We start from the raw sequence: 102,707 nt of genomic DNA, 5'->3' as shown, positions 1-102,707 counted from the left end.
TGACTTTCCTTTTGGGGTTCTTATTTTTTTAAGAAAAAAAATTCAGTAGATTTAGAGCTCTGAACTTTCATTTTTTTTGAAGGTTCACTCTCCGCAGTTTTATGTGAGAAAAAAAAATGTATAGAGACGTTGGGAGATTTTAAATATAAAAAATTTTCAAAAGGCGAAAAGTGTCATTCTATTATAAAAGTCTGTTTATATATGAATGAATATATATGGTATTCTAAATGTTATTCCATCGTGTTGTACACAACTTTGTAAATAAATTTTTAAAATGTTCTCCCTAGTGGTTTTTTTAGATGTCTGAGGTAAACGACAATATTTTAATATGGTATTTGTATTTTTATCTTTACCAGAAATTCGAGGAGTTTCAAGTAATGACCCTTTCAAACTTAGCTATGCATAATTTGAATGTATGAAAAATTTAATTGGAGAAAGGAAAGAATGCCTAGTTTATATCGTATTAACGTTTTTCTTTTAGTTTTCACATAAAATTGGAATGTGGGTGATGATCTCGTTCATACCAATCCATTAAGTCTGAATGATCAGGTATTTCTATAGATAAAATAAGCTGCCATTTTTAAAAAAAACCAACCTAAGTGTGAACAACAGAACAGAATGATCTTTTGATTTTTTTTTTTAATACCAGACTTTTGTCTTTCATAATGAGTTCTTGGTCATTTCAATTACCCTTTCTAAGGAATGTAAATTACAAACATGCCCCATTTTAGCATTCAAATCTTAATTTCAAAAATTTATTAATTTTCATTAAGTGGAAGTGGCAAATAAACAGTTTTTTTTAATGTATGTGACGGCAGTTTAATTTCTGCAGTGTAACTGTATTACCTATATTAACCTGATCAATAAGAGTTCTTATTCTATCACAATACTTTGAAAATATTTCCTTTCCCTTTCCTATGGCAATAAATCTACAACATAATTTTGATTCCTGAAGGATTCCTATAAATGCCTCTTCTCCAACCCGCAGGGTTTCGAAAGGCCAAGGAATAGTGTGGCCTTAACAGTCTTAAAAAACAGGTGCACATCCCCCGTCCCCCCCTTTATTCCCCTCTTTTTAAAACTTTTTTAAGAGAGTAAACCATAGTCTAGGTTAGTGGGAAGTGAGAGATCATAGGGCAGGAATGGGGAGATGTCCTCGTAGATCGGCTGTTGCAACCTCAAAAGTATTAATGTAGAAATGAAACATCTAGAAGAAGGCCGTTTCCCATCACCACCAACTACTCCTCAAACGGCATCAATTCTAATTATTTTGTAATTAATTTAGCTGTTAAATTACTTATGCGAAATCGCTTTCCAAAACTGGAACGGCTAGCAGTGCTGTCAGCTCGGCCCTACGCGCGTCCTGCTTGCAAAACACGGCTAGTCCCTGCCGATGGCGTCAGCCTCGGCTCTTGGTCTTGGAGATGCCTTCCGGCTTCGGATCCGAGCCTTATTTCTCTGCTGTCGGCGTGAGCTAGGGAGTCGCTTTGAAAGACACGTCCTCGAAAATACCGAATCTGTTTTCCTGGTAAACAGTAAACATTATTGTGTCCTGAGTAAACATTCCTCTTGGATCAGGGTCCTAAAATAAAACAGGCTGCCGGGGGTGAGATAGTTTAACTTGATAAACAAGAACCTGATAATCAACCGCGGCCGAACGGGAGCAACAGTAACCTTCACGGAGAAGAGATTATGGACCACACAGTCTCCGGGCGGGTCCCTTCTAATCTCCTTTTACAAGGAAAACTAAACGGATCTAAATTTGTTTGTGTGTTGCAGCTATAAAAGTAACAAGTTGTTTCACAGTTGTGTCTGGCTAATCGGTTTTTACACAAACAGCAAATGGTACATGATTGCAAACACATAGAGGTTATTTCTAATTTTAGCTGACACCCCTGGGAAAAGGGAAAGGCAGGGCTTCTTGAATTCACTTTTAGCCTCAAGAAGCTGCTGATCCAAGGCTTCTAAATGACATTGGATAACAGAGGCCTCATTCCATCCCTGATCCTTTGTTACTTATAAAATTACTCGCTCATATTTCCACGCATAGCAGCAATACCGGCCGAGCCTGAGCTCGCAGCTTGACACTCGGCCACAAGCCGCCGCTTGAGATCCGCAGGGCTTTTTCCAGAGATGCATTAGGCGGCAGGGAGTAGAGGAGGAATCTGCCGGCAACTTTCCTTCTAGCCGCTTCTCAACCTTGAACTAGAGCCTGGACATGGTCCCCTTCCTTTATTTCCTGGAGAATAGGAGACTCCCAGATGCAGACCCCAAACTGGACAGCGGCTGTTTAAAGTGCTGGCAGATGTGTGGGCTATAGACCTGACTCTACCCCTTTGAAAAGCTCTTTTTGGTTTAAGCTTTTTAAACCACGAAGGTGTAGAGCAGAAGGGAAAATGCAAATATATATAATGAACGCAAGCATTTGGTGGGGGGGGGGGGGTTGAAACTCCCTTGATATGAACGGCGGGCAGCAGCGATGAAAGACACTGAAATCCCTTTTTTACATTGAGATTTAAAGGCAACAAGACTGATATCTGCTTTTTATTCCACTTAGGCAGATTTATTTGTAATAAAAAAAAAAGGAAGCTGGTTGATTTTTATGGGAGAGAGATTTTTAGCTTTCGGCTACACACGAATTTAAACTGGTTTCCACCTCCTCCAGCACTCATTTCTAGAAAGTCAATCCAGTCCCGAGGCCTGTAGTCCTTAGAACTTCTCCGGGACCGAGTCCCCGAATGGGGTCCCTGCATGCAGTTCCTCGGGGAATGGGTGAATCCGGAGGTCCAGGGAAATAGGAACCTAGACTAGAGCAAGACCCTTGCACGGACTATGATGGGCTCTCGCTGCGATGGCGGATGTTGCCTGTAGGGGGCGACGAGCAGATGGAAAACTTACCCATTTTGTCTCCTAGCATCCAGCTCCAACCCGCCGAGGCCTCTCCTGGTCTCGCAGCCTCTGAACAACCTGGCACCCTTGTTCATCCTCTGGGTCTGGGACATGCAGGTAGAATCTTGGAGAAGCAGCTTTCCTCGGCCTGTCTCCTGAAAGGGACAGAGTCCCGAGGGAAGTTTGTCTTAAAGATTGGGAAGCAATAAAGTTTAGTGATGAGGAAACATCGACTTGGTAGCAATTAAGAATTATATTTGAGGTTATTTATTTTATATGGTTTATTGGAAGAGTCTTGTCAGTGAGGGGAACATGAAAGGCTGATGGGGGGGCGGTGGTTAACGTGGGTTCCTTGAAGAACTGTCTGGAAGAGAATGTGATCTGAAAGCCAATTCCAAAGTCATGTGTCCATTGGACTCCACTATGATTGTGGCAAACTGCAGCATGAATTAGTCAATGTTCTCCTCGCTGGGAGGGGTGAAAGGGATGGGTGTTGGAAGAGCATTCTTAGGGTGCCCAAGCCCAGCCATGAGGGATTGGGTACCTATTTCATGGGAAGGGATGATAGGAAGCAATGGAATGACAGAGACCTTGCAGAGGTGGGTTTCAATCAGGGATTAGGCATTTTGTGACTGTGACTTTGGACAAGCTGCTTGGTTTCTTTGAGTCTCTTCATTTCTTTACCTCTACAATGAGAATGAGGAGTGGGCAGCCCGGGTGGCTCAGTGGTTTAGCGCCGCCTGCAGCCCAGGGCGTGATCCTGGAGATCCAGGATCGAGTCCCACGTCAGGCTCCCTGGATGGAGCCTGCTTCTCCCTCTGCCTGTGTCTCTGCCTCTGTGTGTGTGTGTGTGTGTCTCTCATGAATAAATAAATAAAATTTTAAAAAGAGAGAGAGAATGAGGAGTCCATCTGATGCTTGGGCTTACAGGATTAGGTGAGTTGGTGTCAGTGAAAAATGTTTTATAAATTGTAAGGAGCTAAAGGGGATGTAAGGAGTTTGCTTGGTATTTCTAATGGCTTCTGGACAGAGAAAACAACTCTATTCCAAGCACTAACACTGTTGGGTTTTGAAAAACTCGATTTTAGGTGTGAAAAGTGGGTTTTTCTAAGAGGGGTCAAAGAACCTATTCCAGTCCCCTGCTGCCTGGAAGGATGGAGCAAAAGAGGCTGGTCAGAAGGGGCTTTTAAAAGGTGGACCTCCTCCTGGTCTTGAGTTCTTCCGCTATGGTTTGGGCCTGAGGAGAAATCCTCAGGCCAGCTCCAGAGGCCTGGCATATTTCTTTCTGGCTGAATGGTCCACTTTGCTATTTTCCCCTTTGCCTGCACCATCTGAGGCAAGTGGGGGAAACAGGAGCCCTTCGCTGACAGATGCCCATTAGTGTAAAACATGGGCTTCGGAGGTGAATTAAAGGTAACCAGATCCTAAAGTCACATAAAAGACCACCCTCCCTTTGCCTCCCTCTAACAGTTGGCAGAGTTATACCCAGAGCCAACTTCTCTCTTAACCATTACCATCTCCTCCTCTTGCCCTCTTAGGAATGTACAGGCCATTCTTTGCTCCCCAGAAGCAAGACCAGCCAAGAAGGGCGGGTGCATAGAACAAAATTTGAAAAGAAATGTTGCAAAATCATCCATGAAGTAGTAGGAAAGCATTGTCATCTTATTTATTTATTTATTTTTTACTTCTTGAGGGGGTGTCTTACAATAGAATTTCTCAAAATAAGGATTACATTAATCCCCTTCCCTATTTTAATATAAAACCCATACCGAAGCCCTTCTTTTCCAGATGATGTTGTGTTTACGCACACAGCTTCTTCCAATCAGTGGCAAGGTGGGGAGGAGGATGGAACACCTTCATTCCCTAGTCCCTCGAGGCTGCATTTCGGAGTCATCTTCAGAAAAACAGTCCTACAGAACACCCTCCCCTCTATTCACATAGCCCCGGAAGGTTCTGGGACTTCCCCAAGGTCACTCAGCAGCCAAGTGTAAGCTATGGAAATACTCCGGGGCGGGGTAGGGGGGGGGGGTGGGGGGTGGGGAGTGTTCTCTACGTACCAGGGAAGGATGTTCATTTGAGGAAAGGAAAAAGCAAACCATGGGGGCAAGTCAGGTTGGGAAGAGTAGAGAAAAGAAAAAAGACCAACCCAGGGAAGCGCTGGGCGGGGCGGGACTCAGCTTGGGGAAGACCCAAGACCTAGAGCCTTGGGGCGTCTCCGAGGACCTGAAGCCCGCTCCGCCCCAACCCGCCGGGGCACCGCTAGCCCAGCCCTGGTCGGTTCTGCGGAGACCGACGGCTCGATGTTCTTTTTGGCGCGCGATTTGGGAAGGGAAGAAAGGAGGCGGGAACCCCAGGCCCGCAACTGCCCTCGCCCCGCAGGTCAGCGGCGCGTCCACGGCGCTCCGGTGTCTGCAGCCGGTCCCCAGGGGCCCCCCAAGCGCCCCCCCCCTCCGTGGGTCCACCTTTGCTCCAGCCGCGAGGACTCGGCCTGCGGGACTCCAGCTCCCCCTGTCTGAAGGGAGGGAAGAAGAGAATTTGAATTAATTAGGGAGAAAACCCATCCGGGAAAGATGCCCGCCGCGGGCCGGGGGCAGCGAGGGGCGTGGTGGGGATGTCCCCCCGGGCCTCTCCCGCGGCGCCCCACTGGCCCGCGCTTCGGGAGGCTCGCGACGCGCGAGATGTACCCGCCGGGGGGACTCGGGCGGCCTGGGACCGCAGCCTGCGATCTCTGGAAAACCAAGAGCAAGTTTACTACGTTCTAGTGAGGCCACAGCCCTGGCGGGTCGCAAAAGGAGGGTCGAGAGGACTCCGGAGACCCGGCCTGGGTGGCGGACGACCCGAGGGTCGCCACCCCGGGCCTGCTCGCGCGGCCGCCAGTGCGCGGCAAGGTCTCCTCTGGCCGCTCCCTCTGGAGCCGACTTGGCGTTTGCAACGTCCCCTCCCGGGATCTGGCAACAGGGGCTGCCGTGCGCCCCTTATTGAAGAGGGGAGCTTTGCTTCTTTTCCTCCCTCCATCCCTTGCAACTCTCTCCTCTCGACACATGGTGAGCGAGACTCCGTTTTCTCCTAAAGATCAACCACACATTTTGCCCGTTACCCTATTCTGCAAGGGGCGTGTGCCTGGTATCGCAGAGAGCTTTGGGGTCAGCGCCAGAGCAAATCCAAACCCTAAATGTTCTCTTTGCCCTCAAGCTCCACCTGGGGGGGGGGGGGGGGGGAGGCAGCGCCTCCTCCAGGAAGCCTTACAGAACCTCGCAGCCCTGGTTAGTTGCACCTCGTTGGAGCCCAATTGGCCAACCAATGAACCGTTGTCGTAGATACCCTGTGAGTTTCTTACTGCCTGACATTGCCTAGCACAAAAGGGACAGCTAAAATGTTTTGCCTAGCAAATGACAAGCGAGGACCGTGGGTATGAGGATGAGGAAAGCTGTTAATTGATCAAAACAGGTCTTTCTCAAGAGTTTGGGGGACTATTTTCTTCCCATTCCTTTTCTTCAGTCCCCTTCTTTATGATAATGCTTTTATAAACACCATGTTAATTTTTTTTTATTCATGAGACACACACAGAGAGAGAGAGGCAGAGACAGACAGAGGGAGAAGCAGGCTCCTCGCAGGGAGCCCTATGCAGGACTCAAACCCTGGACTGGGATCACGCCCTGAGCAGAAGGCAGATGCCCAACCACTGAGCCACCCAGGTGTCCCAAACCATGTTATCTTTTTTTTTTTTTTTAAGATTTTATTTATTTATTCGTGAGAGACACAGAGAGAGAGGCAGAGACACAGGCAGAGGGAGAAGCAGGCTCCATGCAGGGAACCCGACATGGGACTCCATTCCAGGTATCCAGGGTCACACCCTGGGCTGAAGGCAGAGCTAAACCACTGAGCCACGTGGGCTGCCCAAAACCATATTAATATTTTATTTTTATTTTTAAAAAGATTTTATTTATTTATGCATGAGAGACATATAGAGAGAGAGAGGCAGAGACACAGGCAGAGGGAGAAGCAGGCTCCATGCAGAGAGCCCGACATGGGACTCGATCCCTGGTCCCCAGAATCACGCCCCAGGCTGCAGGCTGCGCTAAACCACTGTGCCACCGGGGCTGCCCTCTATTAATATTTTAAATGAAGGAATTTTAAAACTATTTATTAGAGATCTAAAAGGTATAAGACATGTCAGCTTCATAATATAATTTGATTTTCTGGAATGTTTTCTCTGCCTTCTCTCGCTCTTTCTCTCTCTCTCTTTTTAAGATTTTATTTATTCATTCAAGACACACACACAGAGAGAGGCAGAGACACAGGCAGAGAGAGAAGCAGGCTCCATGCAGGGAGCCTGACGTGGGACTCAATCCTGGGTCTCCAGGATCATACCCTGGGCTGAAGGTGGCGCCAAACCGCTGGGCCATTGGGGCTGCCCCTTCTCTGCCTTCTCTTACATGAAATATCATCAGACAGTTCCACCTCCAACCTAATGGAAACCTCCTCTAGAGCACTTGAGTTTTCAGCAAGATTCTGCTTCATTTCTTCCAGTGGAAGAGGAATCAAACTTCACCATTCATCACTTCTGGGGGCATCTTTATTTGCTACACTGTCTTTCTCTTATAGAACTGGTTTGTTTATTTAGTAAAATATAGAGGATTTGAGAGTCATTTGCTTAGATTTTAATATTAAAGATGACCATATAAGTTGTTCATATTATCAACTGTTGGGTTTCTTTATGTAGAAACAACATTTACTGTGGTTTGGCTTTTCCATGAAAACTATTGTTTGTGGGGAAAACTGAGCAAAAGCTAAATAAAGCTTTGAGAAAGCATTAGGGTTCTATATTCAGTATATGTGTTCTAGGACTGTCCAGGAGCCTTGTTCTGAGATTCACTTGGAAAGTCCTAGTTACCGTCACCCCTCCTAGGATTGAGTTCAGAAAATACTGGCAGTAAAAGTTTTGTGAGATGGTTGTTAGAATCTCATGTTATTTTAACCAACCAAACAAAAAAATAAAAAGCTTTAAATAGTTAAACAGATCATTTAATTTGTCTTTCATTGCTATGACCATTGGCATAACAGTTATCTCTTACCTGTCAGTCATCCCAACCTTCACCATATGAAACTAGATATCTTCTCTGAAAAATATTCATATGGATTTTGCTATTTAATACAAAGAAGAAAGAAGGAAAATCCCAGATTATTTGACTATTGCCCTCGTATTGGAATCAAGATAACATGCTCTTGGGATGCCTGGGTGGCTCAAAGGTTGAGTGTATACCTTTGGCTCAGGGCGTGATCCTGGAGTCCTTGGGATCGAGTCCCACATTGGGCTCCCTGCATGAAGCCTACTTTTCCTTCTGCCTACGTATCTCTGTGTCTCTCATGAGTAATTAAATAAGATATTTTATATATATATGTGTGTATATATATATATCATGCTCTTTAGTTTTATACACTTAATGCAATTTTTTTCAAATTTGTATCTAGTTTGTGTGGTCTCTATTGATTTAGTCTTTATATAGCCCAGTTAGCTTCTTCTTCTGCCATTGTTACAGATTATCCCAGTAAGCCATCTCTCAAATTCTACCATCTTGCAAATGTAAATGTTGGTTACAAGAGCAAGGTGGTATCAAGATCAGCACAAATTAATCACAACCACTGAGAAACATCTGCTTTATTGATGGTACTTCAACAGCATCACCTTTCCACATGCATCAGGAATTATGGCTTTATGATAAAGTTGCTCTTGTTGCTGGAGGGAATCAAGTGCAAGTATTAATAGACTGGATTAAAAGACAAGACTAATTCCTAGTCCTAGTCCTGACATTGAACTTTGAAGTATCTGGTGGACTCTATATTTGCCCATGTAAAGATTACTATTGAAAATTTAGCTGAGAGAAAGAATTGTAGTATTATAACCACCATTTTAAAGTTTTAGCCAAAAGAGTTTTTTGAGTACTGTTTAAAAATTTAGAGATTTTTTAAAACCTTAATTTCATTTTTGTCTTGGTTTAAGATATGTTTTTCCAAGACATCTGTCACTCAAACCTCTAGCAGTTTAATGACTCCTTTACTCTGATATTGATAGTATATATTGTAGTTTAAGGTAGAGGACTAAATCACCTCTTCTCTACTACCACCATCCATGGGGCCCCATGAATAAATTGAAGACCTCCCCCACAGGATCCTGAGAGTGAATCCACCCTCCACTTTGGGAACCATCATTTTGGTACAGTATATTCAATAAAAGAACTTAATGGGTTACAGTTATTGCTTTTAAATACTCTTACATAGGTGAGATGAAGTATAAGGAAAAACTTTATTAAACTTTGAGAGCTAAAAACTTACTGTATAAGAGAGCTAAGCTGTATTTTCAGAATCGATTCCCTTGCTAAGAAGGTTTATTATTCAAGGTGCAGAATGATATTCTGGAAAGACTATGAGCTTTGAATCTAATAGTCCTACTGTCAAATCCTGGCTCTACCATTTTCTGAATATAATTTTCATCAAAGTTATTTAGTCTGTCTAAAGCTCAGTTTTCTTATCTATAAAATGGGGATCACAATATGAAGATTTACTGTGATAATGTATTTGGAGTGCTCAAAAATGATGGCTATTATTACTTTACAGTTTTGCTGATTTTATAGCACTCATATTTTCATGAGGCTACCTTTATTTTTTTCTTTGATATCATATACCAATAGTTGTCACATTTCATATTTAAAAATGAAGTTGCTGATACCACTGTCCCTTCTATCTGTTTGAGCGAGGTATCATTTTTGTGTTCTCACAACTTAACAAATGTGAAACAATTTACTCTGTAGTGCCACTTGGTAAATCACTTTTTCACTTTCAGGATATTTTTCAGTCTTGTGGATGAGAGGTCTTGACAATAGTCATTAAAGATATGATAGCACTTTCACAAGAACAAGGCCATGTGCCTTATGTCTTTGCTGAGCTCGGGTCTAGGTGGACTAATTTTAACATTTTTCTAGATCTGCACTAAGATTTCACTAGGAGAAGTCACTTTCTGCCTAGATTGGATCTGATAAGGCAAACACCTAATTCTGAGCTTGTAAAGATCACCTCAGTTATACTGTCTGGTTAATGGGAGGATGTCATATCATTTAGTTAAAGGAAGATGTGATAGAAATAAGATTGACTGGGTTTTGCTGCTTAGTGATCTTGACTAAGTCACTTGAAACCTCAAATTATGATAATTTAGTTGAGACCTTTGTCTATTTGGCTTACTTAAACTAAAGCAAATATCACTTAAAAAGTATGAGAAAGAATGAAAAACTATTAAAATGTGAAACTGCCTTTAGTTCTCTTCAATGGGCATGAAACACAGGGAAAGGTATATGGGTGGTGTGAAGTTGCACACAGTCTCAGTTCCTTCATGTATTTTGTAATGTGAGCATCTTGCTACAGAAAATGGGATGGGATCTCAATGTTTAAATATACTGCTCTTATATTTTTGTACAACATGGCTCCTAAATGCAAACTAGCGATTACATCTAGACTTCAAACAAAGGGACATCAACCTGTTTTAACAATGGAGAAAAAGCTGACTATTTGATCAATGGAGAGATTGTATGCTTGTTAAGGCATATAGTTAAGGGCAACTTTAAGGGATTTTGTGATTAATTTTTACTATATTTGATTTTTTACCTTACATGTTACTTTATAATCTAACTCCTGCACAAAATGCAATTTTCGTTGTAATATCTGCCTTACCAGGGTTGTTCTGGGAATCAAATGCAATAATATATGTTAAAGTGGTCTGCAAAATTCACAGTGCTATAAAATGTAAAATGTTTCTGTAATCTGGACAAGGCTTGGTCAACCATTTAAATGTTTTTATTCTGTGTTCTCACACAGAAAGTGAATTATAGCTGTGTACAGAACAACAATCACAACAATAATGATAGAAGGTAAGAAGATTGGTTAATTGACCACTTACGACAACCCAGGAGATGTGTTTAGCACTTTAAGTGGATTATCTAAATTAGATACTGCTTCGGGAAGAGTTCTTCCATTTAGATTTCTGTACTCCAGGCCCTCGTAAGGGTACCTCAGTTTCAAATACTATATACACTTTTTGGGAAACCCTCACATTATTCATCTATGTAGCCAGTATTTTTTTCATCTGATACAGCTGATTTTTTGTTAAGATTTTATTTATTTGAGAGAGAGAGAGAGAGTCAGCGGGGGAAGGGGCACAGAAAGACAAGCAGATTTCCCACCTTGTGCAGAGCCTGACTTGGGGCTCAATCCCACGACCCCGAGATCATGACCTGAACCAAAATCCAGAGTTGACACTCGACCAACTAAGCTGCCCGGTTGCCCCTGATTGAGAAGTGCTAGGTGAGAAAATACTTATTTCCTACTATTTACATGGGGAGGAATTTTCATTTGAGGACATGTGAACCTTTACCTCTTTTTTTTTTTTTTTTAGATTTTATTTATTTTTTAGAGAAAGGATGTGTGCACATGAGCATTCAACTGTGAGCAGGGGAGGGACAGAGGGAGACAGAATCTCAAGCAGCTAAGCAGGAGCCCAACACAGGACTCAATCTCATGATCCTGAGACCTGATCCAAAACCAATAGTCTCACTTAACCAACTGAGCCATGCAGGCACCTCGAACATTTACCACTTATTCACTCCATCCCTGAGGGAGGAAGGAGGACTTATCTGTTTAGTGAATTTAGGAGAAGGAGCTAAGCATTTGTGGATCAGCCACTCCTGCACATTTTGGATTTGCCTGCTCTCGGAGAGGACACATTCAGGTTTTCAACCTCTGTCATACTATGACCTTAGCAAAACGTGCCCTTACTTGTGGTTGAGATCTCAGCTATTTGGTGTTCCCAAAACACCAAACAGGTAAGCAGATAGGTAGGTAGGTAGGTAGGTAGGTAAATCTCACTCATTTAGCATCTGTTAGCAAGTTCACTTGGTTGCACATCACTTAATTTAGATTTCATTAAAAATAGAGGGGATCCCTGTATGGCTCAGTGGTTTAGCACCTGCCTTTGGCCCAGGGCGTGATCCTGGAGACCTGGGATCGAGTTCCGTGTTGGGCTCCCTGCAGGAGCCTGCTTCTTCCTCTGTGTCTCTGCATCTCTCTCTGTCTCTGTGTATGTGTCTCTCATGAATAAATAAATAAAATCTTTAAAAAAAGAAAAGAAATAGGACTACTATTTCTTGTCTCTGACTCCTGTGTCTACTCCTCAGTTGGTTCTAAATTTAGATGGGAAAGAGAAAGATTATGAATGAACTACTTAAAACCCTACCAAGAGACAGTATAAGGGAGTGGTTAAGAGCACAGGTGTGGAAACAAATTTACCTAATTTCAAATTTGGACTTCATCACTTTCAGCTGTGTTGCCTTACACAATTTACTTAAACTCTCTGTGCCTTAGTTACCTTATCTGAAAAATGGGGACAGTCATAGAACCTACCCTCATAGTGAGAGGATTAAGTGAATTAAAACATGTAAAATGCTTAGAATAGTCCTGGGCCTATCAGCATTCAATAAGTGTTAGCTTTTCCCATTATTTTTTTTAAGATTTTATTTATTTATTCATGAGAGACACACACACAGAGAGAGGCAGAGACACAGGCAGAGGGAGAAGCAGGTCCATGCATGGAACCTGATGTAGGACTCGATCCCGGGACTGCAGGATCATGCCCTGGACCAAAGGCAGGCTCCAAACCGCTGAGCCACCCAGGGATCCCCAAGCTTTTCCCATTATTATATTAACATTAATAGCCCAAGGATACAATATAAATATTTGCTTAAATAATTTGCATTCAGCTTCTAACTACCCTCCTTAAAAAATGTTGATTCATTGATTATTAGCACAGGAGCCTTCTACTTCTTTGTTTTCTGTGCTAACTACGGCAATTTAATCTTTTTCCTCCCCCTTGCCACAATCCATAGAAATGAGACTCACAGTGACATATATCTAGGGGATACTTTTAGACTTCTTTGAGCTCTTCAGGCTAGTCTATGTGCTTGCTCTTATTTCAGAGCCCCATAGCACTTTGCTTATCCTATACAATTTCACAGTTAAATGTGTGTTATCATATGTAATGGGATGCTGAATAGGACGGAATTTTTTTTTTAAGATTTATTTATTCATGAGAAACAGAGAGAGAGAGAGAGAGAGGCAGAGACAGAGGGCTCTGCAAGGATCCCCGTGGGGGACTCAATCCCAGGCCCCCTGGGATCATGGCCTGAGCCAAAGGCAGATGCTTAGCCAACTGAGCCACCCAGGTGCTGAGATATAATTTTTTTAAAGAAAAGCACCTCAGTGTCTCTTCTTAGGATACGAATATGTTACAGTAATATTTGGGAAAGTGTGTTCAACATTTTATCATGGAGAATTTCAAACAAAGAAAAGTTGAAAGAATTTTTTTTAAGATTTAAGGTTTTTTTTTTTTAATCTCTACACCCAATATGGGACTTGAACTCATAACACTGGGATCAAGAGTCACATGCTCCACCAATTGAGTTAGCCAGGTGCCCTGAAAAGTTGAAAGAATTTTACAGCATGTATCTGTATACTCACCATTCTACCATTAATATTAAAAAATATTTTTTAAAGTTTTTATTTTTAAGATTTTATTCATTCATCATGAAAGACATAGAGAGAGAGGCAGAGACGCAGGCAGAGGGAGAAGGAAGCTCCCTGTGAGAAGCCCAATGCAGAACTTGATCCTGGGACCCTGGATCATGCCCTGAGCCAAAGGCAGATGCTCAATCACTGAGCCACACAGGCGTCCCTAAAGATTTTATTTTTTAAGTAATCTCTACACCCAACGTGGGGCTTAAACTCATAACCCTGAGATCAAGAGTCACTTGTTCCACCAAGTGAGCCAGGCAGGTGCCCCCACCATTAACATTTTAATACACTTGCTCTATCACAGAATTTTCAACCACTCATCCTTTCATCTATCCATCATCCCATCTTTTCTGGTGCATTTGAAAACAGAGTGTTGCAGCAATATTTTGAAATGCTAACCTTTGCTTCTTTCCTCGGAATTTTTGCAACTCCTCTTTCCTATCTGAGGCAGAAGCATTGTGGCAAAGTGGAGGCTTTTGGATCCTGGCAGCCTGGGCTTGAAATCCAGCTTTGCCACTTACTAGCCATGTGGCCCATGTAACTTTATTGTTTAAAGTAAATAAAATATTTTTTAAAAGGGGGAGATAATAGTAGTACCTACTTCACGAAGTTGTGAAAATGTATGTAATGTATGTAAAGTGCTTACATTAGTGCATGACCAGCAAACACTTGTAGAATACTAACTTATGTTAGGAAATTTATACATACTAACATATTTAATTCTCGCCAAAACCCCATGAGGTAGTACCATTATTTTATTTTTTAAAGATTTTATTTATTTATTCATGAGAGACACAGAGATAGAGGCAGAGACATAGGCAGAGGGAGAAGCAGGCTCCCTGCAGGGAGCCCAATGCAGGACTCGATTCCAGGACCTTGGGATTATGCCCTGAGCTGAAGGCAGACACTCAACCATTGAGCCACTCAGGTGCCCTGAAGTATTACCATTGTTATAAACTATGATGTATATTAGGTATTATTATTTATTATAGCAGAAATTCATGGAGAAAAGTCTCTGCTTAGTTTTCGTGTTTTTTTTTTTTTTTTTTCTTTTAAGATTTTATTTTATTTTGGGTACCTGCATGGCTCACTTGGTTAAGTGACTGCCTGCAGCTCGGGTCATGATCCCGGGATCCTGAGAGTGAGACCAGCATCAGGCTCCCTGCTCAGTGGGGAGATTGCTTCTCCCTCTACCCCTCTCCCCTGCTTCTGAGCTCTCTGTCTCAGATAAATAAATTTTAAAAGTTTTTTTTTTAAGATTTTATTTATTTATTCATGAGAGACAGAGAGAGAGGGAGAGAGGTAAAGATACAGGCAGAGGGAGAAGCAGGCTCCATGCAGGGAGCCTGACGTGGGACTCGATCCGGGTCTCTAGGATCAGGCCCTGGACTGAAGGCAGTGCTAAACCACTGAGCCACTCGGGCTCCCCTTAAAAATATTTTTTTTAAGATTTTGTTTTTTATTTTTTTTAATTTTTTAATTTATTTATGATAGTCACACAGAGAGAGAGAGAGAGAGAGAGAGAGGCAGAGAGATAAGCAGGCTCCATGCACTGAGAGCCTGACGTGGGACTCGATCCCGGGTCTCCAAGATCGCGCCCTGGGCCAAAGGCAGGCGCCAAACCGCTGCACCACCCGGGGATCCCTGTTTTTTATTTTCTTAAGTAGGCTTCATGCCCAGCACAGATCCCCAAGGTGGGGCTTGAACTCATGACCCTGAAATTGAGACCTGAAACACTGAACCCACTGAGTCACTCAGGTACCTGCCCCTAAAGATTTCGTTTTTATTTTTTTTTTAATTTTTATTTATTTATGATAGTCACACAGAGAGAGAGAGAGAGAGAGAGAGAGAGAGAGGCAGAGACACAGGCAGAGGGAGAAGCAGGCTCCATGCACCGGGAGCCCGACGTGGGACTCGATCCCGGGTCTCCAGGATCGTGCCCCGGGCCAAAGGCAGGTGCTAAACCGCTGCGCCACCCAGGGATCCCCAAAGATTTCGTTTTTAAGTAATGGCTACACCAAGCAAGAGGCTCAAACTCACAGCCTCAAGATCAAGAGTCAGATGGTCTACAGACTGAACCAGCACTCTTCTGCTTAGTTCTTGAATTTTAAAACAGACATTTTGAAGTTCATGGCAAAAGTCATGCCAAAGAAAGGAAGCTTTATGAAAGAACTGGACTCCTTTCCTGTCAAAAGCCTATGTACCCAAGGAAAAAGTTTATGTTAACAACTCATTTTGGAACAACAGATAGAGTCTTAACTGTCTAAATTATGTAAAATTTCCTAGCCCTAGGGAGAAAAGAGGAGAAACAAGTAGGGAGAAGCAGAGGAGGGTATTTTAGGACCTGTCCCAAGCCAGGCTAATTCTTGGAGTTGGGGTATCCAAGAATATCCCTCTGGATGGATGGATTTGGGGATTGGACAGCAGAGGAGAATTGTGCTTCCTACAAATATGTTTTGGACTCTTGCGATGCAATTGTTGTATGTGTGTTTGTGTGTGAGAGCACTTAAGATTTACTCTCTTAGCTAGTTTGAAGTACATAATGCAGTACTAACCATAATCACCATACTGCAAGTTAGATCCCTAGCATATATTCATCTTATAACTGAACATTTGTATCTTTTACCAACATTTCTCCATTTCCTCCCACCCTCCTCCAGTCTTGGCAACTATTTTACTCTCTGCTTTTGTTATTAATTTGAGTTTTTTATATTCCATATATAAATAGGATCATATAGTATTTGTCTTTCTATGTCTGGCTTATTTCACTTAGCATAATATCCTTTCCTGTGATATTATGAGATATATATATATATATATATTATAGATATATAGATTTTTATTTATTTATTTTGGTCTTTTTTTTTTTTTTAAATCCTATCCCTCCCTGAAGTCCACACTAGACCATCACCTACTGCCACAGGAAAGGGAATCCAGAAGAAACAAAATAACCTAAATTTTTGGCTTTTGAGCACCAAAAACCAAATGCATAGTGAACAAAAAACATGTTTGGGTGAGTACGGTTGTTTCTGTTTCCACAGGAGATACAAATTTTCTGGATTGGAAGAGAAAGATAGTCCTAGGCAAACTGGGACAATTGGTAATCCTAGTTTAGTGGGGAGGTTATTCTGGTTTCAATTATACTTGGTATTTACAAAATAAATTGTTGTTGGATATATTAAGGACTTTATTTTATTTTATAGGATTTTATTTATTTATTCATGAGAGACAGAGAGAGAGAGGCAGAGACATAGGCAGAGGGAGAAGCAGGCTCCCCTTGGGAAGCTTGATGCAAGACTTGATCCTAGGATCCTGGGATCATGACCCAAGTCAAAGGTAGATGCTCAATCATTGAGCCATTCAGGTGCCCTATATTAAGGACTTTCATTCAGTATTCTACTAATGGAGGCAAGGCTTGGCAATATTTCAGTGTTCTCATTATATATAAGAAAATAGCTGGAACTCCTCAAAGTTTTAGGAGGGATAATTTTTTCACGCATTACTAGCTTGAGTTGGCTGTAGTGTTCAATTGTTTCCATTAAAAAAAAAAAACCCTTATATTTATTTATTCATTTGTCTCTGAACCCTACATGGGGCTAAACTCATGACTCTGAGATCAAGAGTTGCGTGGTCTTCCAATTGAGCCACTCAGGCATCGGCAATTGCTTCTATTTTTGTGTTTTAATTTAAAAATTATTATTCTAAACTGCTTACATGAATAAGCTGTATAAATATATATTATTTTCCAATTGTTTCATATAACTGTTTATTTGCCACAGAAAATTGGAAATAACTATAATAAGTAATATGGAGCTGTGGTTAAGAGCACACGCTCTGGAGCCAGACTATCTGGGTTTGAATCCTAGACATGCCCCTTACTAGCTGTGTGATATTGGACAGGTTCTATTCCTTCGTCTATAAAATAAGAATTAAAATAGTATCTGATGTGATATGAGGATGAAATTAGTTAATACATGTAAGGTGCTTATAATAGTGCCTGGCACACATAGTAGAACTCAAGAATTATTAGGTGATTTGCGAGTTCTTTTGCCCTGATGAAAACTTAAGAGTTTCCCCATAGTTAATTATTTTCATAATTAAGTCTTCACAAAGAGTTTGGGAGGTAGGTTAGAATGTTTTCTGAGATGGCACATTGTTTCTTCCCCTCACTTTTAATAGGATTGTCCTGTGGACTGAATTGTGCCCCCCTCAAAACTTATATGTTAAAGTACTAACCCCCAATGTGACTGTATTTGGAGATAGGGTCTTTAGGAGATAAAGTTAAATGAAGTGATAAGGGTGGGCTACTACTCAAATAGCACTGGTGACCTTGTAAGAAGAGAAAGAGGCAACAGATTCATTCCGTGTCTACCCTCAACCCTCGCCACAGACACACATACACACATGCTTGAGGAAAGGTCATCTAAGGACATGGAAGATAGCCATCTACAAACCCGGAAGAAAGTTCTCACCAGGAACTACACTGCCAGACCCTGATCTGGACTTCTAGTCTTCAGTGCTATGAAAAAACAAATTTATGTTGTTTAAACTACTCAGCCTGTGTATTTTCTTACAGCAACCCAAGCAGGATAAGACAGATTGTTAACTAATGAGTACTGAAGACTGAGAAAAACCCTTAGAGTCGCACTTATTTGCCAAAGCATAGGCACCATTATCCAAGTTTTCTTACTCCATCTTGCCTACACAAAGGTGCCTGATGACTGAGCAGGACGATGAAGACCTGCTCCATTGGTGCAACCTTGCCTCTCGTAGACTAGTGATTTGGAACGAGTCTTTTAACCATGCCTTAGTCTTTTCCTCAGTATAAACAAAGAGACATAGGGAGAGAGAGAAGCAGGGAACCCGATGCTGGACTTGGTCCCTGATTCTGGATTCTGGGATCATGCCCTGAACCGAAGGCAGACACCCAACTGCTGAGCCACCCAGGCATCCCTCAGTAACTAATTCTGAATGAATAAAATAATGGCTCAGCCTGGTGTCTTAAACATAGTAAATACTCAAGAAAAGAACATTATACATATCATCTTCTCCAGTGGTTTTCAGTTTTTGCCTGCCCAGTATCTATTTGCTCATTTTCTAGTAGCAAAGTCTCAATTTTCCTTTGTGAAAATTCCTCTCCCTCATTCTCAGTTCTTGGGTTCTGTTGGGGCTGACCCTATATCTCTACTCCACGAATTCATATATGGCCCAGCCCTGGCCCAATTTAGGACAATGAGAACCAGGCCAGCCTTTCTGGACCAAACATGAAAGAGAGACTCCCTGCAGGGAGCTTGATGTGGGACTCGATCCCAGAACCCCGGGATCACGACCTGAGCCAAAGGCAGATGCTCAACCACTGAGCCACGCAGATGCCCCGAGAGACTCTCTTTCCATCGAGGTTGCCAAGTTGGTAAAAGGTAAGCCTAAAGGTACTGGTAGCTATCTTGTTCCTTGTGGGAAGACTGTGCTCAGGAATAAAGCCAAGAGTAAGAACCGCAGACCTGACGGGTGGAGGGAAACTGATTCCTGATGATATCCTTTAGCATCTAGATCCAGCCAAAAGTAAGACAAGGAGTCTATAATAGGAAAGGAACAGTATGATTGGAAAGGGTCAGGCTACCATGGAAACACCAAGGCAGGATACTTAGCCAGAATGTTAGTGAGCAGAGGTAAGTCAGGGAGAAGACTTCTGGACAGGCAGGGACATCTGAGGACAGATCAAAATGAAGAGTATGAATTAGCCACATGAATGGGGGTGGTGTAAGGGTTGGTACACATGAGAGAGGGTAGAAAGTAAAAAAGAACATAAAAGGAAGAACAACTACTCAAAGGCAAAACAATATGGTGGTTCCAGGGAATTCACTATGACCAAAGCATACAAAACACTTTCCAAAACAAAATCTTCTTTCATCCAACATGTTAAATCTTTCACAATGAAAGCAATGTACCAATTAGAATGTGGTTAGCTGCAAGGAAATGAAAACATGATGAATGGTGACTTAAACAATGAAGATATTTAATTATCTGAGGGAGCCAGTCAGGGCTGGTAGTGTGATTCTATGTCATCACACATCTGGGCTCTTCCCATCTTTCCATTTCACCATCCTCAGCTTTTGGTAATTATGCATATATTAGTTTTGGTAGAAAGAATAAAGCCCACCCCCCATATCTGAATACTTAGAACATCTGAATATATTTAATATATATATTTAATATATATGTCTTTTCTTGTAATAGGGACTTTGTAGATTTAGTTTAGAACCTTAAGATGGGGTTTATTCAGGTGGGACTAATGTAATCATGTGGTCCCTATGAGAGGGAGGCAGGAGAGTTAGAGTCAAAGAAAGAAATGCATTGATGGAAGCAGAGGTTAGGGAAACAGAGATTTGAGGATATTATGCTGCTGATTTTGAAGATGGAGGAAGGAGTCATGATCCAAGGATGAAGGCAGGCTCTAAAAGCTGGAGAAGGGGCGCCTGGGTGGCTCAGGTGGTTAAGCATCTGCTTTCGGCACAGGTCATGATCCCAGGGTCCTGGGATCAAGCCCCATATCAACTCCCTGCTCAGAGGGGAGTCTGCTTCTCCCTCTCCCTCTGCCCATCCCCCCTACCACCTTGTTCATGCTTGCTCTGTCAATCTTTCAAGTAAATAAATAAAATCTTAAAAAAAAAAAATTTAAAAAAAAGTTTTTTTTTTACAGATTCTCCAAATCTGTAATATAACAGGTATGTTTTTTAAACCATTGAGTTTGTGGTCATTTAGCAATAGAAAATTAATACATCACCCATGGTTGCAAGATGGCTGTCAGAGCTCCAGGTATTACTTTCACATTTAATGTAGGGAGAAAAGGTAGGGGATGAAAGGACAGAGCATGCTGCATCCACCCCTTTTGTCAGGAAAGAACAAACTTTCACAACCACCCTACCAGCTGACTTCCCCGTATACATTATTGACTAGAACTCTTACACAATGGCCACTTCTAGCTACAAGGGAGGGTGGGAGGGTAACTTACTTTCTAGTCTCATTTGTTTTGTGGATGGGCTCAATTCATTATTAATGAAAGCATAAGGGATGCCTGGGTGGCTCAGCTGCTGAGTGCCTGCCTTTGGCCCAGAGTGTGTCCCTGGAGTCCCAGGATCGAGTCCCACATCGGGCTCCCTGCATGGAGCCTGCTTCTCCCTCTGCCTATGTCTCTGCCTCTCTGTGTGTGTGTCTCTCCTGAACAAATCAATAAAATCTTTAAAAAGAAAAAAAAAAGCATAAGAGTGATGCTGAGGTGTAGGATCTGGGAATATGTGAGTGAAGTTTCCTTTTATCTGGGAGAAAGCGCCCTGAGAAAGTCTTGGTCCTATATGCTGGGTATTATTCACCTTCAGCAGCCTGAGGCAGAATGGTAAGGTAACTCAGAAATTGGGTCTCTCATAATTGGGGGTTCATGTATTTTTGGAAAGTGGCAATGGAGAGCATTTAAGAGTCTTTGGTTGGAGAATGCTGGCATATGCCTTGAACCAGAGCCATAGGAGGTTTGTGTTCTTTATAAGCCACTTCTTCCATGTGGAGAAGGCCAAGCCAGCTCCAAAAGTGTAAGAAGTGAAAGCTGAAAAACTCCAGCCATAAAAAGGGCTCTGGAGAGCACAAAAGAAGATGAGAGCTAAAATTGAGAAGTGAACGAGTGAAATCGAGTATTCTTTTAGGGATGTAATACAGAGAAAGCTAGGCATTATTATTTTTTAATCTGCATTTACCTGTTCGGTAGCTCTCTTGTTAGGGAGTAGGCTTTCTGTGAGAGGTCATGGTGAGATTGGTGATCACAGAAAGCTTGGGTAGATTTCTTGGCATAGGCTAGATATCTGGGCAAGGGATATGACATTTATAGCTTTTGGTGAAAGGTCATAAGCCTGCTTTAGGGTACCAAGAGGAACACACAGCACTGAGGACAACATAGAGTGACTTTGGCAGGGAGACAAAAAGCTAAGCAAAAATTAAGTTGCTTTTGGTAGGGATCCTCATTGGGATTGGCTGGACCATAGGATTTCCCTGCTAGTTCTGGCTATTGGAAGGAAGTTTGTTGGAGTGGATTCTCCACATATCTGAGTGGGGGAGCACAATTCTTGATCCTCATACCTACCTCCTATAGATACACTAACACGTATGCATAGATGTATATGTGCCATAGATACACTAACACGTATGCATAGATGTATATGTGCCAAGATGATCGTTGCATCAATCTTTGTAAATAATAAAAAAAAAGCAGAAACCATCTAAATGTCCATTTGAAGGGGCCTGCTTAGAAAAATTATGCTATATCCATATAATGGAATACTTTGTGACCATTTATATAGATGATATGCAGTAAATTACATATTATATTAAGAGAATCAAGCAAGACAGAGAGCTTTGGATATAATATGCTCCCATTATGATGCCCCTTGTCTCTGTGGTTGGGGAATGAAGTTTTTTGAAAGAAGGAAGAGATATTTTTTGCTTGTTCTGAACATTTTTTTTAACCAGATATGTTATGCCAGTTATCTATTGCTATATAACAAATCATCTCAAAACTTAGTGGCTAAACAGCTATTTTATTTGGTTACAATTCTAAGGGTCAGCAATTAGGGCTGGGTTCAGCTGGGCAGTTCTCCTAAGGTCTTCTCTTGGTCATGTGGTTGCAGTCGTCTGGTGACCAGACAAGAACTGGATGATTTAAGAGAAACTCATTTAAGTGTCTGGCTACTAATGCTGGCTGTCATGAAAGACATCTGTCTCCAGCAGTTAGCCTCAGCTTAATACAATGCCTATGTTCAAAAAGACCAGGAGCTGAAGCTGCAAAGCTTATTGAGGCTCAGACTCCCAGAGGAACTCACATAACATTTCTGCTGCATTTTGTTAGTCAGAGTAAGTCACAAGGCTAGCCCAGATTCATGGACTGAGGAAATAGACTCCATCTCTTATTGGGAGGAGTTGCAAAGAAAGAATTTGTGGCCATTTTTAATTTACCGCATTCATACATTACTTTTTCAAATAAAAGATTACTTGAATAAAATAATGCTATTTGTAATAAATTCATAGGATTTTAAGAATTGGGTGGAGGGTGCCTGGCTGTCTCAACTGGAAGAGCATGCGACTCTTGATCTTGAGATTGTAAATTCGAGCCCCGTGTTAGGGGTAAAGGTTACTTAAATTCTATTTTGTAAAAATCTTTAGAAGAATTGGGTGAAACGTTGGAGATTGTCTTATATAAAATCTTCTAATTTTATAGGAAGGACACTGAGGTCAGAAAGGTAAAATGTTTTGGGTAAGTTAACTCAGTGGTAGCATTAGGATAGAACCAGGTCTTCTGACTTCCAGTCTTGTGCTCTTAATTCCACAGTAAGATTTCCTTTTGCCAGCAAAGCTTATTAATGATCTTTGATCAAGAGACCTTGACAACTTTGTAGCCCAATTACTCTCATAGTTGAGAATGTTGAAGGTTACACCTCAACCAAATGAAGGTAAGACTAAAGAAAGAATCCAAACAATTCTGAGAAAAGTAAAATGGGAATTAAAAAACTTTAAAAAAAATTTATTTAAGAGAGAGAGAGAGCAAGAGAGAGAAAGCACGAGCAGGGTGAGGGGCCAAGGGAGAAGCAGACTCCCTGCTGAGTCCCAAGCCCAATGTGGGGCTTGATCCAGGGAGTCTAGGATCATGACCCCAGCTGAGGGCAGACACTTAACCTCCTAAGCCACCCAGGCACCCCTATAATGGGAATTTGAATTATCTAGGTTGTCTAGTCTCAGTGCTTCTTTTTTATTTATGTATTTATTTATTTAAGAAACCTAGTCTTAGTATATCTGTGGGATAAATAATTTACCAAGTCATAAATAACTTGGTCAAAATTGCTTTATAAAATGTTCAAATGGCTCTAGATGATTTTTCCTTTTGGGAGATTTTACAAACCAAATGTATTGCTAAGTATATTTAAATTATCTTGTTGATCCCACTGAGAATTTTTTTTTAAGGATTTTATTTATTTATTCATAGAGACACACACACACACACACAAAGGCAGAGACACAGGCAGAGGGAGAAGGCTCCATGCAGGGAGCCCGACGTGGGACTCGATCCCGGGTCTCCAGGATCACACCCTGGGCTGCAGGTGGTGCCAAACCGCTGTGCCACTGGGGCTGCCCATTGAGAATTTAGGAGTGCTTTAACAGTTCTGCTTAGTCTTTAATTAATATAATCTTGATTATTAATTGATTGGTTAATTAATTTTTAAGTTATCCTGCAAATGTTTATTGTGACCCTACGAGTTCAAAGTATTATGCTGAAAATTATAAAGAACATAGAAAAGAATAAAGCATTCATTTTCCTCTTTTTTTTAAAAAGATTTTATTTATTTATTTTAGAGAGAGAGCATGTGCATGGAGCCAGGGTAGGGACAGAGGGAGAAAGAATCTCAAGCAGACTCCCTGCTAAGTGAGGAGCCTTATATGGAGCTTGATCTCATGACCCTGAGATCATGACCTGAGCCAAAGTCAAGAGTCAGTCACTCCTCCCTCTTAAGAAGCTTAATATCTAGGGGTACCTGGGTGGCTCAGTTGGTTAAACGGCTGATTCTTGATTTTGGCTCAAGTAACGATCCCAGGGTCACAAGATCAAGCTCCAAGTCTGGCTCTGCACTGGTGAGTGTGGGGCCTGCTTAAGATTCTCTTTCTCCTCCTGCCCCTCCCCCCAAGAATGATTACAATCATGACAACCAGACAGAGGTAAATATCATTATTTATAGTGGAAAGGGGAAAAAAAGAACTTAAAGAGATATATATTTAGAGTAGTTAGCAAGATTTCCTCATGGAAAGTTAAAGTTAGGGAATTTAAAAGGTTTAAGTGCTTAGGATATAGTCCTGGGTATTGAGAACCCTCAGGATAGATAATCTTTTTTCCCCTAAGGAGGTCTTTTTGGTACATAAAGTTCTGAATTGAAGAATCCCTTTAATTATTACTATGCATGGATATTTGTTTTTTTTTTTTTTTCATGGATATTTGAATTAGTCTACCAAACAATTAAAATCAAAGTTCTGCTCTGCCAAGTAAGCAAAAGCAGGTAAGTAGCTCTTCTAACACAATTTTCCTTTAACAGACTTACTTCATTTTGTGTTTGCTAACACAGCACACCAGATTATAAATTCTGATGAAAGCAAGGGAGATACAGGATGATAATTTCTTAATTTATATATCTTTAACTTTTATTTGTTTTGTTTTTATTTATTTATGATAGTCACACAGAGAGAGAGAGAGGCAGAGACACAGGCAGAGGGAGAAGCAGGCTCCATGCACCAGGAGCCCGACGTGGGATTCGATCCCGGGTCTCCAGGATCGCGCCCTGGACCAAAGGCAGGCGCCAAACCGCTGCGCCACCCAGGGATCCCCCTATATCTTTAACTTTTAAATTAAAGATTTTATTTCATGCCCATTCATTGATATTTTATGTTTAAAAATCACCTAAATAAAAAAGGTAAATAGTAAGTCAGAAGTTCCCTGAACTACAACAAAATGCTGAAGTTGGCCCATAATGCAGTGAGAATGAATGGTAAAATATCTATCTTGTTCATTAGAATATAAGCCCATAAGCCACTCCTTTCACAGCATTCAGATCTTGTGAACAAGATGATCTGATGTGAGGATGGAGTTTTAACCAGCTATTGTTGCTTTTTTGGTTTAAACAAGACTTTCAATCCCATTTTGTGAGTGCCTGTTATTTTTCAAAGTCTGGTTACCTTATAATAAGCAGGTGCTAATGGAGTACAGGATATATATATATATATATATATATATATATATATATATATCATTGGATATATATGAACGTTGTATTTTTCTTGAGGGACAACACATATTCTTGGGACTTTTATTGAGTTACATTTTACTAGTCTTAAAATATTTAGTTATGTACTTAAAAGATACAGAGCATAGGTATTACATCCACAGAAAGTATTTTAGTCAGTGAATGTTCAATGTAGCAGGTAGAGATGAACTTAGCACGTCTTGTAGACTGAACTGGGAACAGACTCTTCAGCCATAAAATGCACTTAACAGTCTATTTAATAGTGGTGAGGTCCTTGAAAATGCAATATCCATGCTAATCTTGCCTTTTTCTAAATCACAGATGAAAAATAGGTCAGTTAGGTAGAGCCTTCTCTTTCTATTTAAAGTGTGACATTTAATCTATTTAAACAACTACCAAAACTTTATTAATTCATTGTAAGATAAGTGTGCTGAGAAAGTAGAGAACATTATTAAGACACAAGGTTTTCCAAAATTTGATCTGGATATCTTAGATCCCAATCCCAGGACCCAATACAATCTTGGGGTGGAGGGGCAGGGTTCAATCAAATCAGTAACACCAAGGAAGGACCAGAAAAAAAGCAACCCAGAATTCAATGAAATCCCCCACTGTGCAATGGCTTAAAGGAACTGAATATATATTTTTTAAATATTTTATTTATTTATTCACGAGAGACACACACAGAGAGAGAGAGAGAGAGAGAGAGGCAGAGACACAGGCAGAGGGAGAAGCAGGCTCCATGCAGGGAGCCTGACATGGGACTCGATTCCCGGTACACAGGATCACGCCCTGGACGGAAGGTGACGCTAAACCACTGAGCAACCCTGGCTGCCCAGGAACTGAATATTTTTTAAAGAGGCAAAAATTAGAAAAGGAACCTTTAGAGAAAGGTTTTCTACTTCCTTGATGCCTTTAGGGAAAATTCATTTGGAAAGAGTATACACAGAAAGCTTCTAGCAGATAACAAATCAAGGAGTCAAATTAGGGCTGAATGTAGATACCAGCTTTGGTGCATTTCTTTTAAACTACAATGTTCTGCAGAATTCTTTGGAGAGGAAAATGCAGGGTATGTGATAAATTGTAATTGCATTTCACTGGGGTGTATTTTGGAGAATGACTGTTCACACTTTTCTTAGTCCCTCTTATTTATTTGAATAGGATTTAGTACTCTCTGGCCCCACCCTCCCAATCAGCCCAAATGTATACCTAGGGTAATGCAATAGTTCCATTCTTTCCCAAGAACAATTATAAAGAATAAGTGCTCCAGTATTTGAAATGTAAACACAATGATCATCTATTACAGTTCTGGGTAGAGGTTTTAGAAAAAAAAATTCTTTTTGTTGTTTTTATTTTTTCTTATATACATTCTTGGGTTGCAAATTTGGGTGCTATAATTTAAGATGTTTTCCTCCTCCTAGCCTCCTGCTCCAGATCCTGAAAGAAATCCTAGGAAAGAAAGGGCACCTAGAGGTTATTTCTCCTGCTTAACTGACCACTGTGGATTCAACAGTAGTCTTATTCCAGAAAACTAACTCCATCAATTATAGAAAATAACTTTTTATAGAGTTTTTTCCAAACCTGTCTTCACTGCATATCTAGGAAGGATTATTTTCCTTCACACCATCAAAGCACCTAGGTTCTTCCTTTAGTTTTATGAGAATCATTCAGGTGATATGTAGTAGCTACTATTATTGGGCACATGTGGTATCTCATTTAGATTTTTTAATCCATGTTCCCAGGGGCAGAGTGCTGCTATTGACAATATCTGCCATCTCCCTTCTCATTAAAACCAAACCCCAACCCACTGTAAAACAAAATGGTGATAAAAAAAAAATCACACCTTACATATTTTGTGTCTTACCCTTCTCCTCAGTGCTCTTTTTTAGTTTGGCAATCTTTTTAAAAAATTGGTGAGCCAAAGCAAAAAATTGTGTAGAAAGCAAAGGCTTTATTTTGTGACTTATCCTGTTTCTCTGGTATGGACTTTCATCCTTTACTATAAGTAAAAATTTATTTAAAAATCTGACTTTAAATCTTGATGTATTTACTGTAAAATTTACAAGTTGGAACCTCCTACCATCTTGATTTATATTATTTTAAAATGGAGTTCTTACCATTTCCCTTGGGGAGACTTTTTGGTTTGAATAGCTCTTACTGCCAGGTTGCCTTCTTTATATTTAGCCCAAATTTTCATTTTCAAAGACCGTTTTAGATAAGTACCATGATAGCTCTAGCCAATGGATCTGTGTGTCACATAATAGAGTGTGACAATCCACTCAGTTGTGAAAGACACTGGAGATAAAGTAATAAAGTAGCATTTGTGTTATCACAGTGGCTTTACAAATGTAGTTAAACACTGACCCAACATTGTTACTCATTATTGGAAATTATAGATGTTTATAATTCTTCAAAATATGTTAAGTTATATCATATATCATATATTTAAATTTAAATTCAAAATCCGGTGATGAGAGAGATGTAGATTTGCAACACTCCTTGGAGGTTTGGGGACCATGAACCAATGAATACATTGCATTGCCACATTAAAGAACTCTTTTTATCTGTAAAGATATAAGCACCATCTTCCATTTTAGTAACTTAAAAACAGAGTTGTAAAATCTTATGATTTTAAAGAACTTAGATTTCCATGCCAAATTGTATCTGTAGACCTTTATAGATATATATATTTCATGTTTTATTTACATCTCAATATAAATAAAGATACAAAAATATGAACTTCTTAGAATTGTTCCTAGATCCTGTTACAACAGTGTTTGAATTATGTGGCAGGAACACGTATTATTTCTTTTATGGTCCATATCAACAAAATTATTTTATATGTATGATTTTATATATATACAGTTGAAAATTTTGAATTTGTATGAGAATATTAGAAGTGGCATCTGAAATTGACAGCAAAAATAATAACGATTTATTATCTCTTGGACTGTATAAAATGTTGGTCTATAGACTCCTTTTTTTTTTAAGATTTTATTTATTTATTTATGAGAGAGACAGAGACACAGGCAGAGGGAGAAGCAGGCTCCACGCAGGGAACCCAACATGGGACTCAATCCCGGGACTCCAATATCACACCCTAGGCCAAAGGCAGGCGCCAAACCGCTTAGCCACCCAGGGATCCCCTGGTCTATAGACGCCTTAAGAGCAGGCTATTTATGCAATAAATATTTGTTGAGTAAATGAGTATATCCATAAATAATTATAAACTACCTTAATTAGCTTCGTTTAAGCAATAAAGACATTTATTCTTTATTTTTTTAGATTTTATTTATTAGAGACACACAGAGAGAGAGAAAGAGAGACACAGGCAGAGGGAGAAGCAGGCTCCATGCAGGGAGCTCAACGTAGGACTCTCCAGGATCATGCCCTGGGCTGAAGGCGGTGCTAAACCGCTAAGCCACCAGGGCTGCCCCGCAATAAAGACATTTAAATCACTCTGTTCACAGTAGAAAATGATGTAGTTAGGGTTGATTCCACTTTGGTCCCATTCAAATATGAGGTAAGTTTCTGAAGTCCCAAAAGCAATTAGTCTCATCTATAAGGCTGTTCAGTGGTTTGAAACAAGGGTGACCGTGTGTGTATGTAAAAACTATTTGGCTACCCAGTGGAATAATTTGTATAACAAAGGCAGAATAACTGATTCTTTATTTACCAGTTTTCGAAATAAGTGGTTTACTAGCTTCCTCCATTGGTGATTTTTTAATATCATCATGAGCTCATGGAGAATGCAACGATTCCACAGACAATTCAAATTTGATGTGTTTCAATCCATTGGTTATTATGCTTACTGATGCTCAATGTGTCTCATTTATGGCCAGTAGGAGTTTCTTCAAGTTGGCTCCTGAGACTTTTTGACATTGGCTATAGTTTTTGATAGTTTCCTTGATAGTATAATAAAATGTCCCAGATTTTTGTATATTTATTTTTTCTCCAGACTTGTAACAAGTTAGCTATTTCTCCCAGAATCCTTGGTTCCTTATAATAGGATTGTATTTCAAGACACAATCTGTGTGCTTGTTATTTGGATCCACAATCTGGATGCTCATTATTACTGAGTTCATCTTTGTTTTAAGTCCTCTCAGTAAAAAAAGCTAGGCAGTATGTTTTCTATTTCCTCCCTTCCTCTCTCCCTTCTTTCTTTCCTTCCCTTCCATAATTCAGTAAAATAAATCATGAGTTTATTTTATTTTTTTAAATATTTTATTTATCTATTTATGAGAGACACAGAAAGAGAGGCAGAGACACAGGCAGAGGGAGAAGCAGGCTCCATGAAGGGAGCCTGATGTGGGACTCAATCCCAGGTCTTCAGGATCACGCCCTGGGTTGAAGGTGGTGCTAAACCGCTGACCCACCTGGGCTGCCCAAATCATGAGTTTATACTGATATTTAACTTCCATTTTACATCTTAACTCATTTCTCATACCAAGAATCTTGATATCAAAACACCAGCATGATACAATTTGAATTATCATATAAACCTTCATTTTCTTTATCCCACTTTACACATACAGCACTAGTCCTAATACCAACAACACATTTACTAATAGCAGTTATTTTATTCATTCATTTATTTATTTAAAGATTTTATTTATTTACTCATGAGAGAGAGAGGCAGAGACATAGGTAGAGAGAAGCAGGCTTCCTGCTTCCAGGATCACGCCCTGGGCGGAAGGCAGGCGCTAAACCGCTGAGCCACCCAGGCGTCCCTCATTTTATTTTTTTAAACAGATCTTTTTCCTTAGGTTATATTGTAGTAGGAATTTACTGCCAAATTACCATGTATTTTTAAAAAAGGTTTCTAAAGCATCTTTTCAAAATATTTTATTTATTCACGAGAGAGAGAGAGAGAGAGAGAGAGAGAGAGAGAGGCAGACACAGGCAGAGGGAAAAGCAGGCTCCATGCAGGAAGCCCTATGCGGGAGTCCATCCCCGGACTCCGGGACCACGCCTAAATCAAAGGCAGCCACTCAGCTGCTGAGCCACCCAGGCGTCCCAAGTTACCCTGTTTTAAAATCACTTGGCAGAGTTATTTTCTTTATAGTTGAGCCACCAACTGGATACGCATTTCAGGTTTTTTTTTTTTTTTTTTTAATTTTATTTCTGATTTTTAGGGATTGCTTTTTTTCCACTTAGTTTTATTTTATAATTAACTTTCAAAGTTCATAGTTTTACTAAGGACAGTCCTCATGTCAATGGTTTGGCGTTTTTTGGTATGCAATCTCTATGTTTCTGAGTTCTTTTCTATGGACCTGAAAATAAAATAAGATCCATGTTTAATCATAATTCTGACATTTATTTGCTCTTACAGAAATCACACAATGTCTCAAACCAGTATTTCCAACTATGTGTTTCATGGACCACTCTGTAAGATGGGAAGTGGGAGGTGGAGTAGAATGTGGGGATAGGATACCATGGTCAAAGAAGTCTGAAAATGCCATATTCTCTTGGAGAATCATGATATACATAAGGCTCTAAAAAGACTTGGAGTAAGGAATCCTTTTTACATTAGTAGAGTCAATTTTTTAAAAGAAAAGATTTTATTTATTTATTCATGAGAGACACACACAGAGAGAGGCAGAGACATAGGCACAGAGGGAGAAGCAGGCTCCATGCAGAGAGCCCGATGTGGGACTCCAGGATCATGCCCTAGGCTGAAGGCAGATGCTTAACTGCTGAGCCACCCAGGCATCCCTAGAGTCAATTGTTACCAAATTTATCTCTGCAACAAGACTGTCTTCATATATAAATATATATTTTTTCAATATTTATTTCACTGAATGAAAGTTCTATAGAGCATGCTTTGGGAAATGTTGCTTTCAAGTTTTCTTGTATATCAGAAAGGGATAATAATACCTGTTCTACGATTCTGAGTTATTGTCTGGATTAACAGGATTGGATATGAAAGATTTTTTTTTTAAAGATTTTATTCATGAGAGACACAAAGAGAGAGAGGCAGAGACACAGGCAGAGGGAGAAACAGGATCCATGCAGGGAGCCCAACACTGTACTTGATCTGGGGTTTCTAGGATCATGCCTGGGCTGAAGGCGGCGCTAAACTGCTGGGCCATTGGGGCTGCCCAGGTTTTTAGTATATAAAAGAAACTATTTTGCTAATGGCTATCATGAAACTTGGAAATGTGGGGGTTAACTCTAACTCTATCCTACTTAGGTGGGCTTATTCCTTGGAGAGGGCAAGAGAATAATGAAACTTGCAGATTGCAGAATGAAGGAAAATGACATACAAGGATCAAATTAGGAAGATGTACAGACGGGAAAAATAATTCTATTTCAAAGAGTAGCTATAATCAGATGAATGATTTTCACATAGATTCAGGAAGGCTCTGGGCTCAAGATAGAAAAGGTTTTCCTTAGTTTCTTAGTAATCTCGGGAAGGAGCTAGAAACTACCGTAAAACTATGATTTATATGAAGAAGTTTGCCTGGTGCATCGAGTATTGAGAGTACCTTTCATAAGGTATGTATTGGTTTATTAGGGCTGCCATACAAAATACCACAATAGGATGACTTAAACAACAAAAATTTATTTTGGTACACTTCTGGAGGTCAGATGTCCAAGATCAAGGTGTCAGCAGGGTTGGTTTCTTCAGAGACCTATTTCCTTGGCTGTAGACGGCCATCTTCTCCCTGTGTCTTCACATGGTCTCTCCTCTGTGTATCGGCATATCTGTGACCAAATTCCTTTTCTTATAAGGACACAGTCAGATTGGATGAGGGCTTACCCTAATGACCTCATTCAAAATGCATTTACTGAGAATCTGTTATGTACAGGCACTGGGCTTTCAGCAATGATAGTATCTACTAGAGGGAAAGAACAGAAGTAGGATGTAGATGTGGTGGTGGGGCTGTTCAGCTATGAAGTCCCTTCTACTATTTATTCGATGAACATTTTATTTATTTATTTATTTATTTATTTTTAATTTTTATTTATTTATGATAGTCACAGAGAGAGAGAGAGAGAGGCAGAGACACAGGCAGAGGGAGAAGCAGGCTCCATGCACCGGGAGCCCGACGTGGGACTCGATCCCGGGTCTCCAGGATCGCGCCCTGGGCCAAAGGCAGGCGCCAAACCGCTGCGCCACCCAGGGATCCCTCAATGAACATTTTAAGTAAAAAATGTGTTAATTCTCTGCCAGAAGCTAGGAGAGAGGCTTATACCAATCTCATCATTTGAAGATGTGTATTTCTCATATATTAATATTTCTGAAATTATATTTTACAGTGATAACTGGTTTAAATGGGAGCTTTCTTACCTGTAGGTGCTTCTTACAATTGATGGAGCCAATAAAATTCAATAAAACATGATGATTTTTAGTGTGTCAAACATAGTTCTTGTCCACAAGATGCTTAATATTTGTATCTTGCAATGTACTGGATTCTCCCCTATACTTGTAACCATGAAATATCCTTCATCATCTTGTCTTTTTCCTTTTGACCTTAAATATGGGTTTATTGAAGTATGGTTGTCTATTATCCCACTGAACTGTCTCCCTTATTCTTCAGCCAAATGAAAGACTTTCATATCTCTATTTTCAACCCCAATTGTTTTTCTAGGCTCTGATTCATAACCGGTATCTACAGATTACTAATTTGTTGTCTTGCTGTCACCTCAAACTCAATATAGTGCATGGTCTTGCCCTCCAAACCAGCTTCTCCCTAAGCTTCCCTAGATCTTTCAGATTTTCTAGTAATTCTTTTTTTTTTTTAAGATTTTATATATTTATTCATGAGAGACACACAGAGGCAGAGACATAGACAGAAGGAGAAGCAGGCTTCCTACAGGGAGCTTGATGTGGGGCTTGATCCTGGGACCCGGCGATCATGATCTGAGCAAAAGGCTGACACTCAACCACTGAGCCACCCAGGCATCCCAGATTTTCTAGTAATTCAACATGAAACCTTGGGAACTTTCCATGATTTTACCCTCTCCTTTGTTTCACTTCTACATATCTGTTTACCAGGACCTGTCCATTCTTCCTGTTGCATTGATTTTTTTCTTTTCTGGTTCCACTATTACCATCTCAGTCCAGGCCTTTGTCTAATCATGCATGGACTACTATAATGATTTCTATCTCTTTCTCTGATTCATCTGATAAAGTGGTTATCACCACTTTAAATTTTCTCTAACATTGTACTGTACACTTGACTCCCTGCTAAAAGTCATTTAATGGTTCCTTACTGATCATTGAATAAATTCCAAATGCCACAGCCACCACATTCAGGGCTCTTCCCCAATTATTCCTTTCCAGTTTTGTCACCTACCATCTGGAACTGCAGGAAATGTTCTGCACTTTTTAGCTGCCACAACTTTGGCTTTAACCATTTCCTCCTTGGCCTGGAGTTCTACTCCCATCCTCCAGGCTTTCCTTCAAAGCTCAGCTGACTGCTCCAGGGAAAGCATTTCCTGATAGCTTTTAATTTAGTTTTAATTTCTTCTCTGAACTACAGTACTCAATGCATATATCAATAATCTGACATTTAGCATGTACTCCCTTCTATTGCTTTCTATCTTTTTTTTTTTGCTATCTTTTTATGCATGAAAATGTCTTTCTAATGAAAAATCTCTTGAGGGCAGGGACTTGGTCACACATTTCTCCATATTTCTAGTTTTGACAGTCTTTTATTTTTCATTCATTTTATTTTTTATTTTTATTTTTTTTTTAAAGATTTTTATTTATTCATGAGAGGCACACAGAGAGAGAGGGAAACAGAGACACAGGCAGAGGGAGAAGCAGGCTCCATGCAGGGAGCCCGATGTGGGACTCGATCCAGGGTCTCCAGGATCACACCCCGGACTGAAGGCAGCGCTAAACCACTGAGCCACCGGGGCTGCCCTCATTTTATTTTTTTAAAAAAAGGTTTTATCTATTTATTTGAGAGAAAGAGAGAACAAGAGAGAGCCAGAGCGGGGTAGGGGGGTGGGGGGGGGGGAGTCGGTGGGGGTGGGGGAGAGGGAGGAGCAAGCTCCTTGCTGAGTGGGGGAGCCCAAATGGGGCTGGATCCCAGGACCCTGGGATCATGATCTGAGCTGAAGGCAGATGTTTAAAAGGCTGAGCCGGGCAGCCCGGGTGGCTCAGCGGTTTAGCGCTGCCTTCAGCCCAGGGCCAGATCCTGGAGACCTGGGATCGAGTCCCGCGTCGGGCTTGCTTGCATGGAGCCTGCTTCTCCCTCTGCCTGTGTCTCTCATGAATAAGTAAATAAAATATTAAAAATAAATAAATAAAAGACTGAGCCACCCAAGTACCCCTTGACAGTCTTTTAAATATACAATAACGTTTTTTGATCTTTAGATCTAGAAGTTTACCTAGACTTACCACTCAATTCACAGATGAAGAAAAGTAGATCCAGAGAGTTGTGCAGACCCACTTAGTATAAAGCCATAGTCCAATATTTGCAGGTACTTATGGATTATGAATCAGAGGTGCTGGTTTATAGAGAAGGGCAGGATTCAGCAGGCAAAAATGTGTGCATTCTCTGAACAAAGGAGGGAAGGTAGTTATTTCGGGCAAGTTTGGGAAGAGGTGATCCAAGCCGTCCGACAGGAGAGGGGTAGTGGCTACTTGAGGGCAGGCAGGCCTGTTCTTCCGCACAACCCACAGGCTCTCAAAAGTGGTCGGACGCTTGATGTTTCTTGCATGAAGTGACTTACCAGCCTTAGTACATTCTTCTTCGCAGGCATGAGGCTTGAAGAGGGCGAAGCAGGTTGGCTTTCTGGTCTGAGGAAGACCCACTGCCCGGTGGCGAGGATCAGCCAAGGGCTCTCCACTCTGTGAAGGGAGCCGGGACGCGCCCCTGACAGGAATCCGTGGACTAAGCAGCCGCTCAGGATTTGGCCATCATCCCGGGAAAGAAGAGCAAGGGGCTTTCCACCTGCCCCCGGCCTAACCCGGGACCGGAGGCCTCTCGGGTTCCAGCGCCCGCCGCTCCGCCTCCTAAGCCCGCCGCCCCGTCTCCGCGCCTTCCCCCGGCCCCGCCCCTCACGCCCGACGGGCTCGCTCCGGCGCCCGGCACGCGCGCGCACGCGGAAGCGGAAGGCGCGAGGGAAGCGCTCCGCCGCGGGGGCGAGCGCGCAGGCGCCTGCCTCGGGGAGCTGCGGGCGCGAACCCCGCCGTGGCGCGGGCTGAGGGGTAAGAGGCGGGGAGCCTGGGGCGTCCGGGCTGCGCGGCCGGGGTGGGAGGCGGAGGGGAGCGCGGCGGAGGGGGACTCGCGACGCGCAGCGACCGCGCGCGCAGGTGGCAGCCGGGCTCCCTCCCCCGCTCCAGGTGTGAGAGGAGGGGGCAGCTGGCGGGGCCTCCCCGGGTCGGCCTGCTGGCTCGCTGGGGGGTGGGGGCGGGGGGCGCGTTGGCTTGGCGGCGGCCTGGGCTTCCTTGGCGCCCTTGATCCTGCGGTCTTGAGGGTCTGGGTGCTGCAGGAGCGGAGGAGAAGCGTTAGGACCCCCCCCCCTTTATGCCAGACATGCTCCTCACTGGGTGTCGGGCCCACTTTGGGGGACGGACCGTTCAGACTCCAAAAGAACAAATTCGGCCCTGGAATTTGTTCCGAAGCGAACCGCCGAGGTTTTGTTTTATATTTGGTTTTGACCGAAATGTACTCATCTTAGGGCAAAGTAGGAGGGAAAACTTAACCTGCCACCTGCGTGAAAACTTCGTGTCGTGTGGGTCGGTTAGAAAGTTACTGTGCTTTGCTTTGCAGATGGAAAAAGTAATACAGAGCCCTTCTTACTGTTCAAGAAGAGATCCGTTAAGCCTTATAATTAGCCACAAATGACCCTAAAATTACTTGCTGCCTTCATACACAGGAAGATCTCCATTCGGCAAGTATTTTAGGAGTACTTTGCTTTCTGCCACATTGTTCTAAGTGCAGGGAATAGACCCAGGGGCAAAGGCGAGAGGATCCTGCCTGGCTTGCACGAAATTTATATTCTAGTTGTCAAAGAAATATAATTTTATTTTTTTTAAACGTAATTTCCTTTTATGCCTTTTTATTGGAATATAACATATGTACAAGAAAATACAGCAATCATAATTTGTAACTTGCTGATATATCGTGAAGTAAACGCATCTTTTAACCACCACTCAAATCAAAAAACAACTTTGGGGATGCCTGGATGGCCCAGGCCTTTAAGACAAGGACTCTTGATCAGGTCGTGACCTCAAGGTCTTGAGATGGAGCCCAGCTTGGGGCTCCCTACTGGGCATGGAGCCTGTCAAAGATTCTCTCTTTCTCCCTCTTCCTCTGCCCCTCCCTTCCCCTCTGCCCCTCCGTCCCCTCTCTCTCTCTTAAAAACAAGACCCCCCTCACCCCCACTCCCCTTGCAAAGCCCCAGAACATTTACAGCTTCTTAGAAAGCCTCCGTGGAGACCTCTCCCAGTCACCATTCCTTCTTCTCCCCAAAGGTAACCTCTTTATTGATTTTTTTTTAAGATTTTATTTATTTATTCATGAGAGACACACACAGAGAGGCAGAGGCATAGGCAGAGGGAGAAGCAGGCTCCATGCAGGGAGCCCAATGTGGGACTCAGTCCCAGGACACCAGGATCACCACCTGAGCGAAAGGCAGCCACTCAACCTCTAAGCCACCCAGGCATCCCTTTTTATTGATTTCTAACCATATATTAGTTTTATCTATTTATGAGCCTTTCATAAAAGGAACCATATAATATGTATTTTTTGGTGTCTAGCCTGTTTTTTTATTTTTTTAATTTTTTTAAGGTTTTGTTTTTAAGTAACCTTTACACTCAACTTAGGACTTGAACTCACAACCCTGAGATCAAGAGTCACAAACTCCACCAACTGAACCAGCCCAGCACCCCTAGTATCTAGCTTTTTCTTTGTCTTTATTTTTAAAAAAGATTTTATTTATTTATTTATTTATTTATTTATTTATTTATTTATTTATTTATTTTTGAGGGAGAGAGATAGCAAGAGAGATCACAGAAGGAAAGGGAGAAGCAGACTCGCTGCTAAGCAGAGAGCCTGATGGCAGGGCTTGATGCCAGGACACTGAGATCATGACCTGAGTCAAAGGCAGATGCCCAAGTGACAGCCACCCAGGTGCCCCTATCTAGTTTTTTTTTTACTAAGTATTTGTGAGATTGTTCTGTGTTGTGTAAAAAGATAATTTCTGATAGTGAAAATAATTAAGGTAAATGGTTCAAACAGTAAGAGGTGGAAACTTTAATAGGATGGTCAGGGATGATCTTTGGGAGTGGGGTAGGGGTGATTTAATACACAAGAGGAATGACAAAAGGTTAGCCATTGAGCTGGGTGAGAGCATTCCAAGTAGAGGAAAGGAACAGGGATAATGAAATTGATGGGTCCTTGGAAGAGTAGGAAGACCTTGGAAAGTGGGAGGAGATGAAATCTGAGAGGCTGGCAGAGGTCAGATCTTAAAGGGTCTTATGGCTGGAGTACTTGCATTTTACTCTAAGTAGAAAGTGAGGAAGAGATGTTTTTTATGCCCTTCAACTTCTACTGGGAGTCACTTGTAAAGGATGGGAAGGCCTATCCATTTTACTAAATAACAAAGAAACACCTCAAAACTGATGATCCTGGGTAACTTGGGAATTATGGAAACATTAATGTGTTGGGAAACCAACTCTTCTTTTGTATTTTCAGGATTTATATTAATTTAGCACATAATATATTTCCAAAATTGGATTTAGTAGACACTTTAAAAATTAGTCATCTGTTCTACACTTTAAAAATATTCTTTCAAGTAGTTGTTCAGTTTTCTTTTTGAACCTGTTAGAGAAGAACCCCCTTTTCAAGCTGCTTGTTTCATTTTTGGACAGCTATCATTGTTAAAAAACCTTTCCTAACATATATATTTTTTTGCTTTTTACTTGGCCAGTTGGCTAGCTGACTCAGTCGGAAGAGCATGTGACTTTTGATTTTTCAGGATGGTAAATTTGAGCTACTCATTGGGTATAGAGATTACTAAAAAACAAAAAATAAAACTTTAAAAAAAAACCTAATTAAGCTTTTTTACTTTTAATTTCATTTTTAAACTTTTTACTTTTAAATCAAAGTACACTGGTCATTGGTTCTGCATTCCTATAGGACTGACAGTTATTTATGACATGTTACCTCCCTTTCAGTCTTCATGCAGTTGATTTTTATTGATTTTTTTCACATTTAAGTGCAGAGCTTTGATTTTATTTCTGTCATTTCTGGAATTAGATTTAGTTCATCATAGATGTTCAGATCTTTTTGGATGTGATTCTTTTTTTTTTTTTTTAAAGATTTATTTATTTATTTATGATAGACAGAGAGGCAGAGAAACAGGAGGAGGGAGAAGCAGGCTCCATGCCGGGAGCCCGACGTGGGACTCGATCCCGGGACTCCAGGATGGCGCCCTGGGCCAAAGGCAGGCGCTAAACCGCTGAGCCACCCAGGGATCCCCTTGGTTGTGATTCTTTATGTTTTCCTTTCCACCATTGTGCTCTTAGCCAACTTGATCAGCAGCAAATATTAGTTAAGCATTATGTTCTTTTAAAGTTTGTTATGATTATTTGGTGTTATTGGCACTCTTATTTTTGTTACTTAAGATTCCTGAGGAAGTACTTATACAGGATTTTCTGGAACTGTGAATTATTGACTTAACTTGGTCATATTAGTGATTTAAATTTCCTAGATGGAATATTAGTTAAGCTATATTTTCAAATCTAGGAATTAGTATTTCTAAATTTTTTTTAAAATTTTTATTTATTTATGATAGTCACAGAGAGAGACAGAGACATAGGCAGAGGGAGAAGCAGGCTCCATGCACCGGGAGCCCGACGTGGGATTCGATCCCGGGTCTCCAGGATCGTGCCCTGGGCCAAAGGCAGGTGCTAAACCACTGCGCCACCCAGGGATCCCGGAATTAGCATTTCTAAAATCAATTTTAAACATGATATCTAAGTAAAATATAGTGTTGTATTGCAATTCTAGAATGTAGAGTGCAGCATATTGAAAAGGGGCTTTTTGATGGGCATCCCCGGTGGCTTCATACTGGGCGTGGAGCCTACTTAAAAAAAGAAAGAATCTGAGTAGTTTATAATAACCTTGTATGAAATCAAGAATCAACTTTGGAAAGGGATTGAATTTTAAGTTTTCCCCTTACTTTGCCTCTGTGATAGAAGTTCTAGTGAATAGTAAAATGATTAAAAATGGATGCTGTAGGAGGGAGGAAAGGGCATTTATATAATTCAAATTTGCATGATATTTTTACATAGTCTTATTTACTACTTTGAGTCATTCTACCTAATTGAGATGCTGGACTTCATTAGTTCTAGAGTTGACCTTTGCGATATTTAAATAAGAGAATAATTTTCATCACTATATTGTATACTTGAAACTGATATAACGCTGTTAACTATACTAGAATTAAAATGAAAAACTTAAATAAAAAATAAATAAAACTAACATGTTTTATTACATCCTTAAAAAATTTTTTTTTTGCTCAGTAGGTGGAATGTGCCAATTTTCTCCTAGTTTTTACAGTTGGCTATTGTATTTTTTTGGTTATATTTAAAGTATATCCTGTGGCGCATAATTGTGGCCCATAATTTCTCAAAGCTTTTTGCTTTTATTTATTTTTATATTTTTATTTATTTTTAATTTTATTTATTTATACATGAGAGACACAGAGAGAGGCACAGACACAGGCAGAGGGAGAAGCAGGCTCCATTCCATGCAGGGAGCCTGACAGCGGGATTCAATCTCGGTTCTCCAGGACCACACTCGGGACTGAAGGTGGCGCTAAGCCACTGAGCCACCCGAGCTGCCCAAAGCTTTTTGCTTTTAAACCATCCAACCCAAGGAAAAAACTGAAAAAAAAAAAAAAAAAAAAAGAAAGAAAGATATAAATAGTTAATTGCATTTTACTGCTTTTTCTCTTAAGACTTGGGTTTCCAGTCTTAAAAGTTATTATCCTAGAGGAGAACACAGGCAGCAACCTTTTTGAACTTGGCTACAGTAACTTCTTGCAAGATACATCTATGAAGACAAGGGAAACAAAAGCAAAAATGAACTCTTGGGACTTAATCAAGGTAAAAAACTTCTGCACAGCCAAAGAAACAGTCAACAAAACTAAAAGACAACCTACAGAATGGGAGAAGATATTTGCAAATGACATATCAGAAAAAGGGCTAGTGTCCAAGATGTATAAAGAACTTACCAACTCAACACCCAAGAATCAATCCAATCATGAAATGGGCAGAAGACATGAACAAAAATTTCACCAAAGAAGGCATACACATGGCCAACAAGCACATGAGAAAATGCTCCGCAACACTTGCCATCAGGGAAATACAAATCAAAACCACAATGAGATACCACCTCACACAAGTGAGAATGGCGAAAATTAACAAGACAGGACACAACAAATGTTGCAGAGGATGTGGAGAAAGGGGAACCCTCTTGCACTGTTGGTGGGAATGTGAACTGGTACAGCAACTCTTGAAAACAATGTGGAAGTTCTCCAAGAGTTAAAAATAGAGCTACCCTATGACCCAGCAATTGCACTACTGGGGATTTACCCCAAAGATACAGATGCAGTGAAACACTGGGACACCTGCACCCCAATGTTTTTTTTTTTTTTTTCTCACCCCAATGTTTATAGCAGCAATGTCCACAATAGCCAAACTGTGGAAGGAGCCTCTATGTCCTTCGACAGATGAATGGATAAAGAAGATGTGGTCTATATATACAATGGAATATTACTCAGCCATTAGAAATGATGAATACCCACCATTTGCTTCGATGTGGATGGAACTGGAGGGTATTATGCTGAGTGAAATAAGTCAGTTGGAGAAGGACAATCATCGTATGGTTTCACTCATACGTGGAATATAAGAAATAGTGAAAGGGATTATGAGGGAAAGGAGGGAAATTGAGTAGGAAAAATTAGGGTGACAAACCATGAGAGACTCCTAACTCTGGGAAACAAAGAAAGGGTTGGGGAAGGGGAGGCAGGGGTTGAGGGATGGAGTAACTGGCTGATGGGCACTGAGGAGGGCACTTGATGGGATGAGCACTGGGTGTTACTATGTGTTGGCAAATCAAACTTAAATAAAAACATGTAAAAAAAATACCAAAATCATTATGGTATAAAAAAAAAGACTTGGGGTTATTAGTTCTTGTAGAGGTTCATTCTATAAGATAGAAAGATGTGGTTAGTCAAAGTATATTTTGGAAGAACAGTAAAAATCAAACTACATAAATTAGTAGAATACTTTCTGAAACTAAATAGAAAGGTAAAATTCCTCTTCCTCTCTGTACCAAAGATAAATCATGCCTTTTAAACTATATTTTTTTTTACATGTAGGTAAACATGCTTTAGATGGAATTGATTCTGCTATCTATATATCTGTTGTTTTTCTTTGTTACCTTGTAAGAACCAGTCCTTACCACATCCTTACCATATCTTTACTACATATATTGAATCCCATTTAACAACATGGAGAGCTGCCTTTTGAGGTATATTTCCCAACTAGAGGACTAGGGAATAAAGAACTTAAAACTACCCACTTTCCTTCTTGCTGACACCCGAATTCTTTATCTTCCTACTTGGTTTAATGAGTTCTTTGTTGTACCATGCTCAGCTAAATCTTGGTCTTTCTTTCTTTTTTTTTTTCCCTCCAGGCTACTTCTTCATAGACCTAAAAGTCAATATTAACTGGAAATGAAGTATCACTTAAAATTCTCTCAAACTCCTAATCCCAAAGAATTTAATAACATTTCTCTGATGAAGAAAAGAAGTAACTGACTATGCATTAAAAGTATTTTGGCATTGGTCCTATTTTTTTCCCTCCTTAGATTTGAAGAAGAAATATGGAGAAATGGCACTTGATGACAATTGTGGTCTTAATAGGACTAACAGTACGGTGGACAGTTTCTCTTAATTCTTATTCAGGTAACACATCTTTACTCTTTAAAAGATGGATAAATATTCCTTTAAACAGTTTTGTCGTCCTCCTTTTTATAATAGTTTATAGATATCTGACTGGGACAGAAGAATTTTTTTTTTTTTAAGATTGTATTTGTTTATTCATGAGAGACACACACACACACAGAGGCAGAGACAGGCTGAGGTAGAGGCAGAGACAGGCTGAGGTAGAAGCAGGCTCCATGATGTGGGACTCAATCCTGGGACTCTAGGATCATGCCCTGAGCCGAAGGCAGGTGCTAAACTGCTGAGCCACCCAGGGATCCCATGGGACAGAAGAATTCGAGGCTTTTTTGATATGGTCAAGAAAATAAACATTGAATTCTAGTGAAAATAATATGTGTAAGAGCTAAATAGAAGCATAGGCTTTATGACATGAGAAAACAAAAATGTATTTTAATGGGGAAGATGACAAGTTGATAAATGATTACATATTAAGTATCAAAAAGAGAACTGAGCTAGTACCTGAAGGTGGGAATGGAATCAAAAGAGGCTTTTGTTTGCTTAGGGTAGAGAGGCCATGTTACTAGACTGAAAGGAAGAGAGGAATGGAGAATAAGACTGGGAATGATGTAAGAGAAGAGGAGGGAGAATTAATGGTACATGGTCCTGGAGGGGGGATAGGATTATATTCAATCCTGTATTTATTTAGCACTGCTCATGGTCCAGGCACTGCTAGGTGCTAGAGTACATGAATATCCAGTACTGAAAGTGTCCACATTTAGTAGGTAAGTGGTCACAGGACAATGTGGTAATTATGACTAGAAGTATTTGTAAAGTACAAAGGTTACATAGAGAAGTGAATGATCAAGTTGCATTAGAAAAAACTTTTCAGAGAAGATGACATTTGAGTTCAAGGTTGAAGGATGAGTTGGAACTTGCTAGGCAAATGAAATAGGGAACATGGGCAAAAGGATGGTAGAGTGAGAGCATGGTTTTATTTATTTATTTTTTAAAGATTTTATTCATGAGAGAGAGAGAGAGAGAGAGGCAGAGACACAGGCAGAGAGAGAAGGAGGCTCCATGCAGGCAGCCTGACGTGGGACTCGATCCCGGGTCTCCAGGAGCACGACCAGGGCCCAAGGCAGGTGCTAAACCACTGAGCCACCCAGGGATCCCCGAGAACATGGTTTTAAGTAGTCAGTATTGGAGTATAAAAAGAAGGAACAAAACGATGCGGAGGGAGCGGCTGGAGATTTAGCTAAACACTGTGCTTGGCAAATTACTTGTGTTTTAGAAAGATAACTTTGTAATAATGCACAAGGTTTATAGGAAGCAGGTTGGAGGTAAAGAGACAAATGACATAATCATAATAATAGAAATAAGAGCTATTTTAAGTATTTACCATATGCTAGACACTAAGCATTTTTTTAAATTTTAATTTTATTTATTTTTTTAGCATTTTCTTTTACTTACCACACTACTGAAGATAGGTATTGTCTCTAATTTACAAGTGGAAAATAAGGCAGCCGATAAATGACAACTGGGACTCAAATATAGTTGTATTTTATTCCAAAATCAGTGCTTTTATGACACCACTCTGTGCTTCTAAGAAGTCCTGAACTAAGCTATTTAAAAGATAGATAAATGAATCTGAGAAATAATGAAGAAGTAAAATCACTTGGATGCAGCAGTAGACTTGGGCTCAAATCTCTATTTTTCTTTGCTTGTTAGCTGCCGGATCTTGGGGTAGTTATTTAATCTCTATGAACCTCTTTTACAAAGGTACCTCTTCTACAAAGTGGGAATATTAATATATATTTTAACAGGGTTGTGGGGATTACTTGAGATCATATGTATGAAACATATTTTCTTTTTTGGTAGTGTAGGAATATAATCAGCATATTAATGCTTCACAACTGTTCTGTTATTTGATCTTTACATCAGATCATTTAACCCCAGAATGTTTATTGAGTGTCTGCTGTGTGGGCAAAAATACTTTACTGGTGATCAAGTCTTTCAGTCTGGCTTTCAGGGTGACCAAGAATAATAAATGGTATTTTCTTATGATATTGTGGTTTATAAGAAATATATATTTGGTCTTTGTCCTCCTTCTGGCACAGAGCCTCTAAAAACCCTTGGGATTTTCTAAGTGAAAGTGATAAAGTTGTCTTTTGCTATGGTAATGACTGGCTTTTGGACCCATCTATGGATGGGGACTGGTTGCCCGGAAAACCTAATTGGGTCTTTAGAGGGTTGGAACCTTCAGTCCCACCCTCTGATTTCCAGGGAGGGGAGAGAGGCTGGAGGTTGAATCAGTCACCAACGGCCAGTGATTAATCAATCATGCTTTTGTAATAAAGCCTTCATAAAAACCCCAAAGTAGGATGGAGCTGGTGAACACATGGAGACTCAGAGGGAATTGAAGCTCAGCGCTCTTTCCCCATACCTTGCCCTTTGCATCTCTTACATTTGGCTATTCTGAGTTACATCTTTTTATAATAAACTGATAATCTAGTAAGTAAATGTTTCTCTGAGTTCTGAGAACTGCTCTAGGAAATTAATCAGACCAAAGGAGGAGGTTGTGGGAACATCTGCCAATCAGAAGCACAGGTAACAGTTTAGACTTGCAGTTGTCATCCAGGGTTGGAGGAGGTTGTTGGAACCTCTGATTGATAACTAGTTGGCCAGAATCTGGGCTTATGACTGGCCTCTGACATGGAGGGTGGGGGCAATCTTATAGTACTGAACCCATAACCTGTGGAATCTGATGGCATCTCTTGGGCAGATAGTGTTAGGATTGAGTTGTAGATATGGAGTTGGTGTCTGAGAATTGCTTGTTGCATGTGTAGGGGAAATCCCCCCCTATCCCCACACTGTAATTGGGTCCCTGAATCACCCTTTTATTTCCCTACAGATGTTCAGAGTCAGGTGGATAGAACAGACTTGTAAATATGTACTATATAAAAATATAGTGTGATATAAATAAAGTAGACTGGAACACAAGAGACTTCTAATTCAGATGAGAGGCTTGGAGTAGGGATGCCTGGTGGCTCAGTCAGTTAATCATCTTCCTTCTGCTCAGATCATGATCCTGGGATCCTGGGATGGAGCCCCCCATCCAGCTTCCTGCTGGAGGGTGGCAGGGGGCTGCTTCTCCCTCTCCATCTGCCACTCCCCCTGCTTGTGTTCTCTCTCTCTCTCTCACAAATAAATAAAATCTTTTTTTTTTTTTAAAGAAAGGCTTAGAGTAAAACAATGATAACACGTTTGTTCTGAAAAGGATTGAGGGAGGATTTACTAGGCAGATACGGAGGCGGGGAGACTATTCCAGGGACAGGAAATAGCATGAACAAAGACCAAGAGTTCTCTGTGATATGTTGAGGATGTAAGTGTGACTGGAATACAGGGTGCATGGTTAAGATGGACCATCGATGATGTAGGAATAAACGGGGCCAGAATGTGAGCCAAAGTAATGTGTGAGGGTTTATCTTTTAGGCAGTGGAGGCTTTTAAGCAGGGAATTCACATGATCTGGTATGCTGTTTAAGAAGACAACTATAGGGATCCCTGGGTGGCGCAGCGGTTTGGCGCCTGCCTTTGGCCCAGGGCGCGATCCTGGAGACCCAGGATCGAATCCCACGTCGGGCTCCCGGCGCATGGAGCCTGCTTCTCCCTCTGCCTATGTCTCTGCCTCTCTCTCTCTCTCTCTCTGTGACTATCATAAATAATAAAAAAAAAAAAAAAAAAAAAAAAAGACAACTATAGAGGCAGCATGGAATTTGGAGTAGAACAAGGAGGGGCTGATGGTAGCAAGACCATACTGGCAGCATATATGTGCTGTGGCCTTACATCAATTTATAACACTTATTTGAAGTGTTGCACAAAGCTGGTTGCAGTGGTCTAGGCAAAGGATGATGAGGCCTGTCTAAGTGACTAATTTTGAGCCACATTGAATAAAAATCAACAAAATGTAATGAAAAATTGTGTGTGGGGATAAGAAGAAGATTTTGACAGTGAGTTTGGTTTCTAGTTCAGAGATCCTGAGACTTGAAAACACAGCAGGCTCAGTGGGGAAGGTAATGAATGAATTCCATTTTGGATATGTTAAGGGTTGGGTACATTTTAGTCATATAAAAAAGGGTCAGGAATCCCTGGGTGACTCAGCAGTTTGGTGCCTGCCTTCAGCCCAGGGCGTCCCAGGATCGAGTCCCACATCAGGCTCTGCATGGAGCCTGCTTCTCCCTCTACCTATGTCTCTGCCTTTCTCTCTCTTTGTGTGTCTCTCATGAATAAATGAATAAAATCTTTAAAAAAAAAAAAAAGGGTCAATTGTGAGACATAGAATTTGGTTGGGGGCACAAGAAGACATAAATCCACTTTCAGCTGGTCACAAAGAGCAACAGTTTAGGCCCTGGCTTCATACTTCAGTGCAGCTCTATGATGAACAAGTTGGGCCAACTGCAGGAATCCTTTTATCTTGGCTAGAACCAAAGTAGGCAGGTCCTATTTTCATTCAGTATCTCTCTAAGCTCACACACAACCTTAGCTCTTAACAAAGTGCAAGAGATGAACCAGAAAACATTTGTGTCCTTTTTTTTTTTTTAAGATTGATTGATTGATTGATTGATTTATTTATTTATTTATTTATTTATTTATTTATGAGAGAGAGAGAGAGAGAGAGAGGCAGAGACACAGGCAGAGGGAGAAGCAGGCTCCATACAGGGAACCCGATGTGGGACTCGATCCTGGGACTCCAGGATTGTGCCCTGGGCCAAAGGCAGGCACCACACCGCTGAGCCACCCAGGCTCAAATTTCATCTCAGTCATCCATTCTAAGCTGTTTTTAGTATTCAGGCAGTTCCCAAAGGGAAGGGTCCCTGTTACCCCACATACTTCACAACTTTTGGTAGTATTAAGATTTTGAATTTTTGCCTCCCTGGAGTGTGTGAAATGATATTTTATTATGCTTTTAATTTGACTTTCCTTCATTACTAAAAGCTTAAACCTATTTTCCTGTTTACTGGCCATTTCTATTTCCTTTTCTGGGATATTTGCTATCATTTGTATATTTCCATTTTTTTTATGGATTCTGTATTTTTTTTTTCCTCAAGCATTCTATATTTTGGAAGGTAACCTTTGTACAATTGTTAATATCTTCTCCTAGTTTATGGGTTATCTTTTCATATCTTATTCATGAGAGACACAGAGAGAGGGACAGAGATATAGGTAGAGAGAGAAGCAGGCTCCATGCAGGAAGCCCCATATGGGACTTGATCCTAGGAACTTCGGGATCATGCCCTGAACCAAAGGCAGATGCTCAACCACTGAGCCACCCAGGCCTCCCTTCTTATCATATCTTAAGGTTCTTTTTATTTTAAGTTTATTTAAGTAATGTCTATATTCAACATGGGGTTTGAATCCAAGACCCTGAGATCAAGAGTTGCATGCTTTTTGACTGAGCCAGCCAGGCACCCCACATCCTAAGATGTCTAGATAGACAGGATAAAATAGTGAAATTTATTAATCTTTTTCTTTTATGATTTGTGCTTTTATTTTTTAAAAAAGATTATTTATTTATTTATTTACCCAAAAGAGAACAAACCATGGGGAAGGAGCAGAGGGAGAAGCAGACTCCTTGCTGAGCAGGGTGCCTGATGCAGGGCTGGATCCCAGGACCCCAGGATCATGACCTGAGCCAAAGGCAGATGCTTAACTTACTGAGCCACCCAGGCACCCCCACACTGGGACTTTTAATCCATTAAGATGATATGTATCTTCTCCCTTTATTTAACAAGGAGAGGCAGAGGGGGACAGTGAGAGAGAAATTCAAGCAGATAGCACTGAGCCAGGAGCCTGATGCGGGGCTCGATTTCATGATCCTGAGATCATGACTAGAGCCTAAAGAAGAGTCTTCTACTTAACTGACTGCGCCACTCAGGCACCCCTATTTAAGTCGTCTTTTTACATGAAAGTCTTATGTATCCTTTATTAGATGTATTCCTAGCTATCTTACATATTTTTCTCTCATTGTTACAGATATCTTTTATTTATTTTTATTATTTTTAAAGATTTTATTTATTTATTCATGAGAGACACACAGAGAGAGGCAGAGACACAGGCAGAGGGAGAAGCATTCTCCATGCAGGGAGTCTGATGCGGGACTCGATCCTAGGACTCCAGGATCATGCCCTGGGCTGAAGGCAGACGCTAAGCCGCCGAGCCACCCAGGGATCCCCTATAGATGATATCTTTTAAAAAACTGTTTTTCTTTCATTTTTTTAAAAAGATTTTTATTTATTTGTTCATAAGAGACAGAGAGAGAAAGGCAGAGACATAGGCAGAGGGAGAAGCAGGCTCATCGCAAGGAGCCTGATGCAGGACTCAATCCTTGCACCCTGGGATCATGCCCTGAGCCAGAAGTCAACCAGTGAGCCACCCAGGTGCCCCTCATTTTTTTTTTTTTAAGGATTTATTTATTTTAGAGTGAAAGAGGGAGTGGGGGAGTGGGGGAGTCCAGAGGAAGAGGAAGAGAAAGAATCTCAAGCAGATTCCCAGCTGAGCTTGGAACCTGATGCAGTGCTCAGTCTCATGACACTGATCCTACCTGAGCCAAAATCAACAGTCAGATGCTCAACTGACTGAGCTACTCAGGTGCCCCTAAAAAATCATTTTTCTAAATGCTTGTTGCTGGGACACCTTGGGTGGCTCAGCGGTTGAGTGCATGTCTTCAGCCCAGGATGTGATCCCGGGGTCCTGGGATAGAGTCCCACATCAGGCTCCCTGCATGGAGCCTGCTTCTCTCTTTGTCTATGTCTCTGCCCCTCTCTTTGTGTGTCTGTCATGAATAAATAAATAAAATCTTTAAAAAAAAGCTTGTTGCTGAGGGGTGCCTGGCTGGTTCAGTGGGTGGAGCAGATGGTTCGTTCTTTTTTTTTTTAAATAGGCACCCTTATCCTTTTACTCTTTACCTCTGAATCCCTGTCACTTAGACCTGACTAACGAGTTCCCCACCCTAATTCCACTTTCTCCTGATGGTTTGGAAGTTATGCTTTGTTTTCTTTCAGGGCGTTGGTGTAGAGATTTTCATATACTGATTTAACAGAGTCTAAAATTAATATTTATATGTTCTTTCTGAACAATGCAAGGACCATGAGATGCTTTAACACTAGTTACAAATCCTCATCTCTGCTATTAAAATGTTATTATTGCCTAAGATTTTAGACATTAATCACTGTTTTATACAATTAATAGTACTTAGGTTTACCCTGATGTTTCTCATTTTCTGTGCTTAACCTTCCTTTTTACATATTGTATCTTCTTTTGAGATAATTTTCTTTCTTACTGAAGTCCATCTTTGGGAGTTTTTTTGTTTGTTTTTGTTTTTTTCAAGTAGTCTCTAGGTCCAGCACAGAGCCCAATGTGGGGTTTGAACTCATGACCATGAGATCAAGACAAGAGCCAAGATCAAGAATCAGAAACTCAATTGACTGAGCCACCCAGGCACCTCAAATCTTTGGGAGGTTTTTAAAACTTTTCTTTAAATTAAAAAACTTTTTTTTTTTTAAAGTAGGCTTTAGTTCCCAGTATGGGGCTTGAACTCAGCATCCTGAGGTCAAGAGTTACATGCTCTACCAACTGAACCAACTAGGTACCTCCTGGGAGGTTTTCTTTTAGTGAGAGCCTGTTGGTGGCTTAGTTTTTATCTGAAAATGCCTTATTTTGCTCTAGGTCCTAACATTTTACTGGGTTTGGAATTCTGTGTTGACATTTTTTTTTTTTTAAGATTTTATTTATTTATTTGACAGAGAGCACAAGCAGGAGGAGTGGCAAGTAGGAGAGGGGAAGATGTGGGACTCCATCCCAGGATCCTGAGATCATGACCTGAGCCAAAGGCAGATGCTTAACTGACTGAACCACCCAGGCGCCCAGGCGCCCCAACAATCCTTTTCTCTTAATATTTTGAAAATCTCATTTCATTGTCTTTTAGTTTCTGTTGCTCTGTTCAGACATCAGCTGTCATTTTAGCTGTTATTTCTTTATAGGTAATTTGTCTTTTCTCTCGTTGCAGTTTCACTATGATGTATTAATATACGAGTATTAAAAAAATTATCCTCAGAATTTTCTGGGATTTCTGACTTTAATCAATAGAAACTTTCTTTCTGTCTCTTCTCATTCTGTTTCCTCCTTGTAAAACTCTGGTTAGATATGTTAGCTCTTTAGTCTTTTATTAATTTGCCACATATATATAGGGTACCCATGCCAAAGGCAGGTTATATAGCAGAAAATAAAACAGACAACAATCTCTTTGTTTCATCGAGTTTATATTTTCCTTTCTCTCTTCAAGTATTGCATTTCCTTCATTTCTATTTTCCTTGTGCAACTCTTATTAGATGTATGTTGGGTCCTTTCATCCTATCCTCTATGTCTCATAATCTATATTTCCCATTTCATAGTTTGTTCATACTACTTTTTAAATAATCCTCCGATCTATCTTTTTCATTGCTTTTCTTCTTGGCTGTGTTTATTTATTTTATTATATATTTTTTAAAGATTTATTTATTTATTTATTCATTCATTTATTTATTTATGATAGACATAGAGAGAGAGAGAGAGAGAGAGAGAGAGGCAGAAGCAGGCTCCATGCCGGGAGCCCGATGCGGGACTTGATCCCGGGACTCCAGGATCGTGCCCTGGGCCAAAGGCAGGTGCTAAACCGCTGAGCCACCCAGGGATCCCCTTCTTGGTTGTGTTTAATCTGTTTTTTAACTGTCCATTGAGTTTTTACAATTTTAGTTACTGTATTTTTTTATTCCCAAAAGTTCTATTTGTTTCCTTTTCAAATCATTTTCATCATTTCTAATTGTCTCTTGTTCCTTCAACATATTCTGTGCCTTCTTTTATATCTTTAAACATATTAGCAATACTTATTTTATATTTCCTCTCAGAAAATTCTAATCCCTGCAGTCTGATTTCCTGGTTTGTTGGTTCTTTGGACTCTAGCTCATGGTATTTTGTTTGTGGGTTTAGTGATTTTTTTTTTTTTTTTTTTTTTAATTGTGAGCTTGGGTTCCTGGGTGGCTCAGTTGGTTAAGTGTCTGCCTCTGGCTCAGGTTGTGTTCCCAGGGTTCTGGGATTTAGTCCCACATCGGGCTCTTTGGTCAGTGGGGGTTCTGCTTTTCCCTCTCCCTCTGCCCTTGTTCTCTCTCAAATAAATGAATAAGATCTTTAAAAAAAAAATTGTGAGTTCAAGTTACTAGAAACTTTTATCTGTGAGAATTCTTTGAGGCTCAAGTTTACTGTGTATTTCTCCACAGAAGATTTAGGGTGCCTCTTGCTATGCCCCTTTGAGCTCTATTAACAAAAGTCAAATTAAATTCTCATCTTAAGGTTTCTTTGGCTGTAATTCTTGGTGTGAATTTAGGACCTATACTGGGTGAGTGTGTGATAATGTTAGGAATTTTCAGGAGACTTCTTTTTTTCCTGTACTACCAGGAACCAAGGCAGAGATAAATACTATCTTCACCATTTCCCCAAAGGCATTGTTATTTTATATCCTAGTAGATGATTCTGACACTGAAGTTTTTACCTGTTCAAGTTCTAAGCTATACCTCCTTATGCATTGCATAGAACTTCTCAGTTGCTGACCCATAGCCAGAAGAGGTCATTGGATACCCTCAGGACAAGTGCTTACTTGTCTGGATCTTAAATTTCTTTTGTTGTTTCTGTCTCCTAAGGAATTCTCTTGTTTTGATGCTAATTCAGCCATACCCCACCCTGTATTGGAGGTGTCTTTATGACCTAAGTCTGCCACGTTGCTGGAAACTGGTCTAATCTGTGTTTTTAAAAGCTCCATCTGTTACTCTGATTTTTTTTTTTAAAAGATTTTATTTATTTATTCATGAGAAACAGAGAGAGGCAGAGACACAGGCAGAGAGAGAAGCCGGCTCCCTGTGGGGAGCCTGATGTGGGACTCCATCCTAGGACCCCAGGATCATGACCTGAGCCAAAGGCAGATGCTCAACCACTGAGCCACCCAGGGGCCCCTGTTACTCTGATCCTAATGGTGGTTAAAGCCACAGGGTTGGGGACATTTATAGTGCAAAAATAAAACTTTTTTTTTTTTTTTTTTTTTTGACCACTGATCACTTTAACAGAGAAGAGGAATTATTAAAAGGGGTTGAGAAGAAACCTTGAGGAAGGAGTATTAGAGCCTGGAAACCAGGAAATTGGAGAATTTTAAGAAATAAGGACTGACCTAAATTCTAGACTGTCAAGTAGTGTGAAAGGTAAGACTAGACAAAAGATCTCCAGTAGGCCATTGTGAGCCTTTCAATTATCAGATTGTAATGAATTGAGTACTAAATGGAAGTTAACAAGAGGGCATATCAACTCTTAGAAGTTTGTTTTTTAAAGATTTTATTTTTATTTTTATTTTTATTTTCTTATTAAATATTTTATTTATTCATGAGAGACACAGAAGGAGAGAGGCAGAGACACAGGCAGAGGGAGAAGCAGGCTCCATGCAGGGAGCCTGACGTGGGGCTCAATCCCAGGACTCCAGGATCACGCTCTGGGCAGAAGGCGGTGCTAAACCACTGAGCCACCGGGGCTGCCTCAACTCTTAGAAGTTTGTGAATGGAAGGAGGGAATTAGTTTGGTAGCAAGAATGGGGGAAGGAGGTCAGAAGAAAAGCCCAGTTAAAAGTTGTTATGTAAAATGTGTAATTTATGTTACCTTTGCTTTCAACCCATAACTGGTCCATTGGATGGTCATCTCCTTTTCTTTCTTCAGAACTATTTTATTCCTTTTTATTTTATTTTTATTTTTATTTATTTATTTTTTTAAGAACTATTTTATTCCTAACCATTATGTTGTTCTTATATAATTTTCTTTTTGTCTTCTAATTTTGACAGGTACATTATTTTCTTTGAACTTTTTGGGTTGAGGTGAAGTTGAAAATAACTAAAGGTATAGAGTAGAATAATATAATTTAAGAAATTATGCTATTTTAGTGTTACTGGCCTATGTAATCAGATGCTTAATGGAAACTGGAAAAGGACAATAAGCATATATAATACTTTTCTATCCTTGTGGCTTACTTACGTTATTTATTCTAACATTTCTCTCCTAAAGTCTGAGTTTACTCAATTACTTTTTCTGGAAAACAGGACTCCTGCTTATTTTAAACTTCACTCTTGGGGCACCTGGGTGGGTCAGTGGTTGAGCGTCTGCCTTTGGCTCAGGTCATGATCCTGGGGTCCTGGGATTGAGTCCTACCATCAGGCTCCCCACAGGGAGCCTGCTTCTCCCTCTGCCTATGTCTCTGCTTCTGTGTGTGTGTGTGTCTCATGAATAAATAAATAAAATCTTTAAAAAAATAATTAAGTTGTCCCATAAGAAAGTCAACTTAAAAAGATTACTTTTGGATTACTGTATAGGACAAGTATTGTTATTGCACAGTAGTAGAATATTTGTAGGCATCTTTTATAGGTGGTTATTATATGTTTTTGTCATTTTTCAGATGAGAAGAATAAAATGCTGAGCACTAAGAAAAAATGGTGATTCTGTCAGAGTTCTTAGCCCCACCGTAAAGAATACAACATTTTTAGCACTCACATGTGAAGAACTTCTATATCATAGGAGGCTGGGAGAATTTAGAATTAAATATGAGATCTGTGATTCTGCTGAGATTTTTTTTCCCTCTTAATTAGAATACTTTTTCTGTTATCATAATGTCTTTTTCACATGCTTATTTTAGTTTACTTTTCATTTATCTTATTTTAAGATTGTAATTAGGAAGCACTCAAGTGAGGAAGCTCAGGTCTGCTTGCTAAGTATTAATCCATTACTTCTCCTTTGAAATGCATATATTGTATAGGCAAACTACTTAAATGTATTGTAATTTAAATTTATCTAAAATGTATACCTCTTACATATTTATACCCATTAAGTGCTGCTTATGTAATTAATTTTATAGACCTAAAAATTTGAATAAATATTGCTTGTTACTTTTAAACAAGCTTTGGGAGGAAACAGATTCCTTATTTCTTTTTTTTTTTTTTTAAGCTTATTTATGTTTTAGTAATGTCTACACCTGTCATTGAGCTTGAACTCACAGCCCTGAGATCAAGTGTCACAGGCTTCACCAACTGAGCCAGCCAGGAGCTCCAGGGAGGAAGCAAATTCTGATTTTAGTATTGGTTGTTTATGTCTTGTAGAGATTCACAGTTCCTCTATAGTTGATCCCAAGTGTTATCCATCTTTTTGAGCAAAAAGCAACACTTGAACAAAGGAAAATTATTTTATTCTAATATAATTTTTCCCCCAAAGGCTGTGTGGAGTGTTAAGAAGGGATAGCCATAGAGAATCTTTTTTTGCAACATATCAGTTACTAAAGTAGACTGTATTTTATTTATTTATTTTAAAGATTTTACCTATTCGTGAGAGACACAGAAAGAGAGGTAGAGACATAGGCAGAGAGAGAAGCAGGCTCCATGCAGGGAGCCCGATGTGGGACTCCCATCCCGTGACTCTTGGATCAAGCCCTGAGCCGAAGGCAGACAGACACTCAACAGCTGAGCCACTCAGGTGCCCCTATTTATTTTTTTAAAAGATTTTATTTATTTACTGAGAGAGAGAGAGCACAGAGAGAGGGAGAAGCAGACTCTTGCTTAGTAGGGAGCCCAGCGTTGGGCTTGATGCTAGATCATGACCTGAGCCAAAAGCAGATGCTCAGTCTAGGTTAAGCATCTGACTCTTGGTTTTGGCTTAGATCATGATCTCAGGGTTAGGGGATCAGGCTCTACACTCAGTGGGAGGTGATTTGAAGATTCTCTTCCTCTCCCTTTGCCTCTACCCTTACTCTTGCACTCTCACCCCATTAAATAAGTAAATTTTAAAAGAAAAAAAAAGAAAGAAAAGAAAGAGTGTCACCTGGGTGGTTCAGTTGGTTAAGCGTCTGCCTTTGGCTCAGGTCATAATCCTGGGGTCCTGGGATCTAGCCCTGCATAGGGCTCCCTGCTCAGTGGGGAATCTGCTTCTCCTTCTCCCTCTGTCCTTTTGCCTATGTTTTCTCTCTCTCTTTCTCTCTCTCTGTCTCTCTCACTCTCTATCTCAAATAAATAAATAGAATCTTAAAAAAATAAAAACTAAAAAGAAAAGAAATCTTAATTATACTGGTTTCTCTACTTATCCACTGCTATTTATAAGTTTCCTTTTATTCACCAAGAACATATAAAAGGAGGATTTTGTTCTGGAAAATTTTAGCCAAATTCTCTTTTCTTAGAATGTTTAAAATTTAAATGTAAAGGCAATTAGAATGTATTGTTATCAAAGAAACTACTTGTTTTTTTAATTATAGCATAATTCTGGTTAGTTCAACAATTAATAAAATGGAATATTTAAGTGCTCTTAAGCCCATTTCCTTAAAAAACAAGACAAAATTGAAACTCCAGGAATATACATTAGTGTGTTTTCTTTATATAATTCTGAATTTTATGTAAATGAATTTGTAGAATTAATCACTGTGGAAGGAATCCTTTTTGTCCTTCCCAGGTGAAGCTCCCATAGGTACAGTTGGGTTGTCCTTCTGGGTTGCTTTAAGGGCACTTTAGCAGTTTTAAAAACTTAAGTACTAATTTCATGGCCAGTGTCAGCTGGATTTATTGAAGTAGGTCAGACTCTGGATAGAAACTTGTTTCTCAAATCTAAAGAGAGTCATTATCCATTCTTCTATTTGTTCGAGAATGGTAGTAAATTCTTCCACATTGACCACAAGTCTAGAGCAATTATAGAAAATCTAGATAGTTGGATTTTTTCAGGTATAGAAAATTATCCAAGATCTTCTCTGACTTTTATTATTCCAGTGGAACTAAACAAACAAAAACAAAATAAACAAAAAATAGAAATCAATTCCTCCTCCCACAAAAGAAGCCATAGACAGTGCTTGTATTCTTTAAAAGAGAAACACATCCCTATCCTATAAAATACACATGTAAAAATTGCAATTCATTGGGGATATATTTTCCCTTTTTAAAAAAATTATAGGTTATTTTTCCTCTTCTGTTCAGTTAACTAAGTTTTTAATGAAAGTATGTACATAGCAATATGTTTCCTTTGAATCTGTAAAATCATAGTCTCTTGTTCATAAGAACTAAAATTCTTAGTTCTATACTATTACGAAATAGTATAGTCATATGACAAAATAATGTGATACTGAAAATATAAGTATTACACAAAGTCAAAAATCAGTGAACAGTAGGGGTGCCTGGGTGGCTTGGTCAGTTAAGCATCTGACTTTTGGCTCAGGTCATGATCTCAGTAACCTGTCAGGCTCTGTGCTCAGTGGAAGTCTGGTTTTCCTTTTTCCTCTCCTTCTACCTGTCCCACTCCCCCTGCCCTTGCTCTCTCTCTCTCTCTCTCTCAAATTTTTAAAAATCAGTCAACAAGGTGTTTTTAATTTACAAGGAAGGTTTCATGGAGAATTTGGAATTTGAGAATTTGATTCTTGAAGGTTGGATATGAGTTGATGGAAGGGATGTAATAGAGAGTAAGCAGCATGAACAGAGGTTTAGGAATTTCAGCCTCTGAGAATAATTGAAGATGTTTTGGGCAAGAACCAATAAATGAACATTGTATTAGAATAGCATAGGGACACCTGGGTGGCTCAGCAGTTGAGCGTCTCCCTTCAGGGCATGATACTGGAGTCCTGGGATCAAGTCCCACATCAGGCTCCTCATGGGAGCCTGCTTCTCCCTCTGCCTGTGTCTCTAGAGCTTCTCTTTCTGTGTCTCTCATGAATAAATTAAAAATCTTAAAAAAAAAAGAATAGCATAATTTGGTCTGTCATCACAAATTGCTTACTTAATGTTGCACATATGGTAAGTGGAAAATCAGGGATTCAAAATTTCAAATCTTTTGAACTTAAAATCCTTGTTATAGCATGCCGATTGTATCAGTATTCTTCAGCATCATTAACTGAGAATCAATCTACCAGGTGCCATTACATCTGAGAATACAAAAATGAACAAGTTACAGTATTTTTTGAGAGGGACAGGTGTATGTGTATATGTGTGTCTATACTGTGGGTAATTGCTTGTGACAGTTACTCTCTGTATATACTTTGGAGATGTTAATCTGCTTTTCTCATGATTATCTCAACAGTGGGGTTATCTCCTTGGGTGAAGATGCTTGCCACTAAAGAATATTGGTATAACATAGCCATTAAATGCAAAAAGCCCTATTTAGTGTAGTGTTACAAACCTGGAGAAAATCTGGGTTGGATTTGAGTGAGTGTTAATATATCATTCTCCAATGTGGCATTAATTAATAGCTAATGGATTATTGAGTATATTTGACGGTATGTGATATTCAGTTGCTGATTTAAAACCTTGTGACTGTACTGTACATGTCTGGGCTTCTCACACTTTTATAGTTACCTGCTAGGTGAATAGTGGATATTTACTAAATGGAATTACCTCTATATCATCCAACATGACTTAAGGTTAATAACTTATTTAACCAAGTTGTATGCAATATAAATTAGGTATTAAAAGCATGGATTACAGAGCGAGTTTGCCTGGGTTCAAGTCCAACTCTGCTGCTTGATGCTGGGTGAATTACCTCTTTTTTCAGCTCTAAAGTGGGGATAATAATAATACTTGTTTCATTGCTGTATCTGGCACATAGGAAGTACTCTCAACTGTTAGTTATTAAAGCTCTATTATCCTGTATTAGCAGTTTTGAAATTTTTAAAAAAAGTTGTAAACTGACAGTCTTTATATCACTTATTTGACAGCAAAGCCTGACCTAAGAAATGTCTTTGTAACATATAATCTGGTTTTGGTTCTATACTTGAACAGTTATTTATATTTAGTTTGCAAAAGCTCCTTGTAAAATATAGATACTGATTATTATTATTATTGTTTTATGATATTTACCAGACAGTATGTGACTTTTTCTCATGAAGTAAAAATAAACTTGGATATTTTATAATTAGTATTATTAACTAATGTTAACAATAGCTTATATTTATTAAATGTTTACTGTGTGCCACATACTTTACTGGGTATTTTACATCATTATCTTATTTATTCCAATAGTCTTCTAGGTAGATCCTGTTTTTAATGTGCTGAGGCTTAAGGAGGTTCAGTAATTTGTCCAAGGTCACATAGTCATTCAGTGTACTAGTAGTGCTAGAATTCAGGCCTCATCTCTGCTATTTTGATTATGTCTGTGTTCTTTTCTTTAACCTGCACTGCCTTTCTATAATTTAGAAAATTTTCATAAGGAAATAAATGTCATTGATATATTAAAGTACATTGTTGTCTGGCTCTTTTTACCTTTCATCTTAGGTGCTGGAAAACCCCCTATGTTTGGTGATTATGAAGCTCAGAGACACTGGCAAGAAATTACTTTTAATTTACCGGTCAAACAATGGTATGGATCATTTTAACTTGATTTTATTGTTTATCATGTAATACAGATTATTTAAGATAATTTAAAAGGAAAATATTCATCTTCAGCATCCTCATTTTCGTGTATACTGATATCTCTGATGTATTACCTTGCATATTGAGGGTCATCTTTGAAATTTTATACTCATGAATGTTACCTATGTACTCACCAGCTGGAATATGATAAGAACTTTGAGGATAGAACACTATATGCCTTAGAAGCTCGTCTGGACATAAACTGAAGAATCATCCTGAGTTAACAGTATTTTTTCTGGTGGTTTCATAAAGCTTTTTTTATTAGAAATGAATGAGATGTGAAAGAGCAGTAGCTTAGTGGTAAGGAATGTTGGTGCTCAAGTCAGACCGCCTGAGTCCTTTTTTTTTTTTTTTTTTTTTAATATTTTATTTATTTATTCATGACAGACACACAGAGAGAGGTAGAGGGAGAAGCAGGCTCCACGCAGGGAGCCGGACGCGGGACTCAATCCTGGGTCTCCAGGATCACACCTGGACCGAAGGTGGCGCTAAACTGCTGAGCCACTTGGGCTGCCCAGACTGCCTGAGTTCAGATCCTGGTTTACTAGCTGTGTGACCTTTGGTGAAATTATTTAATTTTCTCTGCCATGGTGTTTTTTTTTTTTTATTTTTTAAAGATTTTTATCTTTAAAAAAGACACAGAGAGACACAGAGAGAGAGAGGCAGAGACACAGGCAGAGGGAGAAGCAGGCTCCATGCAGGGAACTCGACGTGGGACTTGATCCTGGGTCTCCAGGATCACATCCTGGGTGGAAGGCGATGCTAAACCGCAGAGCCACCAGGGCTGCCCTCTGCCATGGTTTTATCAAACTTGTAGAGTACAAATGATAGAATACATATTTCACAGGATTATTGCGATAATTGAATAAAATGATACATGTAAAGCGCTTAGAACAGCATCTGCAACAAAATGAGCTCTCAGGAAATGTTATGTGTGGTTATATCTTTACAGAAATTTGTGCCTGTGCCATTTTTATTGAACATATTCTGGTAACATTTATTTATTGATGTATTGGATGCCTAATAGATTATTAGAGACTGTATAAACTGTTTGCATTGTTCTGTTGATTGCTTTAGTCACTGCTTTTTATTTTCTGTATGTTGATAAATTATTCGAGTCATTAACACCCAAAAGAACCATTTCATGGGATTTTATTTGAGGAAATATATCTTTTTTTTCAATGTTAAAATACATTTATTGTTATTTTTAAATTGAAATATAATTGACATAAAACCCTGTTAGTTTCAGGTAAATATCATAGTGGTTTAATATTTTTATACTTTATGAAATGATCCCCATGATGAGTCTAGTCACCACCTGTCACCATACAAACTTATAGTATTGTTGACTATATTCCCTGTGCTGTACATTACATCCCCGTGATTTACTTATTTTATAAGTAGTTTGTACCTCTTTATCCCCTTCACCTATTTTGTCCATCCCACAACCCCTTCTCACTCTGATAATCAGGTTTGTTTCCTGTCTATATGAATCTATTATGTTCATTTGTTTTCTAGATTCCATATATAAGGAAAATAATACAGGATTTGTCTTTGTCTGACTTCTTTCACTTATAATATCCTCTAGGTCCATCGTGTTGTTGCAGATGACAAGAATTTGTTCTTTTTTGTAGATATTCCACTGTGGATATTTAGTTGGTCCCCCCCCCCTTCTTTAATTTTAATTTTATTTTATTTACGTATTTTTAAAAAAGATTTATTTATTCATGCATTCATTCATTCATTCATGAGACACAGGCAGAGGGAGAAGCAGGCTTCCTGCAGGAGCCCGATGCGGGACTTGATGCTGGAACTCCAGTATCATTAAGGCAGATGCTCAACTGCTGAGCCACCCAGGCGTCCCAACCCCCCACTTTTTTAAAGCTTATTTAAGTGACCCTAATATCCAACATGGGGCTTGAACTTACAACCCTGAAACCAAGAGTTGGATCCTCTACCACTTAAGCCAGCGAGGTGTCCCTATTTAGTTGACCCTTGAACAACACAGGTTTGAACAAACTGCAGAGATCCACTTCCATGCGAATTTTAAAAATAAATATAGTACAGTACTATCAGTGTATTTGATTTTATGATTTTTTTAAGATTATTTATTTATTTATTAGAGACACACAAAGAGAGAGAGACAGACAGAGGGAGAAGTGGGCTCCATGCCGGGAGCCCGACGTGGGACTTGATACCGGATCTCCAGGATCACACCCTGGGCTGAAGGCAGCACCAAACTGCTAAGCCACCCGGGCTGCCCAGATTTTATGATTTTAATAGCATTTTCTTTTCGTTATCTTCCCTTATTGTAAGAATATAGTATATAATACATAAAACATACAAAACGTGTTAACTGTGTTATTGGTAAGGCTTCCAGTCAATGGCTATTAATAGTTAAGTTTTGAGGAGTCAGAAGTTCTATATGATTTTCAAATGTAACAGGGGTCAAGGCTCCTAACCTCTATATTGTTCAAGAGTTAACTAGTATACCACATCTTCTTTATCCATTGATCTAGCAATGGATACTTAGGTTGGTGCCTTATCTTGGTTATTGTAAATAATGCTATAAGGAACATAAGGATGCATATATCTCTTCAAATTGGTGTTTCTATTTTCTTTGGATAAATATCTAGAAGTAGAATTGCTGGACTGTATGCTGGTTTTATTTTTAATATTTTGAGGAACCTTTGTGCTGTTTCCCATAGTAGCTGTATCAGGTTATATCCCAGCAGTTCATGGATTCCCTTTTCTCCACATCCTCACCAATACTTGTTTCTTGTCTTTTTGCCAGTCTGACCAGTGTAATGAGATGATACCTCATTGTGGTTTTGGTTTGCATTTTTTTGATTATTAGTGATGTTGAGCATCTTTTCATGTGCCTGTTAGCCATTTGTATGTCCTTGGAGAAATGGCAATTCAGGTCATCTGCCCATTTTTTATTTGGGCTGTTTGTTTTTTGGTACAAGATATGTAAGTTCTCTATATATTTTGGATATTAACTCCTTATTGGGTATATGATTTGCAAACATATTCTTCCATTCAGGAGGTTGCTTTTTTATTTTGTTGTTGATTTCCCTCACTGTGGAAAAGCTTTTTAGTTTGAAGTAATCCTGTATGTTTATTTTAGCTTTTGTTACCCTTGTCTTAGAAGACTGGTCCAAAAATATAGTGCTAAGACTGATATCAAGGAACTTACTGCTTATGTTTTCTTCTAGTAGTTTTGTGGTTTCAGATCTTAAATTCAAGTTTTTAATAAATTTTGAATTTATTTTTGTATGTGGTATAGGATAGTGGTACAGTTTCATTCTTTTGCAAATAGCTGTCCAGTTTTCCCAACACCATTTGTTGAAGAGATTGTCATTTCCACATTGTATGTTTTTGCATCCATTGTCATAGATTAATTGACCATATATCCACATGTTTATTTCTGGCTCTCTATTCTGTTCCATTGATCTCTGTGTCTGCTTCATGCTAATGCCATACTGTTTTGATTACTATAGCTTTGATAGTTTGAAATCAGGGAGCGTATGATACCTCCAGCCTTGTTCTTTCTCAAGATTGCTTTGGCTATAATGGGGTCTTTTGTGGTTCCATAAACAATTTAGGATTCTTTGTTCTTGGTCACTACTTTTATATAATTCATTTACGAGAGAGTTTCATGCACAAATTAATAGGTTGGTAGGCAGTATCATAGCATTTAAAATAGAGATCAGCTAAATATTTATCATTATTTATTAATAGTATTATAGTACTATTGTACTATTTTGAGCATGTTTCATGTCCTCATACAATGATTTAACTGGTGAGTATTATTGTTCTAATTATTAGTACATTCTTAATGTGTTTTTTCTTGCTTGATTGATAGAATAAGGTAGTATTTGCTGAGGGAAACCAGCTTGTTGCTTTTGAGTTTTGTAATTCTTTTTATAACTTCAAAAAAATTACATGGATAAAATAATTATATTTTTGGCTATTCTCTGGTAAGTACTTCTCAACAAAGATTTTGATAAAAAATAATTGTGATATTTAGTATTGAAAGATTAGAGAAAAGTGATAAATTGAAGCATTTGGCTTAATGTTAGGCAGGGAAAACATTGATTCCAGGAGTGAGAATATAATCTGAATTTAGTATGGAGGGTGGGTTATTCTATTACTAATCTATCTCATTTTTCAATTTCTGTATCAGTTGTCTCCTACGTTGGCCCAGAAAATCAAGAGTTGACTATCTGTATACATTTTCATTCTTTTTCTTTGTTAAAAACCAGAAATGTTTTTAATGGTGTACCAGAATGTTTAAATGGGTGCCTGAGTGGCTCAGTCATTTAAGCATCTGCCTTTGGCTCAGGTCATGATCCCGGGGTCCTGGGATAGAGTCCTACATCGGGTTCCCTGCTCAGCAAGGAGTCTACTTCTTCTTCCTCTACCCCTTCCTCATTCTCATGCACTCTCTCAAATAAATAAAATCTTAAAAAAAAACCCAACAGGGACACCTGGGTGGCTCAGCGGTTGAGCGTCTGCCTTTAGATCAGGACCTGATCCTGGAGTTTCAGGATCGAGTCCCGCATCAGGCTCCTGCATGGAGTCTGCTTCTCCTTCCTCTGCCTGTGTCTTTGCCTCTCTCTGTGTCTCTCATGAATAAGATAATAATAATAGGGATAAGCAGGCTCCATGCAGGGAGCCCAACACGGGACTCGATCCTGGAACTTGATCCCGGAACTCCGGGATCACATCTGGAGCTGAAGGCAGGCGCCAAACCGCTGAGCCACCCAGGCATCCCTAGTGTTGAAATCTTTATTAAGCAATGTGTAGCATGAGAATCCTGAATGGTAGGCTCAGAAACAGAGACATATGGTATAAAGAAGTATGATTTATCATTAGTTGGTCATGTAATACTTCACAAAGTTCATAAGAAATCTAAGAAATACAATTTAGTATAATGTCAGAAATTTTCTCTTTATGAGTGGATAGACTAGAAAAACCAAAAATGTACACCTGGCAATTCTAAGAGAAACTGATCTGTTTCAATTCATGTTTGAATTCTGTGATTTCTTATTTTCTAAGAGTGAAGTCTTTCTCTTTTTACTTAGAGAGTTAGCTATAGTGTAATTAGTCAAAACTCATTCAAGTGACATGGTTGTTTAAAATATGATATCAGGATTGGTCATGTTCACTTTAAAAGTGTTAGCTTTGATAATAATTCTAAAATAAAAGAAAACTTTTATTATTTATTCGTTGTGTATTATTGTAATAGAGGAAAAGAGAACTTATTTCTTTAATTTTATGATGAATTTTATAATGAAAATTCCTTATGTGTGGAATCAGGAGCACTTTTGGCATCAAGTAAGAAAACTTGAGTAATAGTAGCTTACACAATAATTCAGTTATCTCAAGAGGTAGGTCGTAATGCTGGTAAAGTGGCTCAGTAATAGCAACCAAGGACTCAGGCTTTTTCCATTCCTTCCTCTGCCATTCTTTCCTCTTGGCATATTGGCTTTTCTTCCTGAGTGTTTTCTTTTCTTTTTTTTTTTTTTTTTAAAGATTTAATTTATTTAGTCATGAGAGACACAGAGAGAGAGGCAGAGACACAGGCAGAGTGAGAAGCAGGCTCATGCAGGGAGCCTGATGTGGGCCTCGATCCAGGACTCCAGGATCATACCCTGGGCCAAAAGCAGACGCTCAGCCGCTGAGCCACCCCACTCAGGCTTCCCCTGAGTGTTTTCATTCCATGGTCAGTAGATGACTGCTCAGGCTACGAGCATTGTAACTTTATACAACCATGTTCAAGGCAGTAATAATAGAATACCTTCTTTTTACCTTTTTGTCAAGGAGCAAAATGTTTCCCACCTTTAAAGCAATCATTAAAAAGAAATGGTTGGCTTAGTGCAGGCATGGTTTTTATACCTAGGGCTAGGGGAAGAGTCTGCTTATGCTCAGCTTGTTGCTTTGTAAATGAAATCAGGGATGCCTGCGTGGCGCAGCGGTTGAGCACCTGCCTTTGGCTTGGGGCGTGAACCCACTGTCCCTGGATCGAGCCCGCCTCTCTGTGTCTCTCATGAATAAATAAATAAAATCTTTAAAAAAAATAAGTTTTATAAATCAAGGTAATTGGTCGGCATGGCTGTTTATTTCAGCATTGTTTATAATAATGAGAAATCTGAAACACTAAAATATCTTAGTAGGGGAATGATTAAATAAAGTAAGTTTTCTCTGTGCACATGTTATTTCTAGGTAGAATCTTAGAAGTGGAATCTCTGAAGTAGCTGTAATGGATACTAACACCAGAATATCTTCTTTCCACATGTATTTATCAATGCTTTATATATATATCAGTGTATATATCAATTTATCTTTTAAAACCAGACTCTTAAAATTTCCATTTCCTTGAGTATTGTGACATTGAACATCTTTTAATATATTTCTTGATCAACATATTTCTTTTCAAATTTGCATATTCATATCTTTTTTTCTATGTTTTTGTGTGTTTCTGAACTTTTTAATAATAATTTGTATGGGGGGATCCCTGGGTGGCTCAGTGCCTGCCTTTGGCCCAGGGCATGATCCTGGAATCCTGGGATTGAGTCCCACATCAGGCTCCCTTCATGGAGCCTGCCTGCCTGCTTCTCCCTCTGCCTGTGTCTCTGCCTCTCTCTCTCTCTCTGTCTCTCATGAATAAATAAATAGAAATCTAAAAAAATAATAATTTGTATGATTGAAAAAAAAGGATTTTATTTATTTACTCATGAGAGATAGAGGCAGAGACATAGGCAGAGAGAGAAGCAGGCTCATCACAGGGAGCCTGATGCGAGACTTGATCCCTGCACCCCAGTATCACACCTTGAGCTGAAGGCAGATGCTCAACCGCTGAGCCACCCAGCATCCCAATTTGTATGATTTATTTGATTTTATTATTTCTTTTCAACTTGTATGATTTATAAATAAAGTAACAGTAGTCCCCCATTACTCATGGGGCATAAGTTCCAATACCCCCAGTGGATGCCTGAAGCTACAAATAATACCAAACCCTGTAGACTATGTTTTTTCCTATATATTCATACCAGTGATAAAGTTTAATTCATAAATCAGCAGAGTAAAAGATTTTATTTTTATTTTTTTTATTTTTTATTTTTTTTCAGAGTAAAAGATTAATAACTATAATAATAAAATAGAACAACTGTAACAATGTATTGAATTGTTACATGAATGTGTCTCTCTCTCAAAATATCTTATTGGACTGTACTTACCTTCTTGTGATGATGTGAGATGATAGAATGTCTAGGTGAAGAGATGAAGTGAGGTGAATGATATGGGCATTGTGATGCAGCATTAAGCTACTACTGTTAACCTCCTGAGGATACATTAGGAGGACAATGTGCTTGCAGACTGCATTTGACCACTGGTAACTGAAATCAAGAGAGTAAACTGGGATAAGGGAAGACTACTATATATTAATCTTCTATGCTGTGTTAACAAATGATCACAGATAGTAATTACTTAAACATACATTTTTTTAAATAAAATTTTATTTATTTATTCATGGGAGACACACACACACACAGAGGCAGAGACACAGGCAGAGGGAGAAGCAGGCTCCATGCAGGGAGCCCGACATGGGACTCCATCCTGGGTATCTAGGATCACGCCCTGGGCCGAAGGCAGGCGTTAAACCACCGCTGAGCCACCCAGGGATCACCTAAACATAAATTTTTAATCACATGGGTGTTTTTAGGTCAAAAGTCGAGGCATGGGTTAGCTTGATATTCTGCTCAGAGCCTCAGGCTACATGCAATCCAGCTGTTAGCTGGGGCTGTAGTCTTCTCAGAGGTTCAGCTGCGGAAGCGACCATTTTCAAGGTTCCTCAGGCTGTTGGCAGAATTAATTTTCTTACATCTACAAGACTGAGGGCTTCAGTTTCTTTTTGGAAGCTTCTCAGCTCTTAGAATTTACTTGCAGTTTTTTGCCATGTGGCTTCTCCAATATGGTCACTTACTGAAACATGACAGCTTGCCTCTAAAACATGACAGCTTGCCTCTTCAAAGTCAGTCAAAGTCTCTCTAGGATACATGCTAACAAGACAGAATCTTATATATACATAAAATATAAGCACAAGAGTGATATCTATCATCTTATATTCTGTTGGTTATAAGCAAGTCAGTCACCAGTCTTGCCCATGTTCAACGGGAGGGAGTTGTATGTATTCAGGGGCACAGACAATAGGAGATGGGATTCATGGTGATGACCTTGAAGTCTGTCTGCTACAGCAGTATTTGACATTTTAATAATTTTCTTGTGTGTGTGTATATATGTGTATATATAAATTAAATATCTTCTTCCTCTTCTTGTCTTTAAACTTATGTCTTTTGTCATAAAAATTTTTACATTTTGATGTACAGAAGTTCTTTAAACTGTTGTTGAAATCCTTCGTAAGTCTGAAACTATTTCACTTTAAAACGTGTATTTTTTTAGGGCAGCCCCGTGGCTCAGAGGTTTAGCGCTGCCTGCAGCCCAGGGCTTGCTTGATCCTGGAGACCCAGGATTGAGTCCCGCATCGGGCTCCCTGCATGGAGCCTGCTTCTCTCTCTGCCTGTGTCTCTGCCTCTCTCTCTCTCTGAATAAATAAAATCTTTAAAAAAATTTATAAAACGTGTATTTTTTAAAAGCCGAAATACCCATGATTATAGGTTGTATATTAGAAAAAATTTATCTTTGTTAATGATAACACTCTTGAATATAATTTCATAATTCATATGGCAACCAAATTTTTTCTGACAAAGCATCTACTGAGATTATATGGGAATTCATTGGGAAAATACATTTCAACATATTAATAGCATTTACACAACTTTTCAGATATATCCAAAATATATAAAGCAGGAGAATTAACTAGTTGCTTTGTTTCTACTGGTAGATTTTGCAGCTTTACTCGAAACATTTTAAAGCTACTTTTTCCATAAAGGTTGTTAGCTCTATCATTCTTTCTTCTCATTTCAACCAATGACTTTACTGTAAGTATATATTTTTGCAGTGCTTCTTTTACTTCTCTCCAGAGGATCTCAAATTTAAAGTAAACAAAAAATAGCGTTGCCCAATAAGGAACAGAAAACCAAATGCAATTTTATTGGTCAAAGTGGTTTTCCATTGCTAGATCCATTCTAGTAGTTTTGCAGCTAGTAGGCAGTTAGAACTACTATTCTGTACTTGTTAGGCAGTGATTTAACAGCTCTATGTATTTAACCCAATCCTACAACAACTCTGGGAGGTAGATGCAATAAGACTTTGTGCCAGTGTGCCTGGTAATAAGACGAATTTGGAAATAACACAATTGGTGCCTGTCTGCAGAGGGTACCAGAGAAGTCCAGTTTCCCAGAATCAAGCTGTCAAAAGGGACTCCAAATAACCTGGAGATTGTTGAATTTACTGCTACTTGGCTTCAAGTTCCAGCAGATATAGGACCTAGATGGTTCACATGGATGTTGCTCCTGGAGTAGACAAGTACTACTAGATGGTACATACTGTAGTACCCTATGCTCAGGCTTCTTGGCTGTGTAGCATGCATTGGTCATTTTATTAATCCCCATCCCTTCTGTACAAACGTACATTTTATGTGACTAAGCAAAGCAGACCTTCTGAAGATGAACAATAGATTATTTAATGGAATTGAATGTTAATTTTTTAAAAAGATTTTATTTATTTATTCATGAGAGACACAGAGAGACAGAGAGGCAGAGACACAGGCAGAGGGAGAAGCAGGCGCCACACAGGGAGCCTGATGTGGGACTCGATCCCTGGAGCTTCATGCCCTGAGCTGAAGGCAGATACTCAACTGCTGAGCCACCCAGGCGTCCCCTGAATGTTAATTTAAAAGAAAAAAATTATAATCCCAAATTAAGAGATTGTGACACTAAAACATTGTGACCCATTTGAAATGAGTTATGAACACTGATTATTTGTGGGTTATATAGTTTGGTCTCCATTACTGTAAATTATTCTTAGGACTGAGAAAATAAGTTGGATAGAAGAAGCTCCTTAGTTATAAAGGATATAATTAAGAAATCTGTTTATGTAAACTTAGTTTTCCTTTCTTCAGTCATAGTGATTGTATATAGTACCCTCGTATTCTGGCTAACTTTAGGAGACAATTAATTTATGGATGTTAGACCTAGTTTTCATTTTCAATTCACAAAATCTTGCATATAATAAGCTCTCATTATAAGTTGGTTGAATTGTTTTATTTTTATTTTTTTATTCTTTTTATAATAAATTTATTTTTTATTGGTGTTCAATTTACCAACATACAGAATAACAGCCAGTGCTCATCCCGTTAAATGACCCCCTCAGTGCCCGTCACCCATTCACCCCCACCACCTGCCCTCCTATTGTTTTTAAAGTCTTATTAAAAGTCTACCTGTTCTGGGGCACCTGGCTCTCTCAGTTGGTAGAGCATGCAATTTGACCTCAGGGTTGTGAGTTTGAGCCCCACGTTGTGTTGTGTATAGAAATTAGTTAAAAATCTTTAAAAAAAGTCTACCTGTTCCATGAGGTATTTCTCTTTCCATAAATCAAATCTTTGTGTGCTCTTTGGCACTGATATTTTTACTTTTTTTTTTTAAGAGTTTATGTGTTTATTTTATTTTATTTTAATTTATTTTATTTTAATTTATTTTATTTTATTTTAATTTATTTTAATTTTTGTATGTGTTTATTTTAGACAGCATGAGTGGAAGGAGGGGCAGAGGGAGAAGCAGACTTCCTGCCAAGCAGGTAGCCCAATGTGGGACTCCATCCCAGGACCCTGGGTTCATGACCTAAGCAGAAAGCAGACACTTAACTGACTGAGCCATCCAGCTGTCCTCTCCCACTTTTAAAAAGGTTTTTATTTATTTGACAAAGAGAGAGCACAAGCAAGGGGAGTGACAGAGAGGGAGAGGGAGAAGCAGGCTCCCTGCTGAGCAGTGAGGCTGGATCCTAGGACTCCAGGATCATGACCTGAGCCAAAGGCAGATGCTTAACAGACTAAGCCACTCAGGCATGCCAATATTTTTACTTTTTAAAATTGTGATTTTTTATTGCTTCTCTAATTTGTTAGATAATCAGAAGCAAATTGTCTTTTTTGCTGTGAATTTTTTTGTTGTATATAATCATCAACTTACTCTATTAATAGAATGACAATAAGTTCTGGTTTGCTGGGGACAATCTTGATTTACATTTCTTGTTATGGCTTAATTATTAATAACTTCTTCTTTCACTCTTTTACTCTCAAGAGTATCTTGGTTTAGACAACAAATCATTTACTTAACTCAAAAGCTTTTAATGTGATTTCACGAACAATTTTAAGTGAAGGGGAATAGACAAAAGTTTAGATGAATTTTTTTTACCTTGCATGACATTTTTTCATTTTAATTAAATGAGATGTTAAAGTATAAATCTATTTCTTGAAAATTAATGGAATGTTACTGTCTTTTTTTTTTCAGGTATTTTAACAGTAGTGATAACAATTTGCAGTATTGGGGATTGGATTATCCACCTCTTACAGCCTATCATAGTCTTTTATGTGCATATGTGTAAGTTTTCTTCCTTTATTTTTTTATTTTTGAGAGAAAGAGCATACACAAGCAGGGAGGGGCAAAGGGAGGGAGAGAGAGAGTCCTAAGCAGGCTCCAGGCTCATCACAGAGCCCGATGCAGGGCTTGACCCCACAACCTTGAGATCATGACCTAAGCCTAAATCAAGATTGGTTGCCTAACTGGCTGAGCCACCCAGATGCCCCAGTTTTCTTCCTTAATGGAACTAAATATTTATGCCCTTAGCAGATTTAGTAAAGAAACATTGTGATCTGGCTTTGTTGAATAGGGGATAGATGTTTGTAGCTACTTTTACATTGTGGTTTATTATACCTTTGCAATTGGATTATAAATCAGTTACAATCCAATAGTTAACTATCAAAGCTTGAATGTTTCCATAATTTCTTTGGTGGGCAGGCTAAAAGACATGTAAAAATTTCCCATCCAAGTACTAACCAGACCCAACCCTGCTTATTAACTTCTGAGATCAGATGCAATCAGCACATTCAGGGTAGAATGGCTGTAGACAAGAAATGTAAAAATCTATCTTTGTGTTGAAACTGAGATACTACTAATTATACATGGATTACTCACAAATATGTCATGGTTAGTTGTATATAGCAAAGCTTTTTTTCTGGAATAGACCATTTATATTTTGTAAAAATTAGCTTCCTGGATTAAAAGTTAGTTGCTAAAGTTCATGATACTCAGATATACTTTTCAGTATTCAGAATAATATAATATGGTTGAAAAGTTTTAACAATTATGTTTAGTTTTATTCAAGGATTTATAATTAGCTGTTTATTATTGTCAACTGTTATCCTTTAGTAGTAACCAAAGGATAAAGTAAATGAATGAATGAGTGAATGAATGAATGAAATGTGACACATCAGATTGTTTTTATCCTGAAAGAATTGTAAACGTAGGGCTTTTCACGAATTGTTACATGGTTTTGTTGGAAGGTGAGTGAGGTAGACCCTGTGTTATAGCTTAAGGCACTTTCACATGATTAAATAAAGAGTAAAGCATAAAGCCTCGATTCTCTCACTTAATAAGAGAAATGGCCACTTCTTAAGATAGATTCATATGTTCTTAGATGTTGTTATTGCTAAAAGTGATGAGTAATACTGTATATGTATATCTGCGTTGATTTTCAGGGCAAAATTCATAAATCCAGATTGGATTGAACTCCATTCATCACGTGGATATGAGAGTCAGGCACATAAGCTCTTCATGCGTACTACAGGTAAAAGAGCAATAGGCATTGATTTTCTAAATCAAATATTGATTTTTAAAATTTTGGACAAACTGATAAAAAGTTCTATTGTTCTTACTTGTAATATTGTATAACTGTAAGTATACATATAAACATATAATACATGACCAAATGTATATATGTTAAAAAACAATAAAAAGGAATCATTGTAGGTACTTTACATTTATTATTATCTCAATTCTTTCAACACCCAAATACTATTATTCTTACTTTAATCTGAGGAAGCAGAAGCACAGTTAAGTGATGCTAATAACTTATCTGAGGTCAGATAGCCATAAATTGAAGTTTTAGTTGCTTAGCTGTACTTTAATATCTTTTTCTCCAAGATTTATTTATTTATTTGAGAAAGAACATGAGAATGTGAACAGTGGGAGGGGCGAAAGAAGAGGGAGAGGGAGAATCTCAAGCAGACTCATGCTGAGTGCTGAGCCTAACGCGGGGGGGCTCAGTCTCAGGACCTGAGATCATGTACCTGAGTGGAAACCAGAAGTCAGACACCCAACGGACTAAGCCACTCTGCTGCTTTAATATCTTCATTCCAAATCTCTTTCACCTTTTTTAAAGTAAACCTTTGGTTGTATTTTATACATTGTATTGCTGTACATTTTGGCTAAATTAGTTAATCCATTCAACAAATGTTTATTGAGCATTCTAAGAGCTTGAAAGTAATGAGATTAGATTTTTTTAAAAGCTTTTTTTTTTGTGTGTGTGTAAGTTTATTTAAGTAATCTCTACAGCCAATGTGGGCTTGAACTCACCACCCTGAGATCAAGAATTGTGTGCTCCTCTGACTGACCCATCCAAGTGCCCCAGATGATGTTGATAATGATGATGATGATGATTTCTTCTTTTAAGATTTATTTATTTTAGAGTGAGTGTGAGCAGGGGGAGGGGCAGAGGGAGAGAGAATCTCAAGCAGGTTCCATGCTGAGTATGGAGCCTAAGTGAGGAGCCTGATGAGGGGCTTGATCTTACCATCCTGAGATCATGACTTGAGCGGAAATTAAGAGTCTGACTGAGCCCCCAGATGCCCCCCATCTAGATTTCTTTTTTTTTTTTTTTTTAAGATTTTTTATTTATTTATGAGAAACAGAGAGAGAGGCAGAGACATAGGCAGAGGGAGAAGCAGGCTCCCCGCAGGGAGCTTGATGCAGGACTGGATCCCTGGGCCCTGGGATCACCCCTTGAATGGAAGGCAGATGCTCAACCACTGAGCCACCCAGGCGTCCCCCACCTAGATTCTTTAAAAGCTTAGCATGACTTAGACTTTAATACTCCTTGCTGCCTTTTCCTTCATTAGTCTAAATTTAGTCAGAGTTTGTTCTCTTTATCATTCATCCAGTCATGGAATCTCAGCCCCAATTGATTATCTTGACTATCTTTCTTTCTGCTGCCCCCCAAACCCTACCCGACAGTGCTTTAATCCTCTCTGAACTGCATGCTCACTGGAAGATTATTTAACTTCTGAACCAACACCTGTATATACAGGGAACTCACAATCTTTAGAAACATTCTGTTCTATTTTCAGAGAGCCCCAGTCATTAAACATTTCCTTTTTTTTTTTTTAAGATTTATTTATTTATTTTGAGAAAGTGAGGGTGGGTGCACATGTACTGTTGTGAGTGGAGGGAGGGGGAGAGGGAGGGGGAGAGAGAATCCTAAGCTCACTCCCTGCCGAGTATGGAACCTACATGAGGCTCACTCTCAGGACCCTGAGACCATGACTGGATTGGAAACCAAGAGTTGGTCACCCAACCTTCTGGGCCTCCCAGACACCCCTAAACATTTCCTTCTTATGTTGAACCTCCACTCATCACTTTAGGTTCTGTTTCCTTGGGCTACATAGAACAAGTCTGATCCTTTGTATACCTAACACTCTACCGACATTTGAAGTCATCTCTTCTCCGGGTTAAGTACTCTTAGATATGTTAACTACTTCTTAGATGGCTAGCTTGTTGAATGTGATTATGGTTTGAGGCCTCTGGTTGTGCTCCTTTGAATATATTCCATTTTTTTCAGTGTCATCTTAAATGTGGCATTTAGGGCTAAAAATAGATTGCATGCACCTAAAACACAGTTTACTGTTGCTTATCTTATTCTGGACACTACATTTAGTGTGATACAAGAAAAAAATAGGTTCTTTGGATAGCTATGTTGTACTGTTGAAGAACTTACTGTATTTGTTTTTCTTTGTTCTAGAGGGACTGAACATTCCAAATTAGTAAAAGTTTATGCAGTTTTTATGAATATTAACATTTAGAAGGATTCTTGTATAATTTGCCACATTTGAGGTATACTTCACACCAGAAAATTTAGAGTATACAGATACTGGGGGAAAAAAATGTGTGTTCTTTTGAGTATTCTTAATTTTTAAGTCTCAGAGCAAAGACGGAATTAATTTTGGATACACCTAATTGATTTAATTTGTGAATTTATTAGAGAAAATTAAGAGACTCTTATTAATCATAATTGTAGCACCATAGCAGTTGAAATCAGGCACAGGTGAAGGGAATGAATGGAAGGGGCTAGACATGTAAAGGCATTGTCCAGAGTGGGTGAGAGCCTTCTGTTAACAGAATTCCCACTTGAGGTTGGAGGCGGGGGAAGGACGGCACTGAATAGGTTATTATGAATCCTAATGGACTCATGTTTGAAATGATTTGTTTTTCTCAGTATTCATTGCTGATTTGCTGATTTATATACCTGCAGTGGTTTTATACTGTTGTTGTTTAAAAGAAATCTCAACCAAGAAAAAGGTAAGTTTTAAAGCAACTTGAAATTTCATTTCTGAAATGTTTGATTTGCTTAACTATTAAAGTATAGAGCTTACAGAAGCCATGCTTTGGGCAATAGGCAATTGTAGAACAGTGATTCTTTTGTCAATTACCTTTCATTTAGAAAACATCAATTTACCTTAGACTAATAATTTTAATGTTCAATTCTAGTAATAAGATGCTCTGAATTTGAGAAGTTCTGTACTACTGAATTGCACAGCATGCTAATTATGACTTTACTGGTAAAACTGAATTTTGAATTGGCTTGTGAGGATAACTAAACTGGAAAGCATTTTGAAAAGTCACTGACTATTCTCTTATTCCTATTAAACAGATATCCTTTTGGGTCATTTTATACAGGTTAATCAGTAAATTAGTTTACTTGATTTGTATGTCTTTAGAGTGCTTTTTCTGACCCTTTAGTGATTTTTTTTCCATTTTACGGAGGTATCATATCACTTCCATGAAAACTTTAGTATTTAGAGAATTGTTTTATAAAAAGGAATATTTTTATTAAATAGGAGGTTAATGGGAAACATTCGCTGTGTTAAATCAGACAGCAATTTTACCTTGTTTGATTTGAGTAACATTACTTTCTTATTTCACAATATTTTTCTTTACAGATTGCTAATGCTTTATGCATATTGCTGTATCCAGGCCTTATTCTTATCGACTATGGACATTTTCAGTATCCTTTACTAATTCGGAAATGAAGTCAGATGCATATTTTGAAATCTAGGCTCAATGTGTATAATGTTGTCATCCACTAATGTCCTGTTTGAGAGGGTACTTGCTTACATAAACTATTTTTCACAACAATGGAAAGGAATCTTTTCACTAGGCTTTTACTTGAAGGGGTAACGTACAGATTTATTGAAAGTAGACTTGCTCTTTTTTGCTCTTTGGCTTGTCAACAAAATGTTGGTCACTGATTAGCTCTTTGGAAGAGTTAGAAAAAGAGTATGGTTGCTAAGTATGGTTGTGCTCTCCTCATTCTAAAGAGGTATCACAATTCTATCTTCTTCTATCTTTTGTAAACGTTATACAGCACTGATAAAAGGAAAAGAGTCTTAAAGTTTTTCGAGTGTTAAAGCAAGATGTTTCTCTTACAGATAGTGGTAAATGCAAGCTTCGGGGAACTAAAATCGAGTATTTAGAATCTATGTGGATTTTATGTGTGTAATTTTTTGAAATGTAAAATAAGGAACATTCAAACAGATCTTAGAGGAAAGTTGATAAATCTGGACATGGCTCTCCAGTGTGTCTTTGGATGTATTAATTAACTGTTACTGTCTGTTCCTAGCTGTCCTAAAAGGAAAAAAAAAAAGACATAGTCCATAGCAACATGATTAATGAATAGCTTTTTCTTTTCTTTTTTTTTTAAGATTTTATTTATTATTTATTTATTTATTTATTTATTTATTTATTCATTCATTCATTCATGAGAGACAGAGAGAAAGAGGCAGAGACACAGGCAGAGGGAGAAGCAGGCTCCATGCAGAGAGCCCGACGTGGGACTCGATCCTGGATCTCCAGGATGAGGCCCTGGGCTGAAGGTGGCGCTAAACCGCCGAGCCACTCGAGCTGCCCTAGCTTCTTTTGAAGCCAATCTGTTTTAGTTATAACAAATTTAATGTGTATTTATCAAAGGACTTGGAAAAGATTTAAATCAGAGTCCTTCTTCGGTCCACTTTCCTAGTTGACTTGTTTGCTTTGCATTTTGGGATCGTGGCCATCTGATACTCTGATAATATCCAAAACACTGATAAGAAAAAAGCTGTTTACACGATTTTTAAAATGATATTTACTTTGAAATGTAATACTTATATAGAAAAGTGCACAACATATAAACGTGTAGCTCAGTGTATTGACAAACTATTGCCTGTGTCAAAAAATTGAACATTGCCTATATTCACTTGTACAACTCCCAAGTACTTTTCTCTCTTCCTTCCCCAAAGATAGCCACATACTAACTGCTAATCCTATAGTTTAATTTTCCCCCTTTGCTGGACTTTATATAAAAGAGAAAACACAGGGATGTCTGGGTGGCTCAGTGATGGAGTGTCTGCCTTTTTTTTTTTTTTTTTTTTTTTTTTTTTTTTGAGTGTCTGCCTTTGACTCAGGGTGTGATCTTGGGATCCTGGGATCAAGTCTCACATTGGGCTCCCTACAGGGAACCTGCTTCTCCCTCTGCCTCTTTCTCCCTCTGCCTATGTCTCTGCCTCTTTCTGTGTGTCTCATGAATAAATAAAATCTTAAAAAAAAAAGAGAGAGAGGGAAATGATGTGGGACTTCCAGGTACTCAGCTTCATCAACTATCAGTCATTTTCATTTTAACCATTCTGGTGAATTTGTCGTGGCATTTCCTCTGTGATTAAATTCAAAGTCTTGAAGCTTTTGGGATTATGTCATTTTGTGGGGACACATTTTTTAACCACTGTATACTTTCCTCATTTGTTAAATAGGGATAATAATTACTCTTACTCTGTATGCTTTTTTTTTAATGTTTACTTATTTATTTAAGTAATCTCTGTGCTCAACATGGGGCTTGAATTCACAACCCCAAGATCAAGAGTCAGTGCTCTTCTGACTGAGCCAGCCAGGCACCCCACTTTGTATGCTTACTTTGAGAATTGAGGTAATTATTATTTATAAATAAAATAGTACTTGGGAGATACTAAGCTCTCTATGAGTATATATTGCTATTATTATCTGTTGTTACTGTTTTTGCTGTTACTTTTTTTTTTTTTTTTTTACTTTTTGGGCTCTGAAATTTAATAATAATTTGTTTAGGTAGAGGTGTTTGCAACAATTGTTTTGGTTACTCTCATGACTCATTAATTTTGAAGACTCCTGTTCCTTAGTTCTGGAAAATGCTATTATTTCTTTGTAGATTTTCTCATTTTACTCTTTCTTGAGCTTATTATTATTAGATAGATGTTAGAGCTTTCACCTCTTTTTTTAGTGATTTATTTATTTATTAGAGAAGAGAGCATGCATGCGAGTGTGGGGAGATGCAAAGGGAGAGGGAGAGAGAGAATCCCAAGCAGACTCCTCACAGAAGGCAGAGCTCTACTAGGGACTTGATCTCATAACCCTGAGGAAAGTGATGATATCAACAAAGTGTGTGTGTGTGTTTTACTCTGAATCATTGTTTTATTCTCTAGATTTTGTTATATTATACTAACATTGTGAAATAGTCTAGCAGAAACAAAGCTATGTGTTAACTATTTAGTGGTCTTTTAAATCTAAACAAATCAGTTGCTCTGTTTAGCAGTCAATTTAATATATTTGAGGCCATTATATACAATTTCTTAATAATTTATCACTTCAGTACTTTTGATTTCTTAGAAATAACTTTCATTATATATTATTTTAAAATCAGGGGATCTCTGGGTGGCTCAGCGGTTTAGCACCTGCCTTTGGCCCAGGGCGCGATCCTGGAGTCCCGGGATCGAGTCCCGCGTCGGGCTCCTGGCATGGAGCCTGCTTCTCCCTCTTCCTGTGTCTCTGCCTCTCTCTCTCTCTATGTCTATCATAAATAATAAATAAAGATTTTTTAAAAATTAAAAAATTACATAATAAATATTCTCTATAAAATGCAAGATCTATCAATTTTTGAGATAATTTCCTTGACATAGAAACATATATAATTCTGTGAGTCTTGGCTTTGCTTTGTGGGGTGTTCTTGGAGTATCTTGTGACTGGGACCTACTAGGCTCACTGGCATTTTGCTTAGCTATAAATTATAAACAGATGGAACTTTACCATTCCTTGCCATTTTTTTGCTTTTTACTTGGCAAGTGTTTTAAAAAAGGCCTGAAAGGAAAGGGGTGAGTGGCTTTTAAATAACAGAATTTTTAAAGTACTTCAGAGAATTTATTTGGCATACTTACTAGGATGAAGGTGGTCTTTCATTTTGCCTTTATGTGATTTCTTATTAGTGTGTTGACTGTGTGGTGAGTTGGAAGAGAGATTAAGTCATGTTCTATATTATTTTACTTAAATCTTCCTAACTAGAGAAATATTTTGATCAATGTACATTTACTGGAGGTAATGTGGATTGGCTTGTTAGAACATTGCTATAGGATTTCACCCATTTAGAGCATATTACATTTTATACTCATTAGAAATACATTCTAATTTGACATTTTTCTTCATGGCTGCATTGGAAAGACATAAAAGTTAAATGTTAATTAAGATGGTGATAGTCTTTTTGTTGGAGAGCTTATACATTTTAATAATTGTGAACTCTGATTTGAGTAGACTCCCATATTAAACCTTTGTTAGTGGCATAGATTTATCATTACTATGCATTTGTATTTATTATCTTTAGTGAGACTGAGACTGATTTTTCAGAATGATTAACCTCTCCCTATCTTACTGGGTACCTTTATTTCTGTTCTAGGTTCGTGTTGTTAATTAAGCTAGCTTGTACAGTTGTGGCTTCCTTCATTCTCTGCTGGCTGCCATTCTTTACGGAAAGGGAGCAAACGCTGCAAGTTCTAAGAAGACTCTTCCCAGTTGATCGTGGATTATTTGAGGTATGTTTAAAAACTTTCTTCTCAAAAAAAAAAAAACCTTTCTTCTCACTCCTTTCTTTCTTTTTTTTTCTATTTATAATTAAATTTATTGTCCAGTATCATTCCTTTCTGTTAACACTACCTTTGCTGTGGCCTCTGGGGATTTCATATAGAAGACAACACAAGGAATAGTAACTTCAGCTGCTCTCCTTGGAGTCATTTCTTGCCAGTTATTTAATCCAGTGTATGACCTCTAGCTTGGCTGGCATTTTCTAGTACATTAAGTGAATAGATAATATTTATGCTATCATGAAATCCATAATTCAGTGATATATTTTTCTAATGAAATAGAATCTATGGTGAAAGACAGCATGAGAAGTTGCAGCTACAAAGTTAAACATTCTGTAGTTTTTGGTTTATATTTTCTTTTTTAGTCTTAGGAAATTATTTATTAAACTAATAATCATGTTTGCTTCAGTAAGATCTCATAATTCATATATAATTTTCATCCATTGTAATTTTTAATGAGAATCTTTCATTTCATTTAATGCTAGCTTAATCACTCTTGTTAAACTTTTATTACATGGATAATTTGATGATTTAGATTTAGTAATTAAATTAAACAAACCATTTTTATGAAACAGAAAGGCCTTGTAATAAGGTTAGAGACAACATATTTATAGGTAATTTGCTTTTGATAAACAATTTCTTTTAAAAAGTAGAAATACATATATATATTTCTAATTTTTGAATATATAAATTGCTATAGATTATCTTTCAATGGATCTATAGGAGAATGGTACCAGCAGTTTGAAAGAGATCAAGAAAGAGTTTGGTGTCATGATGGAACAGGAATATATGACTTATGTGTTGATGGAGATACTGGTGCTACTGATGCTGATAATCACAAAAAATCACTATTTTTGTCACCACTCTTACTTAGCAGGTGCTGCATACTTCACATGTTATTTTTTTTTAAGATTTTATTTATTTATTCATGAGAGGCACTGAGAGAGAAGCAGAGACACAGGTAGAGGGAGGAGAAGCAGGCTCCATACAGGGAGCCCGATGTGGGACTTGATCCTGGGAATCCGGGATCACGCCCTGGGCAGAAGGTAGATGCTCAACTGCTGAGCCACCCAGGTGTCCCACTTCACATGTAATTTTATTTGAATCTTATAATAGCTCTGAGGTAGCTACTCTATCCATTTTACAGATCAGAAAACTGAAGTCAGAGATTCATGTAGCTTGTACTTGGCAGAACTGTGGTTTGAATCTTGAAAATTGTGTTAACTTCTTTATATTTCCTCTAACCTTAAAACTTATAAAAAGAAAAACTAGGGCAGCCCAGTGGCTCAGTGGTTTAATGCCACCTTCAGCCCAGGGCACGATCCTGGAGACCCGGGATCGAGTCCCACATCGGGCTCCCTGCATGGAGCCTGCTTCTCCCTCTGCCTGTGTCTTGGCCTCTCTCTTTCTCTCTCTGTGTGTCTCATGAATAAATAAATAAAATCTTTGAAAAAAAAAAAAGAAAGAAAAACTAATTCCCCATCTAAGCTGCTTGGTTATTTGCTGTTACTTGCCTTGCTTTCCACTTCAGAAATAGCATTTATCATGATAATCATAAAAATGGGTATCATACATGTTTGATAGTGTTGCTGGCCACCTCTGTTCACTTACTGCCCTCAAAATCTGAAGAGCCTTTTCTTTGATCGACAGAGGGAAGTGGGATGGTACAGTTGTCAGTGATAGTTACTTTCTTGATGTTATGCTTACACAGCTGTGAGTTAAGCAGCTGTGTAGAGGATGGGTTTCACAAGCAGAGAGCTGTAGTTACAAATTTAATTTTGAAAGTGATCCTACCACAACTGCTAATGTCTTTAAATGCCTTGATTTATTAGCAATTAACTCTTGTCATTGTGAGTTGCTAGTAGATTATACTTGAGATAATTTCAGGTGTGTGATGAAAAGGGTCAGAAAACACACATTCTACAAATTAGGAAATAAGATTTCCTGGAAAAATTTCCAAAGATGAATAACTTAAGTATTAGGGGTAGTGTGCTGCTCTTTGAAAAATAACAAACATTTCTTTGGAATGTCTAGATTATGGTTGGCTAGTGATTTAGGTCAACTCCCATTGCAGAACGTGGAGAGAGAGAGAGAAAGAGAGAGAGAGAGAGAGAGTGTGTGTGTGTGTGTGTGTTCCTTAGAGAGTTTAAGCAACTTATTTATAAAATTGTGAACAAAAGCTTTGTGTCTCAAAAGTTTATTTAGAGATTATGGGCTGGCTGTACTTTGATAGAGATTAATATTTCCTTCAATTATATCAGAAGGTAAAACTAACAAATCTGTTTTAAGGATAAAGTAGCCAATATTTGGTGCAGCTTCAGCGTCTTTCTGAAGATCAAGGATATTTTGCCACATCACATCCAGATAATAATCAGGTGAGAGATACAAAGTTTGTATATAGTGTTGTATAAACTGTTCTCTAAAAGTGTTACGGTAATAGTTCATTTAGCTGGTGTCATTAGGAAACGAGGTGGTCTTCATTAGTCAGTGTTCCATATAACATAAACCTATCCCTCTACACACCAAAACTTTTTTTTTAAGATTTTATTTATTCATGAGAGACACAGAGGAAGAGAGGCAGAGACACAGGCAGAGGGAGAAGCAGGCTGCATGCGGAGAGCCTGATGTGGGACTCGATCCCGGGACTCCAGGATCATGCCCTGGGCTGAAGGTAGATGCTTAACCACTGAGCCACCCAGGTGTCCCTACACCATAACTTTTATTTGAAATACATTACATGATAATCTCTCTGGATTGTTCTGTATTTCCCTCCTCCTCAAACAAAGTCTACTAAACACGATTAAACATTATCTTGAAGAGTCATGATTTTCAGTGGTAGAGTTCAACCAGAGAAGAATGAGTAGGAGGAGTGTGTGTGTGTGTGTGTGTGTTTGTGAGAGAGAGAGAGAGAGAGAGAGAGAGAGAGAGAGAGAGAGAGAGACAATTTATTAACAAGGAATTGGCTCATATAATCGTGGGGTCTGACTGAACCAACCGGAAGTCCAGAAGGCAGGCATTCATGAAGCAATATCTAAGGGGAAGGAAGAACAGTCAGTCTGAACCTAGTTGCTGTTTGGAATCTGAGTTTAGGGATGCCCTAAGCTCTCTTTTAAAAATCTTCCAATTGATTAAGTGGGGCCATCCAAGAATCTCCCTTTTGATTAAATTAGAATTAACTGAGTGGGGACTTTCATTACAACTGCGAAATCTCATCCCAGCAGCACCAAGATTAGTGTCTGAGTAACCGAGAGAAGGTAGGTGTGTGTGTGTGTGTGTGTGTGTGTGTGTATGCTACAAAATGGGTGCTGCCTCTCTCTGTTTTTGAATTCCGTTGAGAATATCCCTTGTAGCCCACTGTAGCTGGGAGCATAGTAGAGAGAGAATTCAGGGAGCCATAGTTCAGTCAAGCCAAGTTGGCACACCACAAAGCCACCAACAGTGGGAACACCAGTTATTGTATTGTGTTATGATACTTGTCCTTAGGCCTTTCAAAAACTGTTTGCCATGGTACTAAATGGATCCAGCTTGCTCTGCTTGTTGAGTTCTTTTTCCTCCCTGCCTATCAGCCATCATTAGGAGAAGTTCTTGCAGTTGCTCACTCCCTTTCTAACTTGTTCTTTCTGATTTGCCATGGGCTGGAAAATCAGATAATCAACTTTTGTGAGAGATTCTCTTGTGATTAAATTTCATGAATGTTTGTGTTACATATATTGTCTCTTTATGCCTGGTAGTGTTTTCTTACTTTTGAATGTTTGATAATTCATTTTAGTTATCTATCTTTATATATCTTTTCTATAAATAACATAAGCACTGTAATTTTTTCTGTATTATATAATCATGCATATATTACAATATTTCAATATGTGGTTTTATTTAAATGTTACTTGGTATTAAATTTACATTTAATAAATGAAAAAACTTTCATTTTGAGGGGATCCCTGGGTGGCTCAGCGGTTTAGCACCTGCCTTTGGCCCAGGCCGCGATCCTGGAGTCCCGGGATTGAGTCCCACATTGGGCTCCCGGCATGGAGCCTGCTTCTCCCTCCTTCTGTGTCTCTGCCTCTCTCTCTATCATAAATAAATAAATCTTAAAAAAACTTTCATTTGAAATAAACTTAAGTTGGTAAGTAATGTGATCCTTATAATAAAAAATATTTCCTTGTTTTAATTATATGCCTCTACAAAAAAAAAAAACAAATGTTTTATTTTTATTCATGTTTTTAGCTTTTGTTTTACATTTTTGAGCCTGCTTCCTGCATGTATAAAATTAACACTTCAGCCCTCTCCCAAAGGATTCAGGTTTACTCTGGTAAGTTGCTCATTACTTTATATATTTAATTCTTGTTGCAGCTGATCTTTTAAAAATACAGATAATTATTTTCTTGCTCTGAACGAGATTTACTGGACTGGGAAATAAGACATTCATTTATTTGGTGCACATTTACTGGGTGTCTGACATACTTTGGTACTGTGTTGTATACTAGGCTGGATAATCAGAATCTTTCAGTTTAATTCAACAGCTATTTAATTTCTGCTTTGTATTAGTTAATGAGGGAATACAAATAAGAAAAGAATAGCGATAGACATGTTCAAATAATTATGCTATTAAGCAGATGGTATTAGTAAGTTCTATTAGTTACACATTAAGTGCTGTGATAGTGTGGGAGAGGGAGGTATTACTTTGGGGGCAGATTTTAGACAGCTTCTTAGAGTACATAGGATTGGAGCCAAAATTTGAAAGCTGGGCAAGATTTGGAATAGAAGGTTATATAGCAGAAGAGGATTGAAGGCAGGAGGAAGAGCTTGAAGATACAGTGGTGGTAAAGGATAGGCAATGCTGGGAATAGCAATTAAATAATGCAATTTGTGTGACTTTTGTGTGTGTGTGTGTGTGTGTGTGTGTGTGTGTGTATGTTGAGTTTAGGAAAGGATATAGTGGAGATAAGAGTCGAAAAGGATCCAATTGGGTAAGACTTTGAACGTTGGGTTGAAAAAATTGGAGTTTGATTTGTATGCCAGAGAAGCCAAAAAAGATTTTTGAGGAGAGGGGACAGATCTGTTTTAGGAAGATGACTTGTGTGTGTTTGGAGATGAATTGGTTGTACTTCCTACAAATTTGGGCTTCTCTAAGTGGGTTTACAAATTCCTCACTGGTTGTATTTCTGTGGTATTTAAAATTTAATTCCTTTGTGCCTTGGTCTTTAAAATGACATTTTAAAATATCTTTTAATCAAGAAAATTTAGTTTATGAAAACAAAAGTCTAGCGGACTTACAAGGGGATGATATCTTGGAAATTAGTGTTTCAATTTTGGGGTGGTGTCCCACTTATTTACATTGCATTTCAAAAACAGGCCAGAACACAGTATAATAGTAAAATACTTCAGAAGTGCATGAGTACCACGGTGCGAAAAGGATTTCATGATCCTCTTTTCTATTTTATTGCCTTTTTTTTAAATTGACAATTTCTCATTTCATTCTGAGAATAAACTCTAAGCATTCTATGTCATCTACTGTTAATATTCTATAGGACTTTTTAGAATAGAAGGACTAATAGTAATGCTCTGATTACTAGACCTAACTTGAAATATTTGCAAGCTTACATAAGATTATGTTATTTTTCTAGGGAATAACATGCTAAATAAAGGTATATTTCAAAGATAATTGAATGGAATTTCAGAATTTGAGTAACTGTAGCAGTATTAGAGGTAATTACTTTTAGGATAATAAGCCAGAAAAAACATTTTTTTTTCTCTTAATTTCCTAACTTTATTGTTTGCTATGTTTTAATATAAACTATTATATTTAAAAACTAAAAAGATTCATATTAATGATTCTTATTGTTGTTGATGTTTTGAATTCTTACTGAATATTTCTGAGAACTTTGAAAACATTTCCCATTATAATTATTTTTTTTCCATTATAATTATTTTGAAGTGTTTTCCTTTCAATACAGATTGAATTATTTCTAAATACAAGTCTATAATTGAGGTAATCGATAGTGTGAGTTTTGATAGATATATAGCAGCAAAATGATTATATTTAATTTATTCAAATAGTATTTTTTGTGTACCCTCTAATGTGCCAGGTCCTTTTCTAGGTACTGGTATGTAAGTGAATGACAGCTAACATCCCTGCTCTCTTAACTGGGGCCATGTACGCTAGTGGCAGGAGAAGGACAATAAACAAAATAGATCTGTTAACCAGAAAATATCTGGGAGTAATAAAGGTTATGAAGAAAATAGTGTAATATGAAAGGAGTGCTGGTGGGGTTTGGTGAGAGGGCACTACTTTAGATTGAATAAGGGAAGGCCTTTCTGTGGAAGTGACATTTGAGCCTTGAGCTGAATGGCCAGAAGGAACATTCACAAGAAGATCTGTGCTCTGACTTGATAAAATGAAGTTTTTCCTTAAAGCAGGAACACATTTGACATTTTCAGCACATAAAGGGACAGTCTGAAGTGGCTGGTATGAAGTGAGTGAGGGAGACAGTAGATTGGAAGAGGAAGGCAGGACCCAGAGAAGAGTTTGGATTTTATTCTCAGTGTTAATGGGAAGCTATTGGAGGATTTTAAACAGGGAAATTCATATGATTTGATATGGTGGCTGAGTACATAATGGACTGTAAGGAAGCAAGGATGTTACCAATTAGGAGGTTATTGCAGTAGTCCAGGAGAAAGAGGAGTGTGGCTTAGACCACTCCTCTTCCACCATCAGCAGAGGGGAATGGAGAGAAGTGGGTGGATATTATTTTTAGAAGGTGATATAGATAGGATTTGCTCTGGATTGGATGTGTGTAGATAGATGTGTAATATGCAGATCATAAACCTCTGAAAATAGATCTAAGTCATTTCCATTTTAAATCCCAAATAGCAAATGATTACTTTATAAAACATTTAATATATTTTACCGAAATGTACATTTAAGAACACTAAAATAGATTTGTTTTGACAGTTTTATATTTTGACCTTGTTCTTCAGTGCTTTTTAAGTTGTCCAAGATTCCAAGGAAGGATGAAGGTCCGATTGTTATGTCTGAAGTGTTTAGTAGTTTTGTTTATTAATGATTGAGTCTGAATGAACTTGTTTTAGATAGTTAAGTATAGCTTTATAATCATTATTTTTTCAAGTAATGTTTTACTATATTTGAATAAGATATTATGCATATTAGTATTGTGTAGATATTTTCCTTCTAGATAGAAACTATATTAAGCTTTAAAATTTTACTTAAGATGATTTTTATTTAGATTCATAACTAAACTGCTATTATAGTTTTTAAGTTGTTATTTCATTCTCCCCCCTCTTTCCTTAAAGGTTAGCTGTGCACTGTCATTCTTTTTATTTTCTTTCCAAGTACATGAAAAGTCCATTCTCTTGGTATCATTGTAAGTAAAAATGTTTCAAGTATGTGTTTTGTTAATTTATTATTATGTGTTTATAATATATACATAAATTTACTAGCTACATATAATCACCTAAGTCCAAAAACAAAACCACACAAATGTTACTATGTAGTTGCATAAAATTATTCACAAAATTATATTTTTCCAGAATGATTTCTTCTAATTTTACTTTATAAAGTATTTTAAGCTGAAAGTTTCATAGAATTATTACTGACATATTTCTGTTTCTTCATATATATTTTTATATGATAATAAAAGAATTGAATAAACCAAAGAGATTTTCCTCAGATTGGAGCCTGTTTGTCATCTTTGCCTTTCTCAGTTCATTCATTTCCACATCTATTTAATAACTGTTCTCTTCATTCACCTCTTTAGGGGCTTTCATATGTTGACTCCTTTCTGTTTCTTTTGTTAAAATCTTTGTTCAGACCCTATTGGCAATCCCTAATTAGACTACTTTGTTTTAAGAGCATTACAATTTTTTACTGGTCATCACAGAAACTGGGTAACAGTGGGGCTATATTATCCCAATATTAAAATAGTATTTGCCCGGAACACATAGGAATATTTGAATCCTGCCCTAGATCAATCCCACCCCTTATCTTGTGTTTGCTAGGTTCCTATGGAAGATCCATGTACAGAATAACCAATGGTAAATGGCAGGGAGGATTGCTTTTATTAAGTGGAGTCTTGTACTGAAAACTCAGTGCAGAGCTTTATAGTAAGCTGCCTATGTGGAAGGCTTCTTTGCTTGGAACTAAATAGCCTCATATCATTGCAGACCAGGAGGACACCTTAGTTTCATCCCCCAAAGTCTAAACCTGATTTAGTTGCTACCACTATTATGTGAAGCTTGGCTGACCCTCCACAAATTCCTAATGCCAGGGGATGGAACTATGGAAAAGTTTGCTTTCAAATATGTATATTTTTTCCAGATTTTCTACCCCATACTAAGGAAGCCCATTCATTGACCTGTAATATGACCACTCAGATTAGCTCTTGGGCCTTGAATTTCTGGGAGTTCCTACTCTACAACTCTACTTAGACTATTTATAGCAATGCATGGCTTCATTTAATTAATTAATTTGAAAGAGAGAGAGCTCACAAGCAGGGAGAATGGAGGCTCCCCTCTAAGCAGGGAGCCAGACATGGGGCTCAGTCCCAGGACTCTGGGATCATGACCTGAGCTGAAGGCAGAGCTCAACCCAGGCGCCCCCAGTGCATGGCTTTAATATAATTTTGATAAAATATTTTAAAGTCAGCATTAAAAGTTTTTCTTGATCTGGTCCTACCTAATCTATCATTAGATATTTCATTCAATAAATATTCATTGAGTGCCTATTGTTTGCTAGGTACTGTTCTGTGTACTTGGTATATATCTATAAACAAAACACAGAAATTCCTACTTTCTTAGCTTTCATTCTTAAGGATAGACACTAATAATTAGATAAAAGTAAATAGTGTTTTAGAAGGTAATAAAGGCCACGAGGAAGAAATAAAACAGGATTAGGGAAATTGGGAGTATTGGAGGTGAGAGTACAGGAGCAAGTATAGGTTGTAATTTTAATATAGGTGTCAAGGTAGTCCTCATTGAGGAGATATTTGAGTGGACTGGAGATGTTGAGGAAATTAGCTGTGTGGATATTTGGGATAATAACATTATAGATGGAACAGCCTCTGTGAAGCCCTAAGATGAGAGTATGCCTGGTATGTTTAGTGAACAGTAGAATGGCCATTGTGGCCAGAGCGGAGTGGTCAAAGGTGGAGGGTAATAGGTGAAGTTAAAGAGGTAACAGACATGTAAATTCTATAGGACCTTGTAGGCCACATTAGGAATTTTGGCTTTATTCCAAAGGAAATGGGGAGTCATGGAAGGGTGCTGGGGAATAAGCATGGTCTGACTTGGTGTTTTAAAAGGATCACTCAGCTTATCAAATTATATACATTAAATATGTGCAATTCTTTGTAAATTAATTATACCTCAAAAATGTTAAAAAAAAAATTGAAGGATCATTCTGGCTGCAGGTTGAGAATAGATTGTATGGGGCAAGAAAACATGGAGACCATTTAGGAGGCTGTTATCATAATCCACTTGAAAGATGGTGGTACTGGGACCAAGATATTAATAGTGGAAGAAGTGAGAAGTGGTCATTGTCGATGTTAAAAAAGAACCAGGAGGCTTCCTGATGATTTGTGTGTAACATGTAATAGAAAAATCAAATGTGTGTCCATGATTTCTGGCTTGGAACTGGAAGGACAGAATAGCAATTGACTGAAATGGGAAGACTGCAGGTGAAACAGAATTAGGCTAGATACGGACCTGGTATGAGGATCCCATGTTCAGTATTGGACAGATCTTTGGCTATCAGTTTGGATACTGAGTCAACTGATTGGACATATGAGTGGAGTTCTTTTTATTTTTTTAAAAATTTTAAAAAATATTTTATTTATTTATTCATGAGAGACAGAGAGAGAGAGAGAGAGAGGCAGAGACACAGGCAGAGGGAGAAGCAGGCTCCATGCAGGGAGTCCGATGTGGGACTTGATCCTGGGTCTCCAGGATCACGCCGTGGGCTGAAGGCGGCGCTAAACTGCTCAGCCACCTGGGCTGCCCATGAGTGGAGTTCTTAAGGGGAGTTGAGCTGGAGAAACAAATTTAGTAGTTTGTTAGTAGAGAGGACAAAATCATGGGACTGAATGAGATCACCAAGGGAGTGAGTATATATAGAGAAGAGTACCAGAGACTGAGTCCTGGGCCACACAATGTTAGGGGGTATTAGGAGAAGAGGCAAATAGGAATGGCTAATAAGGCAGGATGAAAAGCCACGAGAGTTGATGTCCTGAGTGAAGAAGTTATATAAGGACATGACGTCACCTATCTTACCCCATTCACAAAAATTAACTTGAAATGGATTAAAGACATAAATATAAGACCTGAAACTATAAATCTCCTAGATAAAAAAACATAGTGAAGAAGCTCCTTGACATTGGTCTTAGCAATCATATTTTGGATTTGACACCAAAAACACAAGGAAGAAAAGGAAAAATAAATAACTGGGGTGATATCAAACTAAAAAACTTCTGTATAGCAAAAGAAATGATTAACAAAATGAATAGGAAACTTATGGAATGGGAAAAATATTTGTAAACCATATACCTGATAAGGAGTTAATATCCCACATATATAAGGAATTCATACAACTCAATAAAAAAAAAATGGGCAAAGGACCTTAATAGATATTTTCTGAAAGAAGCTATACAACAGGTACATGAAAAGGTGCTCAACATCACTAATCATCCGGAAAATGCAAATCAAAACCACAGTGAGTGACACCTGGGTGGCTCAGTGGTTGAGCGTCTGCCTTTGGCTCAGGTTGCGATCCTGGGGTCTTAGGACCAAGTCCTGCATCGGAGTCTCTGCAGGGAGCCTACTTCTCCCTCTGTCTATGTCTGCCTCTCTCTGTTCCGTATGAATTTTTTAAAAAAAATCTTTAAAACCACCATGAAATATTACTTCCTATCAGTCAGAATGGCTCTTATCAAATGGCTCTTATTAAAAAGACAAGAGATAACAAGTACTGGTAAGTATGAGGAGAAACGGGAACACTTGTACACTCTTGCTGGGAATGTAAATTGGTATAGTAGCTATGGAAAGCACTATAGAAGTTCCTCCAAAAATAAAATAGAACTGCCATATAATCAGCCATCCCACATGTGGGTATATATTTGAAGGGAATGAAATCATGATCCTAAAGAGGTATCTGCATCCCCATGTTCATTATTTGCCATAGTCAAGGCATGGAAACCACCTAAATGCCCATCAACAGATGAATGGATAAACACTACACTGCGCACACTCTCTCACACACTCTGGAATAGTAGTCATAAAAAAGAAGGAAATCTTGCCATTTGCAGCAATGTAGATGAACCATGAGGGCATTATACTAAGTGAAATAAGTCAAACAGCGAAAGATAAATACTGTGTGACCTCAAATAAATAAAGAATCTAAATCATAGAAACTCCTAGAAACAAAGTAGATTGGTTGTTGCTGGGCAGGGGAGAAGGGAGGAAAATGGGCCAAGGTGGTCAAAGGATACAGACTTACAGTTTTAAGATGAATAGGCTCTGGGGATCCAATGTACAGCATGATGGCTGTACATAATATTTAACAGGTATTATATACTCGGAAGTTGCTTAGAGAATAGATCTTAAAAATTCTCACTGTGCACGCTCACACATGAAAGGTAACTGAATTGACGGATGTGCTACTAACCTTATTGCAATAATCATTATTATATACCTATATATACCTATATCAAATCATTGTGCTTCTATCAAGTCATTGTGTCGTATACATTAAACTTATATAATTTTATATGTCAATTATATCTCAATAAAGCTGAGGGAAGAAAAGAAAATGAGGTGATCAATTGTATTGGATGCCACCACTCAAATAAGATGAGGTCTGAGAATAGACCATTTGCCTTAGCAAAATGGGAGTCACTAGTGACTCTGACAAGGATAATGTTGATGGAGTGATGCAGGGGAAAGCCTGATTAGGGTGGATTTGAGAACTAATGAGAAGAGAAAAATTGAAAATAGGTCTAGGTCATTTTCTTTTAATTTTTCTTTTAATAGGTCTAGATCATTTTTTTTAATTGTGGCAAAATACACCAGTTTATTTATTTATTTATTTATTTATTTTTATTTTTTATTTATGATAGTCACACAGAGAGAGAGAGAGAGGCAGAGACACAGGCAGAGGGAGAAGCAGGCTCCATGCACCGGGAGCCCGACGTGGGATTCGATCCTGGGTCTCCAGGATCGCGCCCTGGGCCAAAGGCAGGCACCAAACCGCTGCGCCACCCAGGGATCCCCAAAATACACCAGTATTCACAATGCTTTGCAACCCTGACCACTGTCTACTTCCAGAACATCTTTATCACCCCAAAGGAAATTGTACCCTTTACGCAGTCACTCCCTATCCTTCAGTTCTTGTAACCACTTAATTACTTTCTCTATGGATTTGCCTATTTTGGGTACTTCATGTAATTGGAATCCTACAATATTTGGCTTTTTGTGTCTGACCTCTTTCATGTAAAATAGTATTTCCAAGGTTCATCCTCATGCATGCCCATGCATTGTGTGGAGATGCTACATTTTGTTCATCCATGCATCATTTGAAATTTTTTTTTATTCATAGAGACACACACACACAGAGGAGGGAGAGAGAGAGAGGCAGAGACACAGGCAGAGGGAGAAGCAAGCTCCATACAGGAAGCCTGATGTGAGACTCGATCCCGGGTCTCCAGGATCACACCCTGGGCTGCAGGCGGCACTAAACCGCTGCGCCACCGGGGCTGCCCTCCATGCATCATTTGATGAATATTTGGGTTTCTAGTGCCAGTATGAATATTCCTGCATAGGTTTTTGTTTGAACATTTGTTTTCAGTACTCTTTGAGTCTATCCCCAGGAGTGAGATTCCTGGGTTATATAGTAATTCTTTATTTAACTGATTGAGGAATCATCTAACTTTTCCACAGTAGCTATACCATTTTGCATTTCCACAAGTAATGTAATAGATGACTTTTCCAGTTTTTCTACATCCTTGCCAGCACTTGTTATTTTTCCTTTTTTTTCCCCCCCCATCCTTGGGTATGAATTGGTATTTCATTGTGGTTTTTGTGTGTGTGTATGTGTGTGTGTGTTTTTTTTTTAAAGATTTTATTTATTTATTCATGAGAATACACAGAGAGGAGAGAGAGGCAGAGACACAGGCAGAGGGAGAGGGAGAAGCAGGCTCCATGCGGGGAACCTGATGTGGGACTCGATCCCGGGTCTCCAGGATCAGGCCCTGGGCTGAAGGCAGTGCTAAACCGCTGAGCCACCCGGGCTGCCCATCATTGTGGTTTTGATTTGCATTTCCCTGATAACTAGTGATGTTGAGCATTTTTTAAGATTTTAATAACTGTCAAAAGTTAATTTTGATGAAGTTCAGTTTATCTATTATTTGTTTTGTTGCTTGAGCTTTTGGTGTCGTATCTAACAAACCATTGCCAAAGCCAGGGTAATACAGACTTACTCTCATGTTATTTCTAAGAAGTTTATGGATTTAGCTCTTATATTTAGGTCTTTAATCCATTTTGAGTAACTTTTGTATATGGTGTGAGATAGGTAGACAGTTCTTCAGGTGAGCTTTGCTGAAAAGGGGAGAGCAATAATTGATAAAGTAGTCAGGGATGCCTGGGTGGATAAGCGGTTAAGTGTTTGCCTTTCAGCTCAGGGTATGATCCTGGAGTCCCCAGATTGAGTCCCACATCGGGCTTCTTCCATGGAGCCTGCTTCTCTCTCTACCTATGTCTCTGCCTCTCTCTCTGTGTCACTCGTGAATAAATAAATAAAATCTTAAAAAAAAGTCAACTGAGGTTTGCTTTAAGATAGGAGAAATAATGGTGTGGGAATGGTCAATAAAGAGTGAACAATGATCATACAGGAGGGAGGTTAAGAGTTGGGGCAATTGCCCCTTGGAAAGGGAAATAGGATAGGAGTTACAGCACAAATTGGAAGGGCTGGCTTTGGAAAGATGCAGGAGAAGTTCATTTTAATATAAAGGAACAGGGTATATTGGTAAAGATGCTGGGAATAGAGTAGATGTGATGGTGGCATCTGTGAAAGTTCTTTTAATTGCTTCAATTTTTTTAATGCAGTGGAAGGCAAGGTCATTAGGCAAGAGTAGGTTGGAACTGTTGGGATTATGAGATTATGAGGTGTGGATTATTCTAAGGAGTTACAATGTGAACAGATTAAGAGAATATACAGTAGTTGTTAGACCCCTGAATATCATCATCATGTATTTAAAGTGAAAGCAGGGGTGCCTAGGTGGCTCAATTGGTTAAGTAAGTGCCTGACTCTGTTTTGGCTCAGGTTTTGATCTCAGGGTTGAAATGAGCTGGTTGTTGAGCTCCTCTGCACTCAGCAGGGAATCTGCTTGAGACTTTCTCCCTCTCCCTGTGCCCTTCCTCCCCATTCTCTCTCAAAATAAATAAATACATCTTCAAAGTGAAACAGTGTGGGTAAATGTTTTCTTCAAGAGCAGTTGCTCAGTATGGTTGGAATAAGTACAGGTGGAGAGGTCTTTCCAGGTTTGCGGTTTTGTCTAGTGAGGGTAACAGGCTTGCTCAGGGCTTGGGAGTGAATGCATGGGAGTGATTTTAATGGTTGACCTTAGAATTTAAGCTGGCTGAGAAGGGGAAAAGACACCAAAGGAGTGAGGCAAAGTGAAAAAGGTAGTAGGAATAATGGATAGATGGTCTTGATGGGATCAAAAGATTTCTGGAGTTCCGGAGTGCTGAAAAGGTAGGAGATAGAGGTCAGGATGCAGTTGCTAAATTGTGATTATGGAGGGGTTGCAATCCCAAGTATAACCCAAAGATGTAGGAATGAAAGTGAGATCACTAGAAGACAGGAGTTCTAGTAAATGAGAAGTCAGGGTGTTGGAAGATCATCTACATGTAAAAATTGCCAGGAATAAAGATGAGTAGGGTTGTAGAAAGTGACAGTGAGTACGGAGTTGAAAGTGACTCTTGGGGATGGTAGATGATAACAAAGAGAGGATTGAGAGGGATGAAGCTGGAGGACATGAGATTAAAACCTGGAGATTGTTAGGGTGGAGAGAGGGAGAACTGGTGTGGAAGAGGTGATAAAGCACAAAGAGGTTATCTCCTGCTACGTCAAGCTGTTTTCAAGGCTGTGGAAACAAAACCTGTTGAGAGGGCTGAGGGGTAGCATTTTCCTTAGGGGAAGGGATCCAGGATTCATTTTCAACAGGATGGTGAAGGGAAAGAGTTAGAGGTTGAGGATGCAGGGGATTTTGCTGCTTGAGTATAAATATTAAGTACCTTGAATTGAGGTCAAGGGCTGAGTTATATTCCTCTTTGTATTTCTTTCAGAGCAGTTGTACATAAGTTTTCAATAAATGCTCGTATTCAGTAAATTAATATTGAAAGAATAAATGAGAAAGAGTTAAGACCCAGAAAGAGAGACGCCTGGGTGGCTCAGTGGTTGAGTGTCTGCCTTCAGCCCAGGGCGTGATCCTGGAATCCCTGGATTGAGTCCTGAATCAGGCTCCCTGCATGGAGCCTGTTTCTCCCTCTGCCTGTGTCTCTGCCTCTCTGTGTGTCTCTCATGAATAAATAAATAAAATCTTAAAAAAAAAAAGACCTAGAAAGAGAAAATAATGTTTATTGAGCACCTACTATGTGCTTGTGTTTAACATAAATTCTGATTTAAAATGAATCAAGTAGTGAAATTGAAAGTCCTCTAGTATTTTCTTTTACTGCAGTAGTTTTCATTCAGTTTGTAATCCCAGGTTTTACATTTCATATGCTAGCTGACATGGGGAAAAGTCATCCTAAGAAAGGAGAATGTTCAAACCTTTAGTAATGATGGGCAGTTGTTGAATACTTGTTTCTATTATTGTTGTTGTTACTATTTTGGGTCTCCTTATTTTAAAAGGTTTAAAAAGTTACTTATTAAATTAGATAATACTTGCAAAAGAGTGCTTTCAATTATGTAACAATATAAGGTATTATTATTACGATTTCCATTTACACCTGAGAAAAATGGTTAATCATTTGTTCAAGACCATAAAGTAAGAGGCACAGATGGGACTAGGATTCAAGTCCCCCTTTTCCCGAGCATTGCCACAGTAGAATCCAGAATGGAATGAGATTAGGGGTGCTAGTATGGAGGTCACAGAGTTGGGACCCATGACCCTATACTCAGTCATAAAGCCAGTCATTCCATTTATTGGCATTATGCTTCCTCTTCCTGTATTATTGCTCTTTTCACGTAGCTGCTTCCTACTTGTTTTTTCCTCTTATACCATTATCAACTTATTTCCTCTTATAAGTCTTCTTTGTCTCTGTTGTTTTCACTTCAGTGGCAGAGGACGATCCTATCTGTTATAACTTTAGTTTTTAACTTAGATTAGTAATATGTAACATGAAGGATCATAAAAGAAGTTTGAAACCACTATCCTGGGAATTAATTTATTTCCCAAGTAGGGTGAAACATGAAAAAGCTCTTTCTCTGAATATCTGAATTTGTTTATCTGATCTGTTCTGTAAGCTGTTTGTATGACAGAAAAAAAAATACATTAATGGAATATTGGAAGAAGCAGTTTTTCAGTTATTAGGAGGAGTTCATACCTTGTTTATGTTTAGACTTAGTTTGGATTGAATTTAAAAAATTAATCAGTGATCCATATGGAGACCTTACTGGCTGTTTTTTCTTTGCTTGTTTAGCTACCCTAAAGATTAGACAGATAAAATGCGTTTATATTTTTCATATGTAATTTCAATTGAAATTCTGTTCTCTAAGATTAAAATACTCTTTCTTTATCATTTTAGACCAGTCTGCTTAGTTTTGAGTGAAATTCCTTTTATGTCTACTTGGTTTTTACTTGTGTCAACATTTAGGTGAGTCAAACCAATATTCATATAGTATTTTCAGTATAATTCTCATAGGCTTATTTAAAAATTTTTATACAGTGATTATGGTTTGAATTAGCAAGTCTCTTTTGATGTTTTTTCTGTTTTCCCTTACAGTATGCTACCTCTTCTTCTGAAGGATGAACTCCTAATGCCCTCAGTTGTGACAACAATGGCATTTTTTATAGCTTGTGCAATTTCCTTTTCAATATTTGAAAAGACTTCTGAAGAAGAACTGCACTTGAAATCCTTTTCCATTTCTCTTAGGAAATATCTTCCATGTTTTACATTTCTTCCCAGAATTATACAATATTTGGTAAGTTGTTCAGTTTTGTTTTGTTTTTAGAGGCGAGTTGCGTGGGAGGAGAGGCAGAGAGGGAGAGAATCTTAAGCAGGTTGGATGCCCTGATGAGAAGCCCAATATGGGGCTTGATCTCATAACCTTAAGATCATGACCTGAGCCGAAAACAAAGAGTTGGATGCTTAATCAACTGAGCCACCTAGGGGCCAGAAGTTGTTCAGTTTTTTTTTAATTTAAATTTAAAAAATTGGGATCCCTGGGTGGCGCAGCGGTTTGGCGCCTGCCTTTGGCCCAGGGCGCGATCCTGGAGACCCGGGATCGAATCCCACGTCGGGCTCCCGGTGCATGGAGCCTGCTTCTCCCTCTGCCTGTGTCTCTGCCTCTCTCTTTCTCTCTCTGTGACTATCATAAATAAATAAAAATTAAAAAAAAAAAAATAAATAAATTTAAAAAAATTTTAAGGTTTTATTTATTTACTCATGAGAGACACGGAGAGAGAGGCAGAGAGACAGGCAGAGGGAGAAGCCTGCAGGGAGCCTGACGTGGGACTCAGTCCCGGGTCTCCAGGATCAGGATCAGGCCCTGCGCTGAAGGCAGTGCTAAACCGCTGAGCCACCTGGGCTGCCCTCTTTCTCTTCTTATAAGGATACTAATCCTATCAAACTAGGGCCCCACCCTTATGACGTCAATTTAACCTTCCTAAAGTTTTTGTCTCCAAATGCAGTCACATTGGGGGTTGGGGCTACAACACTTGAATTTTGTGGGGACATAATTCAGACTGTAACATGGAATCATAGAAAATATAGTCGGGGTGCTTGAGTGGCTCAGTCAGTTGAGCATCTGACTCTTGATCTGGGCTCAGATCTTGATCTCAGTGTTGTGGGTTTGAGCCCCATGTTGTCCTCCATGCTGGATGTGGAGCCTACTTTAAAAAACAAAGTAGTCTTTTGTGACTGACTACTTTCACTCAGCATGTTTTTGAGGTTCATCTGTGTTGTAACATGCATCAATACTTCACTCTTTTTTATTGCCATACTATATTCTATTTTAATGGATATACCACATTTTGTTTATCTGTTCATCAGTTGATGGGTATTAGGTCGATCCCACTTTTTGGCTGCTGTGAATAATGCTGCTGTGGAGATATGTTTACAAATTTATCAGCACTTTTTTTTTTCATTTCCCTTGAATATATCCTCAGAAGTGGTAATTCTCTTTAACATTTTGCAAAACTGCACAACTGCTTGCCACAGTGCTATATGATTCTACATTCCCACCAGCAACATATGAGGATTCCAGTTTCTTTACATTTTTTTTTTAAGATTTTATTTATTTACTCATGAGGGATAGATAGACAAAAGCAGAGGCAGAGGCAGATGGAGAGGGAGAAGGAGAAGAAGCAGGCTCCCCGTGGAGCAGGGAGCCTGATATGGGACTTGATCCCAGGACTCTGGGATCATGACCTGAGCCAAAGACAGATACCTTGCCAGTTAGCCACCCAGGTGCCCATCTACATTCTTGACATTTTTGTTATTGTCTTTATTATAGCCATCCTAGTGGGAGTGAAATTGTATCTCACTGAGGTTTTGATTTGTATTTTCCTAGTTACCAATGATTTGGGCAAATTTTTATGTGTTCATTGGCTATTTGTATATTGTCTATGGAGAAATGCCTATTCAAATCCTTTGCCCATTTTTAATTAGGTTGTCTTTCCATTTCTGAGTTCTTCATACATTCTTGATACAAGTCCCTTACTAGAAACGTGACTTGGAAATATTTCTTATTCTGTAGATTTCCCTCACTTTCTTAATGGTGGTGTTCGCAGCATGAAAGTTTTTTTTTTTTTTTTTTTTTAAGAAGTCCAATATACCTATTTCTTTTGTTGTTTGTGCTTTTCTTTTCTTTCTTTTTTTTTTTTCCTTTAAAGTAACCTCAATGGGATACCTGGGTGGCTCAATGGTTGAATGTCTGCCTTTGGCTCAGGGCGTGATCCTGGGGTCTTAGGATTGAGTCCCACATCGGGCTCCCTGCTGGAAGCCTGTTTCTCTCTCTGCCTATGTCTCTGCCTCTCTGTGTCTCTCATGAATAAATAAATAAAATCTTTAAAAACATAAGTGAATAAAGTAACCTCAATGCTTAATGTGGGATTTGAACTCATGACTCCGAGTTCAAAAGTTGCATGTTCTACTGACTGAGCCAGCTAGGTGCTCTTATGCTTTTGATGTCATATATAGGAAGCCACTGTGTAAAGGTCATGAAGATTTACCCTTTTTCTTTCAAGAGTTTTATCTTTAGGTCAATTCCTTTTGAGTTAATTTTGTATATGGTGTAAGGTAGGAGTCCAGCTTTATTCAGTTGTTCCAGCACCAATGAATTGTGTTGGTACCTTTGTTGAAAACTAGCTTATGGGGATCCCTGGGTGGCTCAGTGGTTTAGCGCCTGCCTTTGGCCCAGGGCGCGATCCTGGAGCCCTGGGATCGAGTCCCACGTCGGGCTCCTGGCACGGAGCCGGCTTCTCCCTCCTCCTGTGTCTCTGCCTCTCTATCATAAATAATAAATAAATAAATATTAAAAAAAAAAGAAAACCAGCTTATCTTAAGTGTTAAGGATTGGTTTCTGGACTCTGGGTTCTATTCCACTGATCTATGTGTCAATCATTTTGACAGTGCTACACTGTTTTGATCACCGTAGCTTTGTAGTTAGCCTTGAAACTCAGAACGGGAGTCCTCCAACTTTGTTCTTTCTCATGACTGTTTTAGCTATTCTATGTTCCTTGCATTTCCAAGGACATTGTGGATTTCCAAGGATTGTGTTTCCTTGACAAGGATCACCTTGTCAATTTCTGTAAAAGTCCAGCTAAGACTTTGATAAAGATTGCTTTGAATCTGTATATCTATTTGTGAAATATTGCTGTTTTAACAAGACTTAGTTTTCCAAATCTAATAACATAGACATATTTCCATTTATTTAAATATTCTTTTTCTTCAACAGTGTTCTATATTTTTCAGTGTACAGGTCTTGCACTTCTTATGTTAAACTTATTTCTATTCTTCTGTTAATTTTCCTTCATTTTTGAAGGGTATTTTTGCTTGAAAAAGAATTCTTGTCTTTTTCAGCAATTTGAATATCATCCATCCCACTGCCTTGTGGCCTCAGTATTTTTGACAAGAAATCAGCTGTTAATCTTATTTTTTTTTTTAATTTTATTTATTTATTCATGACAGAGAGAGAGAGAGAGGCAGAGACACAGGCAGAGGGAGAAGCAGGCTCCATGCAGGAAGCCCGACGTGGGACTCAATCCCCGATCTCCAGGATCACACCCTGGGCTAAAGGCGGCACTAAGCCGCTGGGCCACCAGGGCTGCCCAGCTGTTAATCTTATTAAGGATAGCTGTTATTCATAGTTTTAGATGCTTATTACATATCCATTTGAATGAGTCTGGAGTTTAGGGGGAAAGAGGCCTAAGCTGGAGACAGTAATTTCAGTCTTTGGCATATAGGTAATATATGTCACCAAATGAGCTCACCAAAGGTGTGAGTACAGAAGATGACTAACTACTGAGCCTTGGGATACTACAATGCATAGAGGTGGGGGACATGAGGAGGAACCAGGAAAGTTGTCTGAGAAGGATTAACTATTGAGGTGGGAAGAAACCAGAAGAATATGGTGTTATGGAAGTCAAGTGAAAGAAATGTTTCAAGGAGATGGGAGTGATGTGCTATTTCAGATGCTGTTGAGAAATCAAATAATTCAAGAAATAACCATTAGATTTAATACAGTAGAGGTCACTATTGATCTTCGGCCAGGGCAGTTTCATTGAAACAACTGAAAAGGTCAAAGTCTAATTGGTGTGGATTCACTAATGAATAGGAAGAGAAGTGGATGCAGTTAAGTTATAAGCAACTACTTTGGGAAACTTTGCTGTAAATGGAAGCAGACAAATGGGGTAATAGCTGGAGTTTGTTTAAAGCAGGAGGAATTTTAGCATGCCTCTTTAACATTCAGGAACATAGTGTCATGACATTTCAACCAGTCCCATATTTTTTAAGTTTGAAACTTAAAAAAAAAAAAAAAGTTTTATTTATTTAAGTGAGAGAGAGTGGGGGGAGGAGCAGAGGGGGAGGGAAAAAAAGGGGGAAAGAATCTCAAGCAGACTCTGTGCTGAGTGTAGAGCCTGAAGCAAGGCATGACCCTGAGATCATGACCTAAGCCAAAACCAAGAGTCAGATGCTTAAATGACTCAGCCACCTAGGTGGCCCTTAAGTTTGAAACTTTATATTTGATGATTTCACTTCAGAAGTTTTCACTTTTCAGTAAGGTTGATTCAGGGATTCTCCCTTTGGAGGATATTTGCCGCCTGTTTATACCTATTTGTGAGCCTTTTTGGTTACTGTCTTTCCTAGGCTTCCATCCGGAATGAGCACTGCATCACTCTCTTCAGGTCTTTAAATCCTGTTATAATATAGCCATTAAGACATCTTTTAGGGTTCCATTTATGTGCCACCTCCTTCATGAAAGTCACTATGGTTTCTCACTGCTTGCTTTCTACATTTACTTGAGCAGCGTCTGTGTACCAATGTGCTTTGCCAGGGGGTAAAATGGGTAAGATGTGGCTGATCCTTGTCTTAAAGCTCAGTCGAGAGCTAAACTGTCCCAATATGGTAGGGTGCCTGGGTAGCTCAGTTGGTTTGGCATTTATCTTTAATGTACTCATACATGTTTTTTCTCTTGTAGTTTCTTATCTCAGTCATCACTATGGTACTTCTGACACTGATAACTGTCACACTGGAACCTCCTCAGAAATTACCGGACTTATTTTCTGTATTAATTTGTTTTGTATCCTGCTTGAACTTCCTGTTCTTCTTGGTATACTTTAACATTATAATCATGTGGGATTTCAAAAATGGAAGAAACCAGAAGAAAATCAACTAGTTCTATCTCCAAACAGATGTGAAAATATTAACAGTGCTTAAAGTTGTTTTGAACTTTTTTGGCTACATATAAATGAAATTATCATTTTGATAATCACAAAACTATAGGGAAAAAATTAATAAAAAGTCATTGTTGTCTGTACAAAGTTAATGTATATGGGGACCCAAGCCCAGTGGAGGCTTTTATTTTCTAACTATGGAGTGGCCACAACATATTGTAGTTTTATTATTATTCAGTTATCTAAATGCTTACCCTTAATCCCAGTGTTTATATTTAGGAAATGTACTCTATGATTTGTTGTCTTAAAAATTTTTTTTTTGCAAATCCAATGAATTTACTGGGTGAATTAAGTCCTTCTTTTTAAAGGAAATTACTAATTTTGGTATTTAAATTTAGTTTTCCTTACATTTTAGGATGCAAATAATGTGTATTTTTCACTCATTAGAAATTATATCTCAGGGATTAAATTTGTCATGATCTTTTCAATTATTGTGAGAAGGCAATTTAAACTGCTTGGAGTTTGAACATGTCTTATACATGTTCAAATTTGATTTCTTTTATAACAAAGTAGAGATTAGACCATGTTCTTCTTTGTTTCCAAAAATGCTGATTTACTTGAATGCAATTAAAGAGTGAATTTTACTGAACTTAAGCAGTTGGAGTAATTTTTAAAAAAAATTATTCATGATCACTAGTTCTAAACTTCTAGGATCATTTTGAGTTAAATAGTTTTATACAAGATATCATCCTTTTGATCTTTTTTGAGTGGTTCAAGATTACCACTTCCATAAGCATTGCTTCATATCACGTTTCATGTTAACTTGGCCGTTAATAATGTATCATTCTATATTAGGAGAAGCTCATCTTTACTATCATACTCAATTGGTAAAAATAATGTATCATATTCATGTTATAGCTTCTTATGTAAAGACTGTTCTCTCGGGAGGGTGGGGGGAAAACGTGTTCTTTTAGTCTCTGTGATAAGAATAAAAATTATTTTCACATCAGCCTATGTTTTTAATGAATATATTTCTTTCATAAGACATCAAGGTGTATTCACTAAGCGGTGATCTGTTTTAAAACAATGAACACATATACGTAAAAAAAATTTGTTTCTAGACGTGGAAAGCCACAGGCTGCAAGAAAGTATGTGCTTCTAAGTCTGATAAAGGAAGTAGGTTTAGACGAAGCAAAAACCAGGAAGTATTCTTTCTCAAAGCAAATGTGCATAAAGACTCAAAGGGCAGGTCAGCACAGAAAAGCAGCCTTGAATCACTGCCGAATCAGCAGGAACATTGCTGTTCATGGTCACCATCTGTAATCACTGTGCCCAAATGTCAGCATCTTGGCTGGCTGGTATAGTCCTATTTTTTTTATTTTATATTTTTTGTAATAGCATATATGGGTTTAACACAGGATATTGATTTAAATCAGTGATGAGGAAGTTCTAACTTCTGAAAAGCTGGAGCAGAGAAACATTGTTTGAAAATCAAAGTATTATGTAAATATTAATAAATAAAATAGAATGCACCCATATTCAAAGTATCTCATAGGTAAATCCTATATATAGGGAAATACACATTTTCCCCAGATAATTTAATCATATTGAGTAACACTGCAGTTTTTATGGAGATCTGTAGCAATTTT

The 102,707-nt window shown here is 38.7% G+C and overlaps 1 protein-coding gene across 6 annotated transcripts; it reads left to right on the top strand.

Moving 5' to 3' along the window:
- Window positions 1-35,360: 35,360 nt before the first annotated feature.
- On the top strand, window positions 35,361-102,067 carry ALG6 (ALG6 alpha-1,3-glucosyltransferase). 6 transcript variants are annotated; one of them, XM_025427911.3, is made up of 16 exons: window positions 35,361-35,493; window positions 36,059-36,179; window positions 42,170-42,266; window positions 58,594-58,678; window positions 70,203-70,292; window positions 71,450-71,538; window positions 74,242-74,324; window positions 74,966-75,030; window positions 77,990-78,175; window positions 78,751-78,886; window positions 81,224-81,309; window positions 83,159-83,243; window positions 86,246-86,316; window positions 95,747-95,815; window positions 95,945-96,143; window positions 100,863-102,067. In XM_025427911.3, exons 3-16 carry the CDS (start codon window positions 42,185-42,187, stop codon window positions 101,058-101,060), a joined length of 1,524 nt encoding a protein of 507 aa, XP_025283696.1. In that variant the 5' UTR covers window positions 35,361-35,493; window positions 36,059-36,179; window positions 42,170-42,184; the 3' UTR covers window positions 101,061-102,067. The 6 variants fall into 6 exon arrangements, with proteins under 6 accessions (XP_025283696.1, XP_035571640.1, XP_025283697.1 ...); XM_025427915.3 differs by lacking the exon at window positions 36,059-36,179 and adding an exon at window positions 52,396-52,527 and having other exon boundaries at window positions 35,387-35,493; XM_049109531.1 differs by lacking the exon at window positions 35,361-35,493 and adding an exon at window positions 35,610-35,628.
- The last annotated feature ends 640 nt before the right edge of the window (window positions 102,068-102,707 follow it).

Source organism: Canis lupus, chromosome 5, assembly GCF_003254725.2.
Source record: "Canis lupus dingo isolate Sandy chromosome 5, ASM325472v2, whole genome shotgun sequence".
Lineage (NCBI taxonomy): Eukaryota > Metazoa > Chordata > Mammalia > Carnivora > Canidae > Canis > Canis lupus.
Note: the sequence above shows the minus strand (reverse complement) of the source record. Positions and strands in the feature narration are given on the sequence as shown.

What these genes read in the sequence shown, in the direction of transcription:
- ALG6 (XM_025427912.3), top strand. Translation starts at nt 42,185, where the DNA reads ATGGAGAAATGGCACTTGATGACAATTGTGGTCTTAATAGGACTAACA. An exon ending in AAATCTCAACCAAGAAAAAG is followed by an intron (nt 74,325 to 74,965) that starts GTAAGTTTTAAA and finishes TTTTCTTTACAG; the next exon opens with ATTGCTAATGCTTTATGCAT. An exon ending in CCAGAATTATACAATATTTG is followed by an intron (nt 96,144 to 100,862) that starts GTAAGTTGTTCA and finishes TTTCTCTTGTAG; the next exon opens with TTTCTTATCTCAGTCATCAC.